The 144179-nt window shown below is 43.9% G+C and overlaps 4 protein-coding genes and 1 non-coding gene across 7 annotated transcripts; 3 read left to right on the top strand and 2 right to left on the bottom strand.

Annotated features, from left to right (window-relative positions):
* Positions 1–36619: 36619 nt before the first annotated feature.
* Positions 36620–62006, top strand: LOC100562908 (Krueppel-like factor 5). Its single transcript, XM_008121646.3, has 4 exons — positions 36620–36936; positions 52084–52939; positions 55117–55176; positions 58629–62006. Exons 1-4 carry the CDS (start codon positions 36769–36771, stop codon positions 58805–58807), a joined length of 1263 nt encoding a protein of 420 aa, XP_008119853.2. The 5' UTR covers positions 36620–36768; the 3' UTR covers positions 58808–62006.
* Positions 62007–63849: 1843 nt separating this feature from the next.
* klf8 (KLF transcription factor 8) lies at positions 63850–115876 on the bottom strand. Of its 3 annotated transcripts, XM_008121645.3 has the most exons (6): positions 115726–115876; positions 98179–98257; positions 76994–77558; positions 75510–75612; positions 73645–73781; positions 63850–64887 (listed from the first exon to the last, which is right to left on the bottom strand). In XM_008121645.3, exons 3-6 carry the CDS (start codon positions 77526–77528, stop codon positions 64706–64708), a joined length of 957 nt encoding a protein of 318 aa, XP_008119852.1. In that variant the 5' UTR covers positions 77529–77558; positions 98179–98257; positions 115726–115876; the 3' UTR covers positions 63850–64705. The 3 variants fall into 3 exon arrangements, with proteins under 3 accessions (XP_008119852.1, XP_062819742.1, XP_003228158.2); XM_062963672.1 differs by lacking the exon at positions 98179–98257 and having other exon boundaries at positions 115726–115838; XM_003228110.4 differs by lacking the exons at positions 98179–98257; positions 115726–115876 and adding an exon at positions 90704–90875.
* Positions 115877–121674: 5798 nt separating this feature from the next.
* LOC100561723 (ras-related GTP-binding protein A) lies at positions 121675–131655 on the bottom strand. The gene is made up of 10 exons (XM_003228109.4): positions 131397–131655; positions 129159–129192; positions 128967–129066; positions 127719–127785; positions 126518–126740; positions 126286–126381; positions 125243–125365; positions 125029–125120; positions 123639–123754; positions 121675–122167 (listed from the first exon to the last, which is right to left on the bottom strand). The coding sequence occupies exons 2-10, from the start codon at positions 129183–129185 to the stop codon at positions 122070–122072; spliced, it is 942 nt and encodes a 313-aa protein (XP_003228157.1). The 5' UTR covers positions 129186–129192; positions 131397–131655; the 3' UTR covers positions 121675–122069.
* A 732-nt stretch (positions 131656–132387) lies between these two features.
* Positions 132388–132459, top strand: trnae-uuc (transfer RNA glutamic acid (anticodon UUC)). Its single transcript has one exon. It is a non-coding gene; the product is annotated as a tRNA-Glu (tRNA).
* Positions 132460–133347: 888 nt separating this feature from the next.
* Positions 133348–142963, top strand: LOC103281021 (regulator of cell cycle RGCC). The gene is made up of 5 exons (XM_008121644.3): positions 133348–133487; positions 136584–136742; positions 138287–138382; positions 140251–140313; positions 142459–142963. The coding sequence occupies exons 1-5, from the start codon at positions 133472–133474 to the stop codon at positions 142464–142466; spliced, it is 342 nt and encodes a 113-aa protein (XP_008119851.1). The 5' UTR covers positions 133348–133471; the 3' UTR covers positions 142467–142963.
* Positions 142964–144179: the final 1216 nt, after the last annotated feature.

Below are 144179 nucleotides of genomic sequence, written 5' to 3'. Positions count from 1 at the left end.
CTCAATTTATTTATTTATTTATGTACAGTATTTATATTCCGCTCTTCTCACCCTGAAGGGGACTCAGGGCAGATCACAATGTACACATATAAGGCAAACATTCAATGCCATATGAAAATAGAGACAGAGACAGACACAGAGGCAATTTAACCTTCTCCAGCTTCCAGCTTCCTGAAGGTATGCTCGATTCCGGCCACAGGGGGAGCAGCTGCTTCATCATCCACTGTGATGCTGACTTCCTCATTCCAAACTCTGCTGGACAATTTTTATGGTGTTGTACATTAGTTAAATTAGCCTCCCCACATAGTGGTACCTACATTTCCTACTTGATAGATGCAACTATCTTTTGGGTTGCTTAGCCCAACAACGAGCAGGGCTATTTTTTATTTTAATGGTCAGGTGCTCACGCCGACACGGGCTGGCCTTGAACTCAGTCAAACTTGCCAGTCAAACTCATGTTGACACCCAGATTTGGGGTATTTTTAAACACACTACTAGTCCATTCCTTCCCAGAAATGAATGTTTCTTGATGTCTCGAATATTGGGGTTCACCCATCCTGCAAGAGGCAGAGTCAGCACGAAAGGAGAGTAAAAACTGGACAGTGGGGCACAAACAGCCCCATTTCCCCTCTGTTCTAGCCCAAAAGGAAGGGAACCCAGGATTTTCTCTAAGGCTTTGCAAAGGAATTCAGCTTTGGAGGGAAGGCTATCCAGCAAGAATGCATTCCCCTTCAGGATGACATTCCTGGTTTGAGATGGTGGCCTTGATTGGCTCCAGATTTTTATTTATATATATATATGGATGGGATGGCTGTTCTTGGAAACCGACAATTATCATGCCGTTCTCCAGCTCAACCCTCTTCCCTTCCTGCGCTGAGTAAAGGCCATGTGGCAAGGGAAACTCACATGATGATAAAAACGCTCACAGACATTCAGAGCCTCCCCTCGAGCTTCTACAGATGGACACATTTATTGCAGCAGATGCATGGCATATGATCCAGAATGCCATGCATGTATGCACACACATGGCTGTGGGCAGGAAAACAGACGAGGAAGGCAATGGGGAATGGACTGCAGAAAATACCAGCTTTGATGATACATGAAATGACTGCCAATAACACCATTGCTCAGGATCAAGAAAAGGCAGGTGAGCAGGGACACAGGATCTTATGCCCCTCCACATGTGGTTGCACTGCATCTCCCAAGTTTCTCACCAATGTTTAGGGTTGATAGGAGTTGCAGTCCACAACCATCTGGGAAGACATACAGTTCCCATCTCTGTGGTTAAGATACGCAGCAGACACACCGAATGAATGGGGACTTGGCTTGTCAACATGCTCCACTGACTTAATAGATTTACTTCCACTGGGACGACCAATTGGATTGAGTCCAGAGACAAAAAGCATGCAGCCTTCTAGATATTGTTAGACCTCCGAAGGTCTTGCCATGGGCCGGGCTGTGGCGCAGGCTGGTAAACAGCTGCTGCAATAAATCACTCTGACCATGAGGTCATGAGTTCGAGGCCAGCCCATGGGGGGTGAGCACCCGTCAATTAAAAATAAAATATAGCCCCTGCTCGTTGCTGACCTAGCAACCTGAAAGATAGTTGCATCTATCAAGTAGGAAATAAGGTACCACTTATAAAAGTGGGGAGGCAAGTTTAACTAATTTACAACATTGGAATGAGGAAGTGAGGGAGTGCCATCAGAGTGGATGATGAAGCAGCTGCTCCCCCCTGTGGCCAGAATCGAACATCCCCTCAGGAGAAGGTTAAATTGCCTCTGTGTCTGTCTGTCTGTTGTCTCTGTCTCGGTTCGATGTGTTTATGGGCGTTGAATGTTTGCCTTATATGTACATAATGTGATCCGCCCTGAGTCCCCTTCGGGGTGAGAAGGGCGGAATATAAATACTGTAAATAAATAAATAAATGCTGGCAAGGACGGATGGGAGTTGTAGTCCAACAAGAACCACATTATCCCTACTCCGAATTTAGGTGATAGTGGAATGGAGAAAGGATCTGGGGGAATCGTACCAGAAGTAACTTCCCCATGCTCTGATATGAATAGGGAAAATGTGTGGATAGTACACTATGTAACACGATATTTGTTCCTGGGTTATAAATGTCATTTCCTAATTGGTTCTATGATGAAAATATGGAAAAGTTTATTAAACTGCGGGAGGGACCTCCTGTAGCACATTTTGCTATAATTTTTCACTCATAAGAGTTTAAAACAGGCATGGGCAAACTTTGGCCTTTCAAGTGTTTTGGACTTCAACTCCCACAATTCCTAACAGCCTACTGGCAATACACCTGGAGGGCCCAAGTTTGCCTGTGCCTGGTCTAAACCAATTCAACATAGTTTGTGGCAGCCTCAAAAACTAAGTTACTGGAGTACAACAACTACAGTAGAATCTCACTTATCCAAAATAAACGGGCCGGCAGAACGTTGGATAAGCGAACATGTTGGATAATAAGGAGGGATTAAGGAAAAGCCTATTAAACATCAAATTAGGTTATAATTTTACAAATTAAGCACCAAAACATCATGTTTAACATCAAATTTGACAGAAAAAATAGTTCAATACATGGCAATGTTATGTAGTAATTACTGTATTTACTAAATTAGTACCAAAACATCACAATGTATTGAAAACATTGACTACAAAAACATTGACTATGAAAAGGCAGATTGCGTTGGATAATTCAGAATGTTGGATAACCGAATGTTGGATAAGTGAGACTCTACTGTACTTTCAAAGTAAGGACCACACAATTAAACAGGAAATAAGAGTTTCAAACCAGGAACAGAAAAAAATTAAATTTTGTTGCATAGTAAACTGAATGAACTCCTCTTCGCATTTATGCAGAGAGAATGGTAGGGGGGGGGGGGCTTTGGTTGGGAATTCTGGCCAGGCAGGATAGGGATGGACTAGATGGCCCTTGCAACCCTCTATGATTCTCCAAGGATCTTTGTGGGTTTGTTCTTTGAACATTGCAGAAGTCCATGATCATCCAGGCTGGGAGAGCCCCCTGGTGGCCAAGCCCTGGTGAGGCAGGCTGGCTCTGCTTGACCATTGGGCCAACACCATACTCCAAAGCAGCCTGGCAAGCTGTAACTCAAAGGTTATTGAATGGCATGCTGTCTCCCAAGTGAGTGCTGGCTGACTGCAGGGAGCCTACTTCCTCCTGAGCCCAGCAGCAGTCTTTCCTCCTCTTCTTGTAAACTACCGTATTGACTCAAGTCTCATTCACCATCAAATCTAATGCGCACCTCAATTTTCAAAACTCCGAAACAAAACAAAAAAAAGGATTTGCTGGTGAATGTAATGCGCAGTGACAAAAAGTGCACTCTTTGCCATTTGGCCCAAAAAGATCTGCATTGCAGTTAGCACACCTTTGGAATTCCCTTTTTGAAAACAAAAATGTTAGGACACCAAAGCTTCCAGCAATTGAAACTTTGGGTGCATATATACTGTAAAGGTAAAGATTTCCGCTGACGTTAAGTCCAGTCATGTCTGACTCTGGGGGTTGGTGCTCATCTCCATTTCTAAGCTGGAGAGCCGGCGTTGTCCGTAGACACCTCCAAGGTCATGTTGCCAGCATGACTGCATGGAGCGACGTTACCTTCACGCCGGAGCGGTACCTATTGATCTACTCACATTGGCATGTTTTCAAACTGCTAGGTTGGCAGGAGCTGGAGCTAACAGCGGGCGCTCAAGCTGCTCCTGGGATTTGAACCTGGGACCTTTCGGTCTGTAAGTTCAGCAGCTAAGCTCTTTAACGCACTTCGCCACTATATACTATATACTATATACTGTAGATAGAATTAATTCACTTTTGAATTTGCTACTGTATGGCACAAATCTAATGCACACCCTAATCTTGGGAAGGTGAGCATTAGATTCAAGTAAATACTATATTTAAGAGCATTTATAAACCTTTAAAGAGCCAAATAGACTATCGTACCTGAAGATGCTGAAGGGAATCCTTTTCAAAGACAGTCTCCCAGATGTTCAGCGGAGGAGAAACCACCCATCCCAAAAGGTACATTCATCTTGCTTCATTTCCAGCTAAAGTGCTATTTTTCCAAAGGGCCATATCACAAAAAAAAAATGCCACAGTTTTCCTCTGACGTCCACAGGGCTGGGCTTGATGCAGATGGCACCCACTTAGTCTCCTATATTGGGTTGCCCCATTGGGTTGCTGTGAGTTTTCCGGGCTGTATGGCCATGTTCCAGAAGCATTCTTTCCTGATGTCTCGCCCACATCTACAGCAGACATCCTCAGAGGTTGTGAGAATGCCTCTGGAACATGGCCATACAGCCTGGAAAACTCACAGCAACTCAGTGATTCCGGCCATGAAAGCTTTCGACAACACAGATGTTAATGTGGGATTTGTGTATTGATAGTATTTAAATGCAGTTTGTCTTGGTTTGTATTGCATACTGATTGCATCATCCAGAGTGTACTATAGTCTGTAAAGAGTTAATTACTGAGAAGCTGTGATGACCTTGATGTGTGGCTGGAACTGGGGAGTGTCCAGACACAAGTGTGTATGCATTACTGATTGCATCAGTTCTGTTCTGTCTGCCTAGGTGTTAAGTCCTGTGTCTATTGTCTGCAAGTCTGTTTGTCTTGTACAATAAAACTTTGTATATAGTTTTACCAAAGTCTCTGGATGTCACTTCGTTCTCCATTCCTCTAACTCCATCCAACTGCTGCTGCGCTGCTAATACTCTGACAACAGAGGCCCTATTCTTTGCACCCACAAGAGGTTTCACAAGGAGGGGATCTTGAGCTTGTGCCACATTGCAGAACAGAGCTCTGCAGCTGCACTGGGGGTCCCAAGCATCCGCTTTGTTTGGCCCAATGGCTCTCCTTGGCTGGTCCTCCTAAACAGGAGGCATGGAGAGGGCCACCAATGCATAGCAAAGCCAGTGAAGAATCCAACTCTGCATCTCACTAGATGGCGCAGGAGGCCAAGAAAAAAACCCGCAGAGCACTGAGCACACTTTCAATTGATCATTTCCCAACTACATGACGAAGAAGATGTAGCTCCATAACACTATATAACAAAGTTTGAAAAAAATATGTTCCTAATTTGACAGTGTTAGTTCCTGATTCCTGGTTAGTTCCCGGTGGCGAAGTGTGTTAAAGCACTGAGCTGCTGAACTTGCAGACCGAAAGGTCGCAGGTTCAAATCCCGGGACTGGAGTGAGCGCCCACTGTTAGCCCCAGCTTCTGCCAACCTAGCAGTTCGAAAACATGCAAATGTGAGTAGATCAATAGGTACCGCTCTGGTGGGAAGGTAATGGTGCTCCAAGCAGTCATGCCGGCCACATGACCTTGGAGGTGTCTATGGACAACACCGGCTCTTCAGCTTAGAAATGGAGATGAGCACCAACTCCCAAAGTCGGACACAACTAGACTTAATGTCCGGGGAAAATCTTTACATTTTAGTAATCATGAGCTGTAATCTGGTTCAGCTGCAAAACTGCAGATTGGTAGGATGGAGAAGGCTTCCAACTTCTGGTCTTCTCCCCCCCCCCCCCCCACATAGCCCCAAAAGAGGCCTACTATTTTCATGCAGTTTTCTCTCCCCCCCCCCCCCACCGCCCCAAATCTGTAGTCCCCCAGTTGGACCCTAAAAGAGAGAGAACTTTGCACTGGGAACAAGAACCGGTTTGTCGGCTTGTGGCTCCCCTTCCTTCTTCTTCTTTGGTGACAGCAGCAGGTAGGAGTCTCCTTGGAAACAGCTTAGCGGGGATTAGAGGTCTCCTTCCATGGTGTCTGTGTATCTGTGTCTTTCTGTCAAGAGACAGCTCAGCCTTGGCCTCTCATGATGGGGGCCCTGAGCTATCTTGGGGTGCCCAAAGTCTCAGAAGGTTTCCCCCACTCATGGAGGTTTTGCCGAGCAAACCTGGGCTTTTTGAACCCCAACACTCAGTAGAAAGCTGATCAGAAAGAATGCTGTAAATTGGAGTTACAAAAGGTAACAATTCCCAGTTCTGAAAGTCTCTCCAGCATGTTGGCCTTTGCAGTCTGGCTGACCTTGAGTTGTGGCAACCATAGACATGAGAGACAGCCGAGAGCATCGTCCTCAATGGTCCTCTTTGTGTCTTGCCAACTCAGGGCAGCAGCCACGATGCCTTTATGGAATCCATCTTCATACCATACAGTCCTCTTTTCTTATGATCTTCTATTCTGTTGATCACTATCATCTTTCCGGAGTCCTCAGTGTTAAACCCTTGTGCCGAAAGGACTTAAAGGTTGGGTTGCTGACCTGAAGGTTGCCGGTTCGAATCCAACCCGGGAAGAGTGTGGATGAGCTCCCTGTATCAGCTCCAGCTCCATGAGAGAAGCCTCCCACAAGGATGGTCAAAACAGCGAAACATCTGGGCATCCCTGGGCAACGTCCTTGCAGACGGCCAATTCCCTCTCACCAGAATATCTATCGATCTCTACCTACCTATCTACCTATTCATATCTATCTATCTATCTATCTATCTATCTATCTATCTATCTATCTATCTATATCTATCCTATCTATCTATCTATCTATCTATCTATCTATCTATCTATATATATCCTATCTATCTATCTATCTATCTATCTATCTATCTATCTATCTAACCTTTCTCTATATATATATCTATTGATCGATTGATCGATCGATCAATCTACCTATACCTATCCATCTCTATATCCATCTGTCTATCTATTGATCGGAGCCCCGGTGGCAAAGTGTGTTAAAGCACTGAGCTGCTGAACTTGCAGACCGAAAGGTTCCAGGTTCAAATCCCGGGAGCGGAATGAGCGCCTGCTGTTAGCTCCAGCTTCTGCCAACCTAGCAGTTCGAAAACATGCCAATGTGAGTAGATCAATAGGTACCGCTCCAGCGGGAAGGTAAGGGCGCTCCATGCAGTCATGCCGGCCACATGACCTTGGAGGTGTCTACGGACAACGCCGGCTCTTCGGCTTAGAAATGGAGATGAGCACCAACCCCCAAAGTCGGACACGACTGGACTTAACATCAGAGGAAACCTTTACCTTTACCTTATATCTTTCCTATCTAGCCTATGTATCTATCTATCTATTTAACCTATCTCTATATATCTATTGATCGATTGATTGATTGATCTATCATATCTATCTACCTATAACTATCCATCTCTATATCCATCTGTCTGTCTATCTATCTCTGTCTATCTATTGATCAGTATTGCCAGTGTTTCCCAGGTATTATGAACTTCAGCTCCCAGAATCCCTGACCACTGACCAAGGCAGCTGAGGCTTCTCGGAGTTGAAGTCCAAAACACCCAGAAGACCAGCGTCTTGGAATCCCTGATCTAAAGCAGTGGTTCCCAAACTTACTTGGCCTGCCGCCCCCTTTCCAGAAAAAATATGACTCAGTGCCCTCTGGAAAGGGGGGCGTGGTTTAGAGGGATGGGCGTGGCTCCTGATCAAGGGGGCGGGGCTGAGCCTCTCCCCTAGTCCAAGATGCAGGGCTGCGAGGGGAGGTGGGCGGGGCCACAAATGGGCGGCCAGGACTGGGATGGGTGGAGTTACGAGCTCTGAGGCAGGGCTGAGCTTCTATCCCTGTCCTGCGGTGCCAGCCAGGGCACAGAAGGCGGGGCTAGAGGAGGGGGCGGGGCCTCTTTCCAAGTGCCTGATGGGGCTGAACCTCTCTACCCCGTCTCTGTGTTCTAACAAGTGCCTCAGGGAAGGCATACAGAGGCTCAGCCCTGTCTCGTGCTCTTGGGAAGAGGCCCCGCCCCCTCCCCTAGACCCGCCCTTAAGTCCTAAAAGGCCTCTCAGGAGAGGTATAGATGCTCAGCCCTGTCTCTGGCTCTTCGAAGGAGGCCCTGCCTCGTTCCTAGCTCCGCCCTCTGTCCCAACAAGAGCCTCAGGAGAGGTATAGATTCTCAGCCCTGACTCGGGCTCTTGGGAAGAAGCCACGCCCACTCCTCTAGCTCCGCCTCTGTGTGTCCTAACAGGTGCCTCAGGTGCTCAACCCTGTCTCCGGCACTTGGGAAGAGGCCCCGCCCCATGTCATAATAGGTGCCATCACCACCCCCCTGGATTGCTCCAGCGCCCACCGGGGGGCAGTAGCACCCACTTTGGAAATCCCTGATCTAAAGGCTTATATCCTGCTTCAGCTACTTTGTTTCCATGTACTAGATCAGGGGTCCCCAAACTTTTTAAACAGGGGGCCAGTTCACAATCCTTCAGACCATTGGAGGGCTGGACTATAGTTGGCCACCAAGCAATAATAATAATAATAACAACAATAACAATAACAGCAATAATAATAAAAAAGAGGGTTGGAAGAGACCCCTTGGGCCTTTTAGTCCAACCCTCTTCTGCCTTTCTGCACCAAAAGCACAAGCAAAGCACCCCTGACAGATGGCCACCCAGCCTCAATGTTAATAATAATAATAATAATAATAATAATAATAATAATAATAATAATAAAGAGGGTTGGAAGAGACCCCTTGGGCCTTTTAGTCCAACCTTCTTCTGCCTTTCTGCACCAAAAGCACAAGCAAAGCACCCCTGACAGATGGTCACCCAGCCTCAATGTTAATAATAATAATAATAATAATAATAATAATAATAATAATAATAATAAAGAGGGTTGGAAGAGACCCCTTGGGCTTTTTAGTCCAACTCTCTTCTGTCTTTGTGCACCGAAAGCACAAGCAAAGCACCTCTGACAGATGGCCACCCAGCCTTAATAATAATAATAATAATAATAATAATAATAATAATAATAATAATAATAATTGTAAGAGAAGAAGAGAACCCTTGGGTCATTTAGCCCAACCCCCTTCAGCCCTTGTGCCGTGGGGGCCAGATAAATGGCTTCGATGGGCCGCATCCGGCCCCCGGGCCTTAGTTTGGGGACCCCTGTACTAGATATTTCCATTCATAACTGCAGTCTCCTGGTCTGTAGGACTTTGTATTCTCCAGAAGGGACATCTAGGGAGCGGGTGGGGGTTTTTGAGCTCAGACAGTACCTCTCCAAACTACAAATCCACAGGCGTGGAGCCAAGTCATATAATAACCATGCAATGCGGTTCCTTCCTTCCCAGGATCTGCAGCAGCAGCAGGCAGGCGAGGGCACCCAGCCAAGGCTCCAACATGATGTTTATGGTCTATTACTTAAACATTAATCTTGTTTAAGCACCTGGAGGGGGGGCCATGGGGGAGGCCTGCGCTTGCCATGGAGGGCAGCTGCCCCATGGCTGGCACTGGCTCTCAAGAGGAGCCGGCCCTCCTCCCTACTTTCCGGAGGTCTTTATGGCCTCAATTAAAAAGTCCCATTGGATAATAGTTAACTTTAACTGCCTGGGTCCTGCAAGCGATGGCTCTTGCGATGGCGCCGGCGAGGAAACCCCCGGATCAGAGACACAGACAGAGAGAGAAAGAGTTTTCCCTTGGGAAAAAAAAACATTGTGAGGGGCACCCCAAGGTGTCTCCTTGTTGGGGGGAAGGGAGTCATTGGAGTTTGAGCATCACTCAATATGAAAGAGGGAGAAAGCTATTGAAGGAGATTTGGAGCTGGGCAATGGACCAGCATTTTTGGACAGAGAAGGCGAAAAGCCTTGTCAAACTATAACTCCCATTACTCCATAGCACTGAGCGGCGGCAGTTGATGTGGCGCCAAACTGCATTCATTTTAACAATGTAGATCAGGGGTCCTCAAACATTTTAAATGGAGGGCCGGTTCATTAAAAAATTATCATTAAAAAATACAAACAAATTCCTATGCACATTCTTATTTGTAGTGCAAAAACAAACAAACAAATAAAACAACATTTATTTATTTATTTATTTACTACATTTATACCCCACCCTCTCTCACCCCAAAGGGGACTCAGAGCGGCTTACAAGTTGTATGTACATACAATATATTATATTATTAGCATAGCACAATATTAACATTATATATTACTACTAGCTGTGCCCAGCCACGCGTTGCTGTGGCGAAGTATGGTGGTATGGGAAATAAAGTATTGAGGAATTGGTGGTAGTTAAGGTAAAGGGTAAAGGTTTTCTCCTGACATTAAGTCCACTATAAATGGGTTATATAGCTGCGTGGAAGAGCCTTGCGTCTACACTGCCATATAATCCAGTTAAAATCAGATAATCTGTATTTTATAGGCAGTGTGGAAGAGGCCTAAGTGAGGCCTAACTCTGCCTGTCCCCTGGGCTGAGTGGGTTGCTAGGAGACCAAGTGGGTGGAGCTTAGCCTTCTAACTGCCAGCAATTGGAATAAAAACAATTATTCCTCTCCCTCTAATTAGGATTTTATTTTTATTTTATTTTTGTTATATGAACGTAGAGGCATGGATGAGGGGTTGTGCTGCCAAGTTTAGTGTTTCTGGGATGTGCAGTTTTGTTGTTTTGTCCTAGGCTGAAATTTCATTACTCTTTTATATGTATAGATACCACTATACCGTAATATTATTAGTAATATTACATTTGATATATAATATATAATTAATATTATTATACTAGACAATATTATTATATTGTATTATTATTATTAGCCTCCCTGAGTCCCCTATTGGGTGAGAAGGGCGGAGTAGAAATACTGTAATAAATAAATAAATATTATATTGTATTACATTATAATACTATTATCAATATTATATGTATGAATTATCAATATTATATGTGTACACAATATATTGTGTATATTGTGTATATTACATTATTAGGATTGCACAGTATTCGTAAATTAAAGAACAATACAATATTTAAAAATAAAAACAATTTTAACCAACATATTGTGTAAACCTATCAGGATTTCAATGGGAAGTGTGGGCCTGCTTCTGGCCAATGAGAGTCAAGTTAAGTAGGATTGTTGTTGTTGTGCCTTCAAGTCATTTTGGACTTTGGGTGAGCCTAAGTCTAAAACTGAGGGCGGGGGCCAGGTCAATGACCTTGGAGGGCCACATCCGGCCCCCGGGCCTTAGTTTGGGGACTCCTGATATAGATACATCCTTTGTCATAGTAATTTACGCAGCGCAGCAGCAGTTGGATGGAATCAGAGGAACGGAAAACGAAGAGACATCAGAGACGATAGTAAAACTATATACAAAGTTTTACTATATGCAGTAATAATCAAGACAAACAGACTTGCAGACAATGGACACAGGACTTGACTTCTCAGCAGACAGCAGAACAGAACTGAACAGATGCAATCAGTAAAGCATACACACACTTGTGTCTGGACACTCCCCAGTTCCAGCCACACATCAAGGTCATCACAGCTTCTCAGTAATTAACTCTTTACAGACTATAGTACACTCTGGATGATGCAATCAGTATGCAATACAAACCAAGACACAAATTGCATTTAAACACTATCAATACACAAATCCCACATTAACATCCTTGGTTTCTCGAACTGTTACCAGATCTGTTGTTCTTCTTCGTTGGGCTGCAATTCCCAAAATCTGGGAGTTTTAGTCCCCCAAAGGGGGAAACATGTCTCATGGAGATGTTTCTGGCTGACGGGCCCCATTGGGAGTCAATCCCCGTTTTGGTTTGGCGAGTCTCAGCAGGCCCCAGACACCACCCAGACCTGTTCCTTCTCCTTTGGGTTCCTGCAATGAAACCGCAATGATGCTAATCCTCCTCCTTCGAGACCCAAAAATCAGGTTTTGAATTGCCCCATTAATCACCGAAGCTGACATGGGAAGTGCCTGGAGGCGTTTGGGGAGAGATGAGAAGGGAGCCTACCCATCTTTCTATCTATTTATCTATTTATCTCTCATGGAAGGAGGAAAGTGGGGTGAAGTGAGGGGAATGGGGGGAATGGCAGTGCTGGTGGGTGGCAGCCCTGGGGCAAAGCTGCCTTGGATTCCAACAAGCCGGGGAGGGTCTGGGAATCCAGCTATGCCTGTTTCCTTCCTAATGTCAACAATACACCATTTTTTATTTTATTTTTTGCAAAAACCCCTCTTTGCACAAATATGATTCCTTTCTCCATTATGGCATCATATTCACAGTTACAAAATCATACGCTTGATTTTTAAAAACTATTTTTTATACTCAAAAATACCAAACTAAAACAAATAGTGGCAAAAAAAAGGGGGAATAGTAGGGTCTTCCAGCAGGGCTGGAGAGAGTTCTGTTTCAACTCGGTTGTACCCTGCCTCACATCGCAAGGAGAGGAGGGTAATACATTATTATTATTATTATTATTATTATTATGAACCATGTGCCCCGCTCGAGCTGAAAGGAGAAATGGGAAAAATTATTATTATTATTATTATTATTGTTATTATTATTATTATTATTATTATCATTATTGACACAACAACATTGTATGACACAGCAAACAAGATAGATATGCTGGATTTCATATCACAAAATCACAAGTCTTAGATTAGACTTAGTATTAGATTTGAGTACACAGGGTATTATTATTATTATTATTATTATTATTATTATTATTATTATTATTGACACAACAACATTGTATGACACAGCAAATTTCGTATTTGGATTTCGTATCACAAATTCACAAGTCGAACACTTCCCAAGTGTCTAGGACTGTGTGATGTATTTTCGGATGATGCATTCAGATCCCAGTTGGGTGGCCTTTTGCAGTTGGCGATCGTGATTTTGTCAATGTCTGTTGTTTCCAAATGCCGGCTGAGATCTTTTGGCACGGCACCCAGTGTGCCCATCACCACTGGGACCACCTGCACTGGTTTCTGCCAGAGTCTTTGAAGTTCAATCTTGAGGTCCTGATAGCGGCTGAGTTTTTCCTGTTGTTTTTCGTCAATGCGACTGTCACCTGGCATGGCGACATCAATGATCCAAACCTTTTTCTTTTCCACAACTGTGAAGTCTGGTGTGTTGTGTTCCAGGACTTTGTCAGTCTGGATTCGGAAGTCCCACAGTATCTTTGCGTGCTCATTTTCCAATACATCATCATCATCATCATCATCATCATCATCATTATTACGAGCCCACCCCAAGTGACAAGTGGGTAGTAAATTGCTATTATTATTATCATTATCATCATTATAATCATCATCATAATAATCATCATCATAGAATCCTAGAGTTGGAAGAGACCTCGTGAGCCATCCAACCCCCTGCCAAGATGCAGGAAAATTGCATTCAAAGCACTATATTATTATTATTATTATTATTATTATTATTATTATTATTATTATTATTATTATTATTATTATTAACCATGTGCCCCCCTCGAGCTGAAAGGAGAGGTGGGAAATAAATTATATTATTATTATTATTATTATTACTATTATTATTATTATTATTATTAATATTATTATTAACATGTGCCCTCCTCAAGTCTCAAGGTGGGCAGAAAATTGCTATCATCATCATCATCATCATCATCATCATCAGCTGGTCATGCAGTCACATCGGGAGATAACAGTTTAAATCAAATATATGGCTCCTCCAATCAAAACAGCAAATGTGGAGGGAGGATCGTATGGAGAAGTATATGCATGTACAGTAGAGTCTCACTTATCCAACACTCGCTTATCCAACATTCTGGATTATCCAACGCATTTTTGGAGTCAATGTTTTCAATATATCGTGATATTTTGGTGCTAAATTCATAAATACAGTAATTACTACATAGCATTACTGCGTATAGAACCATTTTTTCTGCCAAATTTGTTGTCTAACATGATGTTTTGGTGCTTCATTTGTAAAATCATAACCTAATTTGATGTTTAATAGGCTTTTCCTTAATGCCTCCTTATTATCCAACATATTCACTTATCCAACATTCTGCCGGCCTGTTTATGTTGGATAAGTGAGACTCTACTGTATATAACCATTGAAAGGAAGATCGGAAGTGACATTTCTTCTTCTCTTTGTCTTTCGCATTTTAATTTTTTCAGATTTATACAGTAATATCTCATGTCTTTTCCCCAATAAAAGGGAATGAAGTCCAGCACTTGGATAGCTCTTAAAAGAGACTCAAAGAAGCTAATGTATGCATATGTGCATATATGTATGTATATATATGCATGCAGACAGATGGGAGCGAAGCAGCTTGCTTAAAATCTTGCATTCCTCCAAACAAGTTTGGTCTTAAAATAATGCTAATGCAATAAAAAGAAATCAGGGCTGGCTCTTTGTGTGCAATAGTTCTGATTCCCTGGTGCTTCGTCAAGGTGGCTTCGACTTATGCAAACCCAGGGCAGCCCAGGCCTTGCAAAGTCAGGCCTTGCAAAGTCTCTGTCTGGGATGCAGCCTTCTTCTTTTCCTATTTGCCTTCCCTCTCTTTTTTATACCATCCTGTTTTTTCTGCCGCTTCTGGGCACAGGGCCCGAGCCCTGCAATTACACCTCTATTTTTGCATATTACAAATGAAGAGCAAAGCAGGGATTAGCGAACGCCTGCTTCGGATAAGCATCTTCATCCACTGCAAGGATGAGCAGCCAAGGGAGCATGGATGATGGGCCCAGCTGCCCTGGGGATCTCACTCGCGCCACCTAAATCTCCCATCGTCCCCATCTCATTCCATTACCTGCATTGGCTGGACCAAGGTAATCCAAGGCACAATAAATGCAATTGATTCAGGACATTCATTTCAGTTAGGAAAATCTGGGGACCCTAATACATTCTGAACCATAACGGTATGTGCTGACAGAGTGTGCCTAGAATATACAGTGTTCCCTCACTGTCGGGCTGTGGCGCAGCTGGCTAGTAACCAGCTGCTATAAATCACTACTGACTGAGAGGTCATGAGTTTGAAGCCCGGGTCGGGTTAAGCCTCCGACCATTAAAAAAAAAATAGCCCCGGCTTGCTGTTGACCTAGCAGCCCCAAAAGACAGTTGCATCTGTCAAGTAGGGAAAATTTAGGTACGCTTTATGCGGGAGGCTAATTTAACTAATCTACAACACCATAAAACTGCTCACGAGGAAAAGAATGAGGAAGAACAGCCACCAATGGACGGTGAAGCAACAGCTCCCGCTGTGGCTGGAATCGTGAAGCTGGAAAGATGTTAAAATGCCTCTGTGTCTGTCTAAAACTGAATGTTGTTTGTCTGTTGGCATTGAATGTTTGCCATATATGTGTTCATTGTAATCCGCCCTGAGTCCCCTTCGGGGTGAGAAGGGCGGAATATAAATACTGTAAATAAATAAATAAATAAATAATACTTCGCGGTTCACTTTTTGTGGATTCAATGTTTCGCGGTTTTTCAATAAACCATAAAAGACTATTATAAATCACTATCTGTGCCCGGCCATGCGTTGCTGTGGCGAAGTATGGTGGTATGGGAAATAAAGTATTGAGGAATTGGTGGTAGTTAATGTAAAGGTTTTCCCCTGACATTTAGTCCATTATAAATGGGTTATATAGCTGTGTGGAAGAGCCTTGAGTCTACACTGCCATATAATCCAGTTAAAATCAGATAACCTGTATCTTATAGGCAGTGTGGAAGAGGCCTAAGTGAGGCCTAACTCTGCCTGTCCCCTGGGCTGAGTGGGTTGCTAGGAGACCGAGTGGGCGGAGCTTAGCCTTTTAACTGGCAGCAATTGGATAAAAACAATTATTCCTCTCCCTCTAATTAGAACTTTATTTTTCTTTTCTTTTTGTTGTATGAACGTAGAGGCATGGGTGAGGGGTTGTGCTGCCAAGTTTAGTGTTTCTGGGATGTGTAGTTTTGTTGTTTTGTCCTAGGCCGAAATTTCATTACCCTTTTATATATAGACTAGCTTTGCCCGGCCACGCGTTGCTGTGGCTTATGCTTTCAGAGTGTTGCTCTTTATTTACTGTCCTGATTTTAGAGATTATATTGTTCTGTATTATTATATCAAAATAATTATTACATATTATATTTATAATCTTATATTATCTGCTTAGAACTGGATTATATGAGGCCCCTTCTTCACAGCTGTATAAAATGCACACTGAAGTGGATTATATGGCAGTGTGGAGTCCAAATAATCCAGTTCAAAGCAGATAATATAAGATTATAAATGGGTTATATAGCTGTGTGGAAGGGCCTTGAGTCTACACTGCCATATAATCCAGTGCAAATCTGATAATCTGTATTTTATAGGCAGTGTGAAAGAGGCCTAAGTGAGGCTTAACTCTGCCTGTCCCCTGGGCTGAGTGGGTTGCTAGGAGACCAAGTGGGCAGAGATTAGCTTTCTAACTGGCAGCAATTGGATAAAAACAATTATTCCTCTCCCTCTAATTAGAACTTTATTTCTCTTTTCTTTTTGTTGTATGAACGTAGAGGCATGGATGAGGAGTTGTGCTGCCAAGTTTAGTGTTTCTGGGATGTGTAGTTTTGTTGTTTTGTCCGAGGCTGAAATTTCGTTACCCTTTTATATATATACTAGCTGTGCCCGGCCACGCGTTGCTGTGGCGAAGTATGGTGGTATGAGAAATAAAGTATTGAGGAATTGGTGGTAGTTAAGGTCAAGGGTAAAGGTTTTCCCCAGACATTAAGTCCAGTCGTGTCCGACTCTGGAGGTTGGTGCTCATCTCCATTTCTAAGCCGAAGAGCCGGCGTTGTCCGTAGACTCCTCCAAGGTCATGTGGGATGACTACATGGAGCGGCGTTACCTTCCCGCCGGAGCAGTACCTATTGATGCACTCACATTTGCATGTTTTCGAACTTCTGGGTTGGCAGAAGCTGGGGCTAACAGTGGGGGCTCTCTCCGCTCCCCCAAATCAAACCTGTGGCCTTTCGGTCCAGAAGTTCAGCAGCTCAGCGCTTTAACACGCTGCGCCATCAGGGGATATTATTTCCTAAAGGTTGTGAATATACAATATTTCTGATTGGGTTTTTTTGTTTGTTGGAGGCAAGTATGAATGCTGCAATTAGGAAAAATGATTAGGATGTAATGGCCTTGCAGCTTTAAAGCCTGGCTGTTTCCTCCCTGAGTGAATTTTTTGTTGGGAGGTGTTAGCTGGCCCTGATTGTTTCCTGTCTGGAATTCCCTTGTTTTCAGAGTGGTGTTGTTTGCGATATTTTATGTGCTTCTACTGTCTGTGGCCCTGAGAAAACAGAGGATTTGCCAGACTTTGATGATGGGAATACTTTGTTGGGAGGTGTTAGCTGGCCCTGATTGTTTCCTGTCTGGAATACCCTTGTTTTCAGAGTGATGTTGTTTGCGATATTTTATGTGCTTCTACTGTCTGTGGCCCTGAGAAAACAGGATTTGCCAGACTTTGATGATGGGAATACTTTGTTGGAAGGTGTTAGCTGGCCCTGATTGTTTCCTGTGTGGAATTCCCCTGTTTATTTACTGTCCTGGTTTTAGAGATTATATTGTTCTGCATTATTCTATCCCAGTAATTATTTCATATTAAAGAAGAATCTCACTTATCCAACATTCGCTTATACAATGTTCTGGATTATCCAACGCAGTCTGCCTTTTCATAATCAATGTTTTTTGTAGTCAGTGTTTTAAATTCATTGTGATATTTAGTGGTAAATTTGTAAATACAGTACAGTAGAGTCTCACTTATCCAACATAAATGGGCCGGCAGAACGTTGGATAAGCGAATATGTTGGATAATGAGGAATTAAGGATAACCCTATTAAACATCAAATTAAGTTATGATTTTACAAATTAAGCACCAAACCATCATGTTAGACAACAAATTTGTCAGAAAAAGTAGTTCAGTACACAGTAATGCTATATAGTAATTACTGTATTTATGAATTTAGCACCAAAATATCACGATATATTGAAAGCATTGACTACAAAAATACGTTGGATAATCCAGAACGTTGGATAAGCGAGTGTTGGATAAGTGAGACTCTACTGTAAATACTACATAGCATTATTGCGCATGGAACTACTTTTTCTGTCAAATTTGTTGTATAATATGATGTTTTGGTGCTTAATTTGTATAACGATTACCTAATTTGATGTTTAATTGGCTTTTCCTGAATCCCTTCTTATTATCCAACATATTCACTTATCCTGCCGGCCTGTTTACGTTGGATAAGTGAGACTCTACTGTATATTTCTAATCTTATATTATCTGCTCAGAACTGGATTATCTGAGGCCCCTTCTTCACAGCTGTATAAAATGCACACTGAAGTGGATTATATGGTAGTGTGGAGTCAAGATAATCCAGTGCAAAGCAGATAATATAAGATTATAAATGGGTTATATAGCTGTGTGGCAGGTCCTTGAGTCTACACTGCCATATAATCCAGTGCAAATCTGATAATCTGTGGAAGAAGTCTAAGTGAGGCCTAACTCTGCCTGTCCCCTGGCTGTCCCTTGGTTGCTAGGCAACCAAGTGGGCAGAGATTAGCCTTCTACACTGGCAGCAATTGGATAAAAATATTATTGCTCTCCCTCTAATTAGGACTTTATTTTTCTTTTCTTTTTGTTGTATCAACCTTGAGGCGTGGATGATGGGTTGTGTTGTCAAATTTTGAGGTTGGGGGGCCTGTAGTTTTGTTGTTTTGTGAATTGCCGTGATGCCATCACTCTTTTATATATATAGATAGATAAAAAATTAAAATTTACAACCTAAGGAAGGGAGGAAGGAGAAGCCAAAGGGAGAGAAAAGGAGCCCAAGTGGGAACGGGAGGAGAAGGAGGAGATTTATCAAAACAAGATTGGTTGATAAAGACTTGAAATAGTGTATAATTACTAAAATAATGTATAAATATTAAAATAAATATAGCATCCCTACTTCGCGGATTTTCACTTATTGCGGGTGGTCCTGGAACGTAACTCCCGTGATAAGTGAGGGAACACTGTATTTGTTTTCTCCTTCCATTCATTTTATAAAAACAAGGCATCAAGGCATCAATAAGTTACAAAATAATTTGATGCAAAAAATACCTTGCTACCCAATAATCCCATCTCTGGAGACCTTCCTCGGATCCCTGAGCCCTGCATTCCTGTTTTGGCCAAAATCACCCTCTCATCGACTACTCAAACAGAACAACACTCAGAAAACACGGGAATTCCAGACAGGAAACAATAAGGGTCAGCTAACAGCTAACCGGTGGCGAAGCAGGTTAAAGCACTGACCTGCCGAACTTGCAGACCGAAAAGTCCCAGGTTCAAACCCCGGGAGCGGCAGGAGCGGCCGCTGTTAGCTCCAGCTTCTGCCAACCTAGCAGTTCGAAACCATGCCAATGTGAGTAGATCAATACTTACTTACTCAGACGGGAAAGTAACAGCGCTCCATGCAGTCATGCTGGCCACATGACCTTGGAGGTGTCTACGGACAACGCCGGCTCTTTGGCTTAGAAATGGAGATGAGCACCAACCCCCAGATTAGACATGACTGGACTTAATGTCAGGGGAAACCTTTACCTTTACCTAACATCTCCCAACAAAGAATTCCTCCAGGCAAGAAGCAGCCAGGCTTTTAAGTTGCAAGGCATTCAATGCTAATTAAACTGGCCAATTGCAACATTCACACTTGCCTCCAACAGACAAGAGTTTTTTCTCCGACACTGGACTTTCCACAGATATATAAACCCCTCTTGCCTAGTTTCCAACAGACCTCACAACCTCTGAGGATGCCTGCCACAGATGCGAGTGAAACGTCAGGAGAGAATGCTTCTGGAACATGGCCATGCAGCTAGGAAAACTCACAGCAAGCCATGAAAGCCTTCAACAACAGAAGGTATTATTGCCATTTGTTGTTTTGTTTTACCCTAATTAAAAAGTGGTTGATCTCAACACAGATCTGGTTGTGCTTAGAGCAGAATTCAAAATTCAGCAGCATTTGCTGTTTGGGAAGGCCTTTCTCTTGCGCACATCCCTAGACATGCATTGACTTGCTGGCAAAGGACAAGAACTGTTTCCTCCTGCTGCACTTTGCAGCTTAATGCCTGGGCAGGCATGGAGACCTTTGTGTGAACTAAGGCCAAAGGGGCTAGATTTCAATGGGATTCCTGTGGAGTTTCCTCCATAGCCACTACACGTGGTGCATCACAAACATCATTGTTAACAGATTTTCTTTTCTTAGTTAGAAATTGATCCATTTTACTGGGAATTACTGCAAGTCAATCCACAAATTGTGCACATTACTCATTTTTCAGGTGACATACTCGTGTGTCCCAACACACAGTTTGGAAAGCTCAGACGAGAACTATCTCTAGAGGAAGAGCTTGGCAAACTGCCTTTGAATATTTCTTGCCTGTGAAATTTATTTATTTATTTATTTATTTATTTACAGCATTTATATTCCGCCCTTCTCACCCCGAAGGGGACTCAGGGCGGATCACATTACACATATAGGCAAATATTCAATGCCTTTTAACATAGAACAAAGACAAGACAAACATAGGCTCTGAGCAGGCCTCGAACTCATGACCTCCTGGTCAGAGTGATTCATTGCAGCTGGTTGCATCTGGCTTGCTCTCCAGCCTGCGCCACAGCCCGGGCCTGCATTGCCGTAAATCCATAGGTGATGTGAAGGAACACACAAACACACACACACATATAGGCAAAAGTGTGGACTGTTTTCTTGATTTTTTACCTTTGTTTTTTTTTTAATGGACTTGAAACGGCTTTACTTCCATAAAAGGTAAAGGTTTCCCCTGACATTAAGTCCAGTAAGGTCTGACTCTGGGGGTTGGTGCTCATCTCCATTTCTAAGCCGAAGAGCCGGCGTTGTCCATAGACACCTCCAAGGTCATGTGGCTGGCATGACTACCGCCGGAGCAGTACCTATTGATCTACTCGCATTTGCATGTTTTCAAACTGCTAGGTTGGCAGGAGCTGGGGCTAACAGCAGGCGCTCATTCCGCTCCCGGGATTTGGACCTGGGACGTTTTGGTCCGCAAGTTCAGCAGCTCAGTGCTTTAACACACTTCGTCACCGGGGCTCCATAGATGGCTTAATTACCGTGTTTCCCCGAAAATAAGAGTGTCTTATATTAATTTTTGCTCCCAAAGATGCTCTAGGTCTTATTTTCAGGGCATGTCTTTTTTTTCCCTGAAGAAGAATTCACATTTATTGTTGAACAAAAAAATGAACATTTATTATATACTGTACAGTAGTTGTCATCATAAACCAGCATAACCAGACAAACTGTGAATCCTATCAAGAATTTCTTGTTACTACCATTATTTCTATGTATAACACTTTATGGTATGTACATTTACTGATCCTGCATGCTCTGGTGTTCTGTTCAGCGGACATGCTTCCAAACAAAGTCTTCGCTAGGTCTTACTTTCGGAGGAGGCCTTATATTTAGCAATTCAGCAAAACCTCTACTAGGTCTTATTTTCTGGGGATGTCTTATTTTAGGGGAAACAGGGTATGTTTTAATACAGCTTGTTTTGGTTGATATTTTGGTAATTCCCCCCCCCCCCAAATCTTTCTATGATGCCTTGTATCCTGCCTTGTATTGCGGGGAAAGACAGGACATAAAGCAATGAAGACGTAATAGTCACAACTCGCAATGACAGAGCAACGTCATCTAACCGCATGCAGTGGAATGCAGCTCCCAAAACTCTGGATGGGTGCCACCAAGGGCCCTAGGGTTGCCCAGAGCCAGGAAAAGGGTGCCTGATTTCACTGTACAACTTGATCCGTGTGAAACGCACCCAAGAAGTCGCTGACGTCTCCCATTCATGCCATGCGGAAGGTTGTGCAAGAGTCCTGCCCAAAGGCCTGGGGAAAAGCTGTTGATCGGAACGTGGCAACGGAGGGACAATATTTACCATGGAAACGGATGGGGAAATCAAGCAAGTATTGGCAGGTTGCAAGAAAAAATTGCACAGCAAAGGTCTGCTTCCCTCTCAACTGAAAGCAGAGGACATGAAGGCGATCATGAGGAATGTCTTTTGACACACTGTTGTGCTTTAAGCCATCAGCTCCAAGGACTTCTATGTGACTCCAATGCAAGCATGGCCATTTTCTCCTCCATGCCTCAGTGAGGCAACGCATTATAAGCTCCTGGCCTTGTGGCAGCTTGGTTTGTTTCTGTTATGAGAATCCGCCATGGAAACAAACCAAACTGCATTCTTTCCTGTATTTGTACCTAAACAGGTCCAAATAAAGGAAACAACAAAAACAGTGACGTTTTGAAAAGGCTCAGAAATACCCGATAGACTTTTGTGAAAGAAAAGAAAGAGAGAGAGGGAGGCGGGGAAGTGAGGAAGGAAAGAGAAGAAAAAATGATTAGACAGGGTTGTTGTATGTTTTCCGGGCTATATGGCCATGTTCTAGAAGTATTCTCTCCTGACGTTTCGCCCACATCTATGGCAGGCATCCTCAGAGGTTGTGAGGTATGGAGAAACTATACAAGGAAGGTTTATATATCTGTGGGAAGTCCAGGGTGAGAGAAGAATTCTTTGTCTAGCACTTTGGCCCTGTTTCTTACAGATTTTATCCATGATTTTATCACTATGTATTGTATGTGTTTTTAACTTATTTTATTCTGTTTGATTTGTTTTATTGCTTGTTTTATAGTTGATGACTGGGTTTGGCCCCATGTAAGCCGCCCCGAGTCCCTTCGGGGATATGGGGCGGGATATAAGAATAAAATTATTATTATTATTATTATTATTATTATTATTATTATTATTATTATAGCCAAATATTACCATGAAATCTCCAAACTGTCTAATCATGTTGTCGAAGGCTTTCATGGCCAGGATCACAGATTGTTGTATGTTTTCTGGGCTGTATGGCCATGTTCTAGAAGTATTATCTCCTGACGTTTCGCCCACATCTATGGCAGGAATCCTCAGAGGTTGTGAGGTATGGAGAAACTAAGCAAGGAAGGTTTATATATATCTGTGGAAAGTCCAGGGTGAGAGAAGAACTCTTTGTCAGTAGGAGGCCAGTGTGAATGTTGTAATCACCTTAATTAGCATTGAAAAGCTTCATCTCCTGGCTTCTTCCTGCCTGGGGGCATCCTTTGTTCAGAGTCGTTAGTTGCCCCTGGTTCCCATGTCTGGAAATCCTCTGTTTTCAGAGTGTTGCTTCTTATTTACTGTTCCGATTTTTGAGTTTTTTTAATACTGGTAGCCAGATTTTGTTCATTTTCATGGTTTCCTCCTTTCTGTTGTTCACATGCTTGTGGATTTCAATGGATTTCAAAGGATGCTCCCAGGCAGAAAGAGCCAGGAGATGAAGCTTTTCAATGCTAATTAAGGTGATTAACTACAAAATTCACATTGGCCTCCTACTGACAAAGAGTTCTTCTCTCATCCTGGACTTTCCACAGATATATAAACCTTCCTTGCTTAGTTTCTCCATACCTCACAACCTCTGAGGATGCCTGCCATAGATGTGGGCGAAACGTCAGGAAAGAATACTTCTAGAACATGGCCATACAGCCCGGAAAACATACAACAACCCTGTGATCCCAGCCATGAAAGCCTTCAACAACATGATTAGACAGTTTGGAGATTTCATGGTAAGATTTGGCTATTAAAAGAAGTGTTCCATATACCGTAGTTTAGAAATTGACCACTCTAACAACCATCATGTGAGACTATACAGAGAAGCCGTTGAAATCTGCAAGCATGTGGACAATTTCAACAGAAAGAAGCAAACCATGAAAATAAATAAAATCTGGCTGCTGGTGCTGAAAAACTCTAGAATCAGGACAGTAAATAAAGAACCACACTCAGAAAACAGGGGAATCCCAGACAGGAAACAATCAGGGCTTAAGTAGCTGAGGGAGAGAAGGAGGCTGTTAGGAATTGTGGGAGTTGGTGTACAAAACATTTGGAGGGCCAAAGCTTGGCCATGCCTGGTCTAGACACTACATTCCTATGGATGCAGCCAAGAATCACATTGGCTTTGTTAGTTGTTGCATCACAACATTGGCTTATGAGCAGCTTTTGTTTTGCTGAGACTCCTAATGTTTTTGGTCCATACAGCTTGCTAAAGTCGAAGCAGGTGAGCAGAACTGGACACCATCTGAAGCATGTACTCTGGCCACAACCTGCGTCAACCAGGCACGGCACATGGAGGCACATCCTCCGCAGGGTCTGCAGAAGCCACACAATGGCAAGGCTAAATGCGTCGCCTTTGTCCTATTTGCATTAACCATGGCGGCGGGGAGATAAGGTGCAACGGGTCACATGGTGCACGGATTACGCTGCGCTGCAATTTCTCCTCTCGGCGCAGGCAGGGCCCACCTTTGCAAGATGGGATTATTATTATTCTCCTCCGCAAAGCATCAGCCTCGCTTTTTACATAATGGCACATAAATATGTATCTTTGTGTCAGTGCAAGTTTGGGCCTGTTAGAGCAGAGGCACAGCCCGATGTTTGATGGAGGGCTAGGACCAGTTTAGCAGAAAGAGAAAATACGGAGACTGTGGCAAAAGAGAGAAAGATTACTCAGGAGAGCGAGCTCGAGGAGGGAACCAAAACTTCCATTGCACTCACTTTGTTCCCCTTCTGGGACGATCAGAACCAGGGTCCTATGGTAGAAATAACAACATCAATGCATTTTGGTAACAACTGACAGAAAAGACATTGCAAAAAGGTATCATTAATAGGCCCTGGTGGTGGCGCAGTGTGTTAAAGCGCTGAGCTGCTGAACTTGCAGTCCGAAAGGTCCCAGGTTCAAATCTCGGGAGTGGAATGATCACCCGCTGTTAGCCCCAGCTCCTGCCAACCTAGCAGTTCGAAAACATGCCAATGTGAGTAGATCAATAGGTACCGCTCTGGCGAGAAGGTAACAGCGCTCCAGGCAGTCATGCCGACCACATGACCTTGGAGGTGTCTACGGACAATGCTGGCTCTTCGGCTTAGAAATGGAGATGAGCACCAACCCCCCACGACTGGACTTAACATCAGGGAAAACCTTTACCTTTACCTAATAGGAATAAGAACAAATTCCAATGTAGGTTCATCTCAGAAAGAGTATATGCTGGATCTATCCTGTCATGTTGATGGTTGATGTCAAACATGGACACCCCCCCCCCCCCCGTCAAATTATTAAATTGCTAAAGTTGGGACCATGGCAGAGCATTCCACATGTTACCACAGGTTTCTGTTTTTGTTTGTTTTTTTAATTGATTCTACGGACATCGGGAGGTCTGGAGGAGCCTAGAAGCTACCAGTGCCCAGGAGGCTCAATGATCCGCATATTATTAGTTACTGGTATATAATATACACAACCAAAAAAATTGACAGCACAACCCCTCATCCACGCCTCTAGGTTGATACAACAAAAGAAAAGAAAAATAAAGTCCTAATTAGAGGGAGAGGAATAATTGTTTTTATCCAATTGCTGCCAGTTAGAGGGCTAATCTCTGCCCTAGCAACCTGTCTCCTAGCAACCCACTCAGCCCAGGGGACAGGCAAAGTTAGGCCTCACTTAGGCCTCTTCCACACTGCCTATAAAATACAGATACCACCAGACAATGCCACAGCAACGCGTGGCAGGGCACAGCTAGTAGTAATATATAATGCTAATATTGTCCTGTGCTAATAATATAATTTATTGTATGCTCATATAATTTGTAGACCGCTTTGAGTCCCCTTCGGGGTGAGAGAGGGCGGGGTATAAATGTAGTAAATAAATAAATAAATAAATAAATGTTGTTGGGGTTTTTTTGCACTACAAATAAGACACGTGCAGTGTGCATAGGAATTTGTTCGTTTTTTTTTTTTTCAAATGATAATTTGGCCCCTCAACAATCTGAGGGACCATGAACCTCGGCCCTCCACTTAAAAAGTTTGAGGACCCCTGCAACATACAATTAAAAACTGACAACAAGAGCAAAACCTCCCTGTTTGCGAGAACCTTTGCCTTGAAAGAGAAGGGCCAAAGAGAAAGGTTTCCCTGTTGAAGCGGAAACGCCACACACTCTTTTTATTTGCCTGGTAGTATTTGCAATATTTGCCAGGCAAGTGATTCACTGCCGGGAGGTGGCAAAGAGTCATAGATGCCCCGCATGGGCCCTGCTCTCACTGGCCTCTGAGCCTTGGCTTCAGGGCACAACCGCTTCCTGCCGCCGTGGCCCCTGATTCACCCGCCTGGCACCGCGGCGGCCGCTCGGCAAACACTTGGATGGCAAAGGAGTGCCAAGGAGGCCTGGTGGGGACTGTGGGAAAGGTGACGCCTCCGGTAAAGAGGAGGAGGAGGAGGAGGGAGGTTGGCAGCCAAATCCCTGCCAAGGCTTCCCTCTTCCGTGGCACTCAGGCATCGCTTTCTCTAGCGTTCCTTGCCAAGGAGGAAACGTGTCCACATTACTTTTATAATCATAATAACACTATGTAACCCAGGCATGGGCAAATTTCGGCCCTCCCTCCAGGTGTTTTGGACTTCAACTCCCACAATCCCTAACGGCCGGTAGGCCGTTAGGGATTGTGAAAGTTGAAGTCCAAAACACCTGGAGGGCTGAAGTTTGCCCATGCCTGATGTAACCCCTATTTACTCAAATCTAATGCTCACCTTTTGGGGCTTAAGGACTTTGCCAAAATTATGTGCGCATCAGATTCACATAACATGTCCATCTTAGTGCTGAGCCAAAGGGACCCCATCTCTAATTCAATGCTATACGGGGATTTATAGTTTGGTAAGGAAACAGCCTTACCAAACATAAGGAGCCCCGGTGGCAAAGTGGGTTAAAGCACTGAGCTGCTGAACTTGCAGACCAAAAGGTGCCAGGTTCAAACCCCGGGAGCGGAGTGAGCGCCCGCTGTTAGCCCCAGCTCCTGCCAACCTAGCAGTTCGAAAACATGCCAATGTGAGTAGATCAATAGGTACCGCTCCGGCGGGAAGGTAACGGCACTCCATGCAGTCATGCTGGTCACATGACCTTGGAGGCATCTACGGACAACTCCAGCTCTTCGGCTTAGAAATGGAGATGAGCACCGACCCCCAGAGTCAGACATGACTGGACTTAACGTCAGGGGAAAACCTTTACCTTTACTATACTAATATTATAATATATTGTAAATACATGTAATATTAATAATAATATTATGACGTAATACAATATAATAATAATTATAATTCACTATTGTAATTGTATATTTTTATTACATGCAATATTACTAATAATATTGCAATATAGTCGTATAATATAATATATTGTATGTATATATACTTGTAAACCGCCCTGAGTCCCCTTCGGGGTGAGAAGGGTGGGATATAAATGTCGTAAATAAAATAAAATAAATAAATAAATAAATAGGTGTTTACTTGAAAGCTGCTGAACTTGCAGACCGAAAGGTCCCAGGTTCAAATCCTGGTAGCGGAGTGAGCGCCCGCTGTTGCTCCAGCTTCTGCCAATCTAGCAGTTCGAAAACATGCCAATGTGAGTAGATCAATAGATACTGCTCCGGTGTGAAGGTAAGGGCGCTCCATGCAGTCATGCCGGCCGTATGACCTTGGAGGTGTCTACGGACAACGCCGGCTCTTCGGCTTAGAAATGGAGATGAGCACCAACCCCCAGAGTCGGACATGACTGGACTTAACATCAGGGGAAAACCTTTACCTTTACCTAAGGCAACAGCTTTATTTGGCAGAGAAGCCTCAAGGCCTTGTCAAATTACTGTCCTCAGGATTGTAAGTGGCTGAGGGGGAAAAGGAAATGGCCTGAGACTGTTAGGAATTGTGGGAGTTGAAGTCCAAAACACCTGGAGGGCCAAAGTTTGCCTATGCCTGATCTACACTGTAGAATTAATGCAGTTTGACACCACTTGGGCTGCCATGGATCAATGCCAGGGAATCTTGGAAGTTGTAGTTTGATGAGGCAGAGAAGGCTATGCACCTTGTGAGGCTACAACTACAAGCCATGACAATTAGAGTGGTGTCAAGTTGCATTAATCCTACAGTGCAGATGCATCCTAAGAGAGCGTGACTTGGCCAAAGTGGGTTACAATGGCAGGGCAGATATCTGAACCGGAGGCTCTGAGTGATAGTTAAGTGTGGTGGGTGGTCCACTGTTTGCTGTTGCTTGAGAAGTTTTTTTGGTGGAGGTTTTGAAGAAGAACGGCAGCTTTGGCAGGAACGAAAGCGGAGGAGGCCTAGCAGACTTGAACCTGTTTGGACACGTTTTGGGCAAGACGGAGACGGCGTCAGCATCCCAAACCTGTAAACACAAAAGGTTTCCTCTGCAGCCCAGCGCGGGAAGGGTTACATCGTGTGCGTGTGCCTGTGTCTCTCTCCATGTGTGTGTCTCATGTTGCTGGAATGTGCCTATTATTCCTTTCACCTCTGGCCTCCTCCTCCTCCTCTGAAGTGTGTATTTGCCAAGCTGGTTTCTCATGGAAACAATTCTTTAAAAGCAACGGAGCTGCAAAACACAGCTAATCGCATTCGCCTTGGTGGCTGGGCTTGGCTCCGACAAGGAAAGGGAGGGAGGCAACCAGACTTGAACGCGGGACTCAATGTGCGGAAGAGCATACCAAGTCAATGGGAAATGGCAACACACACAAACACAAGCCGTTCCTGACCTACGGTGGCCTGAAGGTGAACCTATTACAGGGTTTTGAGTCTCTCTGTGGAGAGAAAAGCACGGTTAAATAAACATAATAATAAAAATAATAATAAACATAATTTTTATCATGTCAGAAGCGACTTGAGAACATACTGCAAGTCACTTCTGGTGTGAGAAAATTAGCAGTCTATAGAAACATTGCTAGGGGATGTCCAGATGTGTTACCATCCTGCTGGGAGGCTTCTCTCATGTCCCCACAAGCTAGAGCTGACACATGGGAGCTCACCCCATCTAGCAGATTTGAACCAGCAACCTTCAGGTCAGCAACACAATCTTCAGGTCAGCAGTCCAGCCAGCGCAAGGATTTAACCTATTGCACCACCATGCCAACCTAGCAGTTTGAAAACATGCAAATGTGAGTAGATAAATAGGTACCGCTCCGGCGGGAAGGTAATGGCGCTCCATGCAGTCATGCCAGCCACATGACCTGGAGGTGTCTACGGACAACGCCGGCTCTTTGGCTTAGAAATGGAGATGAGCACCAACCTCCAGAGTCGGTCACGACTGGACTTAACGTCAGGGGAAAACCTTTACCTTTACCTACCACCATGGCTCCTAATAAACAATAATTTTATTGGCAAAGTTGGTTCTGAAGATGTTTTCTGGCTTCAAGGTGAGCTGCATCTAGGCTCTCCCTCTGCCCTCCCTTCCCATGAGACATTTTGCATCCTATTCAAATCTGTTCACAAAACCCTTCGTTTGCATCCACTTTGGTTGCCTCTCTTCCCCCTTTCCATGCGTCCTGAAAACAAGAGCACCGCTTCCAGGCTTGGAGGCTGCGGGTGCATCTACACTGTGGAATTAATGCAGTTTGGCACCCTTTGAACTGCTTTGCCTCAATGCTATGGAATCATGGAAGTTATAGTTTGGAGAGGTGCCTCCGCTCTTGGGCAGACGTCGATACCAGGCAAAATTCTGGAAAAGATCATTAAGGAAGTGGTCTGCAAACACTTAGAAACAGATGCGGTCATTGCTAATAGTCAACACGGATTTACCAAAAACAAGTCATGCCAGACTAATCTGATCTCTTTTTTTGACAGAGTTACGAGTTGGGTCGATACAGGGAATGCGTGGATGTAGCCTACCTGGATTTCAGTAAGGCCTTCGACAAAGTCCCCCACGACCTTCTGGCAAACAAACTAGTAAAATGTGGGCTAGACAAAACTACGGTTAGGTGGATCTGTAATTGGCTAAGCGAACGAACCCAAAGGGTTCTCACCAATGCATCGTCTTCATCATGGAAAGAAGTGACAAGTGGAGTGCTCAGGGCTCCGTCCTGGGCCCAGTTCTGTTCAACATCTTTATTAATGACTTAGACGAAGGGTTAGAAGGCACGATCATCAAGTTTGCAGACGACACCAAACTGGGAGGGATAGCTAACACTCCGGAAAACAGGAGCAGGATTCAAAACGATCTTGACAGACTAGAGAAATGGGCTGAAACTAACAAAATGAAGTTCAACAGGGACAAATGCAAGATACTTCACTTCGGCAGAAAAAATGGAATGCAAAGATACAGAATGGGGGACAATGCCTGGCTTGACAGCAGTACATGTGAAAAAGATCTTGGAGTCCTTGTAGACAACAAGTTAAACATGAGCCAGCAATGTGATGCGGCTGCTAAGAAAGCCAACGGGATTCTGGCCTGCATCAATAGGGGAATAGCGTCTAGATCCAGGGAAGTTATGCTCTCCCTCTATTCTGCCTTGGTCAGACCACACCTGGAATACTGTGTCCAATTCTGGGCACCACAGTTGAAGGGAGATGTTGACAAGCTGGAAAGCGTCCAGAGGAGGGCAACTAAAATGATCAAAGGTCTGGAGAACAAGCCCTATGAGGAGCGGCTTAAAGAACCGGGCATGTTTAGCCTGCAGAAGAGAAGGCTGAGAGGAGACATGATAGCCATGTACAAATACGTGAAGGGAAGTCATAGGGAGGAGGGAGTGAGCTTGTTTTCTGCTGCCCTGCAGACTAGGACACGGAACAAGGGCTTCGAACTACAGGAAAGGAGATTCCACCTGAACATCAGGAAGAACTTCCTCACAGTGAGGGCTGTTCGGCAGTGGAACTCTCTGCCCCGGACTGTGGTGGAGGCTCCTTCTTTGGAGGCTTTTAAGCAGAGGCTGGATGGCCATCTGTCGAGGGTGCTTTGAATGCGATTTCCTGCTACTTGGCAGAGGGTTGGACTGGATGGCCCATGAGGTCTCTTCCAACTCTACGATTCTAAGATTCTATGATTCTATGATTCAGAGTAGGATGAAAACTTGCAAAGCTACATCTCCATGGATTCCAAAACATTGAGTGAAAGTGGTGCCAAACTGAGTTAATTCAGTGGTGTAGTTCCTCCTTGCAAGCTCAGAATGAATTGCAATGGCAGATGTCCAACTTTGGCTGGTTAATGTGGAGCTTTCTGGATCCTTCCTCTTCTTCTTCCTCCTTCTCCTCCTCTGGTATTGACCAATCAAAACCACCTTTCAAAGGCAAGCTGATATGGAGACATGAAATCACTTTATTGACACAATGAGTAACATTTCCTTGTTACTTTTCAAAGCTCCCTTTTGGAGGATGTTTGGGGCCCTTTGGAGACGTTTGGAGAGGAATTCCATGAGCTGCTCTGCCCTTCTCTCATCCTTCCAAAGGGATCATCAATCCCATCCGCACCAAGCCAAAGAAAAGGTCATGAAAAGGAAAAAGGTCTGCAAAAATGCAACAATGAATGGCAATTAATTACTGTAACAAGTAAAGTGTTTTGAAAAGAAACTTTCCAAACTATCAGGCATCTAGATTTAGATAAAGATGGGGATTAGGTGATCCTCCAGATGTTGTCAAACTGCATGTCCCATCATCCTCCATCTTCAACTGTGTTAAATGGAGTTCAAAAACATTTGGAGAGCTCCATGATCCCAAACGCGATGTAAGGACCAATAAAGTTTGAAGAATGGGAACAAATCTGGAACAAAAAAAATTAAAATATACATATGCTTGGGACCTTAAAGAGAATTGGCTAAAGACTTTCCATAGGTGATATATGACCCCCCAAAAATTAGCTTCAATGTATAAAAATTATCAAAAGAATTGTTGGAAATGCAAAATGCATGAAGGGTCTTTTTACCACTTATGGTGGACATGCAAAAAATACAAAAAAAAAAAAGGAAAATGATTCAGAAAGAGACACAAAAAATACTGAATAAAAAATTTTCTATGAAGCCTGAATTTTATTTGTTAGGAATCTTAGATACTTCATTAGAACTGGACATAAATGATGATAAACTTTTTACATATACAGTAGAGTCTCACTTATCCAACACTCGCTTATCCAACATTCTGGATTATCCAACGCATTTTTTGTAGTCAATGTTTTCAATACATCGTGACATTTTGGTGCTAAATTCATAAATACAGCAATTACTACATAGCATTACTGCATATTGAACTACTTTTTCTGTCAAATTTGTTGTCTAACATGATGTTTTGGTGCTTCATTTGTAAAATCATAACCTAATTTGATGTGTAATAGGCTTTTCCTTAATCCCTCCTTATTATCCAACATATTCACTTATCCAACATTCTGCCAGCCCGTTTATGTTGGATAAGTGAGACTCTACTGTACTTCATTAGAACTGGAAATAAATGATGATAAACTTTTCACATATATCTCAACAGCGGCCAGAATAATTTTAGCAAAAAGGTGGAAAATAGAACAGATCCCGCAGATTGAACATTGGTTGGAGAAATTAGAAGAAATAAAGGATATGGACAAATTAACTTTGTATATGAAAGAAATTAGAGGTAAACCGATAAAGAAGACAAACTGGGGAAAAGTGGAAATGTATATTAATAAAAGGACTAAATGGAAAAAAAATGAACCGGGACATTAACAGAAATGTAAATTACAAAAACTGTACCGAAAGGGGAAAGAATGGAAGTTTCAAACTACCCCTTCCCCTTTTCTCTGATTCCCCTTATGTTTTCCTACCACCCAAATCCTTCACCCTTCCCTGACCTGCCCTATGTTCCCCCACTGTTACCCTTATTTGTAAACACCGTTTTTAAAATGATTTTGTATGTCTTGCACTTACCCCTCAATAAAAAAATTGTTATTATTATTATTATTTTAAAAAAAAGATCCCCAGATTTTGTCCAGTGCTTTTCCAGAGCTACAGCTAGGACCTAGATGGTAATGATGTTAACGATGACGGTAATTACGAAGATAGTGGTTTTATTTATTTCCTCCTCTCCTTGGTACCACATAAAACCATGTTCTAAATTGTGTCAGAAGCAACTTGGGAATATACTGCAAGTCGCTTCTGGTGTGAGAGAATTGGCCATCTACAGAGATGTTGATGGACGTGTTAGCTGGGAGGCTTCTCTCATGTCCCCTCAACCTAGAGCTGCCAGACAGGAGCTCACCCCATCTTGTGGATTCAAACTGGCAACTTCAGGTCAGCAACACAACCTTCAGGTCAGCTGTTCAGGCAGCACAAGGGCTTAACTTATTGCGACACCGCAGCTCCATAATACCACATAGGTAAAGGTAGGTTAAGGTTTCCTGTTAAGTCCAGTCGTGTCCAACTTTGGGGGTTGGTGCTCATCTCCATTTCTAAGCCAAAGAGCTGGGTTGTCCATAGACACCCCAAGGTCATGTGGCCAGCATGACTATATGGAGCCCCCGGAGGCGCAGCGTGTTAAAGTGTTGAGTTGCTGAACTTGCAGACCGAAAGGTCGCAGGTTCGAATCCAGGGAGTGGAGTGAGTGCCTGCTGTTAGCTCCAGCTTCTGCCAACCTAGCAATTCGAAAACATGCAAATATGTATAGATCAATAGGTACCGCTCCAGCGGGAAGGTAACAACACTCCATAATACTACATAAGACCATTTAAATACTTGTATTAAAAGACACAGAGTAAAGATTAAAACATATTAAAGCCATGCATAAGGTAGGTAAAGGTAAAGGTTTCCCCTGACGTTAAGTCCAGTCGTGTCTGGGGGTTGGTGCTCATCTCCATTTCTAAGCCAAAGAGCTGGCGTTGTTCATAGACACCTCCAAGGTCATGTGGCTGGCATGACTGCATGGAGCGCCCTTACCTTCCCGCATTACCTTCCCTATTGATCTACTCGCATTTGCATGTTTTCGAACTGCTAGGTTGGCAGGAGCTGGGGCTAACAGCGGTTGCTCATTCCGCTCCCGGGATTTGAACCTGGCACCTTTCGGTCTGCAAGTTCAGCAGCTCAGCGCTTTAACACACTGTGCCACCAGGGGCCCCATAATATCACAAAATACCATTTAAATACAGTAGAGTCTCATTTATCCAACACTCGCTTATCCAACGTTCTGGATTATCCAATGCATTTTTGTAGTCAATGTTTTCAATATATCGTGATATTTTGGTGCTAAATTCATAAATACAGTAATTACTACATAGCATTACTGCATATTGAACTACTTTTTCTGCCAAATTTGTTGTCTAACATGATGTTTTGGTGCTTCATTTGTAAAATCATAACCTAATTTGATGTTTAATAGGCTTTTCCTTAATGCCTCCTTATTATCCAACATATTCGCTTATCCAACATTCTGCCGGCCAGGTTATGTTGGATAAGTGAGACTCTACTGTACTTGTATTAAAAGACACAGAGTAAAGATTAAAACATATTAAAGCCATGCATGCAAAATGTAAATTAATCATTTAAAATGGACCGGGAAGTGCAGAGTCCATTGCCGAAAACCTTGTGGCCATCCCCCTCTAAAGCCAGAGCCCAGTCATATTCATTGGCAGAGGGGCACAAATGGCAGTTTCAGTGTTTGCTTTCCCCAGATTTGGGTGGGAATTTTGTCTCCAAGCACCAGTCCCCTGCTCATCTCCAGCTCCACACCAACTCTGTCAATGATTTCTGGGCCTAAAAAGGTCCTATGTATGATTCCAGCCATAAAAAAGAAGAAAGCGACAGGCAAAGAAGGCCTTATCGAGCCACAGCCTTGGGTCTATCAGATCTCCTTGTCTTGGATGGTCAGCGGGAGGTGGACGACGTGAAGCCCTTATCTTTTTTGCCTTGGAGATGGGTGGCTACAGAGTTACACAGAGCTCTCCTGCATCGGAGAAGGAAAGTTGTAGTTGCACGGCAAGCAGAGCCACAGTTTGGAAGAGCGGTTTTGGACATCGGCCCCTTCTGTCTATGCCAGGCATGGGCAAACTTTGGCCCTCCAGGTGTTTTGGACTTCAACTCCCACCATTCCTAACAGTCTCAGGCCCTTTCCTTTTCCCCCTCAGCCGCTTAAGCGGCTGAGGGGGAAAAGGAAAGGGCCTGAGGCTGTTAGGAATGGTGGGAGTTGAAGTCCAAAACACCTGGAGGGCCAAAGTTTGCCCATGCCTGGTCTCTGCTGTCTGGGGATTCTAGGAGTGCAGTACAATGAAGACCATTCTCCCCAATTCCGGAAGGAAAACTCAAGAATCCCAGGTGCCATTGGCTCTATTTCAGAGGAAGGAGCTGGCAAAACCATCTCTGAGTCTTCCTAGAAAACCCAAGGAAAGTCATAGGGTCACCATAAGTCAACAAGAGGTTTAAAGGCACATATACACATATGGGTGTCTGGCGAAGTTAAAGGAAAAGGTAAAGGTAGTAAAGGTGACATTAAGTCTAGTCATGACCGACTCTGGGGGTTGGTGCTCATCTCCATCTCTAAGCCGAAGAGCCGGCATTGTCCATAGACATCTCCAAGGTCATGTGGCTGGCATGACTGCATGGAGTACCGTTACCTTCCTGCCGGAGTGGTACCTATTGATCTACCCACATTTGCATGTTTTCGAACTGCTAGGTTGGCAGGAGCTGGGGCTAACAGTGGGTGCTCACTCTGCTCCCAGGATTTGAACCTGAGACCTTTTGGTCTGCAAGTTCAGCAGCTCAGTGCTTTAACACACTGTGCCACCAGGGGCCAAAATGAAGACTTTCATATTCTAGTATGAGCCTTGGCACTTAAAGGGTGCCAAACTACATGAATTCTGCAGTGTAAATGCACCTTGTGGAGCCCCGGTGGCGAAGTGTGTTAAAGTGCTGAGCTGCTGAACTTGCAGACCGAAAGGTCCCAGGTTCAAACCCCGGTAGCAGAGTGAGCGCCCACTGTTGCTCCAGCTTCTGCCAACCTACCCTGTTTCCCCTAAAATAAGACATCCCCAGAAAATAAGACCTAGGAGAGGTTTTGCTGAATTGCTAAATATAAGGCCTCCCCTGAAAGTAAGACCTAGCAAAGTTTTTGTTTGGAAGCATGCCCACCAAACATAACTCCATGTACATACTATAGATTGTTGTACATGGAAATATTGGTAGTAACAAGACATTCTTGATAGGATTCACAGTTTGTCTGGTTATGCTGGTTTGTGATGACAACTGCTGTACAGTATATAATAAATGTTCATTTTTTTTTTGTTCAACAATACATGTGAATTCTTCTTCAGGGAAAAATAAGACATCCCCTGAAAATAAGACCTAGCACATCTTTGGGAGCAAAAATTAATATAAGACACTGTCTTATTTTTGGCAAAACACGGTAGCAGTTCGAAAACATGCCAATGTGAGTAGATCAATAGGTACCGCTCCGGCGGGAAGGTAAGGGCGCTCCATGCAGTCATGCCGGCCACATGACCTTGGAGGTGCCTACGGACAACGCCGGCTCTTCGGCTTAGAAATGGAGATGAGCACCAACCCCAGAGTCAGACATGACTGGATTTAACGTCAGGGGAAACCTTTACCTTTACTAAGTGCACCTTGTAGCTTCTGTGACTGTCAACTGTGGGGAAACCTGTCTGAAGCACATGTGGAAAAGGAAGGGGAGGCAGGCACTATTTAAGTAAGTGGCGAGAAGTTTTCGGATCTGCCTGGGGCCAAAACAACAGCTGGGCCATTTACTGGGAAACACCTTGCTCGGAAACTGCTCTGCTCCCTCCCCTTCTCTACCTGGAGCTAACATGGCTGATGCCCCACAGCTCTCGGACCCACTTCTCAGCCTCCCCTCTTCAGTCCTGTCTTGGGTGGCCTCAAGGAAGGGAGGCCAGGCTCTCCCATTGGCCAGAGCAGAGCCCCTCTCCTTCCCCATTGGCTCCCAAGGCCTGTCACGCAGACATGTTCCAGGTGAAAGCACCGCCCCCTTCAGGACAGGTGAAGTCTTTCTGCAACAATTGGGAATTCTTAAGGCTACAGAGCACCTGGATTCCTCAGGACCGGCAGGCATGCTTTGGCGTTCCTGAGCACAGGCCACGCTTGCCCTCCCCCCCAAAGCCTGGTTTTCTGCTCTGGTCTTGTGGGTTCGTACCCCATCAGGGTGGGACTGGTCAGGATGAGTAGCAGTGGGATAGTCCTGAGCGGCCCGCTTTCTGAGGAAAGTACAGCATTCACCCCTCTGAAGCCCGTGGTGATGTCTAGAGAAACACTTGAAGATCCGTCTGTCTTTGAGGACATCAAGCCACCTGTGCGGATGCTGGAGACCCCCCAGGATTTGGCCCAGGTAAGGCAGCCCTTGGGGTATCCCTGTCTTTCCGTGTCCTGGCTCTGCTGGTGGCCAAAGGCACGCTTCCCAGTTGGCATTCCTTTTAAGAGCTCTGGCACCGCTTTCTTTTGGAAAGGTGGCCGAGATGAACGGTTGCACTGGACAGCCCTTGCGGTCCCAGTCTAGGCCTCCCATTCCCAAAAACATGGATACAGATATCAACTGTATCCATGTTTTTGGAAATGGGAGGCCTACATTCCCCATCGTGAAGTGGGGCACAAAATACGTTTTGGGGCTGATCATGTAACTTTGTGCCGTTTGTTGGCGAGGCAGCCGTGATTCATGCCGGAACATAGGATTTGGGATGTGGCTGTGAAGAAAAGCAAAGATTGTTTCTGTGAGTGTTTGTGAGAAATGGAAGTGAAGAAGCTGCTGGAAACAAAGTTAGTTTTGCGCCCCAGGGTGTTGCCGCTCACCTATCTGAGCCCTGTTTCGAAGTACAGTAGAGTCTCACTTATCCAACATTCTGGATTATCCAGCGCATTTTTGTAGTCAGTGTTTTCAATGCATTGTGATATTTTGGTGCTAAATTCGTAAATACAGTACCCTGTTTCCCTGAAAATAAGACATCCCCAGAAAATAAGACCTAGTAGAGGTTTTGCTGAATTGCTAAATATAAGGCCTCCCTTGAAAGTAAGACCTAGTAAAGTTTTTGTTTGGAAGCATGCAGCATCGGCAAATGTACATACCAAAGATCGTTGTACATGGAAATAAAGGTAGTAACAAGAAATAATAATAATAATAATAATAATAATAATAATAATAATAATAATAACTTTATTCTTGTATCCCACCTCCATCTCCCAGAAGGGACTCGGGGCAGCTTACACAGGGACAAGCCCAAAAACAACATAAATTCACATACAAACAGAAATTTAAAACAGTAATTTAAAAACAGTACAGCAATAAAATATAATATAGAAATTCTTGAAAGGATTAACAGCTTGGTTATGCTGTTTTGTGATGACAACTATTGTACAGTAGATAATAAATTTTCATTTTTAAAAATTCAACCATAAATGTGAATTCGTCTTTGTGGAAAAATAAGACATCCCCTGAAAATAAGACCTAGGGCATCTTTGGGAGCAAAAATTAATATAAGACACTGTCATATTTTCGGGGAAACAGGGTAATTACTACATAGCATTAATGCGTATTGAACTACTTTTTCTGTCAATTTTGTTGTATAACATGATGTTTTGGTGCATAATTTGTAAAATCATAACCTAATTTGATGTTTAATAGGCTTTTCCTTAATCTCTCCTTATTATCCAAGATATTCGCTTATCCAAGCTTCTGCTGGCCCGTTCAGCTTGGATAAGTGAGACTCTACTGTAGTATTTTCACTTTAGGCAGGTTCTGGGGGAAGGCTGCACCAAAGGAATGGAGTCGAAACAATGGTTCTGAAAGTTGGTGCCTTTTGGTGGTATTGGTTTGGTGTTTTTTCCTTTCTGGGCAAAGAGGAAGGTGTTTTGGCTGGGTGCCTTCAAGAGAAAGGCGCCTTGGAGGGGGGATTGCGTGCCATTCTTGGGCTGCCTCTGCTGCTCTTGTTTTCCGAATCACAAGAAAGGAATTCTCCTTGAGATTCTCCAGGTTCTGTGGCTTCCCGTCTTTCTCGAAGAGAGAGATAAAAGGGTGGACAAGGAGGGGAAGAGAGCCAAGCGCCACATTACTACACAGACACACTTTTTGCTACGGCAAAAAGGGATCCCTGTTCTGTCCGACTTTATTTTCATCAGAGGCGAGGAACACCCCAATCCTTAGAAAAGTTGCAAGCCCTGGCTCGGGGCCTGCAACATTCTTCCTTCCTTTGTGGGTTTCTTCATTGGCCTCTTGAAACGCAGTGAAAGTTGGGAGGATTTTCATATGAAGGCCTCCCTTCCCATGGACAGAAATGTTGCCAGGTTCATCCCTTCAGAGGTGAAAATCAGGGCACACGTGCCAAACAACATCAGAAAGTGATCAAGAGTGGAAAAGCTATTAATGGGGAAGAATGCACATGTTCAGAGAGGCTGCAGCAATTTGCTTTTGCCTGAGCCCACTGGGAAGGACAAAATTGTGCCCGCTCCTTTAATAAATAATAATAATAATAATAATAATAATAATAATAATAATAATAATAATAAAAACTTTATTTATACCCCGCCACCATCTCCCCGTGGGGACTCGGGGCGGCTCACAATGTTACAAAAGTAACAGCGCAAATACATTAACAATACACACAGTTTAAAACACAAGAAGATGATAAAACAAGTTAAAACAAAGATTTAAACAACAGTAATAATATCGATAGTAATAATATCAAACAACCACCAATGCAATTCAGTCAACTTCAAAGGTGGGGGGACTATAGCAGCAATATAAGATAAAATCATTAGATTAAAATATCCACTCCTTTCAGGCTGCTGGGAGCCCCGGGGGCACAATGGATTAAATCCCACTGACCTGAAGGTTGTGTTTCTGACCTGAAGGTTGCCTGTTTGAATTCGTGAGATGGGGTAAGCTCCTGTCTGTTAGCTCTAGCTTGCGGGGACATGAGAGAAACCTCCCAGCAGGATGGTAATACATCCAAGCGTCCCTTGGGCAATTCTCTCACACCAGAAGTGACTTTCAGTATATTCTCAAGTAGCTTCTGACATGATTTTAAAAAGGCTGTTAGGCTAATGGCTCCTGCCAGCCTAGCAGTTCGAAAACATGCAAATGTGAGTAGATCAATAGGTACTGCTCTGGCGGGAAGGTAACAGCGCTCCATGCAGTCATGCCAGCCACATGACCTTGGAGGTGTCTACAGACAACGCCGGCTCTTCGGCTTAGAAATGGAGATGAGCACCAACCCCCAAAGTCGGATATGACTGGACTTAACATCAGGGGAAACCTTTACCTTTACCTTTAGGTTAATGGGGTGGACATTTCCTTTTCCCTTTGAACAGTTTGCAGCAGAGGGCAAAGAGGAACCGCAGGAAGTGGAAAGAGAAACAGGGACATTTGGAACAGAACTGGAAAATTGCATAACAGAGGAAATAATTGGGGGCTGTCTCTAAGATATTGGGGCAGTTGGAAGACCTCTGCCAGGGTCAGAGATGGGTGCGTAAAGCAACACTTGGGATCGTGGCCACATGGCCTTTTGGCTCCAACGGTGTGTACAGCTCCGCCTCAGGCTCCCTGCCCTCTGTTTGGCTTGCCATGATTTTGGAGCAGAGATCATCGAGGTCCCAACCTCTGACCTCTGCCTGCTGCTTTCAGTGGCCTCTCCTGGGACAGCCTCCCTTATGGCACAGCCTCTGATTTCCCTCCTTTTCACCTCTTACAATGTAGCCTGAGCCCGGTCACATGCATAACGGAGGACCTTCTTATAGCAAAACAAGAGGCACTCCAAGTGGACAGCTACTGGTCAAAGAACATTTAGAACAGGGGTCCCCAAACTTTTTAAACAGGGGACTAGTTCACGGTCCCTCTGACTGTTGTAGGGCTGGATTATAGTTGAAAAAAAAACCTATAAACAAATTCCTATTTTGAAGTAAAAACAAAACAAAACAAAACAGGAACAAATACAGCCTCAATGTTAATCATAATCATAATAAAAATAATAAAGAGGGTTGGAAGATACCCCTTAGGTCATTGAGTCCAACCCTCTTCTACCTTTGTGCACCAAAAGCACAAGCAAAGCACCCCTGACAGATGGCCACCCAGCCTCAATGTTGTTAATAATGATAATAGTAATGCATCACACAGCCCTAAACGCTTGGGAACTTGTGATTTGTGATACGAAATCCAGCAAATATATCTCGTTTGCTGTGTTATACTGTGTTTTTGTATCAATAATAATAATAATAATAATAATAAAGAGGATTGGAAGAGACCCCTTGGGCCACTTAGTCCAGCCCCCTTCTGCCTTTGTGCACCAAAAGCTCTAGCGAAGCACCCTTGATAATTAATTAATTATTAAGTAATAATTAAAATACCATTATAAACAAGCAAAGCTCTGGAAGGCGCGCACCGGGCAAGGGAGGAGGCGGGGGCCGGATAAATGGCTTTGATGGGCCGCATGTGGCCCCCGGGCCTTAGTTTGGGGACCCCTGATTAAGAATAATGTCAAGTTTTAAACTTTGTTTGTGTTTTTAAATACTGTACCCTCAGTTCGCTTCTGACACGATTAATAAATAAATACTAGCCCAGGACTGTGAACACAGAAAACCAGTTTCTGGGAGCAGTAGACAATTCCTACATACAGATGAACTCCCACATGGAGCAGGCTCTGCATTCTGGATCGGTCTAGATGACCTTTGTGCTCTCTCCCAACTCCGTCTTTCTACTGTTCTGTGATTCACACCCATCCTGTCCAGGTGTAACTTCTCCAACAACAGTAAAATTATATTAGGGATCAAAATCCACCTGGCCTGGCCTTGTTCTCCTTTTCTTTTTTTAAAAGGATGTCAATGACCGTTTGGGTCCCACGAGAGAACCTTGGCTTTTGGCGTCAAGGGTCCAGAGCGGATTCCCGTAGATATGAGATTCCCACTTGGAGTGGATTCCTTCGTGGGGCGTGTGCGCCAGCGTCTGCGCACCGAGGTCTCAAGACATCTCCCTCCATTTTCTCTTTCTGTGTGAAAGTGGCATGCTGGCTAATGATTAACCGCCGGTGCCAAGCCTTCCTGGCGCCATTTTGCTGGCAGGGAGAAGCCAAGGAGCGGGTGGGTTGCGGCAGAGATTTCCAAAGGAAGGCAGTTTGACGCCACTTGCGCTGCAATGCAATGGAATCCTGGGAGTGAGTTGTAGTTTGCACTTTGTAGCAGAGGTGGCTCAAGATCTTGTCGAACTGCAGCTCCTAAGATTGAGCCATCCATGGCAGTCCAAGTCAGGTCAGGACTGCATTGGTGCTCTAGTGCATACGGCTCTTCTGCCGGGATTTCCTGGAAGGCTCTGGCGCATGAGCGCATCTCATGCCCAGAGTGTTGCATTGGTTCCACCTGCCAGGACAGGTGAGCGGCTGATTGGCGGCAGGCATGCTCTCTTTTACAAAACGCACCCAGGTGTGTCCCTTGCCGTCTCACGGAAGCAAGCCTCTTCCCCGGCTCCACTTTGGTGGGTCCCCTTCTAATGTTGGGAATGAACATCAACAGAAGTTCCTCTCTTAATAATAATAATAATAATAATAATTATAATAATAATAATAATTTATTTATATAGCGCCCTATCTCCCGGATGGGACTCAGGGCGGTTTACAGTCATAAAAGCAAACACAAACATTACATAACAACATAATACACATTATTAAACAAAGTAAAATAATACAATTATAACAATAAATCACACTTACATGACCAGATCAAGGGGACGGGAACCATAAAACAAATACAGTACAGTCTCACGTATCCAACAGTCGCTTATCCAATGTTCTGGATTATCCAACGCATTTTTGTAGTCAATGTCTTCAATATATGGTGATATTTTGGTGCTAAATTCGTAAATACAGTAATTACTACATAGCATTACTGCGTATTGAACTACTTTTTCTGTCAAATTTGTTGTATAACATGAAGTTTTGGTGCTTAATTAGTAAAATCATAACCTAATTTGATGTTTAATAGACTTTTCCTTAATCCCTCCTTATTATCCAACATATTTGCTTATCCAACGTTCTGCTGGCCCATTTATGTTGGATAAGCGAGACTCTACTGTATATTAAAATGTATCATTTTAGGCTAGGGAAATCTTGTGCAATATATTCTCTTCCCAAACTGATGACCCCTGCAAAAATGGGGCAAAGTCGGCTTTGGTGGTGTGTGGATCTGTCGCCAGCCGGGCTTTGCTCTTGCAAGCTCAGCTCAACTCTTAATCTATGTATATAGTAACAGTGGAAATATATTTGTATGTATGTATGTATGTATGTATGTATGTTTGTGAACCCCTGATGGCACAGCGGGTTAAACCGCTGAGCTGCTGAACTTGTTGACTTAAAGGTGAGTGGTACGAATCCGGAGAGCAGGGTGAGCTCACACTGTTAGCCTCAGCTTTTGCCAACCTATCAGTTCGAAAACATAAAAATGTGAGTAGATCAATACTGCTCTGGCGGGAAGGTAACGGCAGTCCATGCAGTCATGCCGGCCACATGACCTTGGAGGTGTCTACAGACAACACCGGCTCTTCAGCTTAGAAATGGAGATGAGCACCAACCCCCAGAGTCGGACATGATTAGACTTAATGTTTACCTTTACCTTTATGTATGTTTGTGGGAGATTTTCAAGAAGGCTCCCACTTCCAGAGAGCCCTGTGACTCCCACCAATGACGGATCTGGACCGACATTGGCACACAGACCAACCTTGACCAACAGAAAAGAATGGATGCCTTTGGGGGAATCGATTTTGGATTTTGGGAGTTATAGTTCACCCACACTCAGAGGACACTATGAACCCAACAATGGCTCTGGACCAACTTTTACTATTGGTATGGTTTGGGAATAATGGCAGATGATAATGGGAGTTGTATTTTACCTACATTATTATGCATTTTCTAATGGGTCCATTCTTAAAATCCAAAACACAACAATGAATACTTTTTATGTTTATAATTGCAAATTACCTAGTCTAGGCAGCACCAGGTATTCAATATATATAATAGAAAACTATATAATATCGATAGCATATAATAGAAATCTATAACACTGTGTAATATTATTTTTATTACTAGGTTATAAATGTCATTTCCTAATTGGTTCTATCAGAAAAACATGGGAAATGTTTATTAAACTGTAAACTTTGTTTTTGTGGGAAATCTTTCAGCACATTTTGCTTCAGTTTTTCAGTGAATATCTCAGACAGTCTCAACCAACTTAACATACTTTGTGGTAGCCACAATAACAAAATTTCTGGAGGAGAGCAACTGCAGTAGAGTCTCACTTATCCAACATTCGCTATTCAACGTTCTGGATTATCCAACTCAGTTTGCCTCCCGTCTCGATCCACAGCTGTTTCTCTAGGCAGCAAGGATTGAACTTTTTATGAATTTAATTTCCAACAATGTTACTACTATAAGTTCATTTTATGCAATTCTATATTTATTTGTAGTCAATTTGTTAGTAGCCAATTTTTTTAGTCAATTTTTTTCAATATATCGCGATGTTTTGGTGCTAAATTCATAAATGCAGTAATTACTACATAACGTTACTGTGTATTGAATTGCTTTTTCTGTTGATTTGTTGTAAAACATGATGTTTTGGGTGCTTAATTTGTAAAATCATAACGTAATTTGATGCTTAATAGGCTTAATCCCTCCTTATTATCCAAGATATTCGCTTATCCAAGCTTCTGCCAGCCCGTTTAGCTTGGATAAGTGAGACTCTACTGTAGTATGTCTACTCCTGAAACTTCATTTTTGTGGCTGCCACGAACTAAGTTGAATCGCTTGAGACTCGATGAGATGTTCATTGAAAAACTATAGCAAAATGAATTATAGCAGGATGTCCTGCTAATAAACCTTTTCCATGTTTTTATGATAGAACCAATTAGGAAATGACATTTATAACCCAGGACCAAAAATCATATTTTATTATCTTTCTGACTTTTCCTGACCTCTTGATGGATCCTTGGCCCAGAGATGAACGGTTTCCTGGGCCAATCCGGCATCACCCCGGGAAGCACCTTGGAGGCAGCTATTAATACTACTGCTAATAATTATTATTATTAATAATAATTAGGGGGCCCTTAATGATGGGTTTTCTTGGGCTCCTGACTACCTTTGCGTCCCCCTCCCATCTTAATCCCTTCTGTGCGTCAGCTCCGTGTTGGGACAGATACACCTATCTCTGTTTTACTTTGATGGAATGGGCCAATCTGGAACGGAGCCAAGGAGGATGAGATCATGTACGGAGGAGTCAGGTTCCACACACTTTTGAGACGAGGAAAGAAACACGTAGCCGAGGAACGAGGGAGTTAACCTCTTCCACCCCAGAGTGTGGAAATCTCTCCTCGCCCCTTATTTATTTATTTATTTATTTATTTATTTACAGTATTTATATTCTGCCCTTCTCACCCCGAAGGGGACTCAGGCCGGATCACATTGCACACATATAAGGCAAACATTCAATGCCATAACATAGAACAGAGACAGAGACAGACGCAGGCACGGGCTGGCCTCGAACTCATGACCTCTTGGTCAGAGTGATTTGTTGCAGCTGGCTGCTAACCAGCCTGCTCCACCATTTTTGGCTTGTGTTGCCCCTCGAATTGTGGCCCCGAATACCATATGAGCAAGGTTTTGCCCTCTTACAGAGCACCAAGGCACCTTTGAAGGATTTGGGTCAAGGAAGGAAAAGAGGAGATGATCAGGGATGAGGAGACTTGAGAATCATAGAATCTTAGAGTTGGAAGGGAGTTGGAAGGGATCCCAAAAGGCCATCCAGTCAAACCTGCTTCTGTCAGGCAGGAAAAGCACAATCAAAGCCCCCCGACAGATGATGATGATGATGATGATGATGATGATGATGATGATGATGATAATAATAATAATAATAATAATAATAATAATAATACGCCATTGATCACATCCTCAGCTGCTGTAAGAAAATCACACAGACAGACTACAAACAGAGGCACAACCATGTGGCCCAAATGATTCATTGGAACTTATGCCTCAAGTACCACCTCCCAGCAGCAAAGAACTGGTGGGATCACAAACCTGCAAAGGTATTGGAAAATGATCACGCAAAGATACTGTGGGACTCCTGAATCCAGACTGACAAAGTTCTGGAACACAACACACCAGACATCACAGTTGTGGAAAAGAAAAAGGTTTGGATCATTGATGTTGCCATCCCAGGTGACAGTCGCATTGATGAAAAACAACAGGAAAAACTCAGCCGCTATCAGGACCTCAAGATTGAACTTCAAAGACTCTGGCAGAAACCAGTACAGGTGGTCCTGGTGGTGATCGGCACACTGGGTGCCATGCCAAAAGATCTCAGCCGGCATTTGGAAACAATAGACATTGACATAATTACGATCTGCCAACTGCAAAAGGCCACCATACTGGGATCTGCACGCATCATCCGAAAATACATCACACAGTCCTAGACACTTGGGAAGTGTTCGACTTGTGATTTTATGATATGAAATCCAGCATATCTGTCTTGTTAGCTGTGTCATAAAATAATAATAATAATAATAATAATAATAATAATAATAAGAAGAAGAAGAAGAAGAAGAAGAAGAAGAAGAAGTTTATTTATACCCCTCCTCCATCTCCCCCAAAGGGGACTCGGGGCGGCTCATAGATAAAAACAGTGTCAACAAACAATACACCAGTAAACAAAACATACACCAATTATAAAACTTAAACATTAACCTATGAAAATAAAAACACACATAATAAAACGCGGAATTAAAAACAGCGAAGTTGAGTAATAGACTAGCTAAAGTGCACTTTGTTATAAGTTGTAAACTCAAGATAACAGATAAAGTGCTAAAGAAGTCAATTTGGGATGGTAAGGATCCTAAGTTAATATCAAGATTAACCAGGAGAAGTGCGACCGATACAGGACCAGAAGTGCGACCAATACAGGAACCTCCACCGGACTCTGCGGCAATGAGTTCCACGGTGGAACAGTTCTCCTTATGGTCAGGAAGGTCTTGATCAAGAATAAATAAGTCTGACTTTATTTCAGAGATTCTTAGGGTCAGGAAAAGATGTCCAGCCATGACGTTGTTTCTTTGCATAAGGTGGTTTTCAGGGCACAATATTTTGGGGATCCAGACATAGAATCTTTGCAGTAGAAGGGACCCCAAGGGTCATCTGTTTTTTATTTTAACTAGTTTACACTTTGTTTTTTCTGGGCTTGGCCCCATGTTAGCTGCCCCACGTCTCTTCGGGGAGATGGTGGCGGGAAACAAAAATAAAGTATTATTATTATTATTATTATTATTATTATTATTATTATTATTATTATCAAGTCTCACACACTGAAGCACTCCTGAAAGATGCCTATGCATTGTGTGAATCACAAAGTGGCCATCTAACATTCCAGATCTCTCCCTCAACCAAAGGTCACTGTGTCAACCCAACAAGTAGGGAAAGAAAGGGGAAGTGGCCGTTAGACCTTTTGGACCACAACTCTCCAAATCCAGAAACATAGAATCATAGAAGCATTGCAGCAGCACAGTGGGTTAAAACCTTCCGACCTAAAGGTTGGGTTGCTGGCCTAAAGGTTGGTGGTTCAAATCTGCAAAATGGGGTGAACTCCCATCTGTCAGCTCTAGCTTGTGGGGACATGAGAGAAGCCTCCCAGCAGGGTGGTAACACATCTGGGCGTCCCCTGGACAACGTCCCTGTAGACAGTCAATTCTCTCACATCGGAAGCGACTTGCTGTATGTTCCCAAGTTGCTTCTGACATGAAAAAAAAATGAAGTTGGAGCTATCCAGTTTAACCCCCTTCTGCCATCCAAGCCCTCCTGGGAGATGGCCATCCGTTTTGGTCTGACCAAATGCCATTTGACACCACTTTCCATGCTATGGGATCCTGGGAGTTGTAATTTGTTGGGTCACTGGTACTTTTTGGCAAAGAAGGCTGAAACCCTTGTCAAACTACAACTCCCAGGATTGTATAGCATTCAGCCATGACAGTGAAAGTGGTGTCAAATTGCCTGCATTCTGCAGTGAGGATGCTCCCCGAGAGTCAGAGTCCAAGGATAGGAACTGGTTCAAGGCTCTGACTGGGACCACAATGAACTGGGAAGAGCACAGCCAGCAAGTGAAGAACATTGGAAGATGACAATGGACCTGAACTCATGGAAGAAGATAGGGATGACAGGGAGAGACAGTGACTTCCATTCTGGGTTATAGTCTGAACTTTAAAGGAGCTGTTCAAGGTGCAGAAACCCATCATCCTCCATCATCCGTCCCCCCCCCCCAAAGTTCAAGTTCAGCCTCCTTCGAAGTTCAGACTAAAACCCTGCAGAGAATGTTACCCGCAAGAGCGTTTTAGAAGGAAGAGAAGCAGGCAAGAGACGAAACCGGCTGAGCTTGAGGTCAATACCAAGACTGAATGATCCGAGGAGCAAATATTTGCCTTGGTCAATATTTTACCAGAGAGACAATAAAGATTGACATTGAGCCAAGCAGCGCTGCAAGTACATTCTGTTTAAGAGCGGTATCTTGTTCTGGAATGTGGGCCAAGAGGCAAAAGGAGCTTGGAACGATCCTTGCCTTACCTTCCACATCTTTGGCCTTCATTGCTTTGGGGTAATGGAAGTAACATGGGGAGGCAGTTTTTCCTATCCAAGAAAAAGGAAGGGTTCTTTGCATGGCATGGAATCATAGAACAGAATCATAGAATAGTAGAGTTGGAAGAGACCTCATGGGCCATCCAGTCCAACCCCCCGCTAAGAAGCAGGAAATCGCATTCAAAGCACCCCCGACAGATGGCCATCCAGCCTCTGCTTAAAAGCCTCCAAAGAAGGAGCCTCTCCCTTGCATTCCTTGGTCCCCCCGTGTGCCATATTCAAAAACTGGGATCTTCTATTTTTTATTATTATTAGCTTGGGTACCCGGCGTTGCACAGGTTATTTGAAAAGTCGATTTTTAAATGTACAAAATGCATAAGGTTGTGGGTGAACTACAACTGACATCTTGGCAGGTTAATCCCCTGAAATTCCATCAGTACTTAAAGTTTGCTTTGTTGGGCAAGTTTGCTCTGGATGCATCATCGGTGGGTTCAGTGTGCTCTCTGGCTGTAGGGTAAACTACATCTCCCGATATGGTGAGTCGGTCCCCTCAAACCCCTCCAGTAGGTTGAGTTAGTTCTGGGGGCTAAGTTTGGTCTAGGTCCAGTTTGGTGGAGGTTACTATTTCACTGGTTGTGGGTGAACTACAACTCCCAGAAAGGAAGGTCAGTTCCGTCCCAAACTCCTCCAGTAATAAAATCTCAGCATATCAGGTCTGTGTGCCAAGTTTGGTCCAGATCCATTGATGTTTGGGTTCACAGCGCTCTCTGGATGTAGACGAACTACAACTCCCCCAAATCAAGGTGAATTTTCCCCAAAGACCTCCACTGTTTTTTGCTGGTCATGGGGGCTCTGTGTGCCAAGTTTGGTCCAATTCCAGCTTTGATGGGGTTCAAACCTCTCTAGGATGTTCTGTTGCTAATCAATTGCTCTGTTTGCTGTGTGCCATAGAAAAGAACAGGAAAGGGTTATGGGAGAGGCAGTTGGGCCCGGGCTGTGGCACAGGCGGGAGAGCAAGCCAGCTGCAATTAACTGCAATGAATCACTCTTGACCAGGAGGTTATGAATTTGAGGCCCGCTCGGAGCCTATATTTGTCTTGTCTTTGTTCTATGTTAAAAGGCATTGAATGTTTGCCTATATGTGTAATGTGATCCGCCCTGAGTCCCCTTCGGGGTGAGAAGGGCGGAATATAAATGCTGTAAATAAATAATAAATAGTGGACAGAGTTGTGCAAATTCCACATCAGTGGCGAGAGTAGTAAACACTGGTATGTCAGTGGTAGAGGAAACACAGAAAATCTAGAATGAAATTGTCCCCGTATGAAAGTCCTCACTTGGGTGGTTGGGCAGGATGGTGTTTGTGGAGGACATTGGCAGAGCTCTTGGACACGTTCATGGTGCTCGCTATAACCTGCAATGTCACTGCAGGGAGGGCCTTTGGTGCCCACTGAGTAGTGGGAACTATAGCTATTTGTGGAAGTGGGAGCCTGTCTGTGGAAGTGGACACCCGAGCCACATACACACAGACAGATTTTCACTTTTATTATGTGTATAGATTATATATTATTAAGTGGGGCAATCTGTCAGGAATGTTTGGATAGGGAGAATCCTGGGAACAATGGGGCTAAAACCCTCATTGCGGTTTATTACAAAGGAAGAAAAGTAGTAGCTGAGGGAGAAGGAGAGGAAAAAGGAGGCAGAGCAATTCAGCTTCTCCAACCTGGATTTTAGGGCAAAAATCTGGGACAGGAGGCAGAGGCAGTCCCCTATGGATGCCATGAGGGGCAATGCAGATGCTGCCACTTAGCATGATGCTTTTGACACGAAATAAATAAAGCATGATGCATTGAGCACCAGTCACAATTGCTCTGAGTGTGTCCTTTAAATTATTTTGGAAATATTGCTCTGGGTGGACATTGCCCTTTTTTGCAGACCTTGCTTTCTGAGCTCTGCCTTGAGGACAAAATACACTTTTTAAAGGTTGCTTGTATACTGCAGGTTTTAAATGACAAAGTGTATAGTGTTTAGTCTTGTAAGCTGCTTTGAGTCTCTTATAGGGGAGGAAGGCAGGATATAAAATAATATGACAATCATCATCATCATCATCATCATCATCATCATCATCATCATCATCATAGAAACACAGCTTTTAAGTACAAATAATAGTTGCTGGAGAGTGGGAATGGACAGCAGGCATGTGGTCTCTCTGAAAGAAATGCCCCTCAAATTTGCAATATTTGCAAAAACTAGTCATCCCTAGAACTCCTTTTTCTTGCAACTCTGGGTTCCTTTCCCTGCCCTTTTCAGAAGCTGAGATGCCTTTATCTGAAGACTTAGTTGTTCTTGAGTTCCTTCGAGTCGTTTCTGATTCACGGCAAACCTTTCATGGGGTTTGCTTGCTTTGATTGCCTTCCTCCGAAGCTGAGAAAGTGTGACTCACCCAAGGTTACCCAGTGGGTTTCCATGGGTTGAAAAACAATGCAAAAGGATAAACATTGTTTCAACAGACTAAAATCTGAGCAAGCAAAGGCATTTTAAAAGGTTTTGTCTTTAACTACCTTCGGCTTATGACGGCGACCCAATTAAAGAGAGACTTCCGCCTAAGATGTTGCAGGATTTTGCCATTCAGTTTGCTGAACATGGCTGTCTCTCTGGGAGGGTCATTTTCTTAGGTGCTTTGAGATCCCTTTTGCAATTGGAGATCCCTTTGGTGCTTTGAGATAGATCCCTTTGCCGGAAATGTGTTGTATGGCATCAAATTGTGCCTCTGTGTCTCCGCTCTGAGTCCCCTTCGGGATTGAGAAGGGTGGGATATAAATATGGCAAATAAATAAACAAACAAATTTAACATCTTTGCAAACTCTTGCAAGGAAACATGGAAGTTGTAGTCCAAACTAAAGAAAGCTTATCAACATCTGCTTTAAAGGGTGAATGATCTGCATTACCGGTAGATGCTCCAAACTGTTCTGAACCAAGGTGTCTGCAATTTCCTTTCCCCATTTTTTAAAAAATTTAAATTATTTTAAAATTGTGAATTTTGCATATTCAGTACTTAAAACTTATACATTCTTTAACAAATTTGCAATACAGAGTTATGTATGCCATAGCTCCTATAGTATTTTCACTAACTATATTACATACTCATATTATTTACCTTTTGTTATCCTTCACCTAGTGCTATCCCTTCACCCCAGACCAGCCAATTACAATATTTATTTCCAAAATTCCATTGTTTCTTTTACAGGTTTTCCCCCCTTACCTTCTACATATACAAACTCTATAAATTTCCCCCATGTCTTCCCAAAATCACCCTTTTTTAATAACCCTCTTTTAATCTTAATATTACATGTCAATTTATCATTTATCGCAATATCCCAAATCTCCTTATACCATTCTTCCAGTTGGCACTCCCCCCTCCTTTCCATTTTTTGGCTATTAACAATCTTGCTGCTGTTACCAGGTGTATGCAATTTGCAAGGCAGCACTCTTGCTCTGAGATTCCTCCTCCTCAGAGAGTCACGATCACAGAGTTGTGAAAGACACACTGACGCTGCCAATGCCATCCCTTTCCCTTACATTCAATGTCAGGAGCCTCCGGTGGCCTAGAGGATAAAAGCCTTGTGACTGGAAGGTTGGGTTGCTGACCTGAAAGCTGCCATGTTCGAATCCCACCCGGGGAGAGCGCGGATGAGCTCCCTCTATCAGCTCCAGCTCCATGTGGGGACATGAGAGAAGCCTCCCACAAGGATGGTAAAAACATCAAAACACCCAGGCGTCCCCTGGGCAACGTCCTTGCAGATGGCCAATTCTCTCACTCCAGAAACAACTCCAATTGCTCCTGACATGAAAAAAACGAAACCATTCAATGTCTCTTTCTCTTGCACCTTTAGGCCCGTTTGGAGATGGACAAGTACCTCTCGGGGCACTCTCTCCCAGTGCCCGCTTTGCCGGACAAGAAGTACCGCCGGGAGAGTGCCTCGGTGGTGGATGAGTATTTCTCCACAGAAAAGCCCTCTCCGTATAGCGTGAATATCAACGTGATCCTGCCAGACACCACCCACCTGCGGACGGGCCTCTACCGCCCGGCCAAGCCTTTGGCCTCGTTCCCTGTGGTCAAGATGGAGCCGGGCACCTGCTTTGCCCAACCCTGCTCTTCCTCCTCTTCCTCTTCCTCCTCTGCAGCCACTCAGGCCTTGCCGGACTTCACCAGCGTCTTCAGCCTGCCCCAGTCGGTGTCCGCAAGTGGCATCTTCGTCAAGCAAGAGGCACCTTCTGAAATCCCGCTCTCGTTGTACCAGTTGCCCATTGGCACCGGAGGCAGCACAGGGGAGATGACCACCATGGCCCACTCCACCTGCGGCACCACCGCCATCAGTGCCATCCACGGTGTGGCCATGTCCACTGGCTCTGACTCCACTTTGGCCACTCGGCATGCTGCCAAGCCCTTCCCACTCGCCTCTCCAAGCAGTTTCGGCCTCCTTGGTGAATACTACCCCACGCCAAGCGTCCACTTGCCCCCATCGCCCCCCAACTCCCAGCCCGGGAGCCCCGAAAACCAGCCGGAGCTGATCAATGCCCTCTCACCTCCACCGCCCTATGAATGCACCTTCGGGCTCAGGGTCCCTGCGCTCAACAACAGCCTCGGGACCCTTTCCCAGGGCCATGCCGTGCTGCAGACTCCCAAATACAACCGGAGGAACAACCCCGAGCTGGAGAAGAGGAGGATCCACCATTGTGACTATCCAGGTATTGAAGTAAAGTGGGGCCCCTGGTTGTGGCGCAGTGTGTTAAGTGCTGAGCTGTTGAACGTGAAGACCGGAAGGTCCCAGGTTCAAATCCCAGGAGCGGAATGAGCGCCCGCTGTTAGCCCCAGCTCCTGCCAGCCTAGCAGTTCGAAAACATGCCAATGTGAGTAGATCAATAGGTACCGCTCTGGCGGGAAGGTAAGGGCGCTCCATGCAGTCATGCCGGCCACATGACCTTGGAGGTGTCTACGGACAATGCTGGCTCTTCGGCTTAGAAATGGAGATGAGCACCAACCCCCAGAGTCGGTCACGACTGGACTTAACGTCAGGAGAAAACCTTTACCTTTTTAAGACCCTCTCCACTTAACAGGAAGAAACTCAGGGGCCTTTAATCACATTGATCATGCCACCAGCATAGGTACTTTGCGCTGCCCGAGCCAAGCATTTTGTAACACTATTTATTAGAAGTAGTCATTGTTTGGAGTTGGGTTTTATGAATGGTCCCATTAGGAAATTCATAGGGATTTGGGTAAAATATAACTCCCATATCATCTACCATTGCCCACAAAGTGAAAGGTAAAGATAAAGGTTTCCCCTGACGTTAAGTCCCAGTCGTGACAGACTCTGGGGGTTGGTGCTCATCACCATTTCTAAGCTGAAGAGCCGGCATTGTCCATAGACATCTCCAAGGTCATGTGGCCAGCATGACTGCATGAAGCACCATTACCTTCCCTCCAGAGCGGTACCTATTAATCTACTCATATTTGCATGTTTTCGAACTGCTAGGTTGGCAGGAGCTGGGGCTAACAGCGGGTGCTCATTCTGCTCACGGGATTTGAACCTGGGACCTTTTGGTCCACAAGTTCAGCAGCTCAGTGCTTTAACGCATTGTGCCACCAGGGGGCCCTCCACAAAGTGAACCAGTAGTTAAAGTTGGTCTTGATGGGTCTGTGTGCCCAGTTTGATCCAGATCCATCAGCGGTAGGATTCACAGGGCTCTCTGGATGTGGGTGAACTATAGGTCCCAACATCCAAGGTTGGCGGGAGTCATAGGGCTCTCTGCATGTGAGAGCAACTTTGGAAATCGGCCAGAAACCTACATACACACATATTTTCACATTTATTATAGATATAGATGTAAATATAGTTGTGGTGGTACAATGGGTTAAACCGGTAAGCTGCTGAACTTGCTGCCCGGAAGACTGGTGGTTCAAATCTGTGAGACGGGGTGAGCTCCTGCTGTTAGCCCCAGCTTCTGCCAACCTAGCAGTTCAAAAACATGCAAATGTGAGTAGATCAATAGGTACCGCCTCAGTGAGAAGGTAAACAGTGCTCCATACAGCCATGCCAGTCACATGACCTAGGAGGTGTCTACGGACAACACAGGCTCTTCATCTTAGAAATGGAGATGAGCACCAACTCCCAAGAGCCAGAAGGGGAAGCCTTTACCTTATCTGTGTTTCTAGGCATTGACTTTTTGCCTTGCGTTGTGTTTACTGGAATCCACCCTGAGTCTCCTTGGGGAGATAGGGCAGAATAGAAATAAATTATTATTATTATTTTATTGTATGACACAGCAAACAAGATATACATGCTGGATTTCATATCACAAAATCACAATAGTCCAAGTGTCTAGGACTATTATTATTATTGTTGTTGTTGTTATTAGCTATAGATGATTTCATAGTCATGTTGCCATCCTCTAAGATTTGCATTTGCCAGAGAGATGTTTCGATTTTTCTTGTGCCATGACTTAATAGCTCCATCCAACCAAATCCTAGATTGGAAAATACCTCAAGGGCCATGCAGTCCAAGCCCCTTCTGCAAGGCAAGAAGCCACAGCCAAAGCCCTCCTGACAGATGGCCATTCAGTCTGATCCTGGGACCTGCTGTTGCCAGACATGCATTTAGACTTGCTACATTTTCAAAATATAGCCACTTCCACAGTACAGTTGAGCTATCACTTTCATAGGGGTTAGGGGGTCCCGTATGAAAGTGGGGGGAACTGCTAATTTCTTGACACCTTTCTAGAAATATTTAGGTCCTTGAGTACAATTCTATGGTTTACCTTCAGTGGGGTAAAGGTGGAACAGAAAGGAGGGAGGGATGCATCTGTTTGCTCATGGAGGTCATTTTTTTAGTCTTCCTGCCCCGATCCACTATGTTTATCCTTTTCAGGTTGCCCAAAGGTTTACACCAAAAGTTCTCACCTGAAAGCGCACCAGAGGACCCACACCGGTAAGTGGGGATGGGTGGTTACCTGCAATGGGGACATTTATTCTTTAGAGGAACATTTTACATATACCGTATAAACTCGAGTTTAAGCCGACCCGAATATAAGCTGAGGCACCTAATTTTACCACAAAAAAACTGGGAAAACATTGACTCCAGTATAAGCCGAGGATGGTAAATTTCAGAAATAAAAATAGATACCAATAAAATTGCATTAATTGAGGCATCCGTAGGTTAAATGTTTTTGAATATTTACATAAAGCTCAAATTTAAGATAAGACTGTCCAACTCTGATCACATCATTATTCTCATCTTCTTCAATGTAAATGTGCTTATGTATCCTTTTAATAATAATAGAGTAATATAATGCATGTAATAATAATAATAATAAATACAGGAAAATAATTCATACAATAATAAATAAAATAATAAATACAATAATAATAATATCGGAGTGAAATAATAAATGTATTATTAATAATAATAAAAATAGAGTAAAATAAATGTAATAGTAACAACAATAATAGAGAAAAATAATAAATGTAATAATACCAATAATAATAGAGAAAAATAATAAATGTACCATATATTCTCGAGTATAAGCTTACCCAAATATAAGCCAACCAGGATCCTCACCCGAGTTTAAGCCGAGGGGGGCTTTTTCAGTCTTAAAAAAAGGGCTGAAAAACTAGGCTTATACTCGAGAATATACAGTAACCAATTGCTACATCATCACCTTTGAAAAGAGAATGCTTTTTAACCAGCATTGCTGTCTGGCTTATTCAAAATCTATCCTGCCCAATTCCTAAGATTTATTGCAAGACATAAATTTTGCCTAACAATAGAGCTGGCCCGACTGATGCTCTTTGGGAGAGAAGTTTTAAATGATTTCAAATTATAACAATAACACGACAAAGAGTAACATATTAAGCTACTGAATCCCAAACCATGTACGAGTATGTATCTAGATTCTGGATGAAACTCTTAGAGGTGGAAACAAGTGCCCCAGGCAGCAAGGAAGGTGCCAGGTGCATTGCAATATCCTCCGATGCCACGGGGCCAATGTTCACCTTGTAGTTTTATCAGCACGTCCCTTGTTCCCTCATAAATCTGTTTATGGGCACCGTCTTGGCCTTTGGGCTGTGTTCTGTTCAGGAAGTCCTTGCTTTGTGCTTTGTTATTTTCCATTATTGTTTTGCTGTGTGGCTTTTCCTTTGGGGGACAGAGAGAAAGAGAGTGGATCATTAGGAGGTTTCTTCCCTTTCCATGCATGCATGGGGTGTTCCAACTGGTCATCCAATGAGCTTAAGAGTCCATCCCTAAGAGGAGAAGTCCCTTGTGAAGGAGTTTTTATTAAATATAACTACTGCCACCAAATGTAAAGATGTTTATTTACGCTGCCACCAATTAGTAAAGTCTTTATAATGCTGCCACCAAATGTAAAGGGGATTATTAACGCTTGACACCACTTTGGAAAATGCAGCCATCAACTACTCAAAGAGGAGACCTTTTAAATTTTGTTTTTCTTCCTTCTTCTTGTTTACTTTTGATGGTAAGACAACTGAGTTCATAATATATGTGACAGAGGCTGAGATGTTTGAGGAACAATAACAAGTTTATTCAGGCACAGAGCTTAGTGGTTACAATAATGTTTCTCCTTAGAGGCACTTTGATTAACAGTTGCAAAGCTAGAATGAGGTGATTCAAACTCTTTAAAATGTCACTTCTTTATCTACTGCTTTTAAACTACAGTCACCCTGTGATTTGCAATCACAGAACCTCAGTTCCTTATCAGGACACAGACTACCTTAAAATAAGTCACCAAACTTATTTTAAACTGACTCAAAAATAAGCAATTGAGCCTCCCTGATCCCTTCAACTTAGGATCAGTCTTCCCTGTGCCTCGTCAGAGCACAGACTAACTGCTTTTTTTAATACCTGCACTTCTTCATCAAACTGGCAGTTGGCTCCGCCCAGTTCTCCATGGCAACCAACTCCTGAGTGCATGCAATAACTGAAATATTGACCCTTTTAAAACACAATTAAACATAACATCTGTAAACCAAAAAAAATCAAACTTCATTACATCCCTCTTTTGCCATTCCTTAATGTCCTGTCTCTTTGGGTTGTGTGGGTCTCTCCTTTCGAAGCGTTCTGCCTCTGGATCTGTGGGAGGTCCCCTTTCACCTGGCTCAGACAGCCTTGGGAGATTAAATATGTAACTGGGTCTCCAGTGGCCACTGGGCCCATTGTTTGTGGCTGCCTGCCGTGTTGCCCGGAGCAGGAGCCAGTCCGGGGGGGACAATGGCAGGCATTCCGCTTCCCTCCAGGAAACCACTCTGGCCATTGTTTGAAGGGGAGCGCTGCCTCCCTGGGACAATGGTGCCCAAAATAGCCTTCAGTGGTGCTTCTCACCCCCTCCTTCTGTAGCGTGTGCTATAAAATTCTCATAAAGGGCCCTGAGATTCTTCTATAAGGGAGTCATAAAATGCCATTTCACTGCCCAAGGCTTACAAGGGTCTGGCCTGATCCAGTCACTGCCTTGCTTTGCACCTGGTTTGCATTGGAGACAGGTGCATGCGCCATGCAAAACAACCTTTGACCACCCAAAGACTGGTTGCTCTCAGCTTAGCCTACCTGGCAGGGCTACCTGGCAGGATAACATAAACATGGAGTGATCCCAAATAGCCTCCTGCATACTTTGATGGGGCCTGGAATAAAAAAGTATGAGTCTCAATTACAACACTTACATTTTTGGCCATCTGCAAAAAGGTTGCCCAGGGGATGCCCAGATGTTTTGATGTTTTACCATCCTTGTGGGAGGCTTCTCTCATGTCCCCGCATGGAGCTGGAGCTGATAGAGGGAGTTCATCCACGCTCTCCTCGGGTGGGATTCGAACCTGGCAGCTTTCAGGTCAGCAGCCCAACCTTCAAATCATGAGGCTTTTATCCCCTAGGCCATCGGAGGCTCCTACAACACTTACTAAATGGCGGGATATCTTGGAGGAGATCTCTGCATTAACTGCATAGGGCAAGCTGCCTTCAAACCTCCTGACATCATCTAGAAAGGATGCTTGGAATATTTATTATTATTTACTGTGGAGCCTTGGTGGCGAAGTATATTAAAGCACTGAGCTGCTGAACTTGCAGACCGAAAGGTCCCAGGTTCAAATCCTGGGAGCAGAGTGAGTGCCCTCTGTTGCTCCAGTTTCTGCCAACCTAGCAGTTCGAAAACATACAAATGTGAGTAGATCAATAGGTGGGAAGGTAACGTCGCTGCATGCAGTCATGCCGGCCACATGACCTTGGAGGTGTCTACGGACAATGCCGGCTCTTCGGCTTAGAAATGGAGATGAGCACCAACCCCCAGAGTCAGACATGAATGAATTGGGGGGGGGGGGGAATGGGGAATGGAAGGAGATGCTGACGTCCTGTGTCTTTCTCTCCTTCCTGCCCAGGTGAGAAGCCCTACAAATGCACCTGGGAGGGCTGCGACTGGCGCTTTGCCCGCTCAGATGAACTCACCCGGCACTACCGCAAGCACACTGGGGCCAAGCCCTTCAAGTGCCTGGCCTGCGGGCGCTGCTTCTCCCGCTCGGACCACCTGGCCCTCCACATGAAGCGGCACCAGAACTGAACCCCTTCCTCCACCTCCGGCCTCCTTCCTTCCCTCCCTCTTCCTTTTACCTCGGCTTTGGACACAGGAACCCAGCAGTGACATTGCGATCAAAGGCCACTACACTCCTGGCACCCAGCTGATGCCACAGGACGTTCTGGGTGGGATTGTTGCTCCCAGGAATGAACAGAACAACAGGTGGGAAGCTTCCACCTCTCCTGGACTCTGGAGGAACGTGCTATTTATTTCTGCCTCTCTTGACTTTCTGCATTCGGAGAGGATTTGATACTCTCCTCTGCATCACCTTGTGCTCTTAATAATCCTGTGGGAATTTGGTGGCCATGCCTTGGCCTGAAATGCCGTCAGTGCCAAAAGCAAGACACTCCCAAGGTGTCATTTTTTTGTAGGGATCCATATAATTCTTATTGCCAGAGGCATGTAAACAGCATTCCAGTGAAGGCCTTACCTTTGGATTCTCATTTCTTTCTATGAACCACCGAGGGAAAGAGTGTTGCAGAAAACCCCGATGCTGTGCCTGCAGCATACAACCCCGGGATGCACTGAGATCCCTCGCCTGTTTTCTCTGTTGCTGGACCAAGAGATGGATTTTAAAGCTTCTGTAGAAACAACTCATGATCAGGATTGAATACAACACAACAATGTCTTTGTGGGGTGCTTTCCTCACCGCCTCGGGTTGAAAGACTCAATTGAACTGGATGATACTTTCTCTCCTCTTCAACTTGAGCTTTGGAAATATACTTGCTCTTTGCTTTGGACTTTTTAGGGAGGTGGAAGACTGGATGGGCATGGGGCATTTTCCTCGCCCTTTTTCCTTGGTTTTGACAAAGGGCTGCATGTCCAGCTTTGCACATGAAACCATGCTGCAACGATTGTACATTATGACTGTCGCTTTGTCCCCTTAAATCCTTCCAGACTTATGGTGACCCAAAAGTGGACCTTCCAGGGGGGTTTCTTGCCCAGATTTGTTCAGCAAAACCCAAACAAAGGGAGGCCCAACGCTGAGTGCTGCATGCCTCCCTTTGCCACGTGCCTATTGCCTTGCATGCATTCATAATACAATGCCTTCATGAAACAAATGGGGTTTTGGGGCAGACATGTCTCCCGTTTGTAGCCATTAAAGCAGTAATTCTCAACATGTGGTCCCCAGATGTTTTGGCCTTAAACTCCCAGAAACCCTAACAGCTGGTAAACTGGCTGGGATTTCTGGGAGTTGTGGACCAAAACACCTGGGGACCCACAGGTTGAGAACTACTGCCTTAGAGTAAGTACTGGATTCATTGGGAAGAGATGGATACATGAGAATGCAGGAACATCAATCAGAGGGATGGTGCCTTTTGTGCCAAATCTTCTCTCTGCCTCTCCTATTCTGTGCCAAATTGCATCCCTCCCATGAGAGGAAAAATACACATTTTCTATGTATGAAGAGCATGGATTCGGTGGGAGAGCCATGCAAAAGGCCAGTCACAGTGGGCTCTGCAATGAGCAATCTCACGATGTTTTTCTCATTGTACAAAGACTGCAATTCAGGGTGTGTTCTGTGCAAAGTGTTGGTGTTGTGCAGAGAAAGAAGTGTGCAGTTTTCTGGGTGAAAAAGAATACTTTTATGCACAATTTCTCCTTTCCATATCACTTTGTGCATGCTCCATGCAGTCATGCCGGCCACATGACCTTGGAGGTGTCTACGGACAATGCCGGCTCTTTGGCTTAGAAATGGAGATGAGCACCAACCCCCAGTCAGACATGACTGGACTTAACGTCAGGGGAAAACCTTTACCTTACCTTGTGCAAAGAAAATACTATCTCCTTTGCCAAAATATCAGATTCCAAGAGTATGATAGGGCCCCTGGTGGCACAGTGCGTTAAAGCGCTGAGCTGCTGAACTTGTGGACTAAAAGGTCCCGGGTTCAAATCCCAGAAGCGGAATGAGCGCCCGCTGTTAGCTCCAGCTCCTGCCAACCTAGCAGTTCAAAAACATGCCAATGTGAGTAGATTAATAGGTACCACTCCGGCGGGAAGGTAATGGCACTCCATGCAGTCATGCCGGCCACATGACCTTGGAGGTATCTACGGACAAAGCCGGCTCTTCGGCTTAGAAATGAAGATGACCACCAACCCCCAGAGACGGTTACGACTGGTCTTAACGTCAGGGGAAACCTTTACCTTTACCCCACACCTCTTTCAATTATTTTACTTTTCTTTTCGCCAAAATGAAAGCAGACTCTTTGCAAGTGAAAGGATCAAACATTCGTGGCCCTCTGCCCATCATTCCCTGTTCAAAATGCTACAGCGGACACAACCAAGGGCTTCTTAGTTCACCCCGAAAGGGTGGGCCTTTGTATATAGAACTGTACAGAATTTTGTATATGCAAACCAGGAGGGATCAAGAGTCCTATGGGTAGTCTATGTGTGCGAATGTGCATTTTGCAATGCAGGTGTGTATTTTGCAATTTAGACGGATTTAAGTACGTTGGCGTTTTGTAACAGGACTCTGAGGATAACAGGAGGGTAGCATTCCTCCTTCCAAAGACTGAGGCCCATTTTAACACAGCAGCCTGTCTTCCAAATGCTTCCTCTTGGTTGTGCCCAAATGGCGAGCTTTTGGTCCCCAATAGTTGCCATATAAGGAGATATAGATCTAAATGTATATGTGTGTATTTCTATGTATGTATATCAGGCATGGTCAAACTTGGCATGGTCAAACTTGGGCCGTCCAGGTGTTTTGGACTCCAACTCCCACCATGGGTCATGGTCAAACTTGGGCCGTCCAGGTGTTTTGGACTCCAACTCCCACCATTCCTGACAGCCTCAGGCCCTTTCCTTTTCCCCCTCAGCCGCTTAAGCGGCTGAGGGGGAAAAGGAAGGGGCCTGAGGCTGTCAGGAATGGTGGGAGTTGGAGTCCAAAACACCTGGACGGCCCAAGTTTGACCATGCCCGATGTACATGCATATACACATATATATGACATCCAGAAACACATGATGGTTGGGAGCACTGCATTTAGAACTAGGATGCATTTGGAAGAAGGAATCTTTCTCCTCTGCCATTTTTATATTTTAAAAAAGAGATAAATAAAATACAAACAAAACACCCAGGTTCTGAGTTCCAGTAGGAGCTCTGTGTGTATATTGTTTTGTTTTAGTTTTTTTTTTTTGGAATTTATATATAAAACGGAATAAAAGATTTGTATCATTCAGAACCACGCGTTATGTCTCCGGTGCCAGTTGTGTTCAGAAGAGTTTTCCCACTGCCTCCCTTTGAGGCTGAGAGAGTGCGACTTGCCTGAAATGCTTATCCGAAGCGAGATTCACACCCAGGGCATTTTCCAGGCTGAAGGTGCCTTTGCCGCCTCCTTCCCGAATCTTGCATTGCTTTATTTCCCCGAAAAATAAGACCACGCCTTATATTAATTTTGGAATTTTAGGGCATATTTTCAGGGGAATATCTTGCTTGTAGGTACATGTAGGTTGCTGTGAGTTTTCTGGGATGTATGGCCATGTTCCAGAAGCATATTATGACATAATATATGATACCATTGACATTATTAATACAGTAGAGTCTCACTTATCCAAGCTAAACGGGCCGGCAGAAGCTTGGATAAGCGAATATCTTGGATAATAAGGAGGGATTAAGGAAAAGCCTATTAAACATCAAATTAGATTATGGTTTTACAAAATTAAGCACCAAAACATCATGTTATACAACAAATTTGACAGAAAAAGTAGTTCAATATGCAGTGATGTTATGTTGTAATTACTGTATTTACGAATTTAGCACCAAAATATCACGATATATTGAAAACATTGACTACAAAAATGGCTTGGATAATCCAGAAGCTTGGATAAGCGAGGCTTGGATAAGTGAGACTCTACTGTACTTTAAAATAGTAAATAACTTATAAATTTGGAGAGTGACAATGAAGTAAGAGGACATGATTATAGTTCAATAAAAGCATACACACACACACACACACACACACACACACGTAGTATACATGTAGACAGAATGTGTTGTTGAAGACTCTCACGGTGAAAATCACTGGGTTGCTGTGAATCTTCCAGAAGCTAACACCTCCCAACAAAGGACTCCCCCAGGCAGGGTGCAGCCAGGCTTTGAAGTTGCAAGACCATTCAATGCTAATCAAGGTGCCCAATTGCAACATTCCCACTTGCCTCAAACAAACGAGAGTTCTTTCTCCCACCCTGGGCATTCCATACTTGCCTAATTTCCAACAGACCTCCCAAACTCTGAGGATGACTGCCATAGATGTGGGCGAAATGTCAGGAGAGAATGCTTCTGGAACATGGCCATGCAAACTGGAAAACTAACGGCAACTCAGTGATTCCGGCCGTGAAAGCCTTCGCCAACACATCAAACACGGGATGTTTTGCAAAACACTCCAGAACCTATTTTCAGTTCTGTGATTGATGAGAAGGCTGGAGTTATGCAACACGCCAAGGCTCGTGTATCACTTTAGTAGGAGGAATCTGTTTTGGAAAATACTATAAATTAACCTTGCAAGTCATATCTACTTAAAACTGTTGTTGCTGAGGCTCGTTGCAAAGCTAGGATGCTGCTATTCTTGCAAAGTGAGGGGCTCTCCTTAGAGAAATTCAGCAAAAATAAATGTCGATGGAAGTAGAAGTTTAATGCAAAATCGAAACCAGTGCAACATTTCCTGGTTTTTGGAAAATGTCAATTTAATGAGTGTCCAGCAGCGCCCTCCGCTGGCAGGCTTTGCATTAAATTTCCAAAATTCATAGGTTGCATCTGCATCAGGCATGGGCAAACTTGGGCTCTCAAAGTGTTTTGGACTTCAACTCCCACCATTCCTAACAGCCTCAGGCCCTTTCCTTTCCCCCCGCAGCCGCTTAAGCGGCTGCGGGGGGAAAGGAAGGGGCCTGAGGCTGTTAGGAATGGTGGGAGTTGAAGTCCAAAACACCTGGAGGGCCTAAGTTTGCCCATGCCTGATCTGCACAGTGATCTACCCCAGATCCGCATTTGCAAAAGCCCAGAAAAGACACAAGACACACAGGCAAAGGAAGCATTTTTGCAAAAAATCATATTTGACCTCCGCAAAGAGTGGAGTAAAAGAGAAGGGAAAAAAAGGCCTTCAAATCCCCTCAAGCAAATAGCTTCCCGGCAGTTCTTTGGACCTTCGTTGGGCACCGAGTCCGAATGGCGCATTTCCAAGGATCCTTTCAGAAAAGGAAGAGCCATGCACGCAAACAAACAGACTCACAACTCCGCCACTGAGACTCCATTTGTCCGTCTGTTTCCTTCAACTCACAGAAGCCCACCTCAAACCTCATTGAGTCATCACAGTCCTCCGGCTGGCTGCAATGGGATCGGGTCCGCTGCTTAAAAGGCTTAAAACCGGGTTTGTAAAAAATCCTTTCTCTCTCTCATGCAACCGTACGCACTCAGACACACAAGATTCCGAACTCCATAATTTAAAAAAAAGAGAGAATTGATCTCGCCATCAAAAAAGACGACATGAAGTCTTCACGGTCACCAGTTTCAGGAGAAAAAGGGGAAAAAATTTCCAAAATCCATCCAAGTAAACCTCTGGCGGAGTCTACATTTCCAACTTTTGTTTCAGTGCTCATAATATCAAAACAGAGTTGTATTTTTTCTCCCTGTGCTTTGCAGTTTCCTGGGAACTTGAATCCAGGATCAGCCACAGGGAAAGGCGTGGACTGAGCATTTTGTCGGAGCCAAAATGCATCCAAACCGACCTCGGGGCTGGATCTCTCAAGCTCCGTATCCCAAAGTGACCCCTTCTGTGTCCCAAGGCCAGGAGCTCAAAGGATGGCAAGGAAACGGGGGCTCCGTAGCAAAAGGCCGGCGCCATGCAGGGGTCCAAAGGGTACCAAAGGGAAGTGGGGCCCAGCTGTGCGTTCACATCATGAGGTGCCTCCGTCGGTGCAGGGCCAGGTGGTCGGAGCGGGAGAAGCTGCGATCGCAGTCCGAGCAGCGGAAGGGCTTGAGGCCGGTGTGCTTCCGGAAGTGCCGGGTCAGTTCATCCGAGCGGGCAAACTTCCAGGGGCAGCCCTCCCAGGTGCATTTGTAGGGCTTCTCTCCTGCCGGGAAAGAGGAGGAGAAGTGTCAGTCCTTGGAAGCTATAGGACACAATGCAGGGCTCACACAGATACAGTAGCTCCATGGAAACGCTTTATTGAAATCCGTCTTGCCGATATGAACACAAAGCTAGCACTAACTCTTTCCTGCCAACCCTCCAGTATATCAATCTAGCCCTTCTCCCACGGCCCCCCTTTCCACATTCACACCTCTCTGTCAAAGAGTTTGAAAACCAGAGCAGGCCATAAATAATAATAATAATAATAATAATAATAATAATAATAATAATAATAATAATAATAATAATAATAATATAATCCGAAAATACATCACACAGTCCTAGACACTTGGGAAGTGTTCGACTTGTGATTTTGTGATACGAAATCCAGCATGTCTATCTTGTTTGCTGTGTCATACAATAAAATAATAATAATAATAATAATAATAATAATAATAATAATAATAAAAACTTTATTTATATACCGCCCTATCTCCCGGATGGGACTCAGGGCGGTTTACAGTCATAAAAGCAACACAAACATTACATAACAACATAATACACATTATTAAACAAAGTAAAATAATACAATTATAACAATAAATCACACTTACATGACCAGATCAAGGGGACGGGAACCATAAACCCAATATATTAAAATGTATCATTTTAGGCTAGGGAAATCTTGTGCAATATATTCAGGCCCAGAAATCGGCGGTAGTCCAATGTAATTACTCAAAAACCTGCCGACACCACCAGGTCTTCAGTTCCTTACGGAAATTGGATAATGTAGGGGATTGCCTGATCTCTTTTGGCAATGAATTCCAGAGCCGGGGGGCCACTGCCGAGAAGGCTCGTTCCCTCGTCCCCACCAGCCGCAATTGAGATGGAGGTGGGAGCGCGAGAAGAGCCTCCCCGGAAGATCTCAAGGTCCGCACTGGCTCATAGGAGGAGATGCGATCACGGAGATAGGCAGGGCCCGAGCCGTATAGGGCTTTATAGGTCAAAACCTCCACCTTGAATTGGGCCTGGCAGTTTATTATTATTATTAAGGCCAAGATCGAAAAATCAGCTGATGACCCAAACTGCAGACTGTGCAAGGAAACCGACGAAACCATTGATCATCTCTTCAGCTGCTGTAAGAAAATCGGACAGACAGACTACAAACAGAGGCACAACTATGTGGTCCAAATGATTCATTGGAACTTATGCCTCAAGTACCACCTCCCAGCAGTAAAGAACTGGTGGGATCACAAACCTGCAAAAGTATTGGGAAATGAACATGCAAAGATACTGTGGGACTTCCGAATCCAGACTGACAAAGTTCTGGAACACAACACACCAGACATCACAGTTGTGAAAAAAAAACACGTATGGATTATTGATGTCACCATCCCAGGTGACAGTCGCATTGACGAAAAACAACAGGAAAAACTCAGCCGCTATCAGGACCTCAAGATTGAACTGCAAAGACTCTGGCAGAAACCAGTGTAGGTGGTCCCTGTGATGATCAGCACACTGGGTGCCGTGCCAAAAGATCTCAGCCAGCATTTGGAAACAATAGACATTGACAAAATTACGATCTGCCAACTGCAAAAGGCCACCCTGCTGGGATCTGTGCGCACCATCTGAAAATACATCACACAGTCCTAGACACTTGGGAAGTGTTTGACTTGTGATTTTGTGATACAAAATCCAGCATATCTATCTTGTTTGCTGTGTCATATAATATAATAATAATAATAATAATAATAATAATAATAACATAATAATAATAATAATAATAATAATAATAATAATAATAATAATAAATCACACAGTCATAGACACTTGAGAAGTGTTCGACTTGTGATTTTGTGATATGAAATCCAGCATATCTATCTTGTTTGCTGTGTCATAATAAAATAATAATTTTATTTTTATATCCTGCCCCATCTCCCCGAGGGGACTCGGGGCGGCTTACATGGGGCCAAGCCCAGGCAACAAGCAATATAAAACTCAACAATGAAAACAAATCATAAACAAATAAAATCACATATACCAATAAACAATAAGCACACTTTGATAAAATCCTGGGTTGGCTCCTAAAAGGGGTAGTGGGCCAGAAAAGTGCAAATAGCTTTGTACGGTACAAATTAGGAAAGAGGTAGGTGCCAGGGGCTATTGTCCCATTAAGGTGCTGGAGGAGGCATACACCTAAAGACTAGGTCAATCCTCCTAGCCAAATGGTTCTTATCATTCAGGCTATCTCCCTCCCCCATTGCTCTGGCAGGATGTGAACAGGTCAGCTAGGTGGATGCTGGGCTTTTGCATCCTGACAAGAAGACGGTGCTTGAGGGGCTTCTCTCCTCCCAGGACCCTCCCTCCTCTGCCCAGAGAAGAACATTCGGACTGAAGGGATACTTCTTTCCCTCCTCCCTCCCCATCTCCTTTCTCTTTCACAATGTGCCTTTTTTCTTTCAGATTAGGAATGTCTATTTTTTCCATGAACTGCTGCTCCAAAACTACAGGCAGTCCCCAAGTTACAGACATCCGACTGGATTGGATGGCCTTTGGAGATCCCTTCCAAATCTATGATACTATATCTATCTCATATATGTGGATACTGCAGACCAGCTAACCCCTCTGCAATGCCAGGAATACAGCTTAACGGTGTAACGTTAGAAAATGTTGACCATTTCCGCTACCTTGGCAGCCACCTCTCCACAGAAGTCAACATTGACACTGAAATACAACACGGCCTGAGCTCTGCGAGTGCAGCATTTTTCTGAATGAAGCATAGAGTGTTTGATGATCGGGACATCCGAAGAGATACCAAGGTGCTTGTTTATAAAGCCATTGTCCTCCCAACCTTGTTCTACGCCTGCGAAACGTGAACGGTCTACAGACGTCACATTCAACGTGAACGGTCTACAAAGCGTTTCCATCAGCGTTGCCTCAGAAAAATCCTACAAATCTCTTGGGAAGACAGGCGGACAAATGTCAGCGTGCTGGAAGAAGCAAAGATCACCAGCATTGAAGCGATGCTCCTACGCCATCAACTCCGCTGGACTGGCCACGTTGTCCGAATGCCTGATCACCGTCTCCCAAAGCAGTTACTCTACTCCAAACTCAAGAACGGGAAATGTAATGTTGGTGGGCAGGAAAAGAGATTTAAAGATGGCTTAAAGCCAACCTTAAAAATTGTGGCATAGACACCGAGAACTGGGAAGCCCTGGCCCTTGAGCGCTTTAATCGGAGGTCAGCTGTGACCAGCAGTGCTGCGGAGTTCAAAGAGGCACGAATGGAGGGCTTAAGGGAGAAATGTGCCAAGAGGAAGGCCTGTCAAGCCAACCCTGACCGGGACCGCCTTCCACCTGGAAACCGATGTCCTCACTGCGGGAGAACATGCAGATCAAGAATAGGTCTCTTCAGCCACCTAAGAACCCACCCCCAAGACCTGATAGATGGAAGACAACGTCCTCGAACTATGAGAGATCGCCTAAGTAAGTAGGTAGGTAAGTACTGCAGACCACTGGGAGCTACACTACGGAGCCTCTGGAGAGGACCTTCCCACCCCTTTGGCAATGAAAGTCATGTCAGAAATATTAAAAAATAAACGAAGCACTTTTGATTACAAAAATGTGAATCAAGCACTAAAGGGGTTGAATGGATGCAGTGACTCAGCAGAAGCTGAAATTCAATATAAGCAGTTGTGCCTGTAGCTTAGTACTCTTAAGTGTAAGTCAGCCTCATTATGAGGTACGTCTCAGTGTGAGAAGGCCTGGTGTGAGTAAGCTTCAGTGAGAGAAGCCCCAGGTTGAAGGCCTTGTGTGTGAAGCTCCAGTATAAAGCTACTGTGTAAAGCTACTGTGTAAGTTCGTTGTGAGAGGAGACTCTGTGAGAGTGAAGCTTTTTATCTGCATGAGAAAGGAGCCCAGCGTGGAAGCACAGAAGGAAGTATAAAGAACTTTAATTGTGTTATGGAAACTTTGTTCTTGTAAATAGTGCAACCATATTACTGTATATACTCGAGTATAAGCCTAGTTTTTCAGCCCTTTTTTAAGACTGAAAAAGCCCCCCTCAGCTTATACTCGGGTGAGGGTCCTGGTTGGCTTATATTTGGGTCAGCTTGTACTCGAGAATATATGGTACATTTATTATTTTTCTCTATTGGTATTATTACATTTATTATTTTTCTCTGTTATTGTTGCTACTATTACATTTATTTTACTCTATTTTTTATTATTATTAATACATTTATTATTTCACTCTGATCTTATTATATTATTGCATTTATTATTTTACTCTATTTATTATTACTTGTATTATTTTCCTGTATTTATCATTATTATTATTACATGTATTATTTTACTCTATTATTATTAAAATGATAAGGTAAAGGTAAAGGTTTCCCCTGACATTAAGTCCAGTCATGACTGACTCTGGGGGTTGATCCTCATCTCCATTTCTAAGCCGAAGAGCCGGCGTTGTCCGTAGACACCTCCAAGGTCATGTGGCTGGCATGACTGCATAGAGCGCCCTTACCTTCCCGCTGGAGGGGGCATGTTTTCGAACTGCTAGGTTGGCAGAAACTGGAGCTAATAGCGGGCGCTCACTCTGCTCCCCGGGTTTGAACCTGGGACCTTTCGGTCTCCAAGTTCAGCAGCTCAGCGCTTTAACACACTTTGCCACAGGATACATAAGCACATTTACATTGAAGATGAGAATAATGATTTGATCAGAGTTAGACAGTCTTATCTTAAATTTGAGCTTTATACAGTAGAGTCTCACTTATCCACGCCTCACTTAGCTTCTGCATTATCCAAGCCATTTTTGTAGTCAATGTTTTCAATATATCGTGATATTTTGGTGCTAAATTCGTAAATACAGTAATTACAACATAACATCACTGCGTATTGAACTACGTTTTCTGTCAAATTTGTTGTAAAACATGATGTTTTGGCGCTTAATTTGTAAAATCATAACCTAATTTGATGTTTAATAGGCTTTTCCTTAATCCCTCCTCATTATCCAAGATATTCGCTTATCCAAACTTCTGCTGGCCCGTTTAGCTTGGATAAGTGAGACTCTACTGTATTCAAATACATTTAACCTACTGATGCCTCAATTAACATAATTTTATCGGTATCTATTTTTATTTCTGAAATTTACCACTCTCGGCTTATACTGGAGTCAATGTTTTCCCAGTTTCTTTGTGGCAAAATTAGGTGCCTTGGCTTATATTCGGGTTGGCTTATACTCAAGTATATATGGTATTTTGCTACAAAGAAAAGCCTTCAAAGGAAGAGATAATAATATTAATATAATAATAATTTTATTCTTATACCCCACCCCATCTCCGCAAAGGGACTCGGGGCGGCTTACATGGGCCAAGCCCGAACAGAACAATAAAACAAAACAATAAAACCAATAAAACCAATAATCAGACAATAAAAGCAAGTCATAAAGACCACATACAAGATAAAATGTTAAAACCATGAATAGGTTCAAAGAATCTAGGCCAAAGTGCTAAAAGTGCAAATAAATCATGTCATCAAGGAAAGGAGGTTACTCAGCTGTAATGGGTATAAAGTACCATTATAATACTGGGGAAGGCATTCACTAAAATGGACAACAGGTCGATCATACAGAGATCACATTGGTCTCTGTGTTTTTGTTATTTGTATCACTTTTGGCTACTGGTGCAGGGTGACACTGCTGCTATTAAGTTACTCTACTATATGTTTATGCAGAGGGTCTTTTGTTAATAAGCCCAGTCGCTCAACAAGACAGACAGGGCAAGCCAGCAAAAAGCCCCTCCTAAATTGGGGAAAGCCAGCTTGTGGCTGCCAGCTTGCTTGGCTATTTCTGCTGGCACTTTTGGGAGTCAAGAAGAGGCTATGCGGAGTTGCAAAAGGATATTTTAACCAAGAGAGGATGATGGGCAACGCCAGCATGTGGGTTGCCGGGGAGGGAGGCGTTGCTAGGATACCAGCCTGGAGGATACAGGAGACTGCTAGGAAGCCTGTGGGAGAGCATCCCAAGGAGGCAACGGGGTTGCTAAGACAAAGAGGAGGAGGAGGAGGACTGGATGATGGTTGGCACCAAAGTCCCTTGGCAAAGGAAGTGGGGAGGGGAGGCAACTGTGATTGTCTTCAACCATGACAGAAAGCAAGGGAAAGAAGTGACTCAATGGCTAAGGAGGGAAAGAAGGGGCTAATTTACAAAAGGGACTTGTTTACAAAAGATGGAAAGTGGTGGATCACTCCTTTACAATGAAAGCAAACTCCAGTCCAAGACGATGCTCTAATATTTTTGGGATAGCTAAGAAGGCCATTGTTGTGACTCTGCCTTTGCCTTTGTGTGATTCTGATGAGGATTCTGGGATGCAAGTGCATGATGATGGGATTCAGGATGAGTTTCAAGATAACTCTTGATGGGATTCAGCTGCAGAGTGTGCCTGCTGTGGGAAATGAAGGGCAGGGAGGTTTTCCCATGGGAAATAATGATGTTATTGCTGATGATGGAATTCAGGTGCTGGAAACAGACTGTATATACTCGAGTATAAGCCTAGTTTTTCAGCCCTTTTTTTAAGACTGAAAAAGCCCCCCTTGGCTTATACTCGGGTGAGGGCCCTGGTTGGCTTATATTTGGGTCAGCTTATACTCGAGAATATATGGTACATTTATTATTTTTCTCTATTATTATTGGTATTATTACATTTATTATTTTTCTCTATTATTGTTGCTACTATAACATTTATTTTACTCTATTATTATTATTAATAATACATTTATTATTTCACTCTGATCTTATTATTATTATTATTACATTTATTATTCTACGCTATTATTACATGTATTTTTTTCTCTATTATTATTAAAAGGATACATAAGCACATTTACATTGAAGAAGATGAGAATAATGATGTGATCAGAGTTGGACAGTCTTATCTTAAATTTGAGCTTTATGTAAATATTCAAAAACATTTAACCTACTGATGCCTCAATTAATGTAATTTTTTAATGTAATGGTATCTATTTTTACTTCTGAAATTTACCACACTCGGCTTATACTGGAGTCAATGTTTTCCCAGGTTTTTTTTGTGGCAAAATTAGGTGCCTTGGCTTATATTCGGGTCGGCTTATATTCGAGTATATACGGTAGTTCTGATAACAATAATGGGCTCAGCAGCCTTGACAAGCGAGCTTGATCATGTGCGAAGGAGTCTTCGAATAGCAAACAAACAAGAGGCCAAAGGGCAAAGAAATGATTTTATGCTATGCTTTTAAAAAGGGTTTGCTGAGAGGGAGATCTTTGTCAAAAGCAACTTCTTAGCTTGAGTCAAAAACCAAGTCGGCTTTCCTGTTCAAGTCTGCATTCCGGTATTACCTTGTTGCCTGGATATATTCATGTGTTGGGACTTTGGCTTTCTTTGGAAGGATCTTGTTTCATGCCTATGCTTCTATGGATTTGAGGATTACAGCTTTGTTTTGTAATTATATTTTGAAACTGAACTTTTACCTCTTTTGAACTATTATACTTATTTCTTAATCTATATATATAAAAGAGTGATGGCATCAGGGCAGCAGACAAAACAACAAAACTACAGGCCCCCCAACCTCGAAATTTGACAACACAACCCATCATCCACGGCTCTAGGTTGATACAATAAAAAGAAAAGAAAAATAAAGTCCTAATTAGAGGGAGAGGAATAATTGTTTTTATCCAATTGCTGTCAGTTAGAGGGCTAAGCTCTGCCCACTTGGTCTCCTAGCAACGCACTCAGCCCAGGGGACAGGCACAAAAGTTTGGAGAGACCCCTAAGGGCCATCTAGCCCAACCCTTTCTAGTATGCAGCAGGACACAATCCAAGCATTCACAACACATGGACAACGTATAAATACTATACAATACTACACAGGGACATAGACCCCCTCTACCCTCACCACTTTCACAGTACACAAACAACCAAATGCATACTAAACATAAAGACAATCATACAAGAGACATTCAATACCACCACTACCTCAACAAGTTCTCACCAACACCACCAGACAACGCCACAGCAACGCGTGGCTGGGCATAGCTAGTAAACTATAAAAAAAACTATGTCTGGTGTGCAGCCTGCTGTTTCTAGCAAGGTGAAGCTAACCTGAGGTGCGACAACCATTTAGCAGACAGGTGCACATTATTTATTTTATTTATTTACAGCATTTATATTCCGCCCTTCTCATCCCGAAGGGGACTTAGGGCGGATCACATTACACATATAGGCAAACATTCAATGAACATAGAACAAAGACAAGACAAACATAGGCTCCGAGCGGGCCTCGAACTCATGACCTCCTGGTCAGAGTGATTCATTGCAGCTGGTTGCAGCTGGCTTGCTCTCCCGCCTGCGCCACAGCCCGGGCCCTACTTATTTATTTATTTATTTATTTATTTACAGCATTTATATTCCGCCCTTCTCACCCCGAAGGGGACTCAGGGCGGATCACATTACACACATCAGGCAAACATTCAATGCCTTTTTAACATAGGACAAAGACAAACAACAAACATAGCTCCGCGCGGGCCTCGAACTTATGACCTCCTTGTCAGTGATTCATTGCTTTCCCGTCTGCGCCACAGCCTCGGGCTGTGCAGAATATGGAAAATTCCCTCTATGGACTACAGAATCCTGATAATATAAAGAGGATCTGTCAACCCAGGAATGGTTTCTGAAAGCCAGCGGAGTCTTCCCAGCCCAGGATTTGTCCCCTCAAAGCCTACTTACCTGTGTGTATCCTCCTGTGTGCTTTCAGATGTGAGCTCTTTGTGTAAACTTTGTTGCAGCCCTCGAAGTCACACTGGTGGATCCGCCGCTTCTTGAGGTCCGGAGACTCGGCCCACTGCATCTGGCCGGCTGAAGGCCTGGAGGATAAAACGGGAGTTATGACCACACACCAAACACCCTTGGCCACTCTTTTCTTTGAATCGTCCCCATATCCATCATAAACAATGCCGTTATGCAATTAACAAGGACAGAGAATAGCTCTGTTTGTGTATTGTCCATCCTTGTTAATTGTATAACATCAATGAATGCTTGCTGTATGTGTGTTCTGTAATCCACCCTGAGTCCCCTTGGGGAGACAGAGCAGAATATAAGTAAAATATATAATAATAATAATAATAATAATAATAATAATAATAATAATAATAGAACATCAGGTCTTTGCAAATCTTGCAGAGAAAAGCCAAAAACCAGACTATCACAGGCTCTAATGGTATTCAAGGTGCGAATCGAACATACGGTAGAGTCTCACTTATCCAACATTCACTTATCCAACATTCTGGATTATCCAACGCATTTTTGTAGTCAATGTTTTCAATACATCATGATATTTTGGTGCTAAATTCGTTAATACACTAATTACTACGTAGAATTACTTCATATTGAATGACTTTTTCTGTCAAATTTGTTGTATAACATGATGTTTTGATGCTTAATTTGTAAAATCATAACCTAATTTGATGTTTAATAGGCTTTTCCTTAATCCCTCCTTATTATCAAACATATTCGCTTATCCAATGTTCTGCCGGCCCATTTATGTTGGATAAGTGAGACTCTACTGTATTTAAAGGGCTTTAACTATTTATTTCAGGTGGTGTTTGGGGAACTATTCACTGGGTTCAAACATATGAATTTAACGGCTATAACTATTTATTTTTAATAGTCCTATTCTATTCAAATGTTTATGTGTTTTACATTGTTCATTGTATTGTTTTTAGCATTGTTAACTGCTTTGAGAGAGAACTGGCATAAAAATAATAACAACACTATGAAAAAAATAGAAAAAGTTTCTGTTCCTGGTTTTAAAGTGTTTGCAGTTTAATCAACTTTTTCCATGTTTTGATGATAGAACCAATTAGGAAATGACATTTATAACACAGGAACAAAAATCGTGTTACATAGTGGATGAAGAAGAGGAAGAAGAATTGTTGTAGTCGTCATCATCTCATTTATTGACACAGAGGAAGAGTGCGGTCCAGGGCTGCAGAATCCAAATCAATGGGTTGAAATGGCAAGAAAGGAGATTCCCACTAAACTTTATGTCAGTTAAGTGCATTTGGGTTGTGGACTTCATCCCCTAAAAAGGTGGTGGATCCGCCTCCATAATTTTAAAAACATTATTAAAGGTCACATCTTGAGATGCTTTAGTGCTGGCAGAGCTGGCCCTAGGTATTTTTCAAGTGTAGGCGAACAGAATTTTGGTGCCCCCCCCCCCCCCCCGAAAAACCAATCACTGAAAAATAAAATCATTGGATAAGCGAAAATGTTGGATAATAAGGAGGGATTAAGGAAAAGCCTATTAAACATCAAATTACATTAAGATTTTACAAATTAAGCACCAAAACATCATGTTTTACAAGAAATCAACAGAAAAAGCAGTCTCGACTGTGCCCCTGTATGTTTTGCGCCCGAAGCAACCACTTAATTCGCCTCATTGTTGGACCGGCCCTGAGTGCTGGTTTCCTGCACTGGCAGGTCAGGCTAGATGGCCTTTGGAACCCGTTTCCAAGAGTTTCCGTTCTGCGTCTGGGATTGTGAAACTGCAAATGAAATCTAGAGGCCTCTCTGGGTTTGGGGCCAAAACTCACTCTCCCTGGAGGTCGGAGAAGGAAGGAGGTCCGCTCTCCGAAGCGCTGGTTTCACTGTCACTATTCGCATCCACCGAACACATGGAGCTTGGCTCAACTTTCACTGCGGAGGAAACAGAAAATTAGCAAATGAGAGGAAGGAATGGTCAGGATTGTTCTTGGAAAGCAGAAGAATATATCTGCACATGGAAGTCAGCAGCAGCCATACAAGGCCCTGCTGCGGGTGGCAGACGCAGGCTTCTTCTCGGGTTTCTCTCTCTCTCTCCCATCCAAACCCCTCCCAGGTTCTCCTCTTCTTCCTCTCAGTCCCTTTAAGATGTCGCTGATGCGCCTCCTTCCAGGCAAGGAGAATAATGGAAGGGGAGAATGGAAGGCTCCGCTTCCGATTGCAACACCTTTCCAAGTCTCCTTCCACAATTTTAGGACACAGACCCCTCCCCCCTCATGACCAACATAACATACTGGAGAGTTTGGGGAAGGGTTAACTCTATAATTTGGGATTTATAGTTCACTCACATCTAGAGAGCAGGCATACCTGACATGGCCAACTTTGAATATTATTTATTTATTTTATTACATCACTTTTACCCCGCCCTTCTTTTTCTATAATAAGCTTTTCAATACCTGTGAAGTCTTAAAAGATATATTAACCAATACTATTTTGTAAAGGTTGAATGTGTTTATATTATGTTGGTTGCCAAATCCAATTGGAGTCTTCAGAAACTGTTTAAATAGTGGAGACTACTTGATATGTTTTGACTTTAGTCCACATTTAAGCCTTGATAATTACAGTTTCCTTTAAACATTACAGTCTGGAAGATACTACTGTGGATTACAACAGTTGACTGTACTTATTATTTTCATTATTGTTGTTAACTCTCAGGTAATAATGTATGTACATGATGCTCTAAATTACATAGTGCATTTTATATTTTGAGCCTTTATAGTATTTGCTTATCTTTTTTACATAGAAAAAAGAAAGCTCTATACTCAGAGAGGACTGACTATTTCTGTGGCCTTTACATGTCACATCTCTTTTTATGTTTTGAACCCTTATAGTGTTTGCTTATCTTTTTGACATTGTCTAATATAGACATTTGTGTGTATTTATCATTTTAATTTGAGGGTATTCCACAGCCAGGAAGCCACCACCGAGAAGGCCCTGTCCCTCATTCCCACCAGCCATGCCGAATATTGGTAGGATTTTGAGTGAAGTGGCCTTGGATCTTGTGAGTTCACCCACATCCAAGGAGTACTGTGAATCCAAATGACAATAGATCTTGACTAAACTTGGCATGCATACACAACATGCCAAGCTTTGAATACCCAGGATGATGGGAATTGTAGTTCACCCGCATCGTTACACATCTCATGGAACCATTCATAAAACTCAAAAGCAAGCCATGAGTACTTCTCATATTTATCCTTATAAAACTCCTAAATCCTAAGGAGTCCTCCTATAAAGCCGAGTGTGGCAGACTCACCGGTGCCGGCGTTCCTCCCGTCTCCGCCGATGAGGGGCACAGTGAGGGCGGCAGTGGCCGCGACCCCGTCGGAGGGCATGGCAGCATAGACCAAGGGCAGGGACTGGACTACCAGGGGGATGGTCTGGAGGCCGCCCATCTTGCCGGGCAGGTTGACTGAGGGGATGGTGTGGATGAGGTGGAGGATCTGCTGCCCGCCGCTGCCCTGCGTGGAGGCCAGGAGGGAGCCCGGCGAGAGGACGGCCGGGATGGCGGCCGAGGAGGGGCCCAGCCCCACGGTGGACACGGAGACGACTGGTGCTGGGGGCGCGGTCAGCACGGGCGAGGTGCGGACGGAGGAAGAGGAGGAAGAGGAGGAGGAAGAGCAGGGAGGGCGCAGCGGGGGCTTGCTCTTGTGCAGGGACAAGTCCACCGGCTCAGCCTGGGGCTGGTTGCAGTCACTGGCCAGCAGCTCCTCGGGGGGCTCCGTCTTGATGTCGCTCAGCAGCACCGGAGGCTCCATGGCGCTGCCCTGCAAGAGGGACGAGGAGCTCATCCTAGACAGAGCCTGGGTGAAGGCTGCGGCCTGCAAAGGACAGACAGAAGGCAAGGAGAGAGGGAAGGTGGTTTAATAACAATAATACATGTGATTTATTACCCACCACTCCTGATGGCTCAAGGCGGAGTACACAAAGTCATAAACAAATGAACATAAAAATACAATAAATTACATACAAACACTTAAATAATACATTTTACATAGGTAAAGGTAAAGGTTTCCCCTGATGTTAAGTCCAGTCATGTCTGACTCTGGAGGTTGGTGCTCATCTCCATTTCTAAGCCGAAGAGCCGGCGTTGTGCATAGACACCTCCAAAGTCATGTGGCCGACATGACTGCATGGAGCGCCGTTAGCTTCCCACCGGAGCGGTACCTATTGATCTACTCACATTGGCATGTTTTCGAACTGCTAGGTTGGCAGAAGCTGGAGCTAACAGCGGGCACTCACTCCACTCTCGGGATTCAGCAGCTCAGGGCTTTAACAAACTGTGCCACTAGGAGGCCCAATAACAATAATACATGTGATTTATTACCCACCACTCCTGATGGCTCAAGGCAGAGTACTCAAAGTCAAAAACAAATGAACATAAAAATACAATAAATTACATACAAACACTTAAATAATACATTTTACATACATTTTATTTATTACCCATCTCTCCTGACGGCTCTACCTATCTAACCTATCTACGGCTGGGTGGCCATCTGTCAGGGTGGCTTGGATTGTGTACTCCTGTCTGGCGGAAGGGGACTGGACTGGGTGGCCCTATGAGTTCCTTCCAATGATTTCTATTTTTTATATCGTGTCAGAAGTGACTTGAGAACATACTGCAAGTCGCTTCCGGTGTGAGAGAATTGGCCATCTACAAAGACGTTGCCCAGGGGATGCCTGGATGTGTTACCATCCGGTGGGAGGCTTCTCTCACGTCCCTGCAAGCTAGAGCAGACAGATGGGAGCTCACCTCATCTCACAGATTCGAACCAGCAGCCTTCAGGTCAGCAACCCAACCTTCAGGTCAGCAGTCCAGCCAGCACAAGAGTTTAACCCATTGCGCCACTGCGGCTCCTTAATGATTTCTCTGAGAACATGAGATCTGTATCAACAAACTCAAGAGGCTGCATTATTTAAAATGACCACGAGGTGGCACTATTGACTCCAATGAGAATTGGAATTCATCCTTTTGGGAGACAAATCCCAGAATCAGCCAACAGCCATGGATTCTGGAGCTTGTTGTCCAAGAAAGAAGAAATTCTATGCTCCCAGAAGGTAAGATGAAGCAAGGCTGGCAGGTGGGTTTTATTAAAAACTTGAGGGTTCAATTGAGTCCCCCCATACAAAAATACATTGGTTCACATGTGGCCATTAATACTGCTGCTGTTCCTACTCCTAATAACAAGAACAACAACAATCTATGATCCGCTCTTATCATAACTACAATATAGTAAAATGCATGGATAAAACAAAGGACCAGAAAACTATATATCTTAACAAGAAGGGGCATCATTTTGGGAGAAATTGTGGGACAGGGTCTTTGTTTTAGAGTTTATATTTGTTTGTTTTTACTTTTAATTGATGTTGACAAAATAATAAAAAATTAATAAGTTGGAAATAACCTCCCAAGCCTCTCACTATTTGTTTATTAATGTATATATTTGCTAACCTGTATTCTATGTGTATGCTGATTTGCCAGTTTGACTGTACCTCTTCCGTGCGCGAGGAGTTATAGACATGTGATTGTACTGAGCATGTTCAGACTCAGAACTCCATTCTGTATTCAGAGTTTGCTTCACACCTCGGTGGAGGTGGATGCATATATGTGTCCAGACATCAGTGGATATGGATGCATGTTGCTGTTAGGACTTCAATGGAGAAGTATGCTTACAGACTATTAAGAATGATACTCTGTGTACTCAACACAGAGAAGCTACATCCCATCCATAACTGAACTTTAAGAAGAAATGTGCCTGTATGGTGAATTAATGCAAGATGTTTGTGAGTAAACAAGATACGTTATTTTTCAAAGAAGACTTTGGATTTTTAAAATCTCTGAGTGCATATTTTAAACTAAAAGGTTTTAAGGGAGTGTATATCTTTTGAAGGAGCCCCGGTGGCGAAGTGTATTAAAACACTGAGCTGCTGAACTTGCAGACCAAAAGGTTGCAGGTTCAAATCCCGGGAGCGGAGTGAGCGTCCGCTGTTAGCTCCAGCTTCTGCCAACCTAGCAGTTCAAAAACATGCAAATGTGAGTAGAGCAATAGGTACTGCTCCAGCAGGAAGATAACGGCGCTCCATGCAGTCATGCCAATGGCCACATGACCTTGGAGGTGTCTATGGACAACACAGGCTCTTTGGCTTAGAAATGGAGATGAGCACCAACCCCCAGAGTCGGTCACGACTGGACTTAACGTCAGGGGAAAACCTTTACCTTTACTATGTCTTTTGGGCAACTGCGATTACAACTGCAACTTCAACTGCAAAGAAACAACCATCCTGCGCCGGGCTGTGGCGCAGGCTGGTTAGCAGCCAGCTGCAACAAATCACTCTGACCAAGAGGGTATGAGTTCAAGGCCGGCCCGTGCCTGCATCTGTCTCTGTCTCTGTTCTATGTTATGGCATTGAATGTTTGCCTTATATGTGCAATGTGATCCGCCCTGAGTCTCCTTCGGGGTGAGAAGGGCGGAATATAAAGACTGTAAATAAAATCCTCTGCTAACCAAATATATATTTTGTAGTGGCATGTCTTTGTCCTTGCCAGTCCAAAGACATGGTTCTTCAGTTTAAAAGCTGAGTTACCCGTGTGCCATTACATGAATGAATGTGAATATCACTTGTTCAAAGGGTTGACTTCTAACAAGGTCATGCTTTTCCTTTTCTTTTCTTTTTTTCGCATCAGGAGCAACTGGAGTTGCTTCTGGAGTGAGAGAATTGGCCATCTGCAAGGACGTTGCCTTGTGGGAGGCTTCTCTCATGTCCCCGCATGGAGCTGGAGCTGATAGAGGGAGCTCATCTGCGCTCTCCCCGGGTGGGATTCGAACCTGGCAGCCTTCAGGTCAGAAACCCAACCTTCAAGTCACAAGGTATTTATCCCCTAGACCACCGCAGGCTCTATTGTAGTTGCATGTCTTTGTCCTTGGCAGTCCAAATATATGGTTCTTCAGTTTAACAGCTGAGTTACCCGTGTGCCATTACATGAATGAATGTGAATATCACTTGTTCAAAAGGTTGACTTCTAACAAGGTCATGCTTTTCCTGACTAGTGGTTTTCAAAAGGTGGCCTCATGTTCATGGGGATTCATATTTGCCAAATAGATGTGACGTCATTTCCCCTTTTCAATAAGGTTATGATTGCCATTTATTTCCAAAAGCTTTTTGCCCCAGAGAGTGGCTGCAGTAATTCCCAATATAATAACAATGAGAAAATCCCATTCATCCTGCCCCTCCAGCCCCATAGATGCTCCCCCCACCCATCCTTGCAAGCAAACCTGGCCTTTGGCCAGAGAAGCAAAGAAGCTGCATCCAGAGCAAAGCAAGATGCAGGGCCTGCTGTCTTTGCTTTCATCCCTTTTTTAAAAGGGGGAAGAGGAACACAAAGGGGGCTTCGCAGCTGAACAAAGAGGAGACCCCCTCTTGTGGGTTGCTATGGGAACAGGGAGGAGTGGGCGGTGGTCCCACCCAAAATTGTGGAGGGAACCGCCCTGAGTTCCCTCCCCTATGAAGCTATTTTGGGCAGACAGCCTTTCCTGGCTCTGCTTCAAAGCTGATACTTCCCGGCATCCTTTGCCAGCAGCAGGGAGGCATTTCCTGGACCCACCCTCTTGCTATTTGGGTGCGCCCTCCCAAAAGCCCAGCTCCCTTTCAGACCCACATAAAGTCTCTCAAGGGGGCCTTGGCTGTGAGTTCCTGCAGGGTCGAGGGGTGGACTAGATGGCCCCTGGAGATCTCTTCCATTCTTGGGAGTCAAGGAGTGGCTTCTTAAAGTGAGAGGGGCAAAGGCTCAGGGATTTCTCCTCCTGTCCTCTCCTTGACCATTAAAGCGGAAAGATGTGCTCTTCCTTTCTGCTGCCCTGGAGACTAGGGTCCAATGGAGCCATAGGTTTAAACAGCAGGGAAGGAAGGAGATTCCATGTACAAAGAAAATATGTCCAAACAGCATATACAGTAGAGTCTCACTTATCCAAGCCTCGCTTATCCAAGCCTCTGGATAATCCAAGCCATTTTTGTAGTCAATGTTTTCAATATATCGTGATATTTTGGTACTAAATTCGTAAATACAGTAATTATAACATAACATTACTGTGTATTAAACTACTTTTTCTGTCAATTTTGTTGTAAAATCATAACCTAATTTGATGTTTAATAGGCTTTTCCTTAATCCTTATTATCCAAGATATTCGCTTATCCAAGCTTCTGCCAGCCCATTTAGCTTGGCTAAGTGAGACTCTACTGTAGTATTATTAAAGTTCCCCGTACAAAGCTCAATTTGGTAGTACCAGACAAAATGAAAAGGAGCAACCGCTCTAACACAAAAGTTATCCAAGTCTGATAATAATACTATATGCTATTTGGACATATTTTCTTTATACACTGCCCATCTTGTGTCTGTGTAGATGTAATTATTTATTTATTTCACACATTTAGATCCCGCCCATCTCACCCGACAGGACTCAGGGCGGCTTACAATAATGGCAACAATTTCATGCCCATACAAATCAATATAAAACAGTGCATAAAACAGTTAAATCTATTAAAATACATTATACATTACAAAATATAAATTTCTAACATAAAATCAGATCTGTTCATCCTCATGCTTTGTCCGTAATTCAGTCCGTGTCATCTTCGCCATTTATTGATTAAAAGCCTGGGCACACAGCCATGTTTTTAGGGCTTTTCTAAAGCCCAACAAGGTTGGAATTTGTCACATCTCTCTTGGGAGGGTGTTTCACAGCCAGGGAGCCACCACCGAGAAGGCCCTGCCCCTCTTTCCCACCAGCCGCGCCTCCGTGGCTTTACAAGATACTTTACAAGTATTTTGGGATTTTGTATAGAAGGAAGGAGATTCCCCCAAACATTAATTAGGAAGACCCCCTGAGCTAAAAAAGAGCTGGAACTCATTGCCTTAAGAGTACGGTGGAATCTCCTTCTTTGGAGGCTTTTAAACAGAGGCTGGATGGCCATCTGTCAGGAGTACTTTGACTGTGCTTTTTCCTGCATGGCAGCGGGTTGGACTAGATGGTCCATGTGGTCTCTTCCAACTTGCTATAATTACTATTGAGACTGGATGGCCATCTGTTGGTGCCTTGATTGTGCTTTTCCTACATGGCAGGGGGTTGGACTAGATGGCCTATGCAGTCTCTTTCAAATATACAGTAGAGTCTCACTTATCCAACACTCGCTTATCCAATGTTCTGGATTATCCAACTCATTTTTGTAGTCAATGTTTTCAATATAATGTGATATTTTGGTGCTAATTTTGTAAATACAGTAATTACAACATAACATTACTGTGTATTGAACTACTTTTTCTGTCAAATTTGTTGTATAACATGATATTTTGGTGCTTAATTTGTAAAATCATAACCTATTTTGATGTTTAATAGGCTTTTTCTTAATCTCTCCTTATTATCCAACATATTCGCTTATCCAATGTTCTGCTGGCCCATTTAGCTTGGATAAGTGAGACTCTACTGTATCATCATCATCATCATTATATGGTTTATATAATGTGTTTATGCTATTTGTTTGTTTATTGTTTACTTTGTTGGGGGATGATATAATGCTCTTGTGTTATATCATTGCTGTTTTTTAGCTATTTTGTTCACAGCTTTGAGTTCTCCCCTTGGGAAAAAGGGGGATAAAATATAATAATAATAATAATAATAATAATAATAATAATAATAGTAATAATAATAATAATAGACACAACGGCATAGTATGACACAGCAAACAAGATAGATATGCTGGATTTTGTATCACAAAATCGTATTATTATTATTATTATTATTATTATTATTATTATTATTATTATTAAGGCTGGGTGGTCATCTGTCAGGAGGCTTTGATTGGGCTTTTCCTGCATGAAGGCAGATGGGGCTGGACTGGATGGCCCATGCAGTATCTTCCAAGTATGTTGTTGTTGTTGTTGAAGCTGGATGGCCATCTGCCAAGGGTGCTTTGAGTGTGCTTTTCCTGCATTGAGACTGAAGGAGGTTGGACTGGACGGCCCATGCAGTCTCCTCTAAGTATATCATCATCATCATCATCATCATCATCACCATCATCATCATCATCAGGTAGTTGTGAGTTTTCTGGACTGTATGGCCATGTTCCAGAAGCATTCTCTCCTGGTGTTCGCCCACATATATGGCAGTCATCCTCAGAGGTTGTGAGGTCTGTTGGAAGCTAGGCAGGTCAGGTTTATATATCTGTGGAATGTTTAGGGTGGGAGAAAGAACTCTTGTCTGCCTGAGGCAGGTGTGAATATTGCAAATTGGCCACCTTGATTAGCATTGTGTGGCTTTTCAGCTTCAAAGCCTGACTGCTTCCTGCCTGGGGGGGGGATCCTTTGTTGGGAGATATTATTATTATTGTTATTGAGACTGCATGGCCATATGTTAGGGTGCCTTGATTGTGCTTTCCCCGCATGAAGGCAGAAAGGGGTTGGGCTGGATCGCCCATGCGGCCTCTTCCGGTTCTAGGAGTCCATGAAAAGGACTTTCCAATGCACAGGCCCTGGTCTGCCTGATGGAGCATGATGGCTTTCCTGAAAAGATACGGCTTGGCTTCACAGGCAAGTACCCCCTGCCACCCCCGGCTTTTCACTCTCTCTCAAAGGCCTGGGGAATGGGGCATGTTTGCAGAATTCAGCACTAATAAGCCAAGACATTTGAGCTTTTTGGCTCCAAGGAGCAGCTCCGTGCCTGGTCACCCCTCCAGGCCCTGGCTGGGCGTTCTCCGAACACTCCCAGGAACCTCCCCTCTCCCTCTGACTTTCTTTCCTTCCTTCCTCCTGAGACATGGGACCAAACTGGGATGTACTGAGCAGCTTTCCTGTCCCACCTGTCCCTTCTCCCGCCCTGCACTCAGCCCTTCCTTTCCTGTGTTTTTCCCCAAGATGGGTCTTAGATAATCTTCCAATTCTAGGATTCTGTATCTTGAAAGAGACCCCAAAGGTGATCCAATCCAACCCCCGTCTGCCAGGCAAGAACTTGGATATTTTGGTTGGCCTTTGGAGAGACAGCCATTGGATGACCAGCCTCATTATAATTCTATTCTGAATTTTACTAAGTCCCTCTTATCTGGGTATTTTAATCTAATGATTCTATCTTTATATTGCTGCTGCAGTCCCCACCCACCTATGAAGTTTGACTGAATTGTATTGGTGGTTGTTTGATATTATTACTGTTGTATTAACTTTTGTTTTAACTTTTGTTTTATTACCTTACTAGCTGTGCCCGGCCACGCGTTGCTGTGGCGTTGTCTGGTGGTGTTGGTGAGAAATTTGAGTTAGTGGTGGTATTGAATGTCTGTTGTATGGTTGTCTTTATGTTTAGTATGTACAGTAGAGTCAGGCCTCTCTGAGTATACAGCTATCCTTTTTCTATGTGAAAAAGATAAGCAAACACTCTAAAGGTTCCAAACATAAAAAGAGATGTGACATGTAAGGGCCACAGAAATAGTCAGGCCTCTCTTAGTATACAGCTATCTTCTTTCTATGTGAAAAAGATAAGCAAACACTCTAAAGGTTCCAAACATAAAAAGAGATGTGACATGTAAGGGCCACAGAAATAGTCAGGCCTCTCTTAGTATACAGCTATCTTCTTTCTATGTGAAAAAGATAAGCAAACACTCTAAAGGTTCCAAACATAAAAAGAGATGTGACATGTAAGGGCCACAGAAATAGTCAGGCCTCTCTTAGTATACAGCTATCTTCTTTCTATGTGAAAAAGATAAGCAAACACTCTAAAGGTTCCAAACATAAAAAGAGATGTGACATGTAAGGGCCACAGAAATAGTCAGGCCTCTCTTAGTATACAGCTATCTTCTTTCTATGTGAAAAAGATAAGCAAACACTCTAAAGGTTCCAAACATAAAAAGAGATGTGACATGTCAGGGCCACAGAAATAGTCAGCCTCTGCAAACCTTAGGATTGTATGTTGTTGTTATTATTATTATTATTATTATTGAGAGGCTGGGTGGCCATCTGTTGGGAGTGCTTGGATTGTGTCCTGCATGGCAGATCGTGGGAGGTGTTCGCTGGCCCTGATTGTTTAGTGTCTGGCATTCCTGTGTTTTAAGAGTGTTGTTTTTTATTTGGTGTTGTGATTTTAAGCTTGTTAAAATATTAGGAGAGAGATTGTGTTGATTGTCATGGTTCATAGCATATATTTAAAATATAGAGTATTAAAATGGGTTGGATATTGTAGAAGGTTGGAGTGGAGATAAATAGTTCGGATGATGGGCGGACGCTAGGACCCAGGGGACAGCTTTTTCCCATTGCCTGCCTTCCCTGTTGCCGGCAGGTCGTTATACTTTCTGTTTCCCTCCCGGGCATGGCTCCCGATGGTGCGTTGTGGGTTCTCTCCATGTGGAGGTGCGTGAAGTGATTTTGTGTTGTTTCAACCTTAAGGCGTGGATGATGGGTTGTATTGTCCAATGTCGAGGTTGGGGGGCCCGTAGTTTAGTTGCTTTGCTCGGTGCCGCGATTCCATCACTCTTTTATATATATAGATTGTGTTTAAACCTGTGTATAAAGGTAAAGGATTCCCCTGACGTTAAGTCCAATCATGTCTGACTCTGGGGGTTGGTGCTCATCTCCATTTCTAAGCCGAAGAGCCGGCTTTGTCCGTAAACACCTCCAAGGTCATGTGGCCATAGGCATGACTGCATGGAATGCTATTACTTTCCCACCGGAGCAGTACCTATTGATCTACTCACATTGGCATGTTTTCGAACTGCTAGGTTGGCAGAAGCTGGACCTAACAGTGGCCGCTCACGCCGCTCCCGGGGTTTGAACCTGGGACCTTTCGGTCTCCAGCTCAGTGCTTTAACGCACTTCGCCACCGGGGCTCCTAAACCTGTGTATATTGTGCTAATTTATTTGTGCTGTTACTTTTGTAACAATGTGAGCTGCCCCAGTCCCCATGGGGAGATGGTGCCGGGGTATAAATAAAATTTTATTATTATTATTATTAAGAAGGCACAATCCAAGCACCCCCAACAGATGGCCATCCAGCATCTGCTGGGAAAAAACTCAAGAGGAGGAGGAGCAGGTGGTGGTATATTAAGGATTGTAACTGCATCATGGGAACAAGATTTATCCTATCTTTGCCGCCAACCCCCCCCCCCCCACCACCACCACCACTCCCACCCCCACCCCACAATCCAGGATAGGATCCAACACGAAGCTCAAGCAAAATGGCCCCAAAAAGCAGGGCCTGGACATCAGCCCAAGCTGAAGATCCGGCCAAACCGGTCTGACCAGAGGGCTGTGAAATTACTCCTTTTTGAACCCAGAATCCTTCCCCATCTCTATTTAAGTCCCAAAAGTCATGTAAAATCCAAGAATCAATCAGCACAGGAAGAGGAAGCCAAAGCCCAGAACTATGTCCATCTATAAAAAGGCCATGCAAAAGGATCCCAAACAAAGCAAAGTGCAGGTCTAGCAGGGAAAGGGTCAAGAGACGGGTAGAAAGGAGATCTAAATGTCTGGAGAGATTCTTGGGTTGTTCAAAACGATCTAAAAAATACACTATGTAACACAATGTAACACAATGGGTTATAAATGTTGCTTCCTAAATGGTTCTGTCATAAAAAACATGGGAAAAGTTTGTTTGCAGAGGGATATCCTGCAGCACAATTCAACCTAGTTTGTGGTGGCCACAAATAACGAAGTTTCTGGAGTGGAATCGCTACAGTAGAGTCTCACTTATCCAACATTCGCTTATCCAATGTTCTGGATTATCCAACACGTTTTTGTAGTCGATGTTTTCAATAAGTTGTGATATTTTGGTGCTAAATTCGTAAATACAGTAATTACTACATAGCATTATTTCATATTGAACTACTTTTTCTGTCAAATTTGTTATATAACATGATGTTTTGGTGCTTAATTTGTAAAATCATAACCTAATTTGATGTTTAATTGGCTTTTCCTTAGGTAAAGGTAAAGGTTTCCCCTGACGTTAAGTCCAGTCATGTCTGACTCTGGGGGTTGGTGCTCATCTCTATTTCTAAGCCAAAGAGCCGGCGTTGTCCGTAGACACCTCCAAGGTCATGTGGCTGGCATGACTGCATGGAGCGCCCTTACCTTCCCGCTGGAGCGGTACCTATTGATCTACTCACATTTGCATGTTTTCGAACTGCTAGGTTGGCAGGAGCTGGGGCTAACAGCGGGTGCTCAAGCCGCTCCAGGATTTGAACCTGGGACCTTTCGGTCTGCAAGTTCAGCAGCTCAGCGCTTTAACGCACTTTGCCACCGGGGCTCCTAGGCTTTTCCTTAATCCCTCCTTATTATTCAACATATTTGCTTATCCAACGTTCTGCCGGCCTGTTTATGTTGGATAAGTGAGACTCTACTGTACTTTCAAAGTAAGGACCTCCCAATTAAACAGGAAATAGCACTTTGAAACCTGGAACAGAAAATTTTCTCAAACTTTGTGACATAGTGATATTGGTTTGTATTAGTTCAAATATCCAATCAGTTAGAGATAACTTGAAGGAACTTAACAAAACAGCAAGACTCTTTCATTTGCAGATCAGTCCTGGTTGTTTAACAGGAGCAACAACAACACAACTCCATGCCTAAAACTCATACACCTGAAATGACCAGGTTGGGAAAAGGGATTTCATCACGAACCACCCACTAATTCATCTTTATGGACTAGCTGTGCCTTGTTACCTCCCAATCACTGTGTTTTACACGAGTCGTAAACATAGGCCATTCCTTGGTCTTTGCAACTTTAGCATTGCTGTCCTTCCCAATCTCTCTCCCATCTATGGGAATATGCTCCATCCAGATGGTGAAAATTGTGATTATTATGCTTATTTTTAATACCAATGATATTTAATCCTGTGTTGTCAAAGGCTTTCATGGCCGGAATCACTGGATTGGTGTGTGTTTTCCAGGCTGTATGGCCATGCTCCAAATCCAATAAATGCTACATTCAGCAAAGGATAAGCGGGATCCTCTCACCTCTGCAAGAATCTACTGTATACCATGCAGATGTGGACAAGTCTACATAAGGTAAAGGTAAAGGTTTCCCCTGACGTTAAGTCCAGTCGTGTTCGACTCTGGGGGTTGGTGCTCATCTCCATTTCTAAGCCGAAGAGCCGGCGTTGTCCATAGACACCTTCAAGGTCATGTGGCCACTAGCATGACTGCATGGAGCGCCATTACCCTCCTGCCGGAATGGTACCTATTGATCTACTCACATTTGCATGTTTTCGAACTGCTAGGTTGGCAGGAGCTGGGGCTAACAACGGGCGCTCATTCCGTTCCCGGAATTTGAACCTGGGACCTTTTGGTCCGCAAGTTCAGCAGCTCAGCGCTTTAACACACTGTGCCACCAGAGGCACCAAACACAGCAGTATTGCCCAGACACGAATCAAGGAACATGAAAGACTAATTCAACCAGAGAGTTCAGCCATAGCAGAAAACCTGATGAACCAACCTGGACACAGAATATTATTTGAGGACACAGAAATGCTGGACCACTCTCACAACCACCATGTCAGACTACACAGAGAAGCCACTGAAATCCACAAGCATGTGGGCAATTTCAACAGAAAGGAGGAAACCATGAAAAAATCTGTCTACCAGGATTAAAATACTCTAAAATCAGGACAGTCAATAAAGAACAACATTCAGAAAACAGGGAATTTCTGACATGAAAACAATGAGGCCAGCCAACACCTCCCAAGAAAGGATTCCCCCAGGCAGGAAGCAGCCAGACTTTGAAGGCTATTCAGTGTCAATCAAGGTGGCCAATTGCAACATTCACACTTGCCTCAAACAGACAAGAGTTCTTTCTCCCACCCTGGACTTTCCACAGATATATAAACCTCACTTGCCTAGTTTCCAACAAACCTCACAACCTCTGAGGGTGCTTGCCACTGATGTGGGTGAAACGTCAGAAGAGAATGCTTCTGGAACATGGCCATACGGCCTGGAAAACTCACAGCAACCGATATTTAATCCTGTTTCAATGTTTGTATATTTGTAGATTTTAGATTGTATTGAAATGCATTTAATGTAAGCCGCTTTGACTCTACTTGTGGAGAAAAAAGCAGGGTATAAATAAACATAATTTTTTCCCATGTCAGGAGCAACTTGAGTTGCTTCTGGAGTGAGAGAATTGGCCGTCTGCAAGGACATTGCCCAGGGGATGCCCGGATGTTTTGATGTTTTGCCATCCTTGTGGGAGGCTTCTCATGTCCCCGCATGGAGCTGGAGCTGATAGAGGGAGCTCATCCGCACTCTCCTCAGGTGGGATTCAAACCTGGCAGCCTTCAGGTCAGCAACCCAACCTTTAAGTAACTTAGTCCACTATGCCATCTGGGGGCTCCAACATCGTAATTATAATAATGTTTACCTCCCTTTAGATACAAGTGGGGTCAAACTGTATCAACTCTACAGTGTAGATGCAACCATGGTTTTGTTCAATATCAGAGTTATAGAATCAGAAAAACTTAAGAACATAAGAAGTGGCTCGGGGTGGGAGGGGGGGATACACAGTGGTGAAGAAATATAGATCGACAAATGTTAACATTATAGTAGATATAAATCAGCAGTAGATATAAAAGAATGATGCAAGTATTGTATGATACATTATATATCTGCTATGTGATAAAAGTAATTATTGTATGAAAAATTTTAAATTCAATAAAAACTATTTTTTAAAAAGAAAAACTTAAGAGACTTCTAAAGGCCATCCAGTCCAGCCCTCTTCTGCCAGAAACGGCACCATCAAAACCCTCCTCACAGATGGCCATTCGGACTGTCATGGAATCGTAGAATCCTAGTTGGAAGAGACCCCAGGGGTCATCCAGCCCAACCCCATTCTGCCATGCAGGAAAGGCACAATCAAAGGACCTCTGACAGATGGCCATTCAAAAAGTGTCATCCCCATCATCCCCAGCCTCCTTTCCTCCCTCCCTTGTTGCTGCTCACCGGCCAGGCTCCTGGAAGGGCGCTCTTTCCTTCCGTGGGGAGGATCATCCCGATGGATGGGGTCCTGGGTGGGTAGGAGGTCTTCAAGAAGGAAGGAAAGAAAGGGAAGAGGAAGAGCAGACAGCAGTGCTGCCTTCCTGGCTGCTTTTGCTGCTGTTGGGCGGGAGGGGGCGTGGCCTCGCTGGGGAAACGCCCACTGTCCAGTCCTGCCCTAGGGAGGGGAGGAGGCCACGCCCGTGGCCACGCCCCCTCCTGCCGGGTGGAAAACAGATCACCCAAAGAGGATTGGGGGGGGGGGGGGGAGGGGAATTGGACCCTGCTAGGTAGATCTGAGTCCCCCCCACCCCTCTCCAACTCCTATTCACATTCAAAGTTCATGAAATGCTAGAAGTTGAGTGACTAGGAGGGAAGACACAAGCAAAGCCCTCCTGACAGATGGTCATCCAGCCACTGCCAAACAGCTTTGACCGTCAGGAAGTTCTTCCTACTGTTCTCAAAAATCAGAACAGTAAATGGGAAGCAACACTCTGAGGGCAGAGGAGCCCCAGGGACGGCTAATGACTCTGAACAAAGGATGCCCCCCAGGCAAGAGAAAACCTTTCCAATGCTAATTAGGGTGATTAACTGCAACATTAATGCTGGCTTCCAACTGACAAAGGACTCTTGTCACACCCTGTGACCAGCAGTGCTGTGGAATTCGAAGAGGCACGAATGGAGGGAGAAGGGGAGAAACATGCCAAGGGGAAGGCGCATTAAGCTAACCCTGACTGGGACCATCTTCCACCTGGAAATTGATGTCCTCACTGTGGAAGAATATGCGGGTCAAGAATAGGACTCCACAGTCATCTACGTACTCACCGCCAAGACACTACACTTGGAGGGCCATCATACTTGGACAACGAGGGATCCCCTAAGTCTTTCTAAGGTTTAGATCAGGGGTCCCGACCCCAAACTAAGGCCCTTGGTCTGGATGTGGCCCTCCAAGATCACCGACCCACACTGGTCGACCACACCCCCTGCCTTAAACCTTAGACTTAGGGTTCCCTGAGTCTGGAACAACTTCAAGGCACACAACAACAACAACCACAACAACTCTAACATGACTCTCTCTAGCCAAAAGCAGGCTACCACACGTCCCATTGAAATACTGCTAAGTTGCTGTTAGTTAAAACTATTCCTCATTTTAAACATTGTATTGTTCTTTCATATTTTTTGCAGTACAAATAAGATAGAGTCTCGCTTATCCAACGTAAACGGGCCGGCAGAATGTTGGATAAGCGAATATGTTGGATAATAAGGAGAGATTAAGAAAAAGCCTATTAAACACCAAATTAGGTTATGATTTTACAAATTAAGCACCAAAACATCATGTTATACAACAATTTTTAAAGAAAAAGTAGTTCAATACACAGTAATGCTATGCAGTAATTACTGTATTTACGAATTTAGCACCAAAATATCATGATATATTAAAAACATTGACTACAAAAATGGCTTGGATTATCCAGAACATTGGATAAGCGAGTGTTGGATAAGTGAGACTCTACTGTACATGCAGTGTGCACAAGAATCCATGCATGTTTTTTTCAAGCCACAGTCTGGCTGTCCAACATTCTCCAGGTCCGTGAACCAGCGCTGGGCTTAAAAGGTTTGAGGAGCCCTGGTTTAGGTGTTTATCCACATGTAGCCTGCTTTCTCTAGCTGTGGAAATGTTCATTGAGTCTCAGGTTAAGCAAGACTGCTGTTGGAAAGGAGGGGGGTTGGACTAAGTGGCCTCTAAGGGCCCCTCGGCTGTCATTTCCACCTTGATTTAGGGTCCGGGGTGCCCTGATTCCCCCCAGTTGCTGTTGTGTTCCTCGCTTCCTGGGCCTCTCGCTGGGTGGGGTGGCTTTGAGGGCAGGGAGAGGAATGTGCCCTGCTCCCATTCAGGGGAGGAGGCCCTTCCTTCTTTGCTTCTTTCCTGGGGCGCAAGGGGTGGGGCCGCCCTTGTTCTGATTGGCGCCTGACGGGGCGGGGACTCCTCCTCCGGCCAGAGTGGCCTGGTGACAGGTGGGAGGGGAGGGAGAGACTTTGTCCTGCTTTGGGAGCTTTGCTCTCCTCCTCCCTTGGGCTTAGCTTTGGGTGGAATGACCCATTGTCCTTGTCTAATCCTTCTCTCTTTATTTATGTCTCTTCCCCTTTGCAGTATCTCAGCCTGGATGCTTCAAGGAAGCTTTTTTGGCCCCAAAAAGTTTTTGCAGTTTAGTAAATTTTTTCCATCTTTTTATGATAGAACCAATTAGGAAATGACATTTATAACCCAGGAACCATGTAAAACTCCTATTGTAATCAAAGACGATTCACAAGCTTGTATCGCCATGACAGAAACTGAAGTATATAGGGGTTAGATATCATATAGTAAAGCAAATGATTGATGACAATATGGTGAAGTTACAATATTGTCCTACCGAGTTCAATGTGGCAGATATTCTGACAAAGCCTTTGCCAATCCACAAACATGTAGAATTAAGAAAACAATTGAATGTAATGAATGTATAATAAGTTGATTCATATGTGCTTAGGTGATGTATATATTTAAGAAGACAAAATTACATTTAAAGAGGGGGAATTGTTAATGTGGGATTTGTGTATTGATAGTATTTAAATGCAATTTGTGTCTTGGTTTGTATTGCATACTGATTGCATCATCCAGGGTGTGCTATAGTCTGTAAAGAGTTAATTGCTAAGAAGCTGTGATGACCTTGATGTGTGGCTGGAGCTGGGGAGTGTCCAGACACAAGTGTGTATGCATTACTGATTGCATCAGTTCTGTTCTGTTCTGTTTGCCTAGAGTGAGAGTCCTGTGTCCATTGTCTGCAAGTCTGTTTGTCTTGTACAGTAAAACTTTGTATATAGTTTTACCGCCGTCTCTGATGTCTCTTCGTTCTGCGTTCCACTGACTCCATCTACTGCTGCGCTGCAAATTACTCTGACACCAAAATCACCAGATGGTCAACACCGAAATCAGATTGACTACATCCTCTGCAGCCAAAGGTAGCAGACATCCATCCAGTCGGTGAAAACAAGACCTGGAGCTGACTGTAGTTCAGATCACGAACTTCTTATTACAAAATTTAGAATCAGACTAAAGAGAATGGGGAATATACACAGATCAATTAGATATGATCTCACAAATATTCCCAGTGGATATGCAGTGGAGGTGGAGAATAGATTTCACGGACTAGATTTAATAAAAAGAGTTCCAGAAGAACTATGGACAGAAGTCCACAACATTGTTCAGGAGGCAGCAACAAAGTATGTCCCAAAGAAAAAGAAAACCAAGAAGGTAAGACGGTTGTCTGTTGAGACACTGGAAAATCCTGAGAGTGCCTTGGACCGCAAGAAGATCCAACCAGTCCATCCTCCAGGAAATAATGCCTGACTGCTCGCTGGAGGGAAGGATATTAGAGGCAAAGCTGAAGTATTTTGGCTACATCATGAGAAGACAGGAAAGCTTGGAAAGGATCATGATGCTGGGGAAAACGGAAGGAAAAAGGAAGAGAGGGCGACCAAGGGCAAGATGGATGGACGGTATCCTTGAAGTGACTGGCTTGACCTTGAAGGAATTGGGGGCGGTGACGGCCGACAGGGAGCTCTGGCGTGGACTGGTCCATGAGGTCACGAAGAGTCGGAGACAACTACCATAAACAACTGAGCAGCAGCAGCAGAACCAAAATCGTATTACATAGTGTCATCATCATCATCATCATCATCATCATCATCATCATCATCATCATCATCCATCATTCCCAGTACAGGTTGGATGCCAGTTTCATGGGCACCGCTGCAGGATCAACACTCAGCACTTGGAGAGGTTGTTCTGTGCTGGACTAGGACTAAATTCAGCCGTGGATCATTGCTGAAAATGAGGCTCTTAAAGGGCCCCATCTCTCTGACCCTGTTCCCTTGCCTTGCAGCCAAGGCTTTTCTTTGGGTTGGGGGTGGGGTTCTTATGAATCATACAATCATAGCATTGGAAGAGACCCCAAAGAAGACCATCCAGTCTAACCCCCTTCTGCCATAGAGGAAGACACAATCTGATCCCTCCTGACAGATGGCCATCCAGCCGTAAAGACAACACACTGACAGATATAGAATCCATAGAAGATGGCCACCCAGCTTCAGTGATAGGCAGTATCACAGATTTGGAAGAGACCCCAAAGAGGGCCATCTAGTCCAACCCACTCCTTTCCGCCAGGGAGGAAAACCACAATCAAATCCCTCCTGACAGATGGCCATCCTGTTTAAAAGCCTCCAAAGAAGAAGCCTTCTTTTTTCCTGTCACCCAATGCTCTCATTCTGCGCCGCCCCATAAACAACCCACAGCAGAAGCCCCTTTGGAGGTTTTCTTTGCATCTGGGTGGGTCACGGGGTCCCGCATTGAAGGGGAGGAGAGGGCTGGCAGGAAAGGGGAGGGACTCTTGGGCTGAGTGACAGGACAATGAGAAGGAGGTCACAGGTCATGGGTGGGAGGCCTGGGTGGGGGGCAAGGGCCACAGCACCCTCCTGGCCTGCCTGACCTCAAGACAATGCTTTGGAGGCTCCTGGTTTTGGCCTCCAACGCCTATCATCCTTCCCTCTGGGGCCTTGTGGCCAAGGCTGATGGGAGTTGTTAGCCTCAAGATCCCTTTGAAGGGGCTACTGACACATGGGTGAGTCCTCAGCCCCCACCCAGGATGGGTGCCCTGCCCTTGGGGCTGAATCTCCTGCTCCTCTTTGAAAAGAGGGAGGATTTTCCATTCGAAGGACTTCAGCACCCAAGCCTGTTCTAAACAGTATTCAAGTCTGCTCCAGTTGGCCAAAGGCACTAATAGCAAAAGATGCACAAAGTAAAAGAGGCTGCAGCAGTTTGCTTTGCCTCAATCTACCGGGAAGCGGAAGATTACTTGATATTAATTCAGGGCTCCTCCCTACCCGATGTGATCTTAAATGAATCTATTGCACTTTATCTATTTAAAATTTGTAACTCATAATGTGCACCTTGCTTATCCGCTATTGCAACCCCATTGTTTTTCATTCGATGTTTTAATACCGTGTTGTGTTTTTTCGGCTGCTGTGTATATATTATTATTGGTTTTTATTATTGTTCTTTGATGTTTCATATTTTATTTTATCATTGTTTTGTATCTGATTTTGCTGTGAGCCACCCCGAGTCCCCTTCGGGGGAGATGGAGGCGGAATATAAATAAACTTATTATTATTATTATTGTTATTATTATTATTATTATTATTATTATTATTATTATTATTATTATTATTATTACAAGATGTCCGATCCTCCTACCCAAAGAATCATAGAAATGGATGAGACCCCAAGGCTCATCCAGTCCAACCCTCTTCTGTTATGTAGAAAGACAGGAGCCAAGCCCTCCTGAGAGATGGCCATCCAGTCCTCCAAAGAAGGAGACTCCGCCACACTCTTGAATCCTAGAGCTGGGAGGGGCACCAAAGGGGCATCCAATCCATCCCCCTTCCAAACCTTCCATCCAAACCATCCAAACCCAACAGGTGGACATCTGGCCTCTGTTTCAAAAACCCCAGAGAAGGTTAACTGAGTGCAAAGACTTCTGTGCCATAAACTCAGTTTGTAGCAACTAAAACAAGCTGAGGACAAAGGCGGGAAAGCGGCGAAAGAAACTGGGAGATTTTCAAAGTGGCTAAAGAAGTGGGGCAGCAAAGGTTTCGTTGGAGCTGTTCCTGACAAACCAGGGCAGTTAAGAGTTATGCAACCGCTTGGGAAGCCTTCTGAAAAGGAGAACCTCATCCAAGTACATTCAAAACAACCAAACTGAAGCTTCCCCCTCAATTGCCCTGAATCCTCAAAACAGCCCAGTTTGGTTTGAGAGACCTCTGAGACACTGCAATCTGAAACTGAAACTTTCCCAAGAGATGCCTCTTCCTTTTTGTCCCTTCCAAGGAGAGAAGGCAAAGGGGGTCTCTCTGAATGAAACAAGCCCTTCCTGCAAAGCCTTGGAGAGTGTGCTTCCTGTGTAGAAATGGGCTTTGCAGGCAGAACCGCATTGGCCCCATGCAGCAAGAAGGCAGGAGAAGGGAAGCAGCGTTTCCACTGAGATACCTCTTTTAATGGATGCAAGCTTTTGACTTACACAGAATTCTTTGTCACAAAACACCAGAACTAGAGCTAGATGCTAGGTCTCAGCCATTGATTGGACTTTAAAGGGGCCGGGCTGTGGCGCAGGCTGTTGAGCAGCTGCAATAAATCACTCTGACCATGAGGTCATGAGTTCGAGGTCAGCCCGAAAATATAGCCCCTGCTCATTGCTGACCTAGCAACCCGAAAGATAGTTGCATCTATCAAGTAGGAAATAAGGTACCACTTATAAAAGTGGGGAGGCAAGTTTAACTAATTTACAACGTTGGAATGAGGAAGTGAGGAAGTACCATCAGAGTGGATGATGAATCAGCTGCTCTCCCCTGTGGCCAGAATCGAACATCCCCTCAGGAGAAGGTTAAATTGCCTCTGTGTCTGTCTGTCTGTTGTTTCTGTCTCGGTTCAATGTGTTTATGGGCATTGAATGTTTGCCCTATATGTACATAATGTGATCCGCCCTGAGTTCCCTTTGGGGTGAGAAGGGCGGAATACAAATACTCTAAATAAATAAATAAATAAAGGTGACTTCAATGCTTCTATTTCAAACAATATACCTCTCTGCACCAATGGTGGTTAATGGGGTTCTTTCACTTTGCATAGTTATAGCACTATGATTCAACTTTGACGCGCATGGCTTGGACACATGCAGCAAAAACACCTTTTAACTTGAGCCTGTTTCATTCCTGGGCATTGATTTCCAAGTCAACCTGGCGTGCAGTGGCAAGTGGCCTCTGAGCAGGAACAAAGTGCCCTGCAAGGGCAATCATGATCATCCACCTACCACTGAAGAGGCAAAAGGGAATTGTAGTGCTCTTCGGCTGCTGGGAACCCAAATCCCAGCTGAACTTCCTGCCCTTCAGCCCCTTTATAATAATAATAATAATAATAATAATAATAATAATAATAATAATAATAATAATAATAAAACTTTATTTATACCCCGCCACCATCTCCCCAACGGGGACTCGGGGTGGCTTACATGGGGCCATGCCCAGAACAGTACAATATAGCAAAATATAAAAACAACATATCATAATACAATTAAACAATACAATAAATAATCATGTACAGTGCAAGACAAAAAAAAAAAAAAAACAGGGCGGGCCGCATGAGACACTTAGTTAAAACTTGGGGTGAGAAAAGGATAAGAATACAACCACGGGGAACAGGGACATAAGATAGAAAAATGTCTCAGCTTTTGCCAAACCTGGGGGATTCTGGGAGTTTAAAGGGGTCCACAAAGGAAACGTTTCCAAACTTGGGCCAAGAGTCCCATTGCGTGCCTCACTGCTCCCATCCATAACAAGGGAACTCTACAACTCACCGGCCTGTCTTTACTCTACCGATGTGGATGAGAAGCGCTGGGACACTCACTCCCCCTCATGCAGCCTCTGGGACCCCATCTGAAAGGAGAAAAAGGGGAGCAGGGTTATTAATAATAATAATAATACCCCCCTTTTTCTCTCCAGAAAGGAGACTCAGAGCGGTGGGTTGTTGTTGTAGTTGTAGTTGTAGTTGTTGTTATTATTATATTACTATTACTCCAACGTCATGTGGCTGGTATGGCTGCATGGAACGCTGTTACCTTCCCGCCGGAGCGGTACCTATTGATCTACTCACATTTGCATGTTTTTCCATTCATGAGAAGATGGAAGCTGAGAGCTGATACATTATTGCCACTAACAAAATCTAAACTTAAAATTTACTACGGACAAGACACTTGTTTTACTTACCCCTGTCCTTGTTCAAACCTTTCCTTAGGAAATTACTAATTTTAACCTTTTTACTCTGTATTTGTCTAGGAGCGGGTTATTAGGCCGCAGGTCGGGATGTTTTGTATCTTTACATGGTTTTATTGTATGTATGTGTAAGTGTGTATGTATTGTATGTTTTACATGTTTTGATATGGTCATAAGTGACTAATCAATAAAGAATTGTTGTTGTACTATTATTTATACGCTGATTTTTGTTTCCAGAAATGAGACTCAAAGCAGGTTAATTGTGGCTTCCTGCTGTATTCACCAAGTGGGTGAAAACTTCCAAGGTTGGCATGAACCCTTTGGCATGACCAGGGAGCTGCTGAACTTGCTGACCAAAATGTTAGCAGTTCAAATCCAGCGAGCAGAGTGAGCTCCCACTGTTAGCCCCAGCTTCTGCCAACCTAGCAGTTTGAAAACACGCAAATGTGAGTAGATCAATAGGTACTGCTCCGGTGGAAAGGTAATGGCACTCCATGCAGTCATGCCAGCCACATGACCTAGGAGACATCTATGGACAACACTGGCTCTTTGGCTTAGAAACAGAGATGAGCACCACTCGCCAGAGTTGGACTCGACTAGACTTAATGTCAAGAGGAAACCTTTACCTACATGTGGACAAGCACTTAAACTGGGGCTCCTCAAACCTTTTAAGCTGAGGGCCGGTTCACGGTCCCTGAGACTGTTGGGTGGCTGGACTATAGTTTGAAAAAAACATGGACGGATTCCTGTGCACACTGCACATATCTTATTTGTAGTTCAAAAAAAATGAAAGAACAATACAACATATAAGGTAAAGGTAAAGGTTTCCCCGGACGTTAAATCCAGTCATGTCTGACTCTGGGGGTTGGTGCTCATCTCCATTTCTAAGCCGAAGAGCCAGCATTGTCCGTAGACACCTCCAAGGTCATGTGGCCATTGGCATGACTGCATGGAGTGCCGTTACCTTCCCGCCGGGGCAGTACCTATTGATCTACTCACATTGGCATGTTTTCGAACTGCTGGGTTGGCAGAAGCTGGAGCTAACAGCGGGTGCTCATTCCGCCCCGGGATTTGAACCTGGGACCTTTTGGTCTGCAAGTTCAGCAGCTCTGTGCTTTAACACACTGTACCACCAGGGACCCCATAATACAACATATATGAAGAACAATTTTAACCAACATCATCTTGGCAGTATTTCAATGAGAAGTTGGCTGGTGTTCAGCTTGGGGTTTGGGTCTGAGTCAAGAGTGATGGGACAGCTCAGGGGCACCAAGCTTGCAGTGCTGGGGTCCCCCTCCCAGCCTCACACCCTTTTGCTAGCTTTCCATGGGTCTTTGCTTTGCAAAAGGCTTTGGCAGCTGGAGGAGGGCTGGGCCACGCCAGGCAAGGAGAAGGGGAAGGGAGTGCACACCAAGCACTTCTGCGTCCACACCTCCAGCAGGAATTTCCTCCCAGCTCTGTCTGCCTCGCCCTCCTCTGCAAAGAGATGCTGTCAAGCAAGAGCAGAGATGCCAAAGGCAAAAGGGGGGTTTGCTCCGTTGCTGTGGAAACCACTTGCACCTGGAGATGGTACCAGGCCCGATCCCTTCCATCAGGTCCACTCTGTTGCTGGAGGGGCCACACATCCAGATGCAATGCAAACATCTGGGGAGGCCGGCAGCAAATAAAGAGCCGCCTCCCCCTCCATGACTTGCAGGAAGAAGGTGAGGCAGGCACGCCTAGAGGATATTTTAAGAATCCGCCTCTCCCTGTAAAAATTGGCTTGGGAGTGCCCTGCTGCACTGCTTTTTAGTTGTGCCCCCCCCCCCCACCCAAAAAAATAGCCAGTCAAGACTACTTTTCTGCCACAAAGGTAAAAAAGTGGAAGGAAGGAAGGCAGACTCAGGAATGTTTTGTTTTGATATCCCGTGCCCCATCCCCACTTCGTCCAGACAACAAATCCCCATCAAAACTTGCACTACATAATTATTATTATTATTACTATTATTATTATTATTATTATTATTATTATTATTATTATTATTATTATTATTTATGACACAGCAAACAAGATAGATATGCTGGATTTCGTATCACAAAATCACAAGTCGAACACTTCCCAAGTGTCTAGGACTGTGTGATGAATTTTCGGATGATGCGTGCAGATCCCAGCAGGGTGGCCTTTTGCAGTTGGCAGATCGTGATTTTGTCAATGTCTATGGTTTCCAAATGCTGGCTGAGATCTTTTGGCACGGCACCCAATGTGCCCATCACCACCGGGACCACCTGCACTGGTTTTATTTATTAATTATTATTATTATTAAGCATGTCTATCTTGTTTGATGTGTCATACAATAAAATAATAATTTTATTCTTGTACCCCGCCTCCATCTCCCCGTGGGGACTCGGGGCGGCTTACAAATGCAGAACAAAAGTACAATAACATCAGGAACTGAACAACAACGCAAATAAAAATTTAAAAAGACATAAATAAAATGACAACCATTAATAAAACACAGGTTAAAATACAGCAATAGAGTCATAAAAATGGACTGGGCAAAAGTTCACTAAGTAAGACTTGTAAACATGGTGGAAGTTAAAGTGCTATAAGATCATGGGGGGAGAAACCTTTAAAAGGGGGGTGAACCCTGAGACTAGTATGGGAAGTTTATCATTGCAAATAGGCAGTACTTATTGAAAAGCCTGAATGAAGAGCCATGTTTTCAGACTCTTCCTGAAGACTTCCAGAGTGGAAGCTTGCCTAATTTCCCTGGGGAGCGCGTTCCAGAGCCGGGGGGCCACTACAGATAAGGCCCATGGTTTGTGCCATCACCATCCAAGCCTTCCACAGTTTCCCATGCAATCATGTGCACGGCAAAACCACTTTCGTCCTTACCGGTTTGAAACTGCATCAAATGGCCGGTGTAGACTTCCAAGACAGCTTGGAGGACCACAAACACAGAAGCCTAGTCTTGGAAGGGACCCTCTGGAAGAGGCCTCCCAGTCCTGCCAGGCAGGTAGACACAATCCAAGCACTCCTGACAGATGGCCATCCAGCTTAATGCACGACAAGAAAGCCAAGGGAAGTCATGGTACCCCTCTATCAGATCTCATCTGGAATACTGTGTCCAATTCTGGGCCCCACAATTTAAGAGAGATACCGTGTTTCCCCGAAAATAAGACAGTGTCTTATATTAATTTTTGCTCCCAAAGATGCACTAGGTCTTATTTTCAGTGGATGTCTTATTTTTCCATGAAGAAGAATTCACATTTATTGTTGAACAAAAAAATTGAACATTTATTATGTACTGTACAGTAGTTGTCATCACAAACCAGCATAACCAGATAAACTGTGAATCTTATCAAAAATTTCTTGTTACTACCATTATTTCCATGTACAACAATCTATGGTACTTACATTTACCGATTCTGCATGCTCTGGTGTTCTGTTCGGCGGGCATGCTTCCAAACAAAAACTTTGCTAGGTCTTACTTTTGGGGGAGGCCTTATATTTAGTAATTCAGAAAAACCTCTACTAGGTCTTATTTTCTGGGGATGTCTTATTTTAGGGGAAACAGGGTAGTGACTAAGCTGGAAGGTGTTCAGAAGAGGGTCAAACATCTGGAGACTATGAATAATCCCTCAGAAGAACAGCTTCAAAAAGTGGGTCTGTTTAGCCTCCAGTAGAGAAGGCTGAGAGAAGGAGACATCGGAGAGCTGTGTTTAAATATCTGAAAGGCTGTCATAAGGAAGAAGGAGCAGATTTGTCTTCTAGCAGCCATAAGTTCAAATGACAAAGGAGATTCCACTTGAACACATCTGTTTGTAAGAAGAAGAGCTGTTCAGCAGGGGAACTCTCTGCCTGAGTGTTCAATGGATGCTCCTTCTTACGTAGGAGGCTTTTCAGCAAAGGCTGGAAGGCCATCTGTTGGGGTACTTTGAGTGTGCTTTTCATGCACGAAGGCAGAAGAAGATTGGACTGGGTGGCCCATGCAGTCTCTTCCAACTATATCATCATTATTATTATTGCTATTATTATTGAGGCTACATATCCATCGATCTGAGGGCTTTGAGTGTGCTTTTCCTGCCTGGCCGAAAAAGGGGGTTGGACTAGATGGCCCATGGGTTCTCTTCCTACTGTATGATTCTGCGATTCTTTTTAAGATGCCCGAAAGGGAGGCTTCGTAGCTCGGTTTTCCGAAGCCAGGCCAAGGGAGGAGAGGAAGCAGGCGGGGGCCGCACCCAAAGGCCAGCGTCCAAGCGGAGGGAGCACCCAGAGCCCCTCCTGCTCAATAAGGAGGAGAATCGACAAGGAGGGGAGTCAGGAGCAACCCCAGGCAAAGCAAAGGGGAGCGCAAGGAGACAGGTGTGGCCCCCGTCCACCTCCTTGCAACCTCCACTTCACCTTGGAGCCGCCAGCTTGTGCCAAAAGTGGAAGAACACGGAGCTGCAGGGGTGGCTCCTCCTGCTCCTCCCTTGCATGCCAAGCCTTGCTTGCAGAACCAGTGCCATCCGTGGGCAGAGAGATAGGAAACGGCACAAGAGGAGAGGAGAAGAAGAAGGAGATAAAAGGGACACACAACAATAATAATAACCTGCTTTGATTGAAGTCAAAAATCAGAAACTCCTCAAAGCACAAAAGACAAAAAACCAGTACAAGAAAACCGCACTACAAACTAGAACTGACAGCTGGCATAACAAAACATTACATGGAAAGTTCCTTGACAAAATTGAAGGAAAAGCTGACAAGGAGAAGACCTGGCTCTGGCTCACGAATGGGACCCTGAAGAAGGAGACAGAAGGCCTGATCCTTGCAGCCCAGGAGCAAGACATCAGAACAAAGGCAATTAAGACCAAGATCGAAAAATCAGCTGATGACCCAAAATGCAGACTGTGCAAGGAAACCGATGAAACCATTGATCATATCCTCAGCTGCTGTAAGAAAATCGCACAGACAGACTACAAACAGAGGCACAACTATGTGGCCCAAATGATTTATTGGAACTTATGCCTCAAGTACCACCTCCCAGCAGCAAAGAACTGGTGGGATCACAAACCTGAAAAAGTATTGGAGAATTAGGACGCAAAGATACTGTGGGACTTCCAAATCAGACTGACAAAATTCTGGAACACAACACACCAGACATCACAGTTGTGGAAAAGAAAAAGGTTTGGATCATTGATGTTGCCATCCCAGGTGACAGTCGAATTGATGAAAAACAACCGGAAAAACTCAGCCACTATCAGGACCTCAAGATTGAACTTCAAAGACTCTGGCAGAAACCAGTACAGGTGGTCCCGGTGGTGATGGGCACACTGGATGCTGTCCCAAAAGATCTCAGCCAGCATTTGGAAACAATAGACATTGACAAAATTACGATCTGCCAACTGCAAAAGGCCACCCTACTGGGATCTGCGCGCATAATCCGAAAATACATCACACAGTCCTAAACGCTTGGGAAGTGTTCAACTTGTGATTTTGTGATACGAAATCCAGCATATCTATCTTGTTTGCTGTGTCATAATAAAATAATAATAAAACTAATAACAACAACAACAATAATAAAAATAATAACACTTCCAATGGAGAAACTCTGGCCACTATTTTTCCGCAACGCCAGTGACCCCAGTTGGCTGGGCCCAGATCCAGTTCCCTGGAACATTTGAAACAAGATCCCTGCCCTGTCCATTCGTCCAGCTCTAGCCATCTTCAGCCCTTGTAGACACACAAACTGCTCCTGTTCGCCTTTCGCAAGGCTCTGGTGGGAATGAAGTATGAGCTGGCCGACTGATTTATTGCAATTTAGATCAAACTTTTCTTGTGGTCGCTGACATCAAATTCAAAGCAAAAGTAACTGGCTACAACTATTTGAAAGCCAATGACACAGTTCTGTTAAAAATACTAAATTACAATCGGGAACAAAACATGAGGGATACAGACATTTATAAACAAATGAAATGTTTCTGAATTACAATAAAAAACAAAACTTGCTGGATACAAAAGTTCGCAAACTGAAATGGTTCTGTTAAAAACATTGAACAGTAACCATATTAAAATATAGTGAAAAGATTATCTGCTCTAAGGGCTATAATTATATTATATGTATATCTCTATATATGGAGCCCATGAGGGCACAGCGGGTTAAACCGCTGAGCTGCTGAACTTGCTGACCGAAAAGTCGGCAGTTCACATCCGGAGAGTGGGGTGAGCTCCCACTGTTAGCCCCAAATTCTGCCAACCTAGCAGTTCACAAATATGCAAATGTGAGTAGATCAATAGATACTACTCCGGCGGGAAGATAACAGTGCTCCATGTAGTCATGCCAGCCAAATGACCTTGGAGGCCCATTAACTTTTATTTTAACTCTGTGTATCTTGTTGTATGTCTTTTAATAATGTTTTATCTCTTGTTTTAATGATGCTGTATCCCAACTTGGGTAATAAAATTCTTATTATTATTATTTGAAACACAACAAGATGAGTCCACAGCAGACACTCTGCTGGCTGTTATTATTAATTATAATATTATATATTATATATTATAATTATATATATTACTAGCTGTGCCCAGCCACGCGTTGCTGTGGCTTAGTCTGGTGGTGTTGGTCAGTCTACATTAGGTTGTATTGATGCTGTGACCTCCACCTTCTTTATACTCACATTAGTAGTAGTATTTGAAGTCTGTTACCTTCTTCAATTTTTGTGTTGATTGATAATTGCTTGAGATCCCTGTTGTCTTTGGTTTGTTGTTAGTTGTAATGTCTGATTCTGCTGAGTGCGGTTTATATTTTTATTGTGGTACAATAGTCTTTTTTTTGTTTTGCCTGTGTAGCTGTTTATTATTATTGTTGTTGTAGTGGTCATGAAGGTTGGATAAGTTAGATGCTGCTGTATTGTTTTTTGGAGGCCCAGTGTAGCACTGACTGGCCTCTCAGCCTCAGTGCCTGGCTGTTTCTTGCCTGTGATGGTGTTGATTCTTATTGTTGTTGTTGTTGTCATTGATATTATTGTAATTGTTTTTTTGGAGGCCAAGTGTGAATGTAGGGATTGGGGAGGTGGATGAGTTGTGTTGTCAAATTTTGTATTTGTTATCGTCACAATGCGTTGTTGTGAGTTTTGTGGGTCCAGATTGTGGTTTTGTGGTGTGGTTGTGTTGTTACAACTGAGAGGCAAGGCTTTTGTGTTGTGTTGCCAAGTTTTGTATTTCTGGGGCATTTAGTTGTGTGCTAAGTTTTGTATTTCTGGGGCGTTTAGTTGTATTGTTATAGTCATGATGCGTTGTTGTAAGTTTTGTGGGTCCAGTGTGGTTTTGTGGTGTGGTTGTGTTGTTACAACTGGGAGGCAAGGCTTTTGCGTTGTGTTGCCAAGTTTTGTATTTCTGGGGCGTTTAGTTGTGTTGTTATCGCATGATGCATTGTTGTGAGTTTTGTGGGTCTGGATTGTGGTTTTGTCGTGTGGTTGTGTTGTTGTAACCTGGAGGCAAGCCTTTTGCATTGTGTTGCCAAATTTCGTATTTCTGGGATGTTTAGTTTTGTTGTTATAGTCACTGCGCAAACAACTTTATCATTTTATATATATATTATTAATTAGGGCCCCTGTTGGTGGCGCAGTGTGTTAAAGCGCTGAGCTGCTGAACTTGCAGACCAAAAGGTCCCAAGTTCAAATCCCGGGAGCAGAGTGAGCTCCCACTGTTTGCTCCAGCTTCTGCCAACCCAGCAGTTCGAAAACATGCCAATGTGAGTAGATCAATAGGTACTGCCCCGGCGGGAAGGTAACGGCACTCCATGCAGTCATGCCAATGGCCACATGACCTTGGAGGTGTCTACGGACAATGCTGGCTCTTCGGCTTAGAAATGGAGATGAGCACCAACCCCCAGAGTCAGTCACGACTGGACTTAACGTCAGGGGAAAACCTTTACCTTTACCTATTATTAATTATAAATAATAATAATAATAATAATAATAATAATAATAATAATAATAATAATTGTATGACACAGCAAACAAGATAGATATGCTGGATTTCGTATCACAAAATCACAAGTCAAACACTTCCCAAATGTCTAGGACTGTGTGATGTATTATTATTATTATCATCATTATGTGATTATTATGATTTTTATTTATACCCTACTTTTGCTCTCCACGAGGAGTCTCAAAGTATCTTACATTCAAACACATACACCAAAACAAAGGGTAGAAAGATCAACATATAGCTGCGTCAGAATGCAAGTCATAGGAGGCCACTTGCACACTTCAATATCAAAAAAGCCATTTTGCATAAGGAAATGTGGACGTCTAACCAGTCCTGGGACAGAATTATTTGGGGCACATCATACCAGAAGCAACGAAAGAGTGCTTTCATTCCGCTCTTGACAAGCCTTATCTTGCCACCAGATCCCTTTCCAACCATGAATATTTCATGCCGTGCATTTGCCAGGAGACTGGTCCTGCGGTCCCTTCTCACCAGTTCATCCCAGTGAAACCAGAATGTAAAACCAGATCTCCAGGCCAAATTTGTAATCTTTGCATAAGTTTATAATCTTAATAAGATATGACCTGTCTCCCGGGAAAGCCTGCACCCAAAATGTGTGGGCTAAACATGGCTCCGGACCCTTGTTTGACTCTCTTAAGTCTCCAGCCCCTGATGGTTTTATAGCAGGGAAATGCTATAGAAATTCAACATAGGGTTGCTGTGAGTTTTTCATGCTGTATGGTCATGTTCCAGAACCATTCTCTCCTGACATTTCACCCACATCTATGGCAGTTGTCATCAGAGGTTGTGACATCTGTTGGAATTTAGGCAAGTGGGGATTATATATCTGTGAAATGTCCAGGGTGGGAGAAGGAACTCTTTGTCTGTTGGAGGCAAGTGTGAATGTTGCAATTGGTCAACTTGATTAGCATTGAATAGCCTTGCAGCTTCAAAGCTTGCTGCTTCCTGCCTCGGGGAATTCTTTGTTGGGAGGCTACCAGTATTAAAAAAAACCTCTAGAATCAGGACAGTAAATAAAGAGCAACACTAAAAAACATGGGAATCCCAGACAGAAAACAATCAGAGCCAGCTAACAACTCCCAACAAATTATCCCCCGAGGCTTTGTAGCTGCAAGGCCATTCAATGCTAATAAAACTGGCCAATTGCAACATTTACACTTGGTTCAAACAGACAAGAGTTATTTTTCGTACCCTGGATATTCCATAGATTGCCTAGTTTCCAAAAGACCTCACAACCTCTAAGGATGCCTGCCATAGATGTGGGAGAGCGCGGAGGAGCTCCCTCTATCAGCTCCAGCTCCATGCAGGGAGATGAGAGAAGCCTCCCACAAGGATGGTAAAACATCAAAACATCCGGGCATCCCCTTGGCAATATCCTTGCAGACGGCCAATTCTCTCACTCCAGAAACGACTTGCAGTTTCTCAAGTCGCTCCTGACACGAAAAAAAAAGAGATGTGGGTGAAATGTCAGGAGAGAATGCTTCTGGAACATGGCCAGACCACCTGGAAAACTCACAGCAACCCAGTGATTCTGGCTATGAAAGCCTTTGACAACAAAATTCAACATAGTTTGTGGCAGCCACAAAAACAAAGTTTCTGGAATAGAACAACTACAGTAGAGTCTCACTTATACAAGCCTCGCTTATCCAAGCCTCTGGATTATCCAAGCCATTTTTGTAGTCAATGTTTTCAATATATCGTGATACTTTGGTGCTAAATTCGTAAATACAGTAATTACAACATAACATTACTGCTTACTGAACTACTTTTTCTGTCAAATTTGTTGTATAACATGATGTTTTGGTGCTTAATTTGTAAAATCATAACCCAATTTGATGTTTAATAGGCTTTTCCTTAATCCCTCCTTATTATCCAAGATATTTGCTTATCCAAGGTTCTGCCGGCCCGTTTATGTTGGATAAGTGAGACTCTACTATACTTTCAAAGTAAGAACTGCCCAATTAAACAGGAAATAACACTTTCAAACACTTTCAAAGCAGGCCTTTTTTCATCTTCGCCAGGCAAGGAAATTGGCATCCTACCTTTCGATAGAAGCATTGGCAACGGTAATCCATGCAACAGTCACCACTAGGTTGGATTATTGTAATGCCTTATATGCCGGCCTTCCGAAGACAAAAACCCAGAAGATCCGAATGGTCCAAAATGCGGTGGCCAGGCTGCTAGCGGGATCATCTATAAGATCCCATATTACACAGATTCTGAAACAACTGCATTGGCTACCAAATAGAACATCGGATCTCTTACAAGATACTGGTCCTGACATTTAGAGCTCGAAATAGCCAAGGACCATTATATCTTAGGGACCGCCTTATTCCTTTCTTCCATCAGTGGTCACCTCGATCCTCCCAGGAAAATCTCCTATATGTACCGGGCCCTAGGGAGGTACACCTGGAAGCTACAAGGCATAGAGCCTTTTCAATCTATGCTCCAATTCTGTGGAACTCATGGCCTCCATATATTAGAGCAATGTCGGAGTTGCGACCTTTTGTAAAAGCGCTCAAGACTTGGCCATCTGGTTGTGCATTTAAGTAAATCAGATCTAATTTGCCAAATAGTCACTGTTGAATGTTTTTAGGTTGAATGTTTTTATGTTGAATGTTTTTTATATTGTGGAATGATATTTTAAATTGTAAGTCACTCAGAGCACTCTGGTGGAGAGGGACTAATTAAGAAATAGAGTGAAGTGAAGTGAAGGAACAGAATTATTTTTCAAATTTTGTTACATAGTGTAATTCCCAAGGTCCCACAGCATTGAGCCAAGACAGTGAAAGGGGGTCCAACTGCATTCATTCCACAACATATACTTGCATCGTGGACAATGTGGTGGAACCAGTGCAATCTGTAGTGTTTAAGTGGTCAAAACATCTGAGTTTTGTAAAGCAACACAATGCTGGCTTGCATTGCGAGGAAAGAGGGGGTGGAGCTGCGCCTCCGCCCTTCAGACCCTCCTTGTTCCCTTCACAGCCTTAGCACTGTGTGTATGCGTGTGTGTGCGTGCACAAGCGTGTGCACAGGCCCCCTCCCCGCTCACAGCTGTGACCTTCCAGCTCTGTGTCACAGCTCTGCCTCCTGGCACCAGAGGAAGGAACGCAGAGGCCCTGAAGGAGGAGGAGGAGGAGGAGGAGGAAGAGGAAGAGGAGGAGGAGGAGGGAAGCAGCCAAGGCTTGCAACAGAGCTCTCCTGGCTGAGGACAGAAGGGAAGCGGGTATGGTCTATGGCCTGGCAAAAGGGGCCTAAGATCCTCTTTCCAGGAGGAAATGCAACTGGAAAGCTCCAATGTGTCGGGTACCTCTTGGAAGGAAGTCATTACGAGATGCCTTTTGGGCTACTTTTGGGCCACGGATGGTGCTAGTCCCCCTAAGGACACCTGCATGGTGTCAAGCCGGGTTGGTTCAGCTGATGACCCTTCATAAGAAAGTAAGTAGTAAGTAAGTAAAAGTTTATTTGTATACCGCCCTCTCTCCCGAAAGGGACTCAGAGCGATTTCCAATATAAAATCAGCATAAAACATTGTACAATAAAACACTGAAAACATTATAAAACGCTATAAGAATTAAAAACAAAAACAAAACATAACAATTGACTAAAACAATCAGGAATATAATCACTCAAATAACATATGAATCAGAAAAGAAAAAAGAAAAAAGACCACTGGGATGGAGGAGAGGATGGCCTGGAGGGGCCACTAGAACTAAAATGCAATGTTATATTCTAAGATGCTTTGGGGCAGAGGAATAAAGTGCAGTGTTTCAAGTCAAAGAGATGGCCTGTGCAACTACTATAAGCACAACCATAAACTTCCAACACACGGAGGAAGCTGGATTGCGTTTCCTTGAGCACAAAGGTGGGATATAAATAAAACAAGCCATCAAAATAAATGAATGAATCATATGGAGAGAGCATGGAAGGAACCAGGCAAACCAAGCACACAATAGGGCGGGGGAAAGTGAACGTGGACCAGGCCTATACATTTCAACCAATCACCTCCATCTGTAGGAGCCTCCGATGGCCTAGGGGATAAAAGCCTTGTGTCTTGAAGGTTGGGTTGCTGACCTGAAAGCTACCAGAGAGCGTGGATGAGCTCCCTCTATTAGCTCCAGCTCCATGCAGGGACATGAGAGAAGCCTCCCACAAAGGATGGTAAAACATCAAAACATCCGGGCGTCCCTTGGGCAACGTCCTTGCAGATGGCCAATTCTCTCACACCAGAAGCAACTCCGGTTGCTCCTGACATGAAAAAAAACCCCTCCATCTGTCATTATTGTTGTTGTTTTGAACCGCAGTGGCACAATGGGTTAAATCAGTGATTCCCAAAGTGGGCGCTACTGCCCCCTGGTGGGCACTGCAGTGATCCAAGGGGGCGGTGATGGCACCTATTAGGACACGGGGGCGGGGCCAGGGGAGGGGCGTGGCTTCTTCCCAAAAGCCCGAGGCAGGGATGAGCCTCTATACCTCTCCTGAGGCACTTGTTGCGCTGCAGTGATCCAGGGGGGCGGTGATGGCCCCTATTAGGACACAGAGGGCGGAGCTAGGGAAGGGGGCGGGGCCTCCTTCCAAGAGCCCGAGACAGGGCTGAGCCTCTATACCTCTCTTGAGAGGACTTTTAGGACTAAAGGACAGGGCTGGGGTGGGGGCGGGGCTTCTTCCCAAGAGCGTGAGACAGGGCTGAGCCTCTGTATACCTCCCCTGAGGCGCTTGTTAGAACACAGGGGCGGGGTATAGAAGTTCAGCCCTGTCAGGCACTTGGAAAGAGACCCCGCCCCCTCCTTTAGCCCCGCCCCCTGTGTCCTGGCAGGCGCCACAGGACAGGGATAGAAGCTCAGCCCTGCCTCAGAGCTCGTAACTCCGCCCATCCCAGTCCTGGCCGCCCATTTGTGGCCCCGCCCACCTCCCCTCCCAACCCTGCATCTTGGACTAGGGAAGAGGCTCAGCCCCGCCCGCTTGAGCAGGAACCACGTCCACCCCTCTAAGTCACGCCCCCCTTTCCAGGGGGCGCTGAGTCATATTTTTTCTGGAAAGGGGGTGGCAGGCCAAATAAGTTTGGGAACCACTGGGTTAAACCCTTGTTCTGGCTGAACTGCTGACCTGAAAGTTGAGTTGCTGATCTGAAACTTGGCAACTTGAATCCGCAAGGTGGGGTGAGCTCCCGTCTGTCAGCTCTAGCTTGTGGGGACATGAGAGAAGCCTCTGGTAACACATCCAGGAGTTCCCTGGGCAACGTCTCAATAGACAGCCAATTCTCTCACACCAGAAGCGACTTGAAGTATGTTCTCAAGGCGCTTCTGACACAATAAATAAATAAGAGTCTCACTTATCCAACACAAACAGGTCAGCAGATCATTAGATAAGCAAAAATGTTGGATAATAAGGAGGGATTAAAGAAAATCCTATTAAATTACATTATGATTTTACAAATTAAGCATCAAAACATCATGTTTTACAACAAATTTACAGAAAAAGCAGTTCAATACACAGTATTGTTATGTATTCATTACTGTATTTGAGAATTCAGCACCAAAACATTGCAATGCATTGAAAACATTGACTAAAAAAAAACTGACTACTAAAAGGCAGACGGCATTGGATAATACAGAACGTTGGATGAACAAAGCTTGGATAAACGAGACTCCATTTTTTATTATTATTATTATTATTATTATTATTATTATTATTATTATTATTATTATTATGACACAGCAAACAAGATAGATATGCTGGATTTCATAACACAAAATCACAAGTCGAACACTTCCCAAGTTAATAATAATAATAATTATTATTATTATTATTGTCATCATTGTCATTATTACACAAAACAGCTTCTACTTGCTAACAAGGCCCCAAAGAAGCCAAGTGGCAACGAGGAGCAGAGACACTGGGAAGAGAACGGAAGAGAAAAGAAAAGAAAGAAGCAGGGAAGGGAAGGGAAGGGAAGAAGGAAAGGGAAGGTTGGGTTGGCCCTATAGCCTTTCAGAGGCCACGCAGGGTCACAGTGGCACAGCCGCAAGAGGCTTATCACGACCAGGAAGGGGAGAGCAGCCTGCTGCCCGCTAATCTGGGCCACCTTCCACCTCCCGAGTTCCCAACGCCTTTGGGCCCCTGAGACAGGGAGGCGGGGAAACTCTGATCTGTTGCAGACAGGCAGCCTGGATGCCCTTGGTCCATTCATCTGAATACAGAGTGGAAAGTGGGAAAGTGTTCTACTTCTTACCATACATCAAGGGAACCACTGACCGCAGAGGGAAGCTGATGAAGAAACACAACCTACACACTATCTAAAGGACCACTAATTAAATCCAACAAATGTTACATTCAGCAAAGGACAAGAGGCATCCTCCCGCATACCGTAGTTTAGTTCTTGGGAACCACTGGTGGTCCATGGACCACAGGTGGGGAACCACTGAACTAGATTTTTTTTTTCGTGTCAGGAGCAACTGGAGTTGCTTCTGGAGTGAGAGAATTGGCCGTCAGCAAGGACGTTGCCCAGGGGACGCCCAGATGTTTTGATGTTTTACCATCCTTCTGGGAGGCTTCTCTCATGTCCCCGCATGGAGCTGGAGCTGATAAAGGGAGCTCATCCACGCTCCCCCCGGGTAGGATTCGAACCTGGCAGCCTTCAGGTCAGCAACCCAACCTTCAAGTCACAAGGCTTGTATCCCCTAGGCCATCGGAGGCTCTTGAACTTGATGAATCAGTGACAGACATCTCAGTCTCAACAATCTCCTCAGTTTTCACCTGCTATCCAGGTCAAATCAGGTCCCCTGGTGGCACAGTGTGTTAAAGCGCTGAGCTGCTGAACTTGCGGACCAAAAGGTCCCAGGTTCAAATCCCGGGAACGGAATGAGCGCCCGTTGTTAGCCCCAGCTCCTGCCAACCTAGCAGTTCGAAAACATGCAAATGTGAGTAGATCAATAGGTAACGGCGCTCCAAGCAGTCATGCCGGCCACATGACCTTGGAGGTGTCTATGGACAACGCCGGCTCTTCGGCTTAGAAATGGAGATGAGCACCAACACGACTGGACTTAACGTCAGGGGAAACCTTTACCAAGTCAAATCCTCGTCCCATTTTGTGCCTTAGGCTTTGCCTGTCGGCTACCACATTTTGGTAGCTTCCACTATGTGAGCTATTGCTTCTACTGCAGGCATGGGCAAACTTTCTAACTTGGAGGCCGCATGGCAGGCGAGAGCGGAGTGGACAGGCCCGGAGGGAGTCCTCTGCCTCCTCTTTCTCCAACTCCTCTGCAGCCTCAAGGGTAAATTCCCCCTTGGAAAGAAGAAGAAGGAGGGAAAGAGAGCCTGCAGGGCATGTCAAATCCTCCCATTGGCAAGCAACTGTCCAGGGCTGCCTCCTGAAGGCCCCTCCTTGGGGTCAGTGCATCTTCCCAGAACGAATTTTCAAGGGACTGTGCTGTGGCACAGCTGGTTAGTAGCCAATTGCAATAAATCATCCTGGGTCGGAGTAAGCTCCCGACCATTAATAGTCTAGCTTGCTGTTGACCTATGCAGCCTGAAAGACAGTTGCATCTGTTGAGTAGAAAATGTAGGTATTTATTTATTTATTTACAGGATTTATATTCCGCCCTTCTCACGCCGAAGGGGACTCAGGGAGGATCACATTATATACATATAGGGCAAACATTCAATGCCCATATACACATAGAACCAAGACAGAGACAGACAAAGAGGCAATTTAACCTTCTCCTGAGGGGATGTTCAATTCTGGCCACAGGGGGGAGCAGCTGCTTCATCATCCACTCTGACCGCACTTCCTCATTCCAACGTCATACTTTAGTTAAATTTGTCTCCCCACTTTATAAGTGGTGCCTTATTTCCTACTTGATAGATGCAACTATCTTTTGGGTTGCTAGGTCAGCAACGAGCAGGGGCTTTTTTTTTAATTGACGGGTGCTCACCCCACCATGGGCTGGCCTCTTACTCATGATCTACATGGTCAGAGTGATTTATTGCAGCAGGCTGCTCACCAGCCTGCGCCACAGCCTGGCCCCAGGTATCCCTTTATGCACCACAATTTGCCCCTGGTGGTAGCACAGTGTGTTAAAGCACTGAGCTGCTGAACTTGCAGATCGAAAGGTCCCAGGTTCAAATCCCGGGAGCGGAATGAGCGCCCGCTGTTAGCCCCAGCTCCTGCCAACCTAGCAGTTCGAAAACATGCAAATGTGAATAGATCAATAGGTACTGCTCCGGCGGGAAGGTAACGGCGCTCCATGCAGCCACATGACCTTGGGGGTGTCTATGGACAATGCTGGCTCTTCGGCTTAGAAATGGAGATGAGCACCAACCCCCAGAGTCGGTCACGACTGGACTTAACGTCAGGGGGAAACCTTTACCTTTACCTTAATTTGCAACACCATAAAAATTTCCAGCAGTGTGTGGAGGAATGAGGAAGTACTCCATCAAGGACTCGGTGTCACAAGCGGACGGTGAAGCGGCAGCTCCCCCTGTGGCCGGAATCGAGCATAATCCTCATGAAGCTGGAACATATTAAATCGCCTCTGTGTGTCTGTCTATATGTCTAGTGGAATTGAATGTTTGCCATGTGCATTGTGATCCGCCCTGGGGTGAGAATGAAGGGTATACAGAATATAAATACTGTAAATAAATAAAATAGATTCCTAACAGCCTCAGGCCCTTTCCTTTTCCCCCTCAGCCGCTTAAGCGGCTGAGGGGGAAAAGGAAGGGGCCTGAGGCTGTTAGGAATGGTGGGAGTTGCAGTCCAAAACTTGGCCTGATAGACATACATAGAAATACATATACATTTAAATATTATATATCTCCATTTCTGCTTGGGCAAAGGAGGGGATCGCTTTGTGGGTGCAGGAAGGAGCCTTGGAAGCCACTTCGCCACCCACCCACCCTACCTTTCAGTCCTGGCTGAGGCCCCGCCCCCTCCCTCCTTGCCTGCTGTCAACTCTGCAGCACCTCCGCCCCGCCCCCTCGGAGTGGGCGTGGCCCCTCCCCTCTGCAGGAAGTGCTCCTCCCCCGCCCCTTCCCCCCACCCCTTGGAGGGCAGGAGGCCGAGGAGGAGGAGGGGAGGAAGAAGGCTGGAGCACCCCCTTCTTCCCACACATATACACACACACAAAAAACCCCTCCCCATCCCCACGCGTGGACTCACTTTGCGGGACCCCGAAAGGAAGCAGGGAAGGAGCCCCTCGGTGGCGTTGCTCCTCTCTCCGCCGCCCTCCTCTTCCTCCCTGCCCCACCCAGAGGCCCCACCCTCCTCGGGCTGTCACTCAGGCGAGGGGCGGGGCGGGTGGGGCCACCTCTGCTGCCGGGAGGGGCGGGGCAGGAGTCGCGCCTCCCTCGCAGGCCACGCCCCCTCCGCCAGAAGGAGCCAGGGAAGCCCCGCCCCTTTGGGCTTGGCTCCCAGGTGAGCGGCAGGGAGGGACAAAGAAAGAAAGTGGTGGGCGGCAAAGGAAAGGGCGAGGGGGGTCTTCACACCTCTGAAGGGCTCAACTCGCGTCCGGGTTTGGAGAAATCAAGGGGGGGCCGAGACAGAGAAGTCCGCTGGGCCAGGCAGCACCTGCAAAGGGGCGTGGCCTCCCCGGCAAAGGGGGCGTGGCCTCCTGGGGCAGCTTGGAGGAAGGTGGACAGGTTCTTGGGTGGAACTCAAAACTCCCATCTGCTCAACATAAAGCCTACCCTGTTTCCCCTAAAATAAGACATCCCCAGAAAATAAGACCTAGTAGTAGAAGTTTTGCTGAAATGCTAAATATAAGGCCTCCCCTGAAAGTAAGACCTAGCAAAGGTTTTGTTTGGAAGCATGCCTGGCACCCACCAAACAAAAAAGCCATAGCATGCAGGATTGGTAAATGTATGTACCATAGAGTGTTGTACATGGTAATAATGCTAGTAACAAGAAATTCTTGATAGGGTTCACAGTTAAGTCTGGTCATGTTGGTTTGTGATGACAAATACTGTACTATATATAAAAAAATGTTCAGTTTTTTTGTTCGACAATAAATGTGAATTCTTCATGGAAAAATAAGATCCCCAGAAAATAAGACCTAGTAGAAGTTTTGCTGAAATGCTAAATATAAGGCCTCCCCTGAAAGTAAGACCTAGCAAAGGTTTTGTTTGGAAGCATGCCCGGCACCCACCAAACAAAAAAGCCATAGCATGCAGGATTGGTAAATGTATGTACCATAGAGTGTTGTACATGGAAATAATGCTAGTAACAAGAAATTCTTGATAGGGTTCACAGTTAAGTCTGGTCATGTTGGTTTGTGATAACAACTACTGTACTATATATAAAAAAATGTTCAATTTTTTTGTTCGACAATAAATGTGAATTCTTCATGGAAAAATAAGACATCCCCTGAAAATAAGACCTAGAGCATCTTTGGGAGCAAAAAATAATATAAGACACTGTCTTATTTTCGGGGAAACACGGTAGGTAGGTAAAGGTGTCCCCTGACGTTAAGTCCAGTCGTGACCGACTCTGGTGGTTTGGTGTTCATCCCCATTTCCTTCTTTTTTAATCTAATTTTTATTAAACAAGAAAGATATTATGCAATACATAAAAAGTGGGGGAACAATATAAAATATAGGAAAGTAGGAAAGAAGAAAAAAGAAGCAAGAAGACATAAATAAAGAAAAAACAACAAGAACCGTTATCTATATACAGTAGAGTCTCACTTATCCAACACTCGCTTATCCAACATTCTGGATTATCCAACGCATTTTTGTAGTCAATGTTTTCAATATATCGTGATATTTTGGTGCTAAATTTGTAAATACAGTAATTACAACATAACATTACCACGTATTGAACTACTTTTTCCGTCAAATTTGTTGTATAACATGATGTTTTGGTGCTTAATTTGTAAAATCATAACCTAATTTGATGTTTAATAGACTTTTCCTTAATCACTCCTTATTATCCAACATATTCGCTTATCTAACATTCTGACGGCCCGTTTATGTTGGATAAGTGAGACTCTACTGTATATATAAAAGGGTAATTAAATTTCGGCCTAGGACAAAATAACAAAACTACACATCCCAGAAACACTAAACTTAGCAGCACAACCCCTCATCCATGCCTCTACGTTCATACAACAAAAAGAAAAATAAAGTCCAAATTAGAGGGAGAGGAATAATTGTTTTTATCTAGTTGCTGCCAGTTAGAAGGCTAAGCTCCGCTCACTTGGTCTCCTAGCAACCCACTCAGCCCAGGGGACAGGCAGAGTTAGGCCTCAGTTAACCCTCTTCCACACTGCCTAAAAAATACAGATTATCTGATTTTAACTGGATTATATGGCAGTGTAAACTCAAGGCCCTTCCACACAGCTATACAACCCATTTATCATCTTATATTATCTGCTTTGAACTGGATTATCTTGACTCCACACTGCCATATAATCCACTTCAGTGTGCATTTTATCCAGCTGTGTAGAAGGGGCCTCATACTTCGCCACAGCAACGCGTGGCCAGGCACAGCTAGTATTACATAAAAGTGGGGGAACAATAAATGTATAGGAAGGTATGAAATACAATAATAGAAATATTTTAAAAAAGGGAGAGGGGGTGTTCGATGACTTCCGCTCTTACTCCTCCTGTGAAACATTTTATTAAAGTCATTTTAATAACAAGAATAAGTTCTTTCCCCCTAACATCTTTGATATTTCTTAAGATAGTTTTCTAATAGTGACCAGTCTGTTTTTTTCAATCCACTGCCACAATTTTCTTTCAATAGGAATGTTAACTTATCCATATCTTTTAAATCCATGATCTTGATAATCCAATCTTTCATTTCAGGGGTAGTGTCCAGCTTCCATCTTTTGGCAAAGACTATTCTCGCTGCTGTTGTCAAAAAAGTAAATATTTTGTCCAAATTTCGACAGGTTTTGGACAGGTTCTTGGGTGTAACTCAAAACTCCCATCTGCTCAGCATAAAGCCTAGGTAGGTAAAGGTAAAGGTTTCCCCTGACGTTAAGTCCAGTCGTGACCGACTCTGTGGGTTTGGTGCTCATCCCCATTTCTAAGCCGAAGAGCCGGCATTGTTCGTAGACACCTCCAAGATCATGTGGCCAGCATGACTGCATGGAGCGCCCTTACCTTCCCGCAGGAGCGGTACCTATTGATCTACTCACATGTTTTCAAACTGCTAGGTTGGCAGGAGCTTGGGCTTACAGCGGGCGCTCATTCCGCTCCTGGGATTTGAACCTGGGACCTTTTGGTCTGCAAGTTCAGCAGATCAGCGCTTTAACACACTGCGCCACCAGCAGGGGCCCTAGGACATTTTGTGAAATAAAGACCTGAAGGGGAGAAAGTATGGATCTGGGAATAGATAATGTGGCAAGGCAATTTTATTATGTTTTGAATGTATGTTGAACTAAAGAAGAGAAAATTGATTATATTAAAAAGAGAAAAGTTCTTGGGATTCTTCTGTGGAACTCAGTGACTTGAAGCCTCACCTCCTTCATCTGATCATGGTTTATGTTACCTATGACATTATTGACCCCAATTAGGAGCCCCCGATGGCCTAGGACAGGGGTCCCCAAACTTTTAAAACAGGGGGCCAATTCACGATCCTTCGGACCGTTGGAGGGCCGGACTATAGTTGGCCACTGAGCAATAAATAATAATAATAATAACAACAACAACAATAAAAAAGACTGTTGGAAGAGACCCTTTGGGCCATTGAGTCCAATCCCCTTCTGCCTTTGTGCACCAAAAGCACAAGCAAAGCACCCCTGACAGATGGCCACCCAGCCTCAATGTAATAATAATAATAATAATAATAATGGTTGTAAGAGAAGAAGAGACCCCTTGCGTCATTTAGCCCAACCCCCTTTGCCCTCGTGCCATGGGGGCCGAATAAATAGCTTTGATGGGCCGCATCCGGCCCCTGGGCCTTAGTTTGGGGACCCCTGGCCTAGGGCAATGATGGGCAAGCTTTTGCACTTGGTGTGTCAAAATTCAACAAAAAACCTAGCATGACTTGGGTGGTGTGTCACTTCGAGAAAAAAACCCATAATTTTGTAATATGTATAGTTTAAATAACAAAAATGTATAATTGTAATATATAACTATTTAATAAATCAAAAACTATTTACTACCCTTATTTCCATGTACAACGATCTATGGTACCTCTTGCAGTTTCTAGTTTCAATGTAGTCATGAATAATGAATAATATAATAGTAATAATATGATAATATACTACAATAATAGATATATATATATATATATATATATATATATATATATATATTATTGTAGTATATTATCATATTATTACTATATTACTATATATATATAAAATTCCCGTGGAGTAAACAACAAAACCACTGGACCAAATCATACCAAATTTGGCCACAAAAGACATAGTCATCCAATCAATCTGCAGGCGGCAGCCTGTCAGCAAAAATGGCTAGGCGTCTCAGTGCTGACACACGTGTCATAGATTGGCTATCACTGGCCTAGGGGATAAAAGCCTTGTGACTTGAAGGTTGGGTTGCTGACCTGAAAGCTTCCAGGTTTGAATCCCACCCGGGGAGAGCGTGGATGAGCTTCCTCTATCAGCTCCAGCTCCATGCGGGGACATGAGAGAAGCCTCCCACAAGGATGGTAAAAACATCAAAACATCCGGGCGTCCCCTGGGCAACGTCCTTGCTGACACAAAAAAAAAAAAATCTGTAAAATAAAGACCTAAAGGGGAGAAAGTATTGATCTGGGAATAGATACAGTAGAGTCTTACTTATCCAACATAAACAGGCGGGCAGAACCTTGGATAAGCGAATATCTTGAATAATAAAGAGGGATTAAGGAAAAGCCTATTAAACATCAAATTAGGTTATGATTTTACAAATTAAGCACCAAAACATCATGTTATACAACAAGTTTGACAGAAAAAGTAGTTCAATACGCAGTAATGCTACGTAGTAATTACTGTATTTACAAATTTAGCACCAAAATATCACGATGTATTGAAAACATTGACTACAAAAATTCATTGGATAATCCAGAACATTGGATAAGCAAGTGTTGGATAAGTGAGACTCTACTGTATCATGTCAGACTACACAAAGAAGCCATTGAAATCCACAAGCATGTGGACAACTTCAACAGAAAGGAGAAAACCATAAAAATGAGCAAAATCTGGCTACCAGTATTTTAAAAACTCAAAAATCAGAACAGTAAATAAGAAGCAACACTCTGAAAACCAAGGAGTCCCAGACAGGGGAACCAGGGGCAGCTAACCGCTCTAAACAAAGGATGTCCCCAGGCAAGAAGCCAGGAGCTGAAGCTATTCAATGCTAATCAAGGTGATTAACTACAACATTCACACTGGCCTCCAACTGAAAAAGAGTTCTTCTCTCACCCTGGACTTTCCACAGATATATATAAACCTTCCTTGCTTAGTTTCTCCATACCTCACAACCTCTGAGGATGCCTGCCATAGATGTGGGCGAAATGTCAGGAGAGAATACTTCTAGAACATGGCCATACAGCCCGGAAAACATACAACAACCCCAAGTGAAGTTTATATATCTGTGGAATGATGTCCAAGGTGAGAGAAAGAACTCTTGTCTGTTTGATGCAAGTGTGAATGTTGCAACTGGCCACCTTAATTAGCATTGAATGGCCTTGCAGCCATTGATGGATGGATGGTATCCTTGAAATGACTGGCTTGACCTTGAGGGAACTGGGGGTGGCGATGGCCGACAGAGAGCTCTGGCATGGACTGGTCCATGAGGTCACGAAGAGTCGGAAACGACTATACGAATGAAGAAAGGCCTTGCAGCTTCTAATCCTGGCAAGTAAAATGTGCTGCTAGATGTTCTGCCAAAAGGAAGTTTTGGAAAATTAATTAACTTTTTCCATGGTATTATAAAACTAATTAGGAAATGATATTTATAACCCAGGAACAAAAATAGTGTTACATAGTGTAATACAGGACACTTCTGATCCCAAGCATTTTGGATAAGGGACACCCAATGTATGTCAGTTGACCTATCTAAAAAAAATGGAGACCAACATCTGCCACAAACGGACCCCAAGGCCAAAATTAGGCTGAGACCATTGAGCAACAGACAGACTTCCAGGGCTCTAGAAAGATCATGTCTCTGGTAACAAAATTTATTGTCATGATTGAAGACAAGAAGAAGTAGATTTATAAAGGTGTTCTAGACGAGGTGTTGATAAAACAGCACACGTCCCATCTCTGTCGTATCTCACTGTGTGAGAGAGAGCGGGATCCCCAGGCAAAAAAGGCATCATTGCTGCATGTGATAATGGGGCCGGGTCCGACCTTGTGCCTCTCCCCGAAGCTGCAGGAGGCTGCTCCCAAAGGTCCACGGAGCTGATCAGGAAAAGGACAAGATGGCGGTGGGGAAGAAGCAGCACACGCATTTCAAAGCCCACAGAACAGACGCCCACCGCGTCAGACAGAGAAACTGCGGTGGGGAGAAAGAGTGTGTTTCTGCAGAATAAAGGGCAGTTCCTTCCACCATTCAGCGGACCAGCAGGCTGTGCTTGGGACCGTCCACTCGCTCCAGCTTCTCAAAATGCTTCCGGGCATTTCGGATATTGATCAACGTCGCTGCAGAGGCTGAGGGAGAGGAGAACAGCCGTGAGAGCATTTGGGCAGCACAGAAATTGCCCAGGGAGGGAGGGAGGGAGGGGTGACGCACAAGGGCAAAAGGGGTCTGGGCGATAGAAAAGACATTGGGGCACCAGCCAAGATGCAAGGTGGCCCTCAAGGAAGACAAATGCCATATTTACTCAAGTCTCATGCACCATCAAATCGATCGCACACCACAATTTTAAAAATCCTGAAACCAAAAGAAAGTATTGTGCTGCTGAATGTAATGCACAGTGGCAAAAAGTGCACTCTATGTCATTTGGCCCCAAAAGGTGCGCATTGCAGTTGCTGTCCACTTAAAACTCCTTCTTTAAAAACTAAAGTCCTCGTGGACAATAAATTAAACATGAGCCTACAATGTGATGCGGCTGCTAAAAAAGCCAATGGGATTCTGACCTGCATAAATAGGAGTATAGCATCTAGATCCAGGGAAGTCATGCTACCCCTCTATTCTGCCTTGGTCAGACCACACCTGGAATCACACTGTGTCCAATTCTGGGCACCGCAATTGAAGGGAGATGTTGACAAGCTGGAAAGTGTCCAGAGGAGGGCGACTAAAATGATCAAGGGTCTGGAGAACAAGCCCTATGAGGAACGGCTTAAAGAACTGGGCATGTTTAGCCTGCAGAAGAGAAGGCTGAGAGGTGACATGATAGCCATGTACAAATACGTGAAGGGAAGTCATAGGGAGGAGGGAGCAAGCTTGTTTTCTGCTGCCCTGCAGACTAGGACGCGGAACAATGGCTTCAAACTACAGGAAAGGAGATTCCACCTGAACATCAGAAAGAACTTCCTTCCTGTGAGGGCTGTTCGGCAGTGGAACTCTCTCCCCCGGGCTGTGGTGGAGGCTCCTTCTTTGGAGGCTTTTAAGCAGAGGCTGGATAGCCATCTGTTGGGGGTGCTTTGAATGCGATTTCCTGCTTCTTGGCAGAGGGTTGGACTGGATGGCCCATGAGGTCTCTTCCAACTCTACTATTCTATTTGGAGTACAACACCAAAGCTTTTAAGAATGGTAAATAAAACCTTAGGGTGCATCTATGCTGTAGAACTGATTCACTTAATTGCCTTGGTTCAATGTTATGGAGTCATGGGGGCTGTCGTTTGTAGTTTGAGCCTTCTCTGCCTCACCAAATTACAAATCCTAAGATCCCATAACATTGAGCCATGACCATTAAATTAGGGATGAAGTCCCTCAAACAGGAGCTCTGGGTTCTCCTGAAGCAGCCTTCCCTTTTGCGTTGGCTCAGCACCAAGATGACCGTATGATACATAATGTGCACTCTCATTTTGGCAGGTTGTTTAGCCAAAAAAATTGAGCTTTAGATTCGAGTAAATAGGGTAAAGCCAGGCCTCTCGATGGTCCTTAACCCCTGGAAATTGCCCCTTAATGCTCAGCCTCTCCTCTAGAGGAGACCCCAAGGACTTCTTTCAAACTTACGGATGGAAGGGTCCGACATGACAACCATCACGTAAGTGTTGGAGGTAAAGATGTCAATGAAGGCAGCAAAGTTGGAATTCCTGACCTCCATGCTCTGGAAAGAGGCAGCCAGCTTACTGGAAGGAGAAGCAAATGGGAGACGCCAATGAGCCAGACTTCTACACACACACTTTACTCTCCCATTTCTCTCAAAGGAGATGCATCCACATGCCAATTGATCAGTCCCTTCACTCAATCCCATTCTAGTGTCAAGTTCAGCCTAGTAGTGGAATCATTGTTTTATTGGGTTATATCAACACTGGTATGCAAAGTGGCTTAAGTTAAACACATAAAGAGAAAAGCTCATCCCACAAAAAGGACACAAATAATAAAATATGTAATTCAAATTTTAAAATATATAATTTTGGTAAAAATTCTTTTCATTCTATTGTTACTATATGTCAATTCTGTATCTGCGTTTGGCACGTTTTTATATTTTATGTTCATATGTTTTGGAATTTGTTTTATCTTGTCTTGAGCCATCAGGAGAGGCAGAATGTTCCTCTGAACGTTCCTCCAGCAACAGCAAGTGTCCCTCTGGGCAGCTAAACCAGGCAATCCCAGCTGGATGGCCCCCCACGAGGGTCTCCCTCTTGGGGCAAACCAAGAATGGGCAACTTGGAAGTCCCTGAACAGACTCAGAAGCGAAGTGGGCAGATCAAAAGACAACTTGGCAAGGTGGCACTACCTGGAGGAATCCTCCACCTTGTGTGACTGTGGAGCAGAACAAACAACTCCGCATATGTATGCTTGCCCACAATGTCCTGCCTCATGTACGGAGGAGGAGTTGTTTAAAGCTACAGACAATGCGGTCGCTGTTGCCTGCTTTTGGTTTAAAACTATTTAGCTGCTTGTGATTTTCTTTATTTTCATCACTTTTAAATTTATTTATTAAGCAATGCTTTTGACACGAAATAAATAAAATAAATAAGGAGAGGGAAAATAAATAAAATATATTATTACACTATGTAACACCATTTTTGTTCCTGGGTTATAAATGTCATTTCGTAATTGGTTCTATCATAAAAGCATTAAACTGCAAAACTTTGTATCCTGAAGCACATTTTGCTCTAGTTTTGCAGCCACAAAAACAAAGTTTCTGGAGCATAACTACTCTCAAAGTAAGTACTGCACAATTAAACAGGAGTAACACTTTTAAACCAGGAACACTTTTCCTCCCCAATTTGGTTACATAGTATTATTATTGTTTCCTTTGGAAAACCTCTCTCCAGGAACAGCATTCTGGGCAGCAATGATATAAAGTAGCCACTTTATATTTAAAGGAGTGGCTATATTAATCTGGCTCAGCCTAAAAATGTATACATCTACCCCCCCTGCAGTACGTACTCACCTGCAGCTCAGCTTGAACTGTTTAATGATGTTGCTGATTTTCTCAAATCGGTGGATATCGCGCTGCTCTTTACATTGGTAGTGAGAGATGACCTGCGAGGAGTGAAAAAGGATAGAAGCCCTAAAAGTCAGCACTTTATAGGGAGGTGCCATGGCTTCTGAAAAGCATCCCTCGGTCCTGGGACGTCCCAGAGCAGTGGGCCTGTCTTGCTCACCAGGAACGTGGCTCTTTCGAAGAGAAGGACTTCGTCGGCTTCGATGATCTGTGCAAAGTTCCGGAGGTTCATCTCCAGCTGCTGGACATTGGGAATCAGCTGGTAGACGATGCTGGACCAAGCCTGTCCCGAGAGAAGACCCAGAAACAGCTCAGGGTCCACATCCTCAGCCCACACCTTCCCTGGGATGCCAGGAAGCCCTCCATGCCCTGCACACTCATTACAAGGGTGGGAGAAAGAACCTTTGTCTACCTGAGGCAAGTGTGAATGTTCCAACTGGCTAGCTTGATTAGCATTGAATAGTCTTGCATCTTAAAAGCCTGGCTGTTTCCTGCCTGGGGGAATCCTTTATTGGAACTTGCCTCCAACAGACAAATGAGAGATGGGCCGAAACTAACAAAATGAAGTTCAACAGGGACAAATGCAAGATACTCCACTTTGGCAGAAAAAATGGAATGCAAAGATACAGAATGGGAGACGCCTGGCTCGACAGCAGTACATGTGAAAAAGATCTTGGAGTCCTCATGGACAACAAGTTAAACATGAGCCAACAATGTGATGCGGCAGCTAAAAAGGCCAACAGGATTCTGGCCTGCATAAATAGGGGTATAGCGTCTAGATCCAGGAAAGTCATGCTACCTCTTTATTCTGCCTTGGTCAGACTACACATATGATTCTATGAAGAGTTCTTTCTCCTACCATGAACATTTCACAAATATATAAACCCCACTTGCCTAGTTTCCAACAGACCGCACAACCTCTGAGGATGCCTGCCATAGATGTGGGCGAAACATCAGGAGAGAATGCTTCTGCAACATGGCCATATAGCCCAGAAAACTCACAGCAACCCAGGGTAATAATAATTATAATAACCTCTCCATAAGGCTCAAGTGGGGCACAGTTAATAGATGTGAAAATGCTCCATTATGGGAGTCGGAGTCCATAAATATCAGAGGGCCCTTTGCGACAACACAACTGGCTCTGCATCACATGAAAGAGGGGGAGCCGAGAACACAATGGGAGAGGAGCACAGAGGCACCAACCTTGTATAGGGTTTCATCCCAGATGGACGTTCTGAAGCAGGCGCACTCCAGAGGGCGAGACAAGCGCTTCAGGTCTTCCTCCCGCTCTTTGAAAATCTAGCAAAGGAGGGAAATGGGGGTCCATGAATGATCCCAAATAACAACCGCTCCAAAGGCAAGACAAGGAGAGAAATCCCTCCCAGGCCTGAGGGCACCCCTCAGTTGCTGGGCCTGGGTCCCCAGGGCGCCTCACCAGGTCACGCTGGTCCTCCTGCACCAGATCCATCTTGTGCACCAGGCAAAATATCTTGGCGTCGGAGGAGTTCTGTAGGATGGCTTCCAAGCAGGACTGGTAGTAGTGCATGTCCTTCTCCAGCTCCCGGCTCTCCACATCGAAGACGTAGATCAAGACCTCCACATTGCGGAATATGTTGTCCCGCTGGCTGGTGAAGTAGTTCTCCATGAAGGTGTCCTGCCTAGGAAGGAAGGGAAGGGTGTAGAGCTGTGTCTTTCCTAAAGCAATTCTCAGCTCCAAAGTCTGAGGGCCATGAGTCTGCTGAGCTCAGCGTGGCTCCTGACTCATAAGTAGAGCTGCCAAGGCTCTCAGTCTGAGATAGAATTACACTATGCAACAAAATTTGAAAAATGTTAAGTTACTGGTTTGAAAGTGTTATTTCCTGTTTAATTGTATGGTCTTTGAAAGTAGCTGCCATCCTCCAGAAACTTCATTTTGTGGCTGTCACAAACTATATTGAATTGAATCTTTTATGAGATATTCATTGAAAAACTATAGCAAAATGTGCTGCAGGATATCCCGCGAAAAACAAAGTTTTTGCAGATTATAAACTTTTTTCATGTTTTTATGACAGAACCAATTAGGAAATGACATTTATTTCACAGGAACAAAAACCATATTACACCAGGAGCCACCCAGTCCAACCCCCTTATGCCAAGCAGGAAAGTACAATTACTATTATTTTACTATCTATTTTTATTATTATTAGTCTCATAGAGTTGGAAACTGTCCCAAAGGCCACCCAGTCCAATCCTTCTGCCATAAAGAAAGAAACCATCAAAGCCCTCCCTACAGATGACCATCCAACCTCTGATTAAAAGCCTCCAAAGAAAGGGTCTCCAATTCACTCCAAGGCAGAGAGTTCTACTATTGAACAGCTCTTCCTACTGTCAGGAAGTTCTTTCTAGGGTTCAGATGAAATCTCCTTTTCTGCCATTTGATTCCCAGTCTCCAGGGCAACAGAAAACAAGCCTGCTCCATCTTCCTTAGGACTTCCTTTCAGGTATTTAAAAATACCTGTTTAAGAAGGGTTCAGTCTCAGTCTGGCTTAAGTATGGACTTCCCTTCCTCGGCCCAACTGTCCTCTAGGATGATGTTTTAGGTTTCCTCCAACTGGGCCCATCCTTTTGAACACCTTGAGCCAACGAGAAGTACTTACCCGCCACAGTCCCATAAGTTCAAGACCAAGTTGCCCAGGAACCGAACGTGCGAGTGTTCCACATCAACTGCAAAAGAGCAAGACATGAGACCTGTGAACCAATTCTATTCTCTTCCAAACACACAACCCTCTTTCAAAGCCCAGGATCCTGATTAGAAAAAGGGTCTTAAAGTAAGTCTGTCGGAGAACAGGAGCACAAAGAAGGGGAGCTGGAGATAAGACAAGCAAAGGAGCATGAAACAGAAGCAAAGGAGCGTGAAACAGCATCGTATTTGCTTCTGGGGCTTCGTAGACACTGTTTCTCATCCATCATCCATGCAACATCTGCTCTGGGTTTCTTTGGAAAGAAACTGTGACTACAGTAGAGTCTCACTTATCCAACATTTGCTTATCCAACATTCTGGATTATCCAACACAGTTTGCCTCCCGCCCTGATCCACAGCTGTTTCTCTAGACAGCAAGGATTGAATTTTTTATGGATTTAATTTCCAACAATGTTGCTACCGTAAGTTCATTTTATGCAATTCTATCTTTATTTGTAGTCAATTTGTTAGTAGCCAATGTTTTTAAGACAATGTTTTCAATATATTGCGATGTTTTGGTGCTAAATTCATAAATACAGTAACGTTACTGTTTTTTGGACTCCTTTTTCTGTCCATTTGTTGTAAAATGTGATGTTTTTGGTGCTTAATTTGTAAAATCATAACGTAATTTGATGTTTAATAGGCTTATGCAACCCTTATACTAGCGGTTACTTCTGACCATTGTACCTGTTGGTTACCTCTTCAACATAGTCACAGGGTTCAGCCCAGTTTAAGGTTTTCCCCATGATCTTATAGCACCTTAACTTCCTTCATGTTTACAAGTTTCACTCAGTGCACTTTGCTCAGTTCATTTTATGATTTTTATCACTGTGTTTTAACATGTGTCTTACAATAATTGTGATTTTATTTTATGCCTTTTAATTTTATTTGTGTGTTTTTTGTATTTGATACCATTGTATGCTTGTTTTATATCTGTAAGCTGCCCCGAGTCCCTCTGGGGAGATGGTGGCGGGGTATAAAAATAAAATTATTATTATTATTATTTTCCTTAATCCCTCCTTATTATCCAACATTTTCGCTTATCCAACATTCTGCCGGCCTGTTTATGTTGGATAAGTGAGACTCTACTGTACTTGCCTACATATAGACACAGAAGGGTGTAAAAGGAAGCAGCTTCGAAGACCAAAGAAGCAAAAAGTCTTACTTGTGGCTCCGAGGCGCCGCGTGTCCCGCGCAATGTAGTTGGCAAAAATAATGGATCTCATGCTGGTCTTGCCGGACCCACTCTTCCCCATCAAGAGCACCTGGAGGTTGAGGGAGAGCCGGACTCAGTATGCATTATCAAACAAGGTGTACCTCTCATGGTTTCGCTTAGAAAAGTTGAGGCCCATCTTACCTTCTTCTTCATGGCTGTGTTCGGCATCCCACACCTGCAGAGGGGAAGAGGGATGGGCAGTGAGTGTGGAATAATAATAATGAATTTATTACATCATTAAAACAAAAGATAAAACACTATTAAAAGAAATACAAGATACACAGATTTTTCTTTTGTGTCAGGAGCAACTTGAGAAACTGCAAATAGTTACTGGTTTGAGAGAATAATAATAATAATAATAATAATAATAATAATTTTATTTTTATACCCCGCCCCATCTCCCCGAAGGGACTCGGAGCGGCTTACATGGGACCAAGCCCGGTCATCAACAATATAAAAACAAGCAATAAAACAAGTCAAACAACAATAAAACAAATCATAAAAAATCCCATACAAAACATAATGATAAAATCCTGGATAAGATCTAGAGGAAACTGGGCCAAAAGTGCTAGTTATGTCGGTCTGCAAGGACGTTGCCCAGTGGGATGCCCGGATGTTGTATCATCCTGTGGGAGAATTCTCTCATGTCCCTGCATGGGAAGCTGGAGCTGATAAGATGGGATTTCCCCAGGCAGGAATTAGCCAGGCCTTGATGCTGCAAGGTTTTTCAATGCTAATCAAGTTGATTAATTGCAACATTTGCACTTGCCTCAACAGACAATAATAATAATAATAATAATAATAAAACTTTATTTATACCCCGCCACCATCTCCCCAACGGGGACTCGGGGCGGCTTACATGGGGCCATGCCCAGAACAGTACAATATAGCAAAATATAAAAACAACATATCATAATACAATTAAACAATACAATAAATAATCATGTACAGTGCAACACAAAATAAAAAAAACAACAACAAAAAAACAATATAACAGGGCGGGTTGCATGAGACACTTAGTTAAAATTTGGGGTGAGAAAAGGATAAGAATACAACCACGGGGAACAGGGACATAAGATAGAAAAACAATCTAGAGGATAGATGTTGGGGGGAGTAACAAAAGAAGTGTGTAATAGTTACTCTCCGAAAGCACATCGGAAAAGCCAGGTTTTTTAATCTTTCCTGAAGGCTAAAAGAGTGGGGGCTTGCCTGATTTCGATGGGCAGTGAGTTCCACAAACGGGGGGCCACAGCAGAGAAGGCCCTCTCCCTTGTTCCCACAAGGCGGGTCTGGGATACAGGCAGTGGCGACAGGAGGGCCTCCCCTGATGATCGAAGACATCGGGCAGGTTTATGGTAGGAGATACGGTCACGAAGGTAGGTGGGTCCCAAACCGTTTAGGGCTTTATAAATGATGGTCTGCACCTTGAATTGGGATCGGAAAGTGAACGGCAGCCAGTGGAGCTCCTTAAACAGGAGAGTAGATCTCTCCCTGTAACTCGCCCCCGTTATTAATCTGGCAGCTGAGCGTTGGACCAGTTGTAATTTCCGAGCCGTCTTCAAGGGAAGCCCCACATAGAGCGCATTACAGTAGTCCAGTCTAGAGGTAACTAGGGCATGGACCACCGTGGTCAAGTCAGACTTCATGAGGTATGGTCGTAGTTGGCGCACAAGTTTGAGTTGTGCGAAAGCCCTCCCGGCCACCGCCGACACCTGAGCCTCAAGCGTCAACGCTGAATCCAGGAGGACCCCCAAACTGCGGACCTGTGATTTCAGGGGGAGTGCAACCCCGTCTAGCACAGGTTGCCACCCGATACCCCGATCAGACGAGCGACTGACCAGGAGAGCCTCTGTCTTGTCAGGAAGAGTTCTTTTCCCATCCTGGACATCATTCCACAGATATATAAGCCCAACTTGCCTAGTTTCCAACAGACCTCACAACCTCTGGCGAAGCCTGCCATAGATGTGAGCGAAATGTCAGGAGAGAATGCTTCTGTAACATGGCCAGACAGCCGGAAAAACTCACAGCAACCCAATAATAATACTGTACTAACAATACCATCTCGTCTGGAAATAGCCCGAAGGGCCACTGCAAAGAGCTTCCCAATTGAGGCCCAGTTTCCCGGAGCTTCCAAGCCTCAGGAGATTAACTTCCCCAACAAGTTATTTTTCGTGGCCGAAGGCTACTTTTGGGGGAGCCTTTCAGTCCATAGAGCCCTTTTTTCTTAGGATAAAGCCGGTGGGGCGAGCGAGGGCGCTCCTGAGCATGTGCAGAGCGCCTTTCTCGCATTAAGGGCTGCAAACCATTCAACGGGCCTCAGAGGGACCAACAAACCCACCCAGAAGGTAAGGAGGCCCGCCCGCTCCTCCCAGCCCTCACCTCTGGTGCTGGACCGGCCTCGGCAGCGGCGGGAGCGAGAAGAAGGAAGTAGCAGGAGAGTCCGCGGCCCTGAAAGGCGTCCTCGGCTCTTTTCGCTTTAGGCCTCAAAGCCTCGGCCTCGAGTACTCTGCCTGCCCGCGAGGCGCTACCTCAGCCCAGCCTCACCCACCCCAGCACCTCGGGACAGTCACGTGAGCTCAGCTGCTTTCGCTTCCCGTCGGCTCGCTCTGCTCTTTACCCGCCCTCCTGTCAGGTGACTAGAGAGCCGCTTGTGATCATAGAGAAGAATAAAGGCGCCTAGAGCGGCCCGACGCGCCCAATCACGCCCTCCTTGCGGTGAAGCCGGAATAACCATATTACTTCAGGGCAAAATTGCCCTTTACGGGGGCATTTAATTACCTTACTGTTGGAGTTGCTGTGAATGTTAGGACTTGCCATCTCGTTTCTGCAACTCTATAGGCCCTTCCACACAGCCATCTAACCTAGAATATCAAGGCAGATAATCTACAATATCTGCTTTGAACTGGGTTATCTGAGTCTACACTGCCATATAACCCAGTTCAATGTGGATTTTATTCAGCTGTGTGGAAGGGGCCCACGATGCACAACCAACCAGCGACAAACTATACCAGAGGAGCAGAAATATCAATCCGCTCCGAGTTCTAGTCCGAACTTCCATGGATCTTCTAGGGAATAGACTCAGTTAAAGTTCGGACTAAAAGCCAGGAGTAGTACTAGATAGCCAGGTGCTTCTATAAGCCTTGCCATACAAGTGAGCAAAAGGATCGTGCAAATCCGCTCCGGGCTTTAGTCCGAACTTGGAAGGAGTTTTCCAAAGTGCTGAACTGGGCCCAGTACCTTGGATCAAGCCCATGCAATTCAAACAATTCGAACCCAGAGAATGCTCTGAACATAATCCAATCAACCATATCTTCTCTGTAAGAACATAAAAAGAAATATGTATGCAAAAAAGAAACTAGTGCTCATAGCCTCCCATATGGTCTAGCGGTTAGGATTCCTGGTTTTCACCCAGGCGGCCCGGGTTCGACTCCCGGTATGGGAAGTTGTGATTTTTTCCCCCCCTACAAAATGATTCTTTTGCACTCATTTTTCCGCCTTGATGGAGAAACAAAGCCAAATAGAAGACCTAAGACAAATATCATTTTTTCTATCGAATAAAGGTAGAATTTCTCCAACTCTTCGATAGTGAAAATTACGCAGCTCCAAAGCAGGAACTGAGTCAGATGCTAGGAAGCCTCTGGTCGGAAGGAGGCGCTGCTGCACTGTTTTGCAAAACCCAGTTTTAGAATTATTTTAATCCAGTAGTGCATCTACATTGTAGAATTAATATAGTTTAATAGCCATAGAATCCTGAGAGCTTTTACAAGGTCTTTAGCTTTCTCTGCCAAAGAGTGTCAAACTGCAGCTCCTAGAATCCCATAACATTGAGCCATAGCAGTTGACATAGTATCAAACTGTATCAATCAGTACTGTTTTATATTTACTTCACATTAATTGCTGTCCATTCCGGTTAGGGGAGATGGATTTTGGGGATTGCAACTCCCAGAATCCTCAGCCAGCATGTTTTGCACTCATATAACTAATCAATATGCTTTCCCAAAACATAAACACATCTGGAATTGAAATACAAAATTAATATCCCCCCAAAGGAAATGTAAATATATATTGTTGTATTATTATTATATTTATCATTATTATTATTATTATTATTATTATACCTTAATATTTATACCCCTCTTTTTCTCTCCATAGTAATCAGGGCTAGGGTTGATGGGAATTAGAGTCCAATAAATTCTTCCGGGATTTTTTTTTCCTTATAGGGGATTTTCCATTTGACAACAGGAAGGCGTGCATCCGGGAAGAGGGGATTCATTCACAAATAACTCTTTGCTCCGCCCATCTCGCCTCTGATTGGCTGAGCGGGCGGACAGAGGGCGTGGCTAAGGGAACAAAAATCTCCCTGCTGCTGAAGTTTGTGTCAGATCTCAACATTCTTTTTGTTAAAGGAAAACTGTTTCTTTGGAAGGAATTTCCGAGGCGGAGAAAAGTGAACGATGGAGAACCAGACAGGTCAGCAGATGGCTTATTATTGTTATAGTATTTTATACATAATAATTCTTTTTATATATTTTTATATTATATTATTATATATTATTTTTATTTCATTATCATTATTTGTTTTATTGTAGTTATTTTTGTTGGTTTTATAATATTTTTAAGTGTGAATGTTGCAATTGATCACCTTGATAAGCATTGAATAGCCTTGCAGCTTCAAAGCCTGGCTGCTTCTTGTCTGGGGGAATTCTGGTTGAAGAGGTGTTAGCTGGCCCTGATTGTTTCCTACCTGGAATTCCCCTAGTGTTGTTCTTTATTTACTGTCCTGATTTTAGAGTTTTTTAAAAATATTGCTAGCCAGATGTTGTTCATTTTCACAGTTTTCTCCTTTCTGTTGAAATTGTCCACATGCTTATGGATTTCAATGGCTTCTCTGCATCATTTGACATGGTGGCTCCCCCAGGCAGGAGGCAGCCAGGCTTTGCAGCTGCAAGGCTTTTCAATGCTAATCAAGGTGGCAAATTGCAACATTCACACTTGCATCTAACAGACAAGAACTTCTGGAACATGGCCATACAGCCTGGAAAACTCACAGCAACCCAACCCTTTTATTTTTATTTCCTCCACAAATTGGCTATTTGAGATCCCTACCACTTCCTCCCCTCCAACATTAATAATAATGGGATAATAGTATATTAAATAGAATTGTGTATATATAACCGGATCCTCTATAAGTAATGATTCTGTATATCCCTAGGGAAGATTCACACCCGCTGCCCATACAATAGGAGGAAAATAGCTTGGTGCGTCACATGGAAAACAATGCAGGTGGCACCACATTTCAGTTCAAAGGCATTTGTTTCCCCGCTCTGTTTTGTGGTTAGGTTGCAACGGAAGGATTTTTAGGGGGTTAAAACTGGCACATGATTTTAACTGCAATGGAATCATAAAATCCTAGAGTTGGAAGAGACCTCGTGGTCCATCCAGTCCAATCCCATTCTGCCAAGAAGCAAGAAAATCACATTAAAAGCACCCCAACAGATGGCCATCCAGCCTCTGCTTAAAAGCCTCCAAAGAAGGAGCCTCCACCACACGCCAAGGCAGAGAGTTCCACTCCTGAACAGCTCTCACAGTGAGGAAGTTCTTCCTGATGTAATAATAATAATAATAACTTTATTTTTGTATGCCGCCTCCATCTCCCCAACGGGGACTCGGAGCGGCTCACACGGGGGCAAACCCAATACAATCATATAATATCATAAAATCAACAGTTGAAACATCAAAGAATGCATTTAAAAACAAATTAAACAAGTCATGATTTAAAATAGACATAATTAAAATATTAAACAATCATCCAAGGCGTTAAAATGTCCAATATAGGACAACAGTCTGATGTTCAGGTGGAATTCTCTTTCCTGTCGTTTAAAGCCATTGATCCGTGTCCTTGTCTCCAGGGCAGCAGAAAACAAGCCTGCTCCCTCCTCTCTATGACTTCTCACTTCTTTATAAATGGCCCTCATCATGTCTCCTCTCAGCCTTCTCTTCTGCAGGCTAAACATTTCCAGCTCCTTAAGCCGCTCCTCATAGGGCTTGTTCTCCAGACCCTTGATTATTTTAGTCGCCCTCTTCTGGACACATTCCCAGGAGGTGGAGTTTCCCAAGGCCAAGCACCTTCTCTGCCAAAGAGCCCTTGCCAAACTACACATCCCAGGATCCCATAACATTGAGGGGAGGCAGTGGAAGCTGTGTCTCCTCTGTTGGGTTTTGGGGTGATTGGGGCTCAGTGCTCTCCTCTTGAGCGGACCCCAAAGACCCACCTTAGGCCCGGTGTCCCATTCGGGTCAAGGGAGCTCCTCCGTGTTGGTGTGTGCGTGTCCTGGCACATGCGTGGGCCTCTGGAGAGGAAATGAGCGCATCCAGGCTCATTGTCTGAAAGCACATCCTCTCCCATACAACGGAGGAGGAGGGAGAAGCAAAAGGAACCCATTGAACCATGCCTTGAGCTTAATGTCAAGGGGAAGCCTTTATCTATTATTATTATTATTATTATTATTGACACAACGACGTTGTATGACACAGCAAACAAGATAGATATGCTGGATTTCATTTCACAAAATCACAAGTCAAACACTTCCCAAGTGTCTAGGACTATGTGATGTATTTTCGGATGATGCGTGCAGATCCCAGTAGGGTGGCCTTTTGCAGTTGGCAGATCGTAATTTTGTCAATATCTATTGTTTCCAAATGCCGGCTGAGATCTTGTGGCATAGCACCCAGTGTGCCCATGCACTGGTTTCTACCAGAGTCTTTGAAGTTCAATCTTGAGGTCCTGATATCGGCTGAGTTTTTCTTGTTGTTTTTCGTCAATGTGACTGTCACCTGGGATGGCAACATCAATGATCCAAACCTTTTTCTTTTCCACAACTGTGATGTCTGGTGTGTTGTGTTCCAGAACTTTGTCAGTCTGGATTCGGAAGTCCCACAGTTTGTGTGCTCATTTTCCATTATCTTTGCTGGTTTATGATCCCACCAATTCTTTGCTGCTGGGAGGTGGTACTTGAGGCATAAGTTCCATTGTATGCAATCCAACAATAAAGAAAAATCAGAATCAAAACATCTTTATGCATATTTCTTATCAGTTTTAGACTTTCCCATTACTACTTTACTACATATCTCTCTACTACACCTTTTTATCTACTTATACATGTTTTATTTATTATTATTATTATCGTTATTATTGCTGGCAGGTGGTACTTGAGGCATAAGTTCCAATGAATCATTTGGGTCACATAGTTGTGCCTCTGTTTGTAGTCTGTCTGTGCAATTTTTATTACAGCAGCTGAGGCAAGAACAGGTTTCCTTGCACAATCTGGATTTTGGGTCATCAGCTGATTTTTTGATCTTGGCCTTCATTGCCTTTGTCCTGATGTCTTGCTCCTGGGCTGCAAGGATCAGGCCTTCTGTCTCCGTCTTCAGGGTCCCATTTGTGAGCCAGAGCCAAGTCTGCTCCTTGTCAGCTTTTCCTTCAATTTTGTCAAGGAACTTTCCATGCAATGATTTGTTGTTGTTATTATAGTCATCATCATCATCATCATCATTCTGTCTCCTCAGTGCTGCCCGCAACTGACTTCCAGGATCTCCTGATGGAGTTCGACCAGGTGCTCCAGGACTTTGACAACGGGGCCCCTTCCCAATACGGGCAACACCTTGCGGAGCTCAAGCAGCGGGTCCTTCCCAGTGCCTCCGACAGCGGCATCGAGGATTCGGAAAGTGAGTGGGGACGTTGGGACACCGTATCTCTCATAGACTCATAGAATTGGAAGAGATTGCACGGGCCATCTAGTTCAACCCTCTGCCATGCAGGAAAAGCACGATCAAAGCCGTCCTAACAGATGGCCTTCCAGCCTCTGTTTAAAAGCCTCCTAAGAAGGAGCTTCCACCAGACTCTGACTGCTCAACAGCTTTTCTTACAGTCCTTAGGTCCAAGTGGAATCTCTTTAATTTTAACCTATTGCTTTCTCCCCGACTCTTCCCCTGCCCTGCTTGTATGGGCTTTGTTGACATCATGCAAATCAGCAAATTGTGAGTTTTGGAGGATGAGGACAGGGAATCGGTTCTGGTTTCCAGCCCTTGGAAAGCCCTGTCCAAGGTTCTGGTCTTATATGTACAGTGGAATCTCACTTATCCAACATAAACAGGCCGGCAGAATGTTGGATAAGTGAATATGTTGGATAATAAGGCGAGATTAAGCAAAAGCCTATTAAACATCAAAATAGGTTATGATTTTACAAATTAAGCACCAAAACATCATGTTATACAACAAATTTGACAGAAAAGTAGTTCATTACAAATTAATGCTATGTAGTAATTACTGTATTTACGAATTTAGCACCAAAATGTCACAATGCATTGAAAACATTGACTACAAAAATGCGTTGGATAATCCAAAATGTTGGATAAGTGAAACTCTACTGTATGTCAATGTGCCTTCAAGGGCCCTTCTACACAGCACTATATCCCAGAATATCAAGGCAGAAAATCCCATAATATCTGCTTTGAACTAGGTTATCTGAGTCTATAATGCCATATCACACAGTTCAAAGCAGATAATGTGGGATTTTATTTAGCTGTGTGGAAGGGGCCCTAAAGGTAAAGATAAAGGTTTTCCCCTGATTAAGTCTAGTCGTGTTTGACTCTGGGGATTGGTGCTCATCTCAATTTCTAAGACGAAGAGCCGGCGTTGTCCATAGACACCTCCAAGATCATGTGGCCGGCATGACTGCATAGAGCGCCAGAGTGGTACTATTGATCTACTCAAATTTTCATGTTTTCGAACTGCTAGGTTGGCAGAAGCTGGAGCTAACAGCAGGAGCTCACCCCAATCCCTAAATTTGAGCTGCCAATCTTTTGGTCATCAGCAAGCTCAGCAGTTTAATCTGCTGTGCCACCGGGGGTCCTAATCACCCCTAAAATTTATAGAGTTTTCCTTAAAGAAGACTATCTAAGGAAGGTTTGTTTTCTCAGCTCCTTCCGCTGAAATACAGCCTTCGGTATTCCTTGGCAGTCCTTCTGGGTTTGGGGAAGAGTCTTTCTCTTTGGACGGCTGCTCCCATTTATCCCATCTGTGGAAAGGGGTTTCTGGGAGCCGCCGTCCATAATTCTAGGAACTCCCCATGCAATCTCAAAAGGTACCTGCCTCCATTCTTTGCAAGGTCTAATCTGCAGCATTTTGGGAGGAAAGGGTATAAGGCCAGACCTTGTGCCTCTGAGTCTTGGCTACCAACTATGAGCCTTCCTTTGCTTCCTTTCCATAGGCGGCAGCAGCACATCCCCGGGCAGCAGCCTCAACACCAGCGAGGAAGACCTGAATGCTCCATCTGTGTTGACTCCGGCATCGTCAAACTCCAAAGGTAGAGCCGAGAATGGATAAATGTATGAATCAAAGGGGACATGGAAATATCAAGGAATGGGAAGATGGGCATCAGGGAGAACTCAGATTCGGGGAGAAGGTTGGGCCCTTTTCCCGTCATCCAGATGATGCCATTTTGGGCCATGATGGCTTTTTGGGTGCTAAAGCCCAGAAGAGGGTCATAGCTACTGTGAGTCTCCTTTGTGGAGAGAAAAAGTGGGGCATAAATAAACATAATAATAATAATAATAATAATAATAATAATAATAATAATAATACATTTTATAGAATAACATACTGTATATACTCTAGTATAAGCCTAGTTTTTCAGCCCTCTTTTTAAGACTGAAAAAGCCCCACTCGGCTTATACTCGGGTGAGGGTCCTGGTGGGCTTATATTTGGGTCAGCTTATACTCGAGAATATATGGTACATTTATTATTTTTCTCTATTATTATTGGTATTATTACATTTATTATTTTTCTCTATTATTATTGGTATTATTACATTTATTATTTTTCTCTATTATTGTTGCTACTATTACATTTATTTTACTCTATTTTTAATATTATTATTATTAATACATTTATTATTTCACTCTGATCTTATTATTTTATTATTATTATTAATACATTTATTATTTCACTCTGATCTTATTATTATTATTATTGCATTTATTATTTTACTCTATTATTACATGTGTTATTTTCCTGTATTTATTATTATTATTATTACATGTATTATTTTACTCTATTATTATTAAAAGGATGCATAAGCACATTTACATTGAAGAAGATGAGAATAATGATTTGATCAGAGTTGGACAGTCTTATCTTAAATCTGAGCTTTATGTAAATAATCAAAAACATTTATCCTACTGATGCCTCAATTAATGTAATTTTATTGGTAATTATTTTTTTATTTCTGAAATTTACCACCCTCGGCTTATACTGGAGTCAATGTTTTCCCAGTTTTTTTGTGGTAAAATTAGGTGCCTCGGCTTATATTCGGGTCGGCTTATACTCGAGTATATATGGTATATAATAATATAATATAATGATATAATATAATTATATTATATTATATACCAGTATAATATAATAATATATAATAATCATAATCATAATAAAGTGCCTATGACACTATATTATTATTATTGTTATTATTCAAAAGTTTATTAAACTGCAAAAACTTTCTTTTCATGGGACATCCTCCAACACAGTTTACCCTAGTTTTTCAATGACTATCTCCTAGAGTAGAGTCAAAATCAATTCAACCTAGTTTGTGGCAGCCACAAAAACAAAGTTTCTGGAGTCTAAGAACTACTTTCAAAGTAAAGACTGCACAGTCAAACAGGAAATAACACTTTTGAACCAGGAATAGAATTTTTTCAAATTTTGTTACATAGTGTGATAATAATACCCTATCCTCTTTTGTTTGAGGCAGCCAGGCTCGATCAATATGAGTTGCTCATCTTTACTGCCTTTAATCTTAAGGGGAGAATAGAGTCAAGACATCCTTTCAAAAGGCGGTTGGACTACAACTCCCATCAGCCCAATAAGCAGAGCTGGGAGCTGTAGTCTAAGCACTCTTTGGAGCAGGCATGGGCAAACTTGGGCCCTCCAGGTGTTTTGGACTTCAACTCCCACAATTCCTAACAGCCTACCGGCTGTTAGGAATTGTGGGAGTTGAAGTCCAAAACACCTGGAGGGCCCAAGTTTGCCCATGCCTGCTTTGGAGGGACTCCTGATTTCCCATTTTCTCATGAAGGGTATTTCCAGTTATCTTGTGGTTGAAACGTTTGAGATTTTGGTCCAGACTTTGGTGTCCGGATGCAAAGGATTGACCACTTGGCTTCTTCCTCTCGCAGCCCGGCTTGGAGATACGCACGAATTGGAAGCATTCATTGCTGACTTGGACCAGATTCTGGAAGGTGAGTACGATACATTCGAGACAGTGACTGGGAGTCTGGTTTTGAAAAAGGGTTTTAAAAAATACAAAATACTGTTTTGTGTACAAAATACTGTTTTTTTACAACTTATTTCAAGAGGCTGCAAGATATTGTACATACAGTAGAGTCTCACTTATCCAACATAAACGGGCTGGTAGAACGTTGGATAAGCAAAAATTTTGGATAATAAGGAGGAATTAAGGAAAAGCCTATTAAACATCAAATTACGTTATGATTTTACAAATTAAACAACAAAACATCATGTTTTGCAACAAATCGACAGAAAAAGCAGTTCAATACACGGTAACGTTAGTAAGTAATTACTAAATAATTACTAAATTATTACTGTGGCGCAGCTGGCTAGTAACCAGTTGCAATAAATCACTACTGACCGAGAGGTCATGAGTTCGAAGCCCGGGTCGGGTTAAGCCTCCGACCTTTAATAGCCCCGGCTTGCTGTTGACCTATGCAGCCCCGAAAGACAGTTGCATCTGTCAATTAGGGAAATTTAGGGACGCTTTATGCGGGAGGCTAATTTAACAAATTTACAACACCATAAAACTGCCAGCAAAACACGAGGAAAGGAATGAGGAAGTACAGCCACTACTGGACGGTGAAGCAACACCTCCTCCGTGGCCGGAATCATGAAGCTGGAAAAATGTTAAAAATGCCTCTGAGTCTGTCTACTGTATGTTGTTTGTCTGTTGGCATTGAATGTTTGCCATATATGTGTTCATTGTAATCCGCCCTGAGTCCCCTTCGGGGTGAGAAGGGCGGAATATAAATACTGTAAATAAATGAATAAATAAATAAATTACTGTATTTACGAATTTAGCACCAAAACATCACAATGTATTGAGAACATTGACTACCAAAACATTGACTACTAAAAGGCAAACTGTGTTGGATAATCCAGAACACTGGATAAGTGAATGTTGGATAAGTGAGACTCTACTGTATATAAATTCTAGTGCCTTACTTCCAATCTTGAATATGCTCACTGCGCCTTGGCTATTGGTTGGTTATGTTTTATTGTATTTTATATGGTTTGTTTTTATATGTTTATGTGTTTAAAATGCATTTTGCTATTGTATTTTGTGCTGTATTTTGGGCTTGGTTCCCGTGTGAGCAGCCCTGAGTCCCTCCGGGGTGATTGGGCAGGATATAAGAATAAAGATTATTTTATTATGACACAGCAAACAAGATAGATATGCTGGATTTCATATCACAAAATCACAAGTCGAACATTTCCCAAGCGTTTAGGACTGTGTGATGTATTTTCGGATGATGCACGCAGATCCCAGCCGGGTGGCCTTTTGCAGTTGGCAGATCGTGATTTTGTCAATGTCTATTGTTTCCAAATGCTGGCTGAGATCTTTTGGCACGGCACCCAATGTGCCGATCACCACCGGGACCACCTGCACTGCTTTCTGCCAGAGTCTTTGAAGTTCAATCTTGAGGTCCTGATAGCGGCTGAGTTTTTCCTGTTGTTTTTCGTTAAGATTATTATTATTATTATTATTATTATTATTATTTTATTTTATGACACAGCAAATAAGATAGATATGCTGGATTCCGTTTCACAAAATCACAAATCGAACACTTCCCAAGTGTCTAGGACTGTGTGGTGTATTTTTGGATGATAGCCGCAGATCCTAGTTAGGTGGCCTTTTGCAGTTGGCAGATCGTGATTTTGTCAATGTCTATTGTTTCCAAATGCTGGCAGAGATCTTTTGGCACGGCAACAATTATTATTATTATTATTATTATTATTATTATTATTATTATTATTATTATTATTATTATATATGGTGTATTAATACACCTGGAGGTTTCTGGAGAGGCCTTCGTTTGGGGGTCAACTCTTGTGCCTGATGAACTGCTGACCAGAAGGTTGCCGGTTTGAATCTGCAAGGCAGGGTGAGCTCCTATCTGTCAGCTCTAGCTTGCGGGGACATGAGAGAAGTCTCCCAGCAGGATGGTAACTCATCTGGGCATCTCCTGGGCAATGTCACTGTAGACTGCCAATTCTCTCACACCAGAAACGACTTGCGGTATGTTCTGAAATCACTATTAAAAAAATTACATTGATGGCTTTTAAAATATTTCTTGTCCTTCCTTTTGCAGAGATGTGAGGCTCCGTGCTGAATACATGGACTGAGACCTGCCCTGTTTGCCAAAAGTGGGCCATTTGGGATTATACCTTAATGGCACATCTTGTCCCTTTCTGGACTGCCTTTTTGCCATCTGGTTCCTCATAAAGCTCAAGAGGGAAAGTACGGACAATTTGTAAAACGCAGAAGGAGACGCCCATTTGGGAAACCATTTTTCCATCTGCAAAGACAATCTGAAACCAGAGGAAGGTTGCTGAGCATTCTCTATCTCGACCACAAACAGAACAACTCTTTCCCCAAATCTGCTGCATGTGCGGAAGCATGTGCTCTATCATGTGAACATGTGGGTTTTATGCTCCTGGACTTCCCCTTAATACGCATTGCTTCGGGGCAAAGAGGTACCTCTCCCTCCATGGCTCTTGCTCTCGTGTAAATATTGTAAAATAAGATGGATGCATTTCTCCTGCTGTACATTTTTTATATGGAGCTATTTAAATAAATGGAGCTTTGGCTGAAAATCTGTGTGTTTCTAGCTTCCGCAGTGATTCTGCTTTCCATCCAGCATTGAACTACAACTCCCAGCATCTCTCAACATGATCTTTGTAGTGGGAGATGCAGTCCAGACACTTCTAGAGAATTGCATGATCCCTGAATTGACCCCCAAATGTTATTGGAAATGACTGCACCCAGTCTCTGGGGAGATATCCCTTTGGAAATACAGTAGAGTCTCACTTATCCAACATAAATGGGCCAGCAGAACGTTGGATAAGCGAATATGTTGGATAATAAGGAGAGATTAAGAAAAAGCCTATTAAACATCAAAATAGGTTATGATTTTACAAATTCAGCACCAAAACATCATGTTATACAACAAATTTTTACAGAAAAAGTAGTTCATTACACATTAATGCTATGTAGTAATTACTGTATTTACAAATTTAGACCCAAAATATCACGATGTATTGAAAACATTGACTACAAAAATGTGTTGGATAATCCAGAACGTTGGATAAGCGAGTGTTGGATAAGTGAGACTCTACTGTACAGTGAATGGCAATCATAAACTTATTGAAAAGGAAAAATGATGTCATATCCATTTGGCAAATGTGAATCTCCATGAGACCAGCTTTTGAAAACCACTAGTTAAGAAAAGCATGACCTTGTTAGAAGTCAACCCTTTGAATAAGTGATATTCACAAGCATTCATGTAATGGCACACAGGTAACTCAGCTGTTAAACTGAAGGACCATGTCTTTGAACTGCCAAGGATAAAGACATGTCAATTGGGGCAATTGAAGGGTATAGGAAAGTGAGCAAGAAGGTGGTATTTGGAAGCATAGAATACAGCATTTGTTTCGGGCTCTAATGTTGAGCCCTTCCCTTGATGGAGAGCAAGGCTTTGCGCTGAAATGCAGGGTTTGGCTTGAGGTGAGCCACTTCCTCACCATCAGAATGAAGTCAGCTCACGAGAAAAGCCTCGTGAGAAGAGCAGTCGCTCAGCAACAACCAATATTGCAACCAACCCTGGAAAAAAAAACCCCAAAAATAGGCAGGGCTGGTCCTCTTCTGGTTGCAGCCCATGTGGCAAAATGCTGTGTGGGTGGCTGATGCAGAAGCACTGTGCTGGGGGTGCCACTGAGGTCATCTAGTCCAACCCCTTCCTCCCACAAAAACCTCCATACACGCCCTGCTAAAACATCTCCAATAAAAGAGAGACCGTCATCATTGTGCCAG

This window comes from Anolis carolinensis, unplaced genomic scaffold, assembly GCF_035594765.1.
Source record: "Anolis carolinensis isolate JA03-04 unplaced genomic scaffold, rAnoCar3.1.pri scaffold_12, whole genome shotgun sequence".
Lineage (NCBI taxonomy): Eukaryota > Metazoa > Chordata > Lepidosauria > Squamata > Dactyloidae > Anolis > Anolis carolinensis.
Note: the sequence above shows the minus strand (reverse complement) of the source record. Positions and strands in the feature narration are given on the sequence as shown.

Bases quoted from the DNA above. Each gene is read 5' to 3' on its own strand.
- LOC103281021 (XM_008121644.3), top strand. The intron at 136,743-138,286 runs GTGAGTGGGGAC...TCCTTTCCATAG, and splicing joins CGGCATCGAGGATTCGGAAA to GCGGCAGCAGCACATCCCCG. The intron at 138,383-140,250 runs GTAGAGCCGAGA...TTCCTCTCGCAG, and splicing joins GGCATCGTCAAACTCCAAAG to CCCGGCTTGGAGATACGCAC.
- LOC100561723 (XM_003228109.4), bottom strand. From the start codon at position 129,185: ATGCCGAACACAGCCATGAAGAAGAAG. The intron at 127,786-128,966 runs GTAAGACTTTTT...GCTCTTTTGCAG, and splicing joins GCGGCGCCTCGGAGCCACAA to TTGATGTGGAACACTCGCAC. The intron at 125,366-126,285 runs GTTGGTGCCTCT...CTCTCGGGACAG, and splicing joins GGGATGAAACCCTATACAAG to GCTTGGTCCAGCATCGTCTA.
- klf8 (XM_003228110.4), bottom strand. From the start codon at position 90,751: ATGATCCTCCCCACGGAAGGAAAGAGCGCCCTTCCAGGAGCCTGGCCG. The intron at 75,613-76,993 runs GTGAGTCTGCCA...TTTCCTCCGCAG, and splicing joins CGGGAGGAACGCCGGCACCG to TGAAAGTTGAGCCAAGCTCC. The intron at 73,782-75,509 runs GTGAGTTTTGGC...TTTATCCTCCAG, and splicing joins TTCTCCGACCTCCAGGGAGA to GCCTTCAGCCGGCCAGATGC.
- LOC100562908 (XM_008121646.3), top strand. From the start codon at position 36,769: ATGAGTAGCAGTGGGATAGTCCTGAGCGGCCCGCTTTCTGAGGAAAGT. The intron at 36,937-52,083 runs GTAAGGCAGCCC...TTGCACCTTTAG, and splicing joins CCCCCCAGGATTTGGCCCAG to GCCCGTTTGGAGATGGACAA. The intron at 52,940-55,116 runs GTATTGAAGTAA...TATCCTTTTCAG, and splicing joins CCACCATTGTGACTATCCAG to GTTGCCCAAAGGTTTACACC.